Source organism: Oncorhynchus mykiss, chromosome 28, assembly GCF_013265735.2.
Source record: "Oncorhynchus mykiss isolate Arlee chromosome 28, USDA_OmykA_1.1, whole genome shotgun sequence".
NCBI classification, from domain to species: domain Eukaryota; kingdom Metazoa; phylum Chordata; class Actinopteri; order Salmoniformes; family Salmonidae; genus Oncorhynchus; species Oncorhynchus mykiss.
Genome location: NC_048592.1, coordinates 21,227,052 through 21,348,947, shown reverse-complemented (window position 1 = coordinate 21,348,947; position 121,896 = coordinate 21,227,052). Strand labels below are relative to the sequence as shown.

Genomic DNA, 121,896 nt, shown 5'->3' with positions numbered 1-121,896 from the left:
AATACAGTAACCCTAGTCTTCCACAATGAGCCAAGAGACACAGGGATGTTATATTGTCCTTTTCTAGAGACTGATAGAAGACCTGAAAGTGAACACATGACACAATATGGTTGGATGCTTTCGAAAAATGTCAAATTTGATCTACCTAATTGAACCATTTATTGAATGTATTTTGAAGTAAATAAATGCGACTGTATTTGGATAAATAAATGTTCATATGCCTGTAATACATGGTTTATTAACAATCTACTTTCTCCCATCTAACAAAAGCCATAGCCTGTTCAGAAAGACAAAACACAAATGGGACATGAACCACACTTGAGTGATCTTTAAAATAGATTTTATTTACCATTTGTAATGGCACAGTTTACGATATACAGCTGACATGACTAAGACAATTCAATGGATTTTGGCCCTAAGGTTCAAGAGACATGGTTAGATATATATGAGAAAGTACCAGCACTGTGTTCATTTCATTTGTGCTTTATTCTCCACTGTGATAGAATTGACATTGGCATAACATTGTGTCTTCTCTGCTGACATGTTGACACAGCAGCTTGTGCAGACCACTGTAAAGGCCTTATTTCAAAATGGAAGTTTGTATTGTTAAATATGTTATAAACACAAATTACTTGATTTAAAGTGCTGAAAAAAAAACGTGTAAAAACATGTTTATGAGTTAGAAATTCAAGATCTCCTCGGTGATCGTCGAAAACCAGAGTAGATAAATCACAGTTTTAGTACAGTAGAGGCCGAGTATCAGTTTTCAGAACTGGTAACGTATTCATTTCTTACATCCCATATATAGATGACTTACTACAACGATTTCTAAATGAGATGAAAAACAATGTCCAAAAAAGATGAATATTCATCTAATGTGTCCTTGAGTGTACATTTTTCACTACCTGCTTATATTAATTTTGAAGGAAAGATCTCACCAAATAATAATCCCAGTGCAAAAAGGGAAGAATAAAATAAGATTCTTACTCTGGATATGAGACATTTGGTTGAACCCATTCCTTATTGTCCAATTAGTTTATATTCTAAAACACTTCCCCAATACATTGATATTTTGATCTAATGTCATATTTATTGCAGTTACAATGTTACCGATTTTGGCGTTTGATTTCTGTAATCTTTTTTTTTGCCTTGCCATGTAAAATACTCCATCAAATCGAAAAGGCCAGTCTCTTTACACAACGGAATTTACAGTACAGTCGCTACATTGTAACCGGATGTCGCTGCAGTATAGTACCACGGTGTTGGCTTAATACTATTGGCATTATTACTACGTAAAATGGATTAATACTGTTATTATATACTTTCCCCAGCCGCCGTGTACCTCCAACAGAACATACTGTAAAATGCACATTTCAAGTTTCAACCCAAGCTTTTGTTTGGCAATACTTTTGATATCAGCTGGCTTTTAGAACACGATAAAGGTAGTGTCACTGAACATGGATGATTCAATTGTGACAATAAAATATATATATTTTTTAGTAAAAAAAAACAAAAGATCTCTTAAAAGGTAGATTGTGTTTTGTTACATGACAAAATTGATAGTTACTGATTGATTAGAATTACATGACATCAATACTGACACTATCCTGATCTAAGAACAGTACTCAGTAGTAAGGTATCGACTACACACAAATACATATTACACTTAACATCGGCTACTTTTACTACAAGAAAAAAATCCTACCTACCCCCAAATAAAAACAAATAAACACACAAACACCAGTTTTTACATGACTGTACAAGTATCTGATAGAGGAAGAGTTCGGTGGACAGCAGAGACCAAACGGTTGCAATAGCATGGTGGTTATCCTTAACTTACTAGCTACTGCAGCTAATAAATAAGAGGACTACAAGTCAACAGTTTAACAGTAACAGGAGAAAGAAGAAATAAAAGTCCTAGAGGACTCCCTGGAAGTATCCAGAGGCAACCTGACCTGAGCCGGCATGTCTAGAATAATCATACACCATTTCATTCTGTTATCAAATCCTGTCATCAGGGCCATTATATACTAACCCACTTTAGCTCAACCATTTACACCTGCTGTAAACTCCTTATTACCAAAATGATATGTATCCACAGTGTATAGAACACATCAGTCAAAACCATCATCATTATTAATATCCTGTGCTATTCCAGGACCACTCCTACTCTGCTTTAGAACAGGTTGATGATTCGTGTGGCCGTACTGTGCTTCTGTCAGCATCAAAGGAGAACACACTAGTCTGTTGTCATCTGAAGTAAAGCTTGAGTCTGTTGGGCTGCATCTAACCTACTGGTGTGCTTTTTGTGTTAGTTCAAATAACCAACGAATTTGGGTACGTCCCAAATGGCACCCTATTCCCTTTATAGTGCACTACTTTTGACCAGAGCCCTAGTGCCCTACATAGTCAATAAGAGGCCAATTGGAACCAAATACTTTCACCACTAAGTAACAACCTACTCCCCTGAGTGTCTGGATAGCTAACTGTCATGACACTTTTAACACAGAGAAACTGAAGTAAAATAGAAGGAGAACAAATCAGTCATATATTCGACAGCAGAAACTGGATTTAAGCAGTCTGACAAAGATGTTGAATATTATATTCAGTGACGTACTGGTTAAAGAAGAAATAAAAAATGGGAAGCTTCACTAAGATGCGATGCTCTAGCACTTAAGCAGCTGCATTTCCAGACTACCTCTCTCCATCAGTGCAGGCCAGGCTAGGACCCAGTGGATTCACAATGTTACCAGACAGGTCTCTGCCTCAATACAACACAGATGCAACGCAACAGAGCGGAGACGAATGCATTGAATTGGATAGAGAAATGGGACTTCTTGACCATTGTCAATTCCAGCTATCTGTGCTAGCACAACCCCACAGCATCCTGCCACAAAGTGACTGAAATACATCTCCCTCCCACTCCAACCCCCTAAAATAAATCAATTACCAATAAAAATCAAGTCATGGATGAGGAATGGTAAACATTACTGTTATTTCTTAAGATACTGTAGCTTCTTTACAAAATAAACATGTCTTCCTTATAATTATTTACTATGTTACTTTACAATAATGAAAGATAAAGTAAGATAATTCTATTGACAGAACGATACAACTACATATAAACTACATAATTCAGTAACTGATTTTTTTATTTTTTATCTTGTGGAGACAAACTCCATCTCCAGGCCAACCAATGGCTTCTCTCCTTCCTGTTTCCACATCCAATCACATCACTACTTGGCTCAGAGCTTTAAAACGCCTGTAAATACACATATTTTCCTCTGCAAAGACACCTGCGTATGCAAGTCTCTCAGTTTTGAAAAAGTTAACAAAGACACATACTCCAGCTATGCCACCGAGATATTAAAGTTCATGCATGTTTAACATGTTTTTGGTAACATGCCTTGTTGGAGCAAATCCTACTTGTGAGTAACAGAGGCTATGACGCAACACCACTGTGTCCTCCCTCCTTGATATGCTACAGATGTAGGACCTTCATTTGATCACTCTGTTGTGGCATGATTATTTTCCTGGTGTTAAAAAACGGGTCAAATTAAGAGCCTACATCTGTAGCTGCTTCTGTCGTCAATTAAACGTTCCCTTCACAAGTGAGATGCCACATCTTGAGATGCATTTCCCACGGAAATACCTGGAAGACTAAAAGAGAGATGGCACTTTATTGTACTCAGTTGCATCCATCCACCCATTTGTTTTTGTGTGTGAACATGTTATGGTTGTCTTAGCTCCCTCTCTAATGTAAAGCCTACCATAATCAAATAAAATGTACTCAGGTATTGAACTTGGTCAGTAAGTAGTAAATCATTTTGGGACCCTGAGAATGGGCATGGGGAAATCATGGGCGTCAGTCAGGGTAGGTGTTCAGAAAGCTGGAGACCAACACTGTGTGTGTTTGGGGAGTTGGTGCTGTAATGTATGTTAGTTGTTTACAACATTGGAAGTAGAATGGCTTTACTGTGTTGTTCAAATAAAATATTTAGGAGTAGCTAAATAGCCACTGGCTTACTCCAATATGAGTTGTTCTGGGTAACCCTAAAGCAGCATACGTAACAGTCTGAGTAGTGGAGACTATCATGTATTAGAGGGTACTGAGAGCCTAAAGCTATACCGTAGAGAAAACAACAGAAGGGAAGGATCAGTCCCTAGAGTGGTGCCATGTGTCTACACTGACCAAAATAACATTTGGTCTCCAGCTTTAAAACCGCCAGCACTGTCGCTAGAAAAGTTGCCAATTCCGAGTGGATTTCTTTACAGTGTGTATTTCTACTTCAACTCCTGCATAATATGAAGAAGAAAACAAATCACGTGTTTACAAGAAACTGCATTGTGAAATGAAGTTGAAACAAGAAATACAATTCTTTTGGATGATGACCAATTTCTCTAGAGGTTAGAAATAATAAGCCCTTACAATATGTAAAGGTCTCCAGCGAGCGGGTTTTCCCCACAGTGCGGTGGGAAAGGGTGAGGGGTGGTTGGGAGGGGGCTGGAGCTGGCCCAGGGGGGGCCTCTATGCGCTGGGGGTAGTGTTGTGTGCTGTGGAGCCGTTGCTGCCCTGGATGGTGAGGCTGATCTCATCCCTCTTCTCATCCTCCTTCTCCTTCAGCTCCTCTTTCAGGGGACGCACCTCCACTTCTGCCTCTGAGACTGGGGCGGCGTAGTGGCCTATCCGGTGCTCACTCAGGGCCGGGCCCCACTTTATGTCCGCCTTGCATGAATTCTTCAACCGCTGTAAGGGGTAAAGGTTCAGAGGTCAATGTGATGGGAGGGACACAGGTTTATTATTTATTGCTAATTAGAGGCAGGTAAAGTAGGTGAGAAAGTTCTGGAATAACATAACACAAAATCGGGTTCTCTTTTACTATCCTTCATTTCTTTCAGTTCAAAGACCTTCGGCAACATGTGCCATTCAACAGAAAAAACTAAAACACTTCCACTACTAGTGCGAACAACATCTGCTTCCAATACTAAAGACAGACAAAGCTCTAAACAGAGATCCTGTGGATTTTACCTCCAAAAATGTTGTTCCCTCAGACTTGGAGATCTTGTATAGAGCATAGATGGGTATACATGTGACGGAGGACATGGCCATAAGGAAGCCGATGGCTAGGGACCAGCCAGGATACACGTAGTCATTGTAGGTGATGGGCTTGTACTGGATCACTGTGAAGATCAGGATGAACTGCAAATTCAAAGAGAGGAGAGGGGTCACCGGGGTCAAGTCATTTAATTTAACAGAATATACCCTATTTCAATCCTCATACAGTACATATCTTCATCGATCACTTGTGTGTGTCTCATGGTATTCTGGCAGGTTTTTTGCATGACAGGTGTTGTTGAGCAACACAGATTAGCGAGGATTAGACAAGTGGAATGGAATGCAGAGCAGGTCAAGCCTCTAAAACATGTCAACAAGGAGGCACTGGGTGGTAGCTACTATCTTACAGATATGATGATGGGCGACACAAATCTCCAGCAGACCCGGAAGAAGATGGGAGGGGGGAAGCCCAGCATCATCTCAACGTCCTTGAAGTATTTCTTGTGTCCTGAACACAAACAGTACAGCATGTTGTCAGTCATTCCATTCCAGTCAGTTTGATCAGCTTTCACCAAGAGCGTTGGCAGAGCATTGTGGACGATAGGCATTTATAATCGAGGAAAGACAGTTGGACTCACCATAGACGTACATGATGCAGATGCACATGATGCAGGAGATGATAACCAGAGAGAAACTAGCAGCGTAGTTATCCATGAGCAGTAGCCAGTAGATCCCAGCCTAGATACATGAGAGCACAGGTAGAGAACGCAACATCAGTATACATCCTGAATATTTGTGCCTGGATAATTAAGTGTGTGTTTATGTGTGTGTACACATGCATGTGTATGTTTGTGTGTGTGTGTGTGTGTGTGTGTGTGTGTGTGTGTGTGTGTGTGTGTGTGTGTGTGTGTGTGTGTGTGTGTGTGTAAACATCTCCAGTCCATTACCTGTGTGGTGAGCGGCACCCCCAACAGGAAGCCCACTATAGCCACTCCTCCTGTGACCACCGTTTTGTTCCTAATGATCCAGTCAGTACCGATCTCATCCACGATGGCCGTTACCAGGGTCTCCAGCAGGCAGAACTGCACACCGGGACACACACTGACAGGTCAACACTCAGCAGTGACTATGCATAGATAATAAACAGCGATTAGCAGCAGTGTACAAAAGGGAGGGGGGTCAATGTAAATTATCCGGTGGCGATATTATTAATTGTTCAGCAGTCTTATAGCTTGGGGGTAGAAGCTGTTGAGGAGCCTTTTGATCCTAGACATGCATGCAATGATGTCAGAGAGAATAAACAGTGTTACCCTATTCCATACATAGTGCACTACTTTTGACCAGAGCCAAACGGTAATAGGGTGCCATTTGGGACAAAGCAAGGATATCATGGTAGTTGACAGACTCACCTGAGTCCCCAGGCCCAGCAGGATGAGCATGAAGAAGAAGAGCAGGGACCAGAGGGGAGAGATGGGCAGCAGAGTGAGGGCCTCTGGGTAGGCCACGAAGGCCAGGCCGGGGCCGTGGTCGGCAACCTCAGATACATCCACGTTCAGGTGGTGGGCCATGAAGCCCAGGATGGAGAAGATGACGAAGCCTGCATACACGCTGGTTGCACAGTTGGTGATGCTGATGATGATGCTGTCCCTGTATGGGTAACCAATCAAAGGAGAGAAAACAGGAAGAGAAGGTTATTAGTATATTACATTAACCAGCATTAAGTTGTATCGGTCCACTAAGATGCAATCGGTGCTTTTCACCCTCATACATACAGTGGGGCAAAAAAGTATTTAGTCAGCCACCAATTGTGCAAGTTCTCCCACTTAAAAAGATGAGAGAGGCCTGTAATTTTCATCATAGGTACACTTCAACTATGACAGACAAAATTAGGAAAAAAATCCAGAAAATCACATTGTAGGATTTTTTATGAATTTATTTGCAAATTATGGTGGAAAATAAGTATTTGGTCACCTACAAACAAGCAAGATTTCTGGCTCTCACAGACCTGTAACTTCTTCTTTAAGAGGCTCTTCTGTCCTCCACTCGTTATCTGTATTAATGGCACCTGTTTGAACTTGTTATCAGTATAAAAGACACCTGTCCACAACCTCAAACAGTCACACTCCAAACTCCACTATGGCCAAGACCAAAGAGCTGTCAAAGGACACCAGAAACAAAATTGTAGACCTGCACCAGGCTGGGAAGACTGAATCTGCAATAGGTAAGCAGCTTGGTTTGAAGAAATCAACTGTGGGAGCAATTATTAGGAAATGGAAGACATACAAGACCACTGATAATCTCCCTCGATCTGGGGCTCCACGCAAGATCTCACCCCGTGGGGTCAAAATGATCACAAGAACGGTGAGCAAAAATCCCAGAACCACACGGGGGGACCTAGTGAATGACCTGCAGAGAGCTGGGACCAAAGTAACAAAGCCTACCATCAGTAACACACTACGCCACCAGGGACTCAAATCCTGCAGTGCCAGACGTGTCCCCCTGCTTAAGCCAGTACATGTCCAGGCCCGTCTGAAGTTTGCTAGAGAGCATTTGGATGATCCAGAAGAAGATTGGGAGAATGTCACATGGTCAGATGAAACCAAAATATAACTTTTTGGTAAAAACTCAACTCGTCGTGTTTGGAGGACAAAGAATGCTGAGTTGCATTCAAAGAACACCATACCTACTGTGAAGCATGGGGGTGGAAACATCATGCTTTGGGGCTATTTTTCTGCAAAGGGACCAGGACGACTGATCCGTGTAAAGGAAAGAATGAATGGGGCCATGTATCGTGAGATTTTGAGTGAAAATGCATGGAGGAATGGGCCAAAATACCAGCAACAGTGTGTGAAAACCTTGTGAAGACTTACAGAAAACGTGTGACCTCTGTCATTGCCAACAAAGGGTATATAACAAAGTATTGAGATAAACTTTTGTTATTGACCAATTACTTATTTTCCACCATTATTTGCAAATAAATTCATTAAAAATCCTACAATGTGATTTTCTGGATTTTTCTTTTCACATTTTGTCTGGCATAGTTGAAGTGTACCCATGATGAAAATTACAGGCCTCTCTCATCTTTTTAAGTGGGAGAACTTGCACAATTGGTGGCTGACTAAATGCTTTTTTGCCCCACTGTATTTCCAGTTCAAATTCATATTAAACAGTCTACATCTTAATTGCATAATAGCAAATAGTGATAAATACTGAAGAGAGAGAAAGAGAAATATTTTTCCTGCTTACAGCTGGTGGGTTTGTTAGTTACAGTACTTACTACTCTATCATTGATTGCAGTCCATTTTAAAGTATGGGTGGCGACTCACTTCCTGTTAATGGTGGGTCGCGACGTGTCAGAGTAAATGTATAATTATTTCATGAATTACTGGAATTGATTTGGTCAAGTGCACCTGAGCTCTCTGTTCAGTGGGCTCTCTGCTTAGCTGCGGTCGCTGCTCAGTTTAGCAGCTGGCAGAGTGGGAGAGGGAGATGCCAGTGTGCTTTGCGATGTACCAGATATTTTTTCTGCAATGTTATTGAAGATCACTCCGCGACCCACACGCTGCAGCTCTGTTGTTCAGCAGCAGATGCGCCGTTAGTATGGGATCAATATCATGCCAAATGTATTCACAAATGTAAATCACCAATCCACAAATGTAAATCAAAGTGATTTACATTTGTGGATTGGTGATTTACATTTGTGGAAAGTGATTTACATTTGAGGATTGGTGATTTACATTTGTGGAAAGTGATTTACATTTGTGGATTGGTGATTTACATTTGTGGATTGGTGATTTACATTTGTGAAGACATTTGGCATGATATTGATCCCATATGTTAGCCAGTGACCACTGACCCTCACCGCTGGCATCAAATGGACTGACTGAGCTCAATAGTCATGGAACGCAAAAACAGCGATGAGTTTCTCTCTCTTTCATACAAACTTTGAGAAATACAGTGCCTTGCGAAAGTATTCGGCCCCCTTGAACTTTGCGACCTTTTGCCACATTTCAGGCTTCAAACATAAAGATATAAAACTGTATTTTTTTGTGAAGAATCAACAACAAGTGGGACACAATCATGAAGTGGAACGACATTTATTGGATATTTCAAACTTTTTTAACAAATCAAAAACTGAAAAATTGGGCGTGCAAAATTATTCAGCCCCTTTACTTTCAGTGCAGCAAACTCTCTCCAGAGAGCATCATGAAGAACAAGGAACACACCAGGCAGGTCCGAGATACTGTTGTGAAGAAGTTTAAAGCCGGATTTGGATACAAAAAGATTTCCTAAGCTTTAAACATCCCAAGGAGCACTGTGCAAGCGATAATATTGAAATGGAAGGAGTATCAGACCACTGCAAATCTACCAAGACCTGGCCGTCCCTCTAAACTTTCAGCTCATACAAGGAGAAGACTGATCAGAGATGCAGCCAAGAGGCCCATGATCACTCTGGATGAACTGCAGAGATCTACAGCTGAGGTGGGAGACTCTGTCCATAGGACATCAATCAGTCGTATATTGCACAAATCTGGCCTTTATGGAAGAGTGGCAAGAAGAAAGCCATTTCTTAAAGATATCCATAAAAAGTGTTGTTTAAAGTTTGCCACAAGCCACCTGGGAGACACACCAAACATGTGGAAGAAGGTGCTCTGGTCAGATGAAACCAAAATTGAACTTTTTGGCAACAATGCAAAACGTTATGTTTGGTGTAAAAGCAACACAGCTCATCACCCTGAACACACCATACCCACTGTCAAACATGGTGGTGGCAGCATCATGGTTTGGGCCTGCTTTTCTTCAGCAGCGACAGGGAAGGTGGTTAAAATTGATGGGAAGATGGATGGAGCCAAATACAGGACCATTCTGGAAGAAAACCTGATGGAGTCTGCAAAAGACCTGAGACTGGGACGGAGATTTGTCTTCCAACAAGACAATGATCCAAAACATAAAGCAAAATCTACAATGGAATGGTTCAAAAATAAACATATCCAGGTGTTAGAATGGCCAAGTCAAAGTCCAGACCTGAATCCAATCGAGAATCTGTGGAAAGAACTGAAAACTGCTGTTCACAAATGCTCTCCATCCAACCTCACTGAGCTCGAGCTGTTTTGCAAGGAGGAATGGGAAAAAATGTCAGTCTCTCGATGTGCAAAACTGATAGAGACATACCCCAAGCGACTTACAGCTGTAATCGCAGCAAAAGGTGGCGCTACAAAGTATTAACTTAAGGGGGCTGAATAATTTTGCACGGCCAATTTTTCAGTTTTTGATTCGTTAAAAAAATTCCACTTCATGATTGTGTCCCACTTGTTGTTGATTCTTCACAAAAAAATACAGTTTTATATCTTTATGTTTGAAGCCTGAAATGTGGCAAAAGGTCGCAAAGTTCAAGGGGGCCGAATACTTTCGCAAGGCACTGTAACTAGGAGCGCCCACAATATGTTTTGTACAGGGAAGTGTTGAGTAATAAGACTCTCAAAACAAACAAATGACTAAAACGACACGTCCTGACCAAACATCCACAGCATGACGGTAAACCCAGGGAGTTCTTTCAGAACAGGGCAGAATGCTTCAGGAAACTGTGCTTCGACAGTGGAAAAGTAAGTCAACCAGCAAGGCATTGTTGTCATTTTATAACAGGTGATGATGATAAGCAGAAATAAGAAAGTAATGTTACTATCTCTCATAGTAGTAGATGTGAGTTTCTCTTTCAAATAATCCCCTAGCCTTGTACACAGCTAATGGCTAACGTTAGCCAAAGCAAGCTAGCTAGCTATTATTGATAGTGATACCCCTAAATACAGATGAAGATGCAAAATTATCAGGCCTACTGTACATCATACTTTAGAAATGATTGGGCCTACTGTACATCTTCCTGTAGAAATGATCGGGCCTACTGTACATCTTACTGTAGAAATGATCGGACCTACTGTACATATTACTGTAGAAATGATCGGGCCTACTGTACATCTTACTGTAGAAATGATCGGGCCTACTGTACATCTTACTGTAGAAATGATCGGGCCTACTGTACATCTTACTGTAGAAATGATCGGGCCTACTGTACATCTTACTGTAGAAATGATCGGGCCTACTGTACATCTTACTGTAGAAATGATCAGGCCTACTGTACATCTTACTGTAGAAAGTCCAGGTTGGAACTGTCGGTGTTAAAATACAATAAATATGTTTTATTCTGAACTGGAATAAACTGATTGAAGCAAGACACTTTTTGGGACAAACACACACTGTTCTGGATTCCTTAGGAAGCAGTCTCCTGTCTGACTGAGAAAGCAGTAGATGTTCGAAACCAGTTTGGCACCACAAACCTATGTCAGTCAGGGTTCTCAACTCTGGCACACTTAAAAAAAAAAGAACATAAACAGTCTCAATGCAGAGCATGACCTCAGTGTTGCACTGTCAAAAACTGAGCCCAGAATAGACATGCTTGTTGAAAACTTCAGCCTGCTACACACCTCTCATTAGGACTGTGTGTGTGTTCTGGTCTACATCTGTGTGATGTGATCAATCCGTTTATTCCAGTTCAGAATGAAAATGATTTATTGTATTTTAACTGCAACAGTTCCAACCTAGACAGATATGTAAGAGTGTTTTTAATGGGAAAAATAAACATGAATAGCTATTTATATGGGTAATTCATTTAATTGTTATTTGTTTATGTCTGTATTACATTTGTTTTAGGCATAAGGGCAATGAAATGTACTGATATTTATTTATAGTTGCATATTTGCCTAAGCTTGGGTCCCAGGAAAACACAGTATTTCTAATTTGGGTCCCAGGCTGAAAGAGTTTAAGAATCCCTGATTTATAGTATACTGTCCATCACTTCTGCCCTTCAACCACATGGTGGTGTTATAGAGAAGAGAAAACCTCTTCCAGTTTCCAGGGGAGTTTTGAGTTGGACTACAAAGTTAACAATGCAACCGCAGGCGTAACAGCAGTCAATTTTTTTGGTCTCCTTCACTCTCTCAGTGTGATGCCTCTGTCCTCCACCTACAGTACAGTGGTATGCAGTACACACCATCACACCACACACACCATACACCATACACACCATACACCACACACCATCACACCATACTCCATACACACCATACTCCATACACACCATACTCCATACACCACATACCATGCTCCATACATACCATACACCATACTCCATACACACCATCACACCATACACCACACACCATACTCCATACACCATCACACCATACTCCATACACCATCACACCATACTCCATACACACCATCACACCATACTCCATACACACCATCACACCATCACACCACACACCATACTCCATACACACCATACACCATCACACCATACACCACACACCATCACACCATACTCCATCAATTCTTGCAATTTGTAGCTGCCCTCCTCTATTCTGCACAATGTCTGTTCATCTCTGCTGACACTGTAGCGTGATCGCACCCAGAGAGGCAACAAAGACCCCTCCTGATTCACTCCAACTGAGCACGAAGAACTGCAATAGTGTAACCGCTTACACAACTCCAGGGATTTGTCTGCCATTGTAATTCTTGGGCAGGCCGCCAAAGCATTTTTTCGGTTAACTAAATCCAAACAGTTAAAAAAAAAAAAAAAAAATTGGGATGAAAAACGCTTGAAATGTAAACTTAAATGACTAAAACAGATATAAAGTTTGTATAAACTATAATGGACCTATATATTTATAAATAATAAAAGCTAGACAGTCAGAGAGAAAAGAAAATTCCAAAAACAATACATTTAGCAGTATTCATTTTGCTATCATGTGGGAGCAAAAGAACACAGCATTAGCCATGGCAAAATGCATAAAATCCCAGGAAATTAGCTTTAAAACTCCATGGAGAAATGTGTATCATTGCAGGAATTTGGCTTAAAAATGCTCACATTTCTCTACACCACCAAGACGGTGGCCTCTAAAATGTAAAAAAAAAAAAAATTGCCACACCCTCTGCCACGCCCCCTGCTACACACACCACCTAAGCCCTTTTTTGACACAGAAAAAGACCTGAACTCTGACAGGATATGCGTCCCAAATGGTACCTTAGTCCCTTTATAGTGCACTACTTCTGACCAGGACCCAATAGGATGCCATTTGGGATTTATTTGGTAGTAAAGTGGAGAGTTTAGGGGGGAACAGGGAGGGGAGAGGAAGAGTAGAGAACCTGTAGCAGTTGTTGTGGAACTTGTTGTAGGAGGCCATAGTGATGAGCCCTCCCCATGCACAGCCCAGAGAGTAGAAGATCTGAGAGGCAGCGTCTCCCCACACCTGGACAGACGGACAAACATGTGTCAGTACAACCACTGAAGAACAACCTTATTTAATATCTGAGGCATATTACATCTGATCAAACTGTCTCTTTCAACAGCTGTGTTATGAGAAAGCCAATGAACCTACGCTATGAAGAGCTACAGAGCTATTATACGAGTAATAAACAGTAACTGTTTACAACTCATATAAAGTAGTACTTCACTACAGTAATGGCAAAGAATTCCAGGACTTATAACTATGTTATTTCTATATGATTAACCACACCTTAGCGTCAAGGATCTTATGCCACTGTGGGGTTAGGTAGTACTTGATTCCGGTGACAGCTCCCTCCAGGGTGATGCCTCTGATAAACAGGATGGTCAGCACCACGTAGGGGAACGTCGCTGTGAAGTACACCACCTGGGGACCATCGAGAGGAGAAGAACGAGTGAGAAAATACCCGAATGTGTGTCAATTATGCACTATGACCAGGAGTTATTCCAGACTGTAGACTAAGTTATTTGACCAGGAAAAACTACTGGCCCAAACAATGACATTTGGAGGTGAGAGAGAGCGAGAGAGCAAGAAAGAGAGAGAGAGAGAGAGACAGAGAGAGAGAGAGAGAGAGAGAGAGAGAGAGAGAGAAAGAGAGAGAGAAAGGGAGAGAGAGAGAGAGAAAGGGAGAGAGAGAGAAAGGGAAAGAGAGAGAGAGAAAGGGAAAGAGAGAGAGAGAAAGGGAGAGAGAGAAAGGGAGAGAGAGAAAGGGAGAGAGAGAGAGAGAAAGGGAGAGAGAGAGAAAGGGAGAGAGAAAGGGAGAGCGAAAGGGAGAGAGAAAGGGAGAGAGAAAGGGAGAGAGAGAGAGAGAGAGAGAGAAAGGGAGAGAGAGAGAGAGAGAGAGAGAGAGAGAGAGAGAGAGAGAGAGAGAGAGAAAGGGAGAGAGAGAGAGAGAGAGATAGAAAGAAAGACACCTCACCTTTCCTGAAGACTTGACTCCTCTGATGAGACAGAGGAAGACCACCACCCAGGACACGGCCAGACATCCCAGAATAGGGAGACGGACTTCCCCGAAGTTCCCGATGTCGTCTGAGATCTTCAGCACATAGTGTCTGTGGGGAGGAGAAAAAATGTATCACCGTGTCTATTCACAACAACAACGTGGAATATATAGTTAGTGCCGCAGGGACAAATAATGTCTTTACGTTAATTCCTGAAAGATAGAGAAGAAGCATTGTTCGGATGTACCCTGGCATTACAATGAGCGAAGCCCATATTTCAATGCAGCAGCAGCTCGACCAAAAACCACTTGGTGCCAAGACAATGGATTATCTTTACTGACAGTTGACGGGAACAACAACTCCTTTCATGATATACTGACAGACAGCACCACCCGGACGGAAGGCTAAGCACAAAACATTTAGAAAGTCATTAACCAACCACACTGTTTCCTTTGAATGGGTCCTATTCTCAATGCTAGGGGCATAGAACAGCTACACTACTCCCCATGTAGTAAGAATCCAGATAATATTATTTTCTTGGAAATTATACTAAACATCTAATGGTGTGTACCTCAGACAGTGAACAATGAGTAATGCTTGGTGAAGGCTGGATGATTCATCGTAGGCCCGGATTAGCAAGGCAAACATGCTTGCCTGCTTGTTTTTTTTTCTGACTGGTCTTGTTAAAATCAACTGAAGTATCTAGCATCTCAAACATTCCTTTACAGAGATACACAAACCCTCTTTTGTTAACCCATAGTCAAACATACTTTGTGTCAAAACACGTTGGGTGCTGCTTTACTGAACATACATGTATCTAGGAGTAATAGTGTGTATTAACCCTTGCAGTCTCTTTAATCTAGTACACCTGAATCAGAGTCAGCCATGCCCACACCTTCCCACTCAGGTACTGTAGGGTTGAAAAATGATGGTAACTCCTCAAGTTCCCAGGTTTTATAGAAATCCCAGTTGGAAATTCCTGGAATCAGAAAGGAATAAGCAGGAAATCTGGAATTCTCCGTCCAGGGCTTCTGGAAAACCTGGGAATTTTTCAACTCCACACTCAGGCCTTACTTCCAGCACTCAACAGATCTAGAATAGGGCCGGGACGATACCAGAATCGCAAAACTCATTAGTATCGTGGCAAGAAAACAAAACACGAATGAACCTTTTAAGGAAAACGTCTTTGTGTTGCCATCCAGAGTCACGTTTAGTTATTTTCCAAGCTAAAACACACAATATTTTACATACAGCTGGTTTTTAAAGGACCAAATAGTTTGCTTTATGTTTTCATTTTTGCCATGGGAAAAAATATTGCGATACAGGTATCGTCACAGCCCTAATCTAGAACAAGATCTTTTGGGATTCAAATAAAGATTGATAACTGACTCCGGGTCCGGGTTAGGCCTTACTTCCAGTACTCCTCGCTGGGGCTGGTCCTCTTGGTCTTATTGACCACCTCCACGGCGACCTCAGCGGCCCCGGTGACCAGGCTGCGGGTGACATTGGCCAGGGTGTTGTTGATGCCCGTGGGCGTCACCACGCCGTTGCAGGTGGGCGTGTTCCAGGGGTTGTTGCAGTAGGTCCACGGCAGCAGGTTGGTCATGGAGGAGAAGAAGTAGTAGAAGGCGATGCAGATCACCACGTTGTAGTAGATACCGATGTAGGTGGACACCACCATCATCCCGTAGCCCACACCTGATGCAGGAGAGGGATTGAAACAACATTAGAATGATACCAGGAGCTGAAGAGGTGAATGGACTTCTCTGACTGAAGTAATGTTTTTTTTAAAATGACATTAAGCATTCCAAGCAGACAATAGATGTTGCCATTTATTTTCCACCTTTCAGTTTCCTAAGCATGAGATACAGTCAGTGATTAGTTGGATGCCACTGACCAATAGCAATGACGTAATGCCAATCACCAACGGCAGCAGTGGTTGTTGGCTTGCCTTTGAACATGACTGACCAACGGCAGCAGTGGTTGTTGGCTTGCCTTTGAACATGACTGACCAACGGCAGCAGTGGTTGTTGGCTTGCCTTTGAACATGACTGACCAACGGCAGCAGTGGTTGTTGGCTTGCCTTTGAACATGACTGACCAACGGCAGCAGTGGTTGTTGGCTTGCCTTTGAACATGACTGACCAATGGCAGCAGTGGTTGTTGGCTTGCCTTTGAACATGACTGATCAACGGCAGCAGTGGTTGTTGGCTTGCCTTTGAACATGACTGACCAATGGCAGCAGTGGTTGTTGGCTTGCCTTTGAACATGACTGACCAACGGCAGCAGTGGTTGTTGGCTTGCATTTGAACATGACTGACCAACGGCAGCAGTGGTTGTTGGCTTGCCTTTGAACATGACTGACCAACGGCAGCAGTGGTTGTCGGCTTGCCTTTGAACATGACTGACCAACGGCAGCAGTGGTTGTTAACTGGCTCACCTTTGAACATGGGACTGATCCTCCAGACCCCCAGGCATCCCTGGCTGGCGAACTGTCCGAAGGAGAGCTCCAGGAAGAACAGAGGGATCCCACAGAACACCAGCATTATGAAGTAGGGGAACATGAAGGCTCCTGTTAAACAACAATAACATGTGGGTCAGGTCAACAGTTAGTCAAGCCAAAACATTTGTATGAAATCGACTAGAATCCAGCTTTGTGTTATTTGAATCTTTAAACTTGTACTTATTGTAAGTATGCATATGTTAATTATTGCTCACAACCAATGGCTTACCTAATGGTCATTCAAATGAAAAATAAATCAATATACAGAAATTGGTATTCCGTGCTGTGACTATATCCTGTTTATGCTACTTAATGCTCGGTGAGTGAGTGAGTGGATGGATTGTAAGGTCATGTTTGTGTCTATAATAAAAATATAATTATTTTTCATACATATAAAAGTTGTCATCCCCAGACATGGGCAATATCATATTTTTGCTATGCAATGCTCAGTGAATGAGCAGTCAAATGTTAAGGTCATGTTTGTGTCTAGAATAGAAAAATTGCCTAGCTCATATAGAAAACTTGGCATCCCATGGCAATATCCTATTTCTGCAGCGTAATGCAGTGAGGGGTCAGATTGGAAGGAGAGATGTTTATGTCTATGCCAGCCAGAAGAGGTGAATGAGGTGAGGGAGCATCAAACAGAGGGTGATGCTAAGCCAGGCAGCAATCCTCTGTCTGCTTGACTGGTTTAACGTGGGGGCCACTGGGGCCAATGGGTCTGGGGAATAACCTGTCCTCTGGGACTGTAGTCTGAAATCATGTGTTAGAGGAAAGACTGGAGATTGAGGAGCAGGCTGTCTGCGACACAAATAGCTTCCTATTCCCTATAGTGCACAACTTTTGACCAGAGCATTCTTTTTTACCTATGAGCCTTGGTCAAAAGTAGTGCACAATATTGGGAATAGGGTGCCTTTTGGGACGTAGCCCAGGCCTCAGCAAGCTGATAGTCTACTGTGGTGTTATTACTGCAGAGCCTTGAGCTACACCAGTCCCCTTGGCTCTATACTCAGCTATGTCATTATGTGACCTAATGCACAGGCTACTGCATCTGTGTGCCCTTCTATGGCGATCCCCGAACACAAAATGTATAGAAGACTAAAGACAACTGTAGGAGTGAAAACATTTGAATTGAGGGGGAATGAAGCCAAGAATGACTTGGATCCATTTGACACAATGTGAGGACCGTAAACTTAAACTTGACAACCTGCTACTTTGATTGCTTTTTAAAACACTGCAAAATGTATTGTGGATAAACTAGAATGTATTGCTGTCATTACTACTATATAATCAGTGTGTTGTGAGTGTGAAGACGTACCTCCTCCATTTCTGTAGCAGAGGTAGGGGAACCTCCATACGTTTCCCAAGCCCACAGCATAGCCCACGCTGGTGAGGATAAACTCTATCTGGTTCCCCCAGTTCCCTCTCCTGGAGTTCTTATCTGTCTTCACGGGTTCCCCTGGAACAGCTCCATTCTAGAACACAAAGAGAGAAGAACGTTAGAGATGTTTGAACGTTAAGGGAGACCTGTATTTAGTCTACTTCCAGGCTGGAGTGGGTAGGCGATTCACTCAATGAGACACAACTCAAGGAATAAGCCTGTCGGTCAACTACCTACATTTAGCTGAATGTACAGGTCCGAGGTGCACTTTGCACCAATATTGAACACAAACCAGTGTGAAATAGGCTACTGTACTAGTGAATAGTGCTGCAGTGTAGATGCCCAACACCAAAAGGTCTTGGTGGCATGTCCAGTAATGAGGCTAACACTGCGGATGGCTAAATGCACAAATGATTTAATTCTAGAGTACTTCTTCCCTTTTGTCCAGTTACAGGCCTAGTTCTACATTGCATGTTAGAACTCTGTAGTCGAGGTGGGCGCATTGGTGCAAACGTGATTTAAACTGAAATTGTTGTTGTGTGTCCAAAATCAACATTTGGTCTTGTCGTCCTGATTTGCAGTTTCTTCCCTCCATCTGTTGGTGTCAGATGGTCCTCGTTCTGACCTGACCTCCTCACTAACCCCAAAAGTTCACTACTGAGACTGCTACGTTCATCTGACTAACTAACTCACACAGCCAGAGCAGCACATGTTTCCTCCCATGACACCACAGAACCATTAATAACTATTCAACAAGTTATAGTTTCAATACAACTCATTCAGGTAAATGTTATACTACCTTAATCATACACGTGACAAAGGTTTGGATTGCTGTGGGTTTTTGGTTTTGGTGTCTCCTGGAGTGCACTGTTGGATATTATGTGCAGTCAGAGGGATATGAAAAGCTAAGTACACACGCAAGCACGAGGAACAAAAACACACACACGCGGTCTAACGGCACCATCTGAGCTCCCCGGGCCCTTGCTCCCAGCAGAGACGGCTTCACGCAGGCAAACAACTTATTCATCATCAAAAGACAAACAAAACAACTGAAAAATCCCATATTTTCGTGATTGCCCCCTAGTGATGTTTGGAGTCTAGTTGCACCCAAATGTTACATTTAAAACAAAGTTAACCTTTTTCACAAGAATCCCCAACCCCTCTGTGTTGAATTGTAAACGAAAGAGGGGATAAATAATACAATATCACCAAACAAAACTCTTGCATATCAATAACATTATTACAGCCAAAATGTCCTGGCTGGCCATTGAGTTTGTGAGATGTGCGCACCTGTGCGCGGGAAAGTGTGTGTGGAGGCTGATCTCCTCAGTGTGATGCCTGTGTGCGTGTGGTGTGTGTTTTAACTGCTGAGCGTCTGAAGGGGGAGCACACCTGCTCAGTGCGAGGCGAGGGCAGGGCAGCTGTACAGCTGATAGGGCCCAGGGTGGAATGAGAGTCTAGCCAACCCACACAACACAACATGGCAGACAGAATGGGTTGCTACATGTTGCCTGCTGACCGGCTGGCCTCCTACCTCCAGCTCTCCCACCTGTGAGAAGCCAAGTCTGTCAACACATGATGCAACTCATAAACTCAGCAAAAAAAGAAACATCCTCTCACTGTCAACTGCGTTTATTTTCAGCAAACTTAACATGTATAAATATTTGTATGAACATAACAATATTCAACAACTGAGACATAAACTGAACAAACTGTTCGTTCCACAGACATGTGACTAACATAAATGGAATAATGTGTCCCTGAACAAAGGGGGGGTCAAAATCAAAAGTAACAGTCAGTATCTGGTGTGGCCACCAGCTGCATTAAGTACTGCAGTGCATCTCTTCCTCATGGACTGCACCAGATTTGCCAGTTCTTGCTGTGAGATGTTACCCCACTCTTCCACCAAGGCATCTGCAAGTTCCTGGACATTTCTGGGGGGAATGGCCCTAGCCCTCACCCTCCGATCCAACAGGTCCCAGACGTGCTCAATGGGATTGAGATTCGGTTTGTTGTTGTTGTTACACATGGTCTGCCACTGCGAGGACGATCAGCTGTCCGTCCTGTCTCCCTGTAGCGCTGTCTTAGGCGTCTCACAGTACGGACACTGCAATTTATTGCCCTGGCCACATGTGCAGTCCTCATGCCTCCTTGCAGCATGCCTAAAGCACATTTACACAGATGAGCAGGGACCCTGGGCATCTTTCTTTTGGTGTTTTTCAGAGTCAGTAGAAAGGCCCCTTTAGTGTCCTAAGTTTTCGTAACTGTGACCTTAATTGGCTACCGTCTGTAAGCTGTTAGTGTATTAACGACGGTTCCACAGGTGCATGTTCATTAATTGTTTATGGTTCATTGAACAAGCATGGGAAACAGTATTTAAACCCTTTACAATGAAGATCTGTGAAGTTATTTAGATTTTTACGAATTATCTTTGAAAGACAGGGTCCTGAAAAAGGGACATTTCTTTTTTTTGTTGAGATTAGTTCACTCATAGTAACATACTCAGCACATAAAACATAAAAACGTTGACTTAAAATGCTCTACATAGGCTTATCCAAGCATTGATGCGACTTGATTCCATACATGAGGCATTATTTGTAAACTATAGAGATAACATTATAACTCCTGTCCACTTCACTATCTGTTCTGATTCTCTCTCCAGGCTGTCTCTTTGACCTGGCTATTAGGCTGTGTCCCAAATATCACCTTATTCTCTACGCCCTATGGGGCCTGGTCAAAAGCAGAGCACTAAATAGGCAATGGGGTGACAGACCGCCCGATTCAGATCCACACACTCTCTGCCCTTTCCATCCCATCCACACCGCACGCCCAGCTGGGCCCATCTGCCTTTTACGTAAGCTGCACATTCTCTTCTCTCGCTCTCTCTCTTCTTCTCTCTGAGGGGCCCTTCCAAATCAGTGGCCTCGGCCCCAGCCTTACTCCCAATGTCCTGCCTGGCCTGCCTCCTTCCAGCGCACTGCACACAGGTGCACCCCATGAGAGAGAGAGGGGGAAAGAATAGGGGGGGGGGGGGGGGGGGCAGAGAGAGAGAGCGAGAAAGATATAGGGAGGGGGGAGAGGGACAGAGAAAGACAGACAGACTTGAATCGTGCAAGGAAGGGAGAAAGGGTGAGTAAAGACGATTCACATTCAGTGCTAAGACATGGGCAAATACAGTGCATTTAGAAAATATTCAGACCCCTTGACTTTTTTCACATTTTCTTATGTTATAGTCTTATTCTAAAATTGATTAAATTGTCTCCCCATCAATCTATGCACACTACCCCATAATGACAAAGGAAAAACAAGTTTAGATTTTTTTGTGCTAATTTATAAAAAATACAAATATCACATTTACATAAGTAAATAAGTGATTACAGCCTCAAGTCTTCTTGGGTATGATGCTACAAGCTTGGCACACCTGTATTTGGGGAGTTTCTCCCATTCTTCTCTGCAGATCCTCTCAAGCTCTGTCAGGTTGGATGGAGAGAGTCACTGCACAGCTATTTTCAGGTCTCTCCAGAGATGTTTTGATTGGGTTCAAGTCCGGGCTCTGGCTGGGCCACTCAAGGACATTCAGAGACTTGTCCCGAAACCCACTCCTACATTGTCTTGGCTGTTATGCTTAGGGTCGTTGTCCTGTTAAAAGGGGAAGCTTCGCCTAGTCTGAGGTCCTGAGCACTCTGGAGCAGGTTTTCATCAAGGATCTCTCTGTACTTTGCTCCATTCATCTTTCCCTTGATCCTGACTAGTCTCCCAGTCCTTACCGCTGAAAAACATCCCTACAGCATGATGCTGCCACCACCATACTTCCCCGAAGGGATGGTGCCAGGTTTCCACCAGGCGTGACGCTTGGCATTCAGGCCAAAGAGTTCAATCTTGGTTTCATCAGACTAGAGAATCCTGTTTCTCATGGTCTGAGACTCCTTCAGGTGCCTTTTGGCAAACTCCAAGCAGGCTGTTGTGTGCCTTTTACTAAGGAGTGGCTTCCGTCTTGCCACTCCACCATAAAAGCCTGATTGGTGGAGTCCTGCTGAGATGGTTGTCCTTCTGGAAGCTTCTCATATCTCCACAGAAGAACTCTGGAGCTCTGTCAGAGTGACCATCGGGTTCTTGGTCACCTCCCTGACCAAGGCCATTATCTATTGATTGCTCAGTTTGGCCAGAAATAATATTTATGTTATACATTTTTTATACATTTGCAAAAAAAATCTAAAAACCTTTCTTCGCTTTGTCATTATGGGGTATTGTGTGTAGATTGATGAGGAAAAATATATTTAATACATTTTTTAATAAGGATGTAACGTAACAAAATGTGGAAAAAGGGAATGGGTCTGAATACTTTCCGAATGCAGTGGAAATACACTCAGGTGATAGTTTTGAAATGACTACTGGGCTAGCTCTCAAATGAGTCGGTCTGATTATGGGTCATTTGGTGCGAACATGGCTTTTTGGGTTGTCATGCTAATACACGGTTATTTTCAGTTCTGCTGAAAGCAAATAAAAATATAGCCAAATTAATTTGATCAAACCTGCCTAGGTCTTGGTCCAAATAACTTCAACATGACTAAAACACGCACGGACCAATGCACTCTACCATTCCAGCTAATTTGATGGACAGTGGCACACACCTAACAAAGCATGGCCAATGACAGCTGTGACCCTGTCATGGTGATAGACATGCTCCATCTTCACTTGAGTGTAAACCCAACCTAGGGCCTGACCAGAGTCCCAGAGAAGCAGCTTGCTACTACAGTACACACAGTATAGTAGATGAGACCTGATTTGGATGCCATACTGCCAACAGGAAAAGACAGAATTGTGTCTGTTATTGTAAAGCTCCAGCCTACAAGGCCGGCTGGCGGCCCAGAGCTCCCTGGCATTTACTGACAACCCCTGCCTGCATCCTCACTAGGCATGTAACCATCACAAGTCATTATGTAGCCTACTTCGCCGCGATGAGCAGCAATATTCCCCAAAATTGGACTGTTTACTTGCCTGAGAGTGAGACATAACACGTTTTACCTAAACTTTGTTCGTTGTGCCGAGAACTATTTGAAGGACTGGCCTGAATGACTGAGTGATAGGCTATGAACTACAGTTTAAGGATACAACTCATTTTCATTTAATACAAGATCAGCAAGTGGCGGAAAAGGGGAAGAGGAGACTGAGAACGAAAACAAAACTTAGCCTTTTACACTACTATGTATGAGAGATGTTTTAGCACTGCACAATTCCATGTTGCACTGTACATGGGGGGAGATTGTGCGTGTTCACTTATCATAGCTGAGTACACACATGCCTCGCACACACACACACACACACACACACCAAAAGACCTTAACACACTTCTGCACATGTACCCCAGCACCTGATTCACACAGCTAGTTACCTCCTGTTCCACCACTATTATTGGGGACTGTAGACTGCTGACCATAACCGAATGAACAATACTGACAAACCATCAAATCTGCCTGTATGTACAGTGCATTCTGAAGATATTCAGACCCCTTAACTTTTTCAACATTATCTTACGTTACAGCCTTATTCTAAAATGGGTATAACAACAACAACAAAAATCCTCAATCTACACACAATACCCCATAATAACAAAGCAAAAACAGGTTATAATTTTTTGCTAATTTCTTAAAAATAAAAAATAAACAGAAATACCACATTTACATAAGTATTCAGACCCTTTACTCAGTGCTTTGTTGAAGCACCTTTGGCATCGATTACAGCCTTGAGTCTTCTTGGGTATGACGCTACAAGCTTGGCACACCTGTATCTGGGGAGTTTCTTCCATTCTTCTCTACAGATTATTTCAAGCTCTGTCAGGTTGGATGGGGTGCATTGCTACACAGCTATTTTCAGGTCTCTCCAGAGATGTTCGATCAGGTTCAAGTCCGGGCACGGGCTCGGCCACTCAAAGAGATTCAGAGACTTGTCCCGAAGCCACTCCTGCGCTGTCTTGGCTGTGTACTTAGGGTCGTTGTCCTGTTGGAAGGTGAATTTTCGCCCCAGTCTGAGGTCCTGGGCGTTCTGGAGCATGTTTTCATCAAGGATCTCTCTGTACTTTTTCATCTTTCCATTGATCCTGGCTAGTCTCCCAGTCCCTGCCGCTGAAAAACATACCCAAACCATGATGCTGCCACCACCATGCTTCACCATAGGGATAGCGCCAGGTTTCCCCCAGATGTGACACTTGGCATTGAGGCCAAAGAGTTCAATCTTGGTTTCATCAGAACAGAGAATCTTGTTTCTCATGGTTTGAGAGGCCTTTATAGTGGTGTAACGGATCGTAGTTGATCCATACAACGATCCGTACGGATCACCGCCCACGGTTCGGCACGCATGTGAACTGCATAGTTTAACCATCATAGTGTGAAATACAGTTCTACTGCCGCTGTTACTTTTTAAAGTCATAATTCTCTAAATCTCCATGCGTTGAGTTGAGTTGTAATGAAAAGATAAAGACAAGACAGATGTGTGCTGTGTTTTACTCTGAAGCCTGAAGGTTGATCTGATTATTTATTAAAAGCAGTTTTGTGTACTGTTCACGTGAACGGGGCCTGTTGAATCCCAACTAATCAATCCTGGATCTCCAATCCTGGATGCAAAAAGCAAAGAAGACTAAAGAGCAGCGACAGCCATGGCTGGCGGAGGAGCTGAAGACCTGGAAAAGCCTCCCGCTTCATTTAAGTCTCATGTATGGGAGCATTTTGGCCTCCCTGTCAAATATGATGAAGGAAGAAGGGTGGTGGACAACACCATTATGGTGTGTAGGCATTGTGCCACAAGAAAGCCTTATGATCATGGAAATACATTGAGCGTGGCCACACATTTAAAGCGTCATCACCCTGGTGTGTCAGTAACGGGAGCCAACTCAGCCAAGAATCAACAACTTCTCACCACGGCATTTAAGCCCTTTGCTGCAGAATTAGACCGGGCTGAAGCCATCACCAAATCTATTGGGATGTTTATCGTTGCAGACATGAGGCCATACTCTGTTGTGGAAAACAAAGGGTTTAAACATATGTAGCAAGTGCTTGAGCCACGCTACAAAATCCCCTCGCACACCCACCTTCAGTATGAAGATCGTGCCACATCTTTATGAACAGGAAAATATCAAAATTATCGACAAAGTATCCAAGGCATCCTCTGTTGCCCTCACCACATACGGGTGGACCTCCTGGGCAACGGAAAGCTACATGACTGTGACTGCTCACTACACCACATACGGGTGGACCTCCTGGGCAACGGAAAGCTACATGACTGTGACTGCTCACTACACCACATACGGGTGGACCTCCAGGGTAACAGAAAGCTATGTGACTGTGACTGCTCACTACACCACAGAGGAGTGGACCTCCAGGGCAACGGAAAGCTATGTGACTGTGACTGCTCACTACACCACATACGGGTGGACCTCCAGGGCAACAGAAAGCTACATGACTGTGACTGCTCACTACACCACAGAGGAGTGGACCTCCAGGGCAACGGAAAGCTATGTGACTGTGACTGCTCACTACACCACATACGGGTGGACCTCCAGGGCAACGGAAAGCTATGTGACTGCTCACTACACCAAAGAGGAGTGGACCTCCAAGGCAACGGAAAGCTACGTGACTGTGACTGTTCACTACACCACAGAGGAGTGGACCTCCAGGGCAACGGAAAGCTACATGACTGTGACTGTTCACTACACCACATACGGGTGGACCTCCAGGGCAACGGAAAGCTACGTGACTGTGACTGCTCATTACACCACAGAGGAGTGGACCTCCAGGGCAACGGAAAGCTACGTGACTGTGACTGCTCATTACACCACAGAGGAGTGGACCTCCAGGGCAACAGAAAGCTACGTGACTGTGACTGCTCACTACACCACAGAGGAGTGGACCTCCAGGGCAACGGAAAGCTACATGACTGTGACTGCTCACTACACCACAGAGGAGTGGACCTCCAGGGCAACAGAAAGCTACGTGACTGTGACTGCTCACTACACCACATACGGGTGGACCTCCAGGGCAACGGAAAGCTACGTGACTGTGACTGCTCACTACACCACAGAGGAGTGGACCTCCAGGGCAACGGAAAGCTACATGACTGTGACTGCTCACTACACCACATACGGGTGGACCTCCAGGGCAACGGAAAGCTACGTGACTGTGACTGTTCACTACACCACAGAGGAGTGGACCTCCAGGGCAACGGAAAGCTACATGACTGTGACTGCTCACTACACCACATACGGGTGGACCTCCAGGGCAACGGAAAGCTACGTGACTGTGACTGCTCACTACACCACAGAGGAGTGGGAGATGCGAAGTCCGGTGCTACAGACACGCCCCCTCTATGAGAGTCACACAGGCACAAATCTGGCTCAGGTACTGCTAGAAGCAGTAGCAGAGTGGAAGCTAGAGAGGCCCAATAGCAATATCCCAATCACCACAGATAATGCCAAGAACCAAGAAAATGCAGTGATAGAAGCATCTTCACAAGGTCCTTTGCTGTTGTTCTGGGATTGATTTGCACTTTATTCACCAAAGTATGTTCATCTCTAGGAGACAAAACGAGTCTCCTTCCTGAGCGGTATGACAGCTGTGTGGTCCCATGGTGTTTATACTTGCGTTAGTACAGATGAACATGGTACCTTCAGGTGTTTGGAAATTGCTCCCAAGAATGAACCAGACTTGTGGAGGTCTACAATTTTTTCCCCTGTGGTCTTGGCTGATTTCTTTTGATTTTCCCATGATGTCAAGCAAAGAGGCAATGAGTTTGAAGGTAAGCCTTGAAATACAGCCACAGGTACACCTCCAATTGACTCAGATTATGTAAATTAGCCTATCAGAAGCTTCTAAAGTCATGACATCATTTTCTGGAATTTTCCAAGCTGTTTAAAGGCACAGTCAACTTAGTGAATGCAAACTTCTGACCCACTGGAATTGTGATACAGTGAGTTATAAGTGAACTAATCTGTCTGTAAACAATTGTTGGAAAAATGACTTGTGTCATGCACAAAGTAGATGTCCTAACCGACTTGCCAAAACTATAGTTCGTTAACAAGAAATGTGTGGAGTGGTTGAGAAACGAGTTTTAATGACTCCAACCTAAGTGTACGTAAACTTCCGACTTCAACTGTATAAGCTCAGGTCTGCTTTCTTTCCTTTTTTACTTGTTTTTGATGATGTGGACACAGGCTAATTTTACATTCACTATTGTTCAAAGGAAGAAGGTATCATGCCTCAAATTGCACTTTACTTAACAATTGAGTATTGAATATTTTATTTTAGAATTCTATTTAAACATTGAAAAGGTCCTTGCTTTAAGTGTTCTTTATGTAATAAATGGAAAGCAGAGTTATATTTGTCTCCTTCTTTTTTCTTTTGCTGATTCGAAAAATGATCCGATCCGTGACTCAAAACAGTGATCCAATCCTAACCGTGAGTTTTGTGTTGCACCACTAGTCCTTTAGGTTCCTTTCGGCAAACTCCAATTGGGATGTCTGTGTCTTTTACTGAGGAGTCATATTACATATTTACCAGACCTATGCCAAAGAGCTGAATAAGAATTCATCAAACAATATCAACTGTACATGTGGCCTACAGTTACTTTACAGCCTTATTCTAAAATATATTAAATAAAACATTTTCCTCATCAATCCAGACACAATACCTCCTAATGATGAAGCAAAAACAGATAATATATATATATTTTTTTTTGAGTATTCAGACCCTTTGCTATGAGACTCGAAAGGCACACACCTGTCTATATTAAGGTCCCACAGCTGACAGTGCATGTCAGAGCAAAACCCAAGCCATGAGGTTGAAGGAATCCTGTTTCCATTGATCATCCTTGAGATATTTCTAAAACTTCATTGGAGTCCATCTGTGGTAAATTCCATTGATTGGACATGATTTGGAAAGGATTTGAAAAACAAAACAAGCCATGAGGTCGAATGAATTCTCCGTAGAGTTCCAAAACAGGATTGTGTTGAGGCACAGATTTGGGGAAGGGTACCAAAACGTTTCTGCAGCATTGAAGGTCCCCAAGAACACAGTGGCCTCCATCATTCTTTAATAGAAGAAATTTCGAATCACCAAGACTCTTCCGAGAGCTGGCCTCCTGGCCAAACTGAGCAATCGAGGAAGAAGGGCCTTGGTCAGGGAGGTGACCAAGAACCCAATGGCCACTCCGACAGAGCTCCAGAGTTCCTCGGTGGAGATGGGAAAACCTTCCAGAAGGACAACCATCTCTGCAGCACTCCACCAATCAGGCCTTTATGGTAGAGTTGCCAGACGGAAGCCTCTCCTCAGTAAAAGCACATGACATCCCACTTGGAATTTGTCAAAAGGCACCTAAAGATTCTCAGACATTCAAAAACAGATTATTTGGTCTGATGAAACCAAGCTTGAACTATTTGGCCTGAATGCCAAGCATCACGTCTGGAGGAAATTGGCTCCATCCCTACAGTGAAACATGGTGGTAGCAGCATCATGCTGTGGGGATGTTTTTCAGTGGCAAGGACTGAGAAACTGGTCAGGATTCAAGGGAAAGATGAACGGAGCAAAGTACTGAGAGATCCTTGATGAAAACCTGCTCCAGAGTGATCAGGACCTCAGACTGGGGCAAAGGTTCACCTTCCAACAGGACAATGACCATAAGCACACATCCAAGACAACGCAGGAGTGGCTTCGGGACAAGTCTCTGAATGTCCTTGAGAGGCCCAGCCAGAGCCTGGACTTGAACCAGATCGAAGATCTCTGGAGAGACCTGGAAATACCTGTGCTGCAATGCTCACTATCCAACCTGACAGAGCTTGAGAGGACCTGCAGTGAAGAATGGGAGAAACTCCCCAGATACAGGTGTGCCAAGCTTGTAGCGTCCTACCCAAGAAAACCCGAGGCTGTAATTGCTGCTAAAGGCGTTTCAACAAAGTACTGAGTAAAAGGGTCTGAATACTTACGTAAATGTGATATTTCTTCTTTTTTTGTGCAGAAATGTCTAAAAACCTGTTTTTGCTTTGTCATCATGGGGTATTGTGTGCAGCCTGGCGAAGGGGAAAAACAATTTAATCAATTTTATAATAAGGCTTTAACGTAACAACATGTGGAAAAAGTCAAGAGGTCTGAATACTTTCCGAATGCGCTGTACGTTGGCATAAGCTACACAGTTTACGTGAATTGAAGCTTGCTACTCTCGCACAAAAATATCGCGCAGTTGAAGGATGTCTCCCTGTGTGATTTGGGCTTCATGTAGCTAGGCCAAATCTAAAATGCATTTAGAAAAACTTCTATTTAAAAAAATACGTTCAAAAACAACAACGAAACATGTGCGGCTGTTGGTTTGAAACTTTTTCAATAAAAAGTTGTTGTTTTTTAAAATCCCGTTATTGCTCAGAAGGGAAGACTTCCATCAATAGAACACCCTCCCAACAACTCTCACATTGGAAGCTCAGTAGCCTAACACTCCTTCTACCATCCATTCTAACGGAGTTTGAATGTCATTTGAAAATAACTGAAGCTGATAAAAGACCAGGTTGTTATCGAATCAAAGTCAACCAAGAGTGACTAATACAGTCATTCCAATACCAATGTTTTAAAGTGGCACACGTTGATACCCTAGCTAACTAACTAACTTCACTTTGGGAGTAAACACGGGTGGGTTCAGTTGTACTCAACTGTGATTAAATAGACCTGGATCCTCAATGTCCTCAAAGGCAGCATTATAAAATGTATGTGAGGTGAAAGTAATTCAACTAAAGAGAGCGAGACTGTGGCTTCTCACCCGGCTAGCGGAGGGCCACATTCCTCCAGATCCCATTGGGCATGGTGTGAATACCTACTTTCCATGGTTGATTAATTAAGTGTAATGGTGAGTTGTCAGGAAAGACAGGGGAAAATTGGACCCAGTCACAGCAAATGGGGTGCTTTGATGGCCTCCCAGAAGCAGGGGTCATCTCTGGGTTACATCACTCAAGCACTGCTTACAGTCACAATCACATCAACATCCCCTGGGTAGCTGGCTGGAAGAGCTGATCCTATAGGCTTACTGCATCATGGACAGCAAAACATGCCTTTCAATCATTAAACTAGGACTTTGTTTAGAATATCTGATAAAGTGTGCTTTAAAAGTTATTGAAAGTCATATCTTGGTCATACCGAATTTTGATTGAATTTCAAATTGTAGATATACATTTTTAATATGTAGATATAAAAACATTAAATCAAATTTTTGGATTGACAGTTTAACAGTTTTCTCCCCAAAAGCAACACATCAAATTTGAAAATAAAAACAAGCCATATGCAAATTATTAGGCAAATAATCTGTACCAACCCATATCTACTTAACTTTAATAAACAACTATATAATTTGATTAAATATCCAATCACAAAAAAAATCCCAATGAGACAGCATCAATTGTAAACCCATATTATATTAAAAATACAAACTGAATGGATAAATACAAATCCCACAATACACTATGAATTGTTATGTCATCCAAGTACATCCCCCCCAAAATAGGCCTACATTCCAAAAACACTGCAATAGCCTTACCTTAAAAAGTTCCATAGTAACTGTTGGTCAACATACCACTTACACACCAATGGACTTCCTGTGGCTGAGCAACTTGAGCATCTGACTTATACTTAGGGAGGGTCTACCAGTGGTGTAACCATTAGTCAAAAATGTTTTGCAACAGAAACCGTTTACTCCAAATGGAAAACGTCCCTTCCCATTTCGTTCCGTTTGGTTCTGTTTGGTTCCTAGTGAATACACCCTGGGGCTCCATGTTGCATCTAGCTACCCTTGCCTAGGAGTCTGGGATGCAGTAGGAGTGGTTTCCAAGTCAGGAACCAAGTTCTAGGCAAAACAGCCAGTGACTAGCAACTACATCCTGTTTGTTGCAGTTAGACTTTTTTGGGAGGGAGGGGTTGATTTAAAAATGCAAGACAGCATTAGGCTAATTAATAGCTATGAGTAATTGCCTTGACAGTTGACAATGTTAGTAGTTAAGTTGCCACTAGTCTCGGGTTGTCAGACTCATGTTCAAATCCAATAACTGGATGGATTTCTGCAGATAAAACAAAAGATTGCATGGCTGAGAGCTATAGACGCTCCTATAGAAAAAACTGTCTGTGTTAATTTGTGCAGACAACCAGGTCTCGCTTCAGCCACGCGGATCGCTTAACTAGATAATTAAATTACTGTGCACTGGGCATGGCCGTTAAGTGATGCGGGAGACAGCCTACGGTGCTATTGGCCAAAGCAAGCTGTTCACCTCCACCTCGCTCCCACAGTGAGAACCAACCGCACATACACTTAGAGAATCCTTTAATCACACACATACTGTATAGACAAACACACACCTTATCCCATCTCATCCCCAGATCCATCCCTCTCTCTCCCTAACAAAAATATTCAGTTGACATCAAATATATCATAAACTCCTTTTTATGACAATTCACCCAGCAATACATTGAACTCCATCGCGGTTGACAAAGCAGTCGGCTACATGTAACTGGCCAAACTGCTCAACCATGAATGAGCATTATTCTTTGGTCACTTTAAAACAGACATCCCATGTTATTCCAGAAAACTGACAATGTAGATATCAGACAAGGCAGACTACATTTACAGTAGTATTTGACAAAAACTTAAAGGCTGACTTTACCAATTCAATTCAAGGCAGGGTGAGGCAATTTAAAGAGTCTTCATCATTATAACAGTACTCTCAAGAATTTCAGGATTACATAAATTGACCCAGTTTAGTCTCTCCTTAAACAACAGAAGAAAAAAATCATGCAACACTGTATGATAAGGACATAAACATCTTCAAAGTCTGTTAGCATCAGGTCCTGACAGCCTCCCTTCATCACTCACACGAGGTCTGGTTTAGTACGCTGGGAGCAGGGGAGGTCAGTTTATCATTTTAAAGAAAACCACATATATTATTTGGGGTTTAGTTCAGCCAGTACCCAATAGACAATAACATGCAGGTAAGCACATCAACTAGACTAACTATGCTGAATTATAGAGAACTTCTCAATGAGATGACTGGAAGTCTAACATCACTTTGAGAGTGTGCTGGGCCTATCAACATCTGCACCAATGACTTTTCAAAAATATCTTCAGCCAACTACATCCTAAATGTGTTGCACAATCTGTTTGTAAGATGTTTAGCTGAGAGAGATGAGCATTCAACCCAAAAATCAGGTTTTGAGGAGATGGAGACTTCTCTTTCCATGCTTTTTCCTTCCATTCGTGACAGTCCTAAATCTGAGGACTAATTAGCCTCTTCCAAGCCGTGCTCCCTGTCTCTAGGGCATGGTCTGTCATATCATTAACAACACTGCACCGTAGATCAAGACACTGAGCTGTGGTAGAGAAGTCATGAGACTCTACTGTATGCTAGGGTACTCTATTTCAAGTTTCTTGGCCATTCACACTGAACCTGACCTGCCAATTTATGTGTCCCAAATGGCACCCTGTTCCCTATGGGCACTGGTCAAAAGAAGTGCACTACATAGGGAATAGGGTGCCATTTTGGACTCATACAATGCCTCCAAAGGACCGGAGCCTGAGGAAATAGAGCAGTACAAACAACTTTCTAGTCACCTAGCTCTCACACACTTAAGACACTGACACACTTCTCTTGAACCTATTAAACCTTATTCTTTAATGTCTGCACCAAATACGGGATTTGAATAAGCACAGGACCATCTAATCGGAAAGACCTATGTTTTGATGATGGTCCACTGTGGTAAACTCAGAGTAAAGAGTGATAAATCCCCTTTCATCATGCAGCTGTCGTCAGCAGCCATAGCACTTTTAGCACAGACCAATTGCCAGCAAGACATCCAGAGGAAATGCACTCACTGACATCCAGGCTAATCAACCACTCAAAACATCAATGCTTAGAATGGAATGACACCCAACTAGTAACTGAATCCACTTCACAACATCCAGTGGAGACAAAAGAAGTCCCATATGGCCTTTTCAAACGAAGTCTGTTATATTCCACAAAAAAATAGGAAGAGTGCCTCACTGTTAGAGTATGCACGTCAAACATCTCAGTCTATAAGCATGGGCATTAATATGGAGTTGGTCCCCCCTTTGCTGCTATAACAGCCTACACTCTTCTGGGAAGGCTTTCCACTAGGTGTTGGAACATTGCATCCATTCAGCCACAAGTGCATTAGTGAGGTCGGACACTGATGTTGGGCGATTAGGCCTGGCTCGCAGTTGGCGTTCCAATTCATTGCCAAAGGTGTTAGATGGAGTTGAGGTCAGGGCTCTGTGTAGGCCAGTCAAGTTCTTCCACACCGATCTTGACAAACCACTCCTGTATGGACCTCGCTGTGCACAGGGGCATTGTCATGCTGAAACAAGAAAAGGCCTTCCCCAAACTGTTGGAACAAAGTTGAGTAAAGTACAGAGTCGTCTAGAATGTCATTGTATGCTGTTGTGTTAAGATTTCCCTTTACTGGAGCTAAGAGGCCTAGCCCGAACCATGAAAAACAGCCCCAGACCATTATTCCTCCTCCACCAAACTTTACAGTTGGCACTATGCACTGGGGCTTGTAGCGTTTTCCTGGCATCTGCCAAACCCAGATTCGTCCATCGGACTGCCAGATGGTGAAGGGTGACTCATCCCTCCAAAGAATGCGTTTCTACTGCTCCAGAGTCCAATGACGGCAAGCTTTACCCCACTCCAGCCAATGCTTGGCATTGCGCATGGTGATCTTAGGCTTGTGCAGCTGCTCGGCCATGGAAAGCTGCTCGACCATTTCATGAATCTCCCGACAAACCGTTATTGTGCTGACATTGTTTCCAGAGGCAGTTTGAAACTCGGTAGTGAATGTTGCAACCAAGGACAGACAGTTTTTACTCACTTCAGTACTCGGCGGTCCTGTTCTGTGAGCTTGTGTGGCCTACCGGTTCGTGGCTGAGCCGTTTTTGCTTCTAGACGTTTCCACTTCACAATACCAGCACTTACATTTGACCAGGGCAGCTCTAGCAGGGCAGAAATTTGACGAACTGACTTGTTGGAAAGGTAGCATCCTATGACGATGCCACGTTGAAAGTCACTGAGCTCTTCAGTGCGGGCCATTATACTGCCAGTGTTTGTCTATGGAGATTGCATGGCGGTGTGGTTGATTTTATACACCTGTGAGCAGTGGGTGTAGCTGAAATCGCTGAACTCATTAACTTGAAGCCATGTAGTGTATGGGGTTTGACACACAATAAGATGATTCACGGGTGGTTAAAGCTGCAATACGTAACTTTCTGGATGACCCGACCAAATTCACATAGAAATGTTTGTTATAGATCTTCTCATTGAAAGTAAGTCTAAAAAGCAGTATATCTGTTCTATGTGTGCTATTTCTATGCTTCTCACTCTTAAGTTTAGTTTTTGCATCTTTTATTTCAGGTTTTGTACACTAGCTTCAAACAGCTGAATATACACCATTTTTGGTTATTAAAAATATATTTCACAGCAATTTAGATGGTACAATGATTCTCCACATTGCATGTTTTGTCACATAAACAGACATTAGGCAAACTATTAGAATTTTAGCAACCAGGAAATGGCAGAGTGATTTCTGCATATTGCACTTTTAATGTTTACAATAATCTATATTCTTGGTGGAATGTGACGGGTCAGTGTAGTTCATAGTTCAGGAATGTTATGACCGTCTTAAGAACTAGGCCTAGATGTCTGTACTCAGCTAAATGATTTAACACCGATTACCAGACATATCAATCGCTGCTATTCTTGTATATTGTTTATCGTTGTCATGCTAGGTAGGTGACCACACTGAAAAAAGTTATGTTATGTTTGAAAATCGCCTAAACCAATATTTCTTACATAGAAGGAAACTCAAACTTCACAGTGGGCTGTCCCATCTGCATTTCTTATTTTATCTGCAATATGTCTGCAGGTCAGGTTAAACCAGCCTGAACGCCATATAGTGTCCCAAATAGCACCCTATTCCCTATATACTGTAGGCCTAGTGCACTATAAGGAGAGTAGAGTGCCTTTTGGGGACAAAGCCTAGGTCTGCTAGGTCTTCATACTGATCTGAATAGTAGTGAATTATTAGATTGTTTCTATTGTTTCTATATATCAGTGAGAGTATAGAACACTCAACAATGGTCTGCGGCACAGCCAGGCTTTACCCAGCCAGCCAGGCTGTGTTGTACTGCAGTGTGTGGCTAGCTGCCTCTCCTCTCCTCTCCTCGCTGCCAGCTGTGGATCCAGGAGCACAACATGGCTGGAGACAGAGCCCACAGCACTGGGAGAGCCAGAGGCCCGAGCACACATATGTCTGTGCACTCGCCCCTCAGCTGCCTGCCCTCGATCTCTCCCTACGTGTAAACACTCCAACCACTGACTTCCGCTCCATATACTGGCCCTCTCAACACCACCTGCACCCAGTTGGAAGCGCTGAAAATAGGCCGGGAAAAATGGGGAAATGAATGTTCAATTGGAGTCGGATGTGCTTCAAAAGCGAAAGCCACTAATTTAGCTAATTTAACACCCATTGCTTACCAAAAACATAAGTACATTTTTACAGTAACCAGGCCTAAATAGTACTGTTGGTATTTTAAATCAATCCCATCGTTTCAGAGAATCCTCTTCATTCATTAATTTATCCTCCAGAATAAGAAGCAATTGGTGAAAGAACATATTTGAATGAGGAGGGATATTTTTACAGGAGTTAATCATCTTATTACAGTGTTACAGAATTAGTCTAACATTGCAGCCAAACTGCTCTGCAGGGTATTGAAGTTAAATATGCAGTACAATAACATAACAGAGCCATACCCAGATTTAGGAACAACAGTAATCTGCTCCAAAGCCTCCAAGGGAAAATAATATCTGTTTTTTAACTCTGCAGCTCTCATTAGCTTTCTGGCATTGCCTTTCACGATCTAGCAAATCTGTTTCTGTACAGTGAAATCATTTGGGTCAATCATTCCAAGCTATGTTTTCAACTGCAATATGTTCTTGTCCAATCGTAAACGGTTCGGACAATTTAAAGAGACTTCTGTGTCGTGATATCGATGCTATATCTAGGCACTTACTTCAAGGCACAAAAACAGCCCACTACAATTCAGTAAAGAAAAAAGAAAGACCAATACATGAGGATTACATTTGTGGGCAAATCTTTACATCCAAATCAATGTATAAATCTTGCAAGTTGAGCCTATGCCCAAACTACAATCTGTCAATCTCCGGACCCGGCAACAATTTCAAGCAGATTTCAAGCAATGTCACCATCAAATGAAACCAAACTGTCTTTATGAAACCAAGGGATGACGTTAAGAGTGCCATTACATTTTTCCTGATTGTGAAAGGCTGTCAGACTAAGTCAGAGGTGCCTACACTAGCCTACCATGCAATTACCACATCCTTCTGAAGTTCTTATTACTTCAATTATCACTCGAGCATGCTTTACAATCACAGATGACCTTAGACAATTGTATTCCTAACAGCGGGGTCAAACTACTGCAGAGAATTCACATAGGCTAGACCGGCTCCTTTATGAATAAGGAAATGGGATATCTGCTGAAAAAGTGGTTTTATAATAATATATGCTATTTAGCAGATGGTTTAATCCAAAGTGATTTACAGTCATGCGTGCATAAACCTTTTACCTATGGTTAGTCCCGGGAATCAAACCCACTATCCAAGCGTTGCGAGCCATTATCTACCAACTGAGATACAGAGGACAGCAGTAGCCTAAACCATAAAAGTATAGCAATAGAAAAAGTCACATCCCCTTTGGTACACTTATGACACATGATAGTCAGTCAGGGGAGCGTGGCAGTGCGGTAGGTAGGTAGGTAGCTGTCCTATACAAAGCGACACGGCTCTGTCTGTCTGTCTGAAGGGTCTGCCGTGTCAGGTGCACCTGATCCTAGAGCTCTCTCTGTGACCCATCATCCTGTCAGATAAACCAGTCGACACAGGACAGCAGTAGTTCACCTCTAACAACTACTGTACCTTATTCAATGGGACTTCTCAGTATAACGTCAACATAAAACGTCAATAATCGCCAACGGCTTTGTAAGCCATTCACCAATCAAACAATATGTGGTCTTTATTCACTTTTAGGAATATGTCTATAGCAATGTGACACATACATTTTCCAGCAGAAATACATTACCAGGTAGACTCTGATGTTAATGCTATCTGAAACCTGAACCTTCTGAAGAACACAATATCAAATAGATTCTAGAGTATGTCGCATACCAGGACTGAATCAGAGGGACATTGCATCATTCAAAATAACTGTACAAACATTGATTGCATCCTTTGTCACATGCACCAAGGGCCATCCCTTCATCTGAGTAAATAGAGGCTGTTTCGCCCTACATAGATAAGAAAGCTTTCACTCAAATCTGTATCCATCCTAACAAGGGGGTGACGGGAGGCGAGGCGCTCAATGAAAGTGAACGATAAGAACAGTCTGCAAACAGGGCATAGGGAACTCAACGTTCTAAAAGGACTGTTTGTGGACACACTAGACAAATGGATAGGATGTTCAGTATCAGCAAGCAGAACAAAAAAAGATACATTGAGAACAGCCAAGCCTAAAATTAGACCAAATAGATAAGCGTAATACCTAACAGGCCATGAGCCTTTTAAGAGAGTTTTATCAATGAATATTGGCTTGACAACTTTATGGTGCAACATGCAACATTTTTGTTTCCATTGTAAATGAAGAATTGTTCTACAGATGAGAAATCTAGATGACTCCTTGTCAACCCTTTAAGTTCCCCTACACTTCTAGGAGCACGGTACCTTCATTTAGATGCATGGCTCTGACAAATTTGCATTACATTAACTTCACACACACACACACCAAAACAGGGGGCATACACACGTACAAACAAAATATATATCTCTGAAAAAATAGGGCTAAATTAAAGCTTTACCTACCGCGAGCAACACCATTTTTTTTATCTTCATAGAAATTTTTCTTTAAAAGTATGTGCAATGATCTCAGCGGCCCGTTTCCTTGTGTTTGTTACTGAACACTAGGAGGCTTGCTCAGTCTTCACAGCGGCCAACCAAAAGATGTGACAAGACTTGGCGCTCCACATAAATCGGCAAAGAACAAAGTGCCATAACGGATATCTATATATTTTATTTTAAACAAATCTTTTGGTGGAATTGTTTAACTGACAAGTCCCTTGGCCACTAAAGAGAGTGGCAAAGGAAGAGAGAAAAAACATAAATATGAGCCAACCCCCCTTTTTAGGACACTTTTCCCTTTCCCACTCTGTCACTCTTTCACAGTTAGCCTGCCCACTTCCTTAGAAACTTTATCACACACCCCTCAGCCAGCACCACCAGAACTTCCCACTGCAATTAGTTATAAAAACTTTTCAGTCCAGCCACACGTGGTCTGGTTTTTAAAGAGTTGTATCCCCCTTCTCACGTGGTATGGGGGCTATTGAGTCGTCACAGACCCCCTGAATGATCGCCGAAAAATAAGGCGGTCCAGACAATAGGTCGTCTTGATTCATTCAATTCTTTCAGGACCTTGTACCGTCGTCCGGGCAGCTCCACACAATTGCTGCTTTGATAGTTTGGATAAACTCACTCTCTCCGTTTAATCTAAAAAATCCAATCCATTTTTTTTTTTTTTTAAACAGTTAACTGTCCAAGGTTTTCTCCACGAGTCGACAAAATTACAACATTTTGCTAGAGATCATTGGTATCACATACATCTGTGTATCAAACAGGTCACAAGATGAAAATAATTAGTAAAAAGAAACTGACCTGGTCAGCTGTACAGGCTGCATTGCTGTTGGACTCTGACATGGTTTGATAGTGCCCAGTGGTTCTCTCGTTTCCACTCCTGAGTTCTTCATTCACACCTTTCCTTTCGGTTACGCAGAAAGAGGGGGAAAAAAAGAACAGCCTCTTTTTGCCCGGGGTTGATTAATGCCTGAATTATTTTCACCTCATTTCATCTGATGGAGTTCTGTTTCCTCTCCGCCTCTCTCAATCATTCGGCATGGTAGCGCTCTCTCTCCCTCCCCACTCTCACTCACCCTCCCTTCCTCCCCCTCTCTCGCTTTTATTGCCCTCCCTCTCTGTGTCCCCTTTCTGTTCTACTTCACGATTTCAGGAAAATGCCCCCCTCCCATTCCCAAAAAGACAGGAGAGATCCACAGCTTTTGCCTCTACCTCCACAATGAATGGGTTGTTGTCATTGCAGCACCTTGGCTGCATACAGAGCGAGGGGAGCTGCTGGTTTAGCTGCCTGGAGTCAGGGCTCCTGCCAAACCTTCCTCAAGAGATGAAGGAAAAAGTGAGGAGCCGTGCGCTTCCACTGCACTCACTACCCTTGCTGTCTCTCCATTTCTTCCACTTGTTTTCAAGGCAGCTGCACCCAGACCACCAACACTCTCATTCATGAACACTTGACTCTCAAATCCTTGTCCCTTGACATTGCCAATTCCTCCCTGTATGTAGTGCAAAAGGCACAGGGGCACATACCTTCCTCACTGCCTACAACATGCTTGCAGGGTCCCCCACCACCCATTTTTAATTAATGCTCTTCCTCTTTATTCAGAGGTCCAAAGATACCATATTATTTGTGCTCTTGACAATGTATGGCCAACTGATACGTGACAAAGACAGCATTAAGTGAGAGAACTAGAATTGCATCACAATGTAAGGAAGGGTTCAACAAAATGCCAAAATGTGTCACAAAGGAGGCCTTTCAAAAACTCTGCTTTTGGCCAAGTCCTCCAAAGAGTATCCTGTTAGTGGTGTCAAAAGTTGACAGACACCTGGCATGGATCCTAATGGATGTTTGATAGTGGGGGACAATGGTGGCAACCGCTTCAGTGGATAGACTCCATGAGTAGGGCTGGCATAATTACTGTATAACCGTGTAACCGACGGTTATGGATGAAGACCTTTATGAAAATAAAATAACTAACCCTGGCAATTTGACTGGTAAACTCATGGGTACACTTGCAATAGATAAATAGGTCAATCAAACTCAACCAAAACAATGTAATTGCCATGGAAATACGTGGGGGAAAGGGCCATGGGGGAAATATATTGAGTCTCCTTTTTGCCCCCCCCCCCCAGGAAAATTTGCCTACATTTAGGCTATTGTTTATATGTATTTTACACTATGTTGAGGTAAAAATCAGGGGGTATAATGCTTTTAGGGATGTCAACCCCAACACATGTTCATGTCATTGTTACCAATCAACTGGATTACATTTTAAAATTAATTAGACTACCACTACCGGTTTCTGTATACTAGCTATGCCAACCTGCTTATACGAACAGGAGTTAACATTGAGCAGTCACAAATAAATTCAAATCGGACTGAAGTGACCAGATTGTGGGCCTGTTATAATACATACATCTAGATGGATTTGACAAATATCCACTTTGGTAAATCAGATTTGTTGAATGTGCGCCAATCTGGTAAAAGAATGTCTACGTTCTACTGAGTCCTTTGACACCTCTATGGTTGCCTGGTATTGTGATGCAATCATTTCGATGGTAATGTAGAATGTTCATTCAAATGATGATAACTGATGTGGCTCATGCTTTGGATATTTTTTTGTATGTCAGATGAGTTGAATCAACAGATCACAGCACATATTTTACTACCTGCTTTGCTCCTATAGTTACACTTGCAATGCATGCCAGTCCACCCATTATGCCAGCATTGACTTGAATGTGGACGCCGATCTATTCATTCTATTTCTATGGCAGGACATGCAGTCAGGTGTAGCTGAAGAGAAAATATGCCCCCCGCATTTCTTTGCTATTTGAACAGTTATTACGGTGACCGTAATAACTGTTATTACTGTTAATAACCGTTATTACGGTGACAGAAGGTACTGATTTCTCTGTCAGGGTTGGAACCTGACTTTACATTACATTATGAGGTTGCATAAAGGCAAATTGCCACACCCTCATTGGAGGAAATGATGATGTACACACATCAGTTTAAAAAGGGAAGTAAACAAAGTTGGCTCACATAATAAAGTAGTTGTGCTATATTGCTTTTTTAAAGAGAAAAACTAATATTCCAACAATTACGCTACTATTAGCCAAATGTAATTTACGACATTTAAAATTAGATTAGCAGATACATTGCTTTTGAATTGAACAACATAGGGGCAAGTTATGCTAGGAATAAAGCATAAATAAGAAATAAGTATTTGAACCAGCTGTGTAGTGCTACAGAAAAAAACAAAATGTGCACCCAGTGGGGGCCCCAGGACAGAGTTTGGGAGACCCTGAGCTAGGCGACAGCACACTTCCTGCATGCTCTTTAGTAGTAAAGGTCTGCAGACGAGCGAGTGTGTGGTGTGTGTGGTGTGTGTGTGTGTGTGTGTGTGTGTGTGTGTGTGTGTGTGTGTGTGTGTGTGTGTGTGTGTGTGTGTGTGTGTGTGGGATAGTGGAATAAATTACACACATGTAGAGCTCCTCTGGGCTTCCATATGAGGCCCAGGCAGCCACGAGCGTGGCGGTGGGGGAGTTTGACACTGTAGTTCAATAGAAACTCTACAGGGGCCACAGCCAACTCCTATTAGTCAGACCAAGAATAGGTCAGATTTAATGAGGATTTTGCGATGCACTATTTTTCCTGCCGCTTATCAATAGTTGAACGGAGAGAGCTGTGTAGAGGGGTGACTATGACCAGGAAAAGAGACAAGAAAACTTACTATAAAAGCCAGTTGACATGTTGGGGAACTTGTTTTTCTAATTGTCCTTTTATGTCTGCTATTTAGCTCCATTTAGACATCACAGATGCCATGCTCTGTAATTGCCCGGATCTATTCAAATCTTTTACTGCAGGAATGTAAATTGAAAATGTGAAACTAACATTCACACATAATGATTGCTCATTGGAATGGCATGGTCCAGTGTTTCCTCTAGAAAAATGTGTAGCAGTGCGTGGAAAAAATGAATTGAAATAAAACCATGCTGACACCATATTGGTAAAGTTATTTGTTGAAATGATTTTAACATATTGGACCATGCTTACAGTGCATTTGGAAAGTATTCAGACACCTTCCTTTTTCCACATTTTGTTACATTACAACCTTACTCTAAAATTAATGTAATTGTTTTTTTCCTCAACCATCTACACACAATACCGCATAATGGCAAAGCGAAGAAAGGTTTTTAGAATTTTTTGCAAATGTATTAAAAATAATATTATATATTATTTCTGGACAACCTGAGCAATCAGGAGAGAAGGGCCTTGGTCAGGGAGGTGACCAAGATCCCAATGGTCACTCTGACAGAGCTCCAGAGTTCATCTGTGGAGATATGAGAACCTTCCAGAAGGACAACCATCTCAGCAGGACTCCACCAATCAGGCCTTTATGGTGGAGTGGAAGTAAGTATTCAGACCCTTTACTCAGTGCTTTGTTGATGCACCTTTGGCAGCGATTACAGCCTTAAGTCTTCTTGGGTAAGGTGCTGCAAACTTGACACAACTGTATTTGTCCCAGTCTAAGGTCCTAAGCGTTCTGGAACAGGTTTTCATCAAGGATCTCTCTGTACTTTGTTCCATCTATCCCTCGATCCTGACTAAACTCTCAGTCCCTGCCACTGAAAAACATCTCCATAGCATGATGCTGCCACCACCATGTTTCACCGTAGGGATGGAGCCAGGTTTGCCCCAGACGTGACGCTTGGCAATCTGTCCAAAGAGTTCAAACGTGGTTTCATCAGACCAGAGAATCTTGTTTCTCATGGTCTGAGAGTCTTTAGGTGCCTTTTGGCAAATTCCAAGCGTGCTGTCATGTGCCTTTTACTAAGGAGTGGCTTCTGTCTTGCAACTCTACCATAAAGGCCTGATTGGTGGAGTGCTGCAGAGATGGTTGTCCTTCTGGAAGGTTCTCATATCTCCACAGAGGAACTCTGGAGCTCTGTCAGAGTGACCATCGGGTTATTGGTCACTTCACTGACCAAGCCCCTTCTCCCGCAATTGTTCAGTTTGGCCGGGTGGCCAGCTCTAGGAAGAGTCTTGGTGGTTCCAAACTTCTTCCATTTAAGAGTCCACTGCGTTCTTGGGGACCTTCAATGCTGCAGACCTTTTCTGGTACCCTTCTCCAGATCTGTGCCTCGACACAATTCCTTCAAACTCATGGCTTGGTTTTTGCTCTGACATGTATTGTCAACTGTGGGACCTTATATTGACAGGTGTATGCCTTTTCAAATCCTGTCCTATCAATTTAATTTACCACAGGTGGACTCCAATCAAGTTGTTGAGACATCTCAAGGATGATCAATGGAAACAATTTCAAGTCTCATAGCAAAGAGTCTGAATACTTATGGAAGTAAGATATTTCTGTTTTCGCTTTGTCATTATGGGGTATTGTGTGTAGATTGATGAAGAAAATGTTTAATTCTATCCATTTTAGAATAAGGCTGTAACGTAACAAAATGTGGAAAACGTCAAGGGGTCTGAATACTTTCCGAATGCACTGTACAACCTATGTATGTTCCATATTATCAGGTATGCTATCAGCAATAAGCATTATCACCTGTAGCCCAACTGATGCAGCATAGTGGCTATAAATAAATAAAGTCTCAAACAAGGGGTAGCCTATCTGCACTTACCCTAGTGGGCCTAGGGTGACCTTTTAATTAGTTAGCATCCTATTGATGAATTGTATGTCCCAAACACTTGCTTAAACACAGTTAATATAATGTAGGCCGACCTGTAAGGGTCGTTTGGGGTAAACTGCCACCCAGGGTACACTGCCTGTACTTCTCACAGAAACCACTTCCTGTCACAATTTCCCTGGGATACCCTTCTTCTTAACAAAGTCCATCAAAACTGCTGTTTTCCCAGCGATTGCAAGACTTGTTGTGCATTGACTGGCTGCTAGTTAGAATGCATGCTTAGCTCCCTATGGTACTCATAACTTGAACGCGCCTCGAGAGGAATATTTATTTACACACAACAACAAGCCGACTAGATCAATAGATAAACTATTCTACTATAGGGTCATTTTGTTTGCAGTGGAAAAGTAAATGTGGACTGTTCCAGCATAGTTCAACCTTCTGACTCCACAGATGATTGGGGTAAACAGGTTAAACTAAACCTTTCATGGCACCTCCCTACTGGGCGTCAGTCATACCCGGGTCATACGCTGCCCATCACACACAACCCTGCTGCTAAGAATACATAGGCTAACCCTAACCCGCAAACGAGACAGGGAGACCGGGATCTCCCTGAGAACTCACCATCATCATCATCACTACACTCCTCATACTAATGATATTGAATATGGTAGTGGCAAGGGGGCAGGGTAAGGGGGGCCATTGGGACAGGACTACTTCCGACTAAGGCATGCAAGAATTTAGGAAGGATCGTCTGGCTGTGCACAGCCCATCAATGAGGCGGCCCGGCAGCCTGAGAAAAGCCCAGTTGCTATAGAGAGCAGGGGTAGGCCACAGTCCTAATAGAGGAAGAGCGTGCGGGAGAGAGAGAGAGTGAGAAGGGGGGGGGGGGGCAGTGTGTGGATTAACACTGGGTGTTCCATTTCAATTCTAAATTTGCAGTCTTTATTTCCTACTACGCTCCTATCAGAGAGTAGATCTCACCACATGCCAATTTAATTTGCTGAGAACATCTGAGTTCTAGTCTAGCTCATCGAATCTGCCAGCATTTTTTTTTTTAAATACTTTTTGGAAGGGTATGGCTATCGTTATATCAGGTATAAGATAGAAAATCTCCCTATTATTACACAACAACATCTCAATCTTATTCAAACAAAACAAATCACTGAAGTGACACAGAATGGTCCCAGGACGGTTTGAAATGAGCCGCCTTTGGGACTCTTTCCTATTCAAAGCACGCTGCCTCTATTGACAAGCCAAACAAGGGACTTCAGTGTGGGCTAAATTACTACTGCTGACCAAACATGTCACTTTCGCAACTTACTGCCCTATTGATGTGCGGTTTCCGGATCGTATTCTCACTCAGTTGGTTTGCAGACTAGAGATACTGACGCAGACATGCACACACAAATATTGCAAAAGCAAGCGTAAACCAACATGCCTGTTACCCCACCGCTTGACACACAAAGCTTGTTGCTGATTGATTTGAAATAATAGGAAAGCACATGCATAGAAAATCCATTTGTGAGCAATCTCATTCCGTTTTGAGTGAAACGTACACAACTGGGGTGCGTCGTAGTGGCCATGGCCAATGGTGCCGTCTCCGACCCTACATTTTAAACACCGTCCTCTTTCCTGCAATTCTACATATTGTGGCTTGGGGCGGAGAGAAAATGTTACAGTTTTAAAGCTAGTTTGATGCAATTGTACACATGTTGTCATGGGGATGAGAGGAAATTGCCATTTTAAAGCTAATTTCCTGCAACTCTACACATTTTGCCATGGCTTATGACTCAAACATGATAAGAAAATCAATAGGGGCCCCATGGCATGACATTTGGGGAATTTTAGATTTAGATAGTGATTGTTAGTTCTCAATGATTATCTTATTTAAAAATATATAGCTCCATTTTCTTTTCTACATATTTTATATCTGGCTTTAGTCGTTTTAAGTTTACACTGAAAACGTTTTATCATCCCAAAAATTATTTCCCCTCCCCATAATCATATTTTTTGGCGTGCCGGCAATGAATATAGGGGAAACACTGAGCTGCCCTTGCTCAAAATGTAGAAATCATTCTTACCATTCTCTTCATTTGAACTGTTTTAGCAATACTGATTAGTTTTTTGCCCAAAGGTAACAATAGTCTAACTATTGGGATCAAAATAACTATTGAGTGTTATCTGCTCTCACTGTACAGAATCTGAAACAGAACACATTTTAATACAGGTGTAGACAGGGTCACAGGGAAGCTTTTAGTAATCATTCCCAACATTATCATCGAGACCTCTCAGTAGATTGGTATGATGGATCTCTCGGTCTAGTCTTCTTCAGTGATTCAGCGAGTACCCAGTGCAGTGCTCAGAGATATTCAGCTCTCCCGTGGACATGGTAATGATGTTTGGTCCTATTAAATCCACCTGCATTTAGATTTCTGTCCATTATTGCAATTTACTTAATAGCTCATCACCTCTGATTAGTTTCACCTAAGTGATGGGGTGCGTGAAGGCTTGGTACAAGGAAAATTAGGATAACCCTACATTTTCTCAACAGTTCAGACTGAAAAACAGAAAAGTGAGTAAAAATTCTTGATTCTTGGGAATCTCTCTGGCCGGACAGACTAGGTAACGTGGAGGACAGAAAGCAGAGAGGTCAGAAACAACCCTTTTTTTGGCGCATCTGACAACCTTTGTCCGGGCAACAAAAGGACAAATTCATTAAGCTATGGTCGGAAAACAACGTCCTAAGCATTTCTTTCAGTTAGAAGAGTGAGTTCTGCTTAGCCTGGCAGCTTTCAGGGACACAGGAGAGCACTCTCTAACGCTTGGGTTAACATGAAGTTTTCATGATAATATCTCCCCTCCGTAATTTAGCTGGAAGGGCCCCAGCTGTTAATTCTTTATAAATAGCGTGTAGCTCAGATTGCCTCCAGGGAGAATGGGGCTCAGTGGAGTAGCTGGGGAACAAATCGGGCCAGATAAAGCACACAACATACACATTTTGACAAACATATGGGACCATTGCTGGGGATGAAAGTGAGGTACATGTGACTTTAGTTCACCTCACGTGGATTCACCAATGAGCAAATGAGAAGAGCAGCAGCAGAAATTGTTGCCGACCTGACTTTTTTGAGAAGTGATCGAAATTAAGAGGGCTTTATAGGGAAAAAAATGTATCCAAATATAATTTTGGTCTGAAATAGCTACCACAAGGTTAGTACATGTGCTTTTTCAAGAGTTGTTTTATTTATTATTCACACGGGCTCAAAAGTAGAATTGACATTTGTTTGCATACATGCTAGCCACTGTAGGTAGGCCCCACTTAATTCTTCTTACGTACTTTCATAACTTCGAAATCAGATATAACCTTGTATAAAAGATAAACAAACAACTGATTTAACATTTGTGTTTAGTGACAACAAGGGTGAATGAAGGCCCTTTATCTAGCTAGGTAAACAGAACTGATCCAGGGTGGTTGTAGGATTTGATCTAGTATTTGAAATGATGCCAGATTTCTAGTAACATACATGTGTAAGGGACATAATGTAGGTTAGTGAACGTGAAAAATGTAAAAAGAGACAAAAAAGCTTCATTCTAATCATTTCAAAATTCAATGTTTTGCTATGTGCTAAAAATGAAGACTTTTCTTTGTCAAGTCATGATAACAACTCAACAGAATAATTAGTTATATTAGTAAATTACTTCAAAACAATACCTTTTTGGAGAAATAATGAATATATTAGGCTACATGTGTATGCACATATTGCCACTGCAAATCTAGTGCAATGGAACGTGAGCAAGAAAGAGCAAACTTTTGGAGATGCTTTCGGGGGGCCTTGGACATGGAAGGAATCAAAGTGATACATAATATGAAGGCGGGTGTTCCTGTGAGGGAGCGCTGAGAACGACGGACCCCCCTTCGTCCCATGCCTATATCTCCCATTCACTAGACAAGGGGCAGAGCAGGTTGAGTTCAAGCGCAACAAATTACCTAAATATGGGGTGAAAAGCCTTTGAAGGACCTCAATTGGACCGTTGAAAATAATAATAATAAAAGAGATGAGAAGATTTAAGAGGCCTCGAGGGAACACAATGCTCAACTGCTGTCCATAATTTCACAAAGTAGCCAGCGAAAGTGGGTCTCTCCCTTTTTCTTTTAACTTTGTTTATCCTTTATTTGGAAGGGGCTGCCATTAAACAGAAGAGAGAGGAAGAAAAGTAGGAAAAAACTAAATTTTCAGCCTGAGTGGTTTCTTCAAATGAAATCTAAAGGCCGAAACTCAATGGGCCCTTTGGTTGGGGAAACTTTTTAAAGGAAGCGCAGCAGTGGACGTGTTTGGCATTTGGTGGCCCTTGTCCCCCCATTGTACCTTCGCCACAGTGGCTGCATTTTCCCTGGCTCGGCTTCTTGGTGCACTGCACTGTACAGTCAGAGGCTCAAACAAACAGAAATCATGTTTTGACTTCCCCTTTGCTCCGTCACATCTGTTCCCATGCCCCTGAAGGCAACACAGTTGCACAGTTACAAAGATGTGAACACTCAAGCTAATTCAAGTGAATGACTGACGGCTCAATATGGTCCTCCTTACATAAGAAGGGAAGGAAAAGCTTTAAGCAGACTGAAGACTTGACGGACAGACGAACTTAAGCTTGCCACACGTTGTCTTTACACAAACTTCACAGGGCAAGGGAATTATGTACAACATACAAGTCGTTTATATCCTCTACGCCTCAATACTACATGAAATGTCTGGCCAGTTTTCCAAGGTGAGAATGTTAACAAGTAAGAAACAATAAAAGACAAACTACATCAATATTCGCAATATACTTATTTTTTCCCCTTTTTCATTCCTATGGAACAGACATTTCTGTATCACTTAGTCTGCAGGTAACCTACTGTAAACCTTTTCATGGCAGAATGGTCCTTAACAGGGATGGCTCCTGTCCTATGGGACCCTGCAAAGAAGCCCACATTAGCAGGCAGCCCATAGGAAATGCAACTCACTGCAGCACTACCCTAGTACCCAGGGGAGGGGGTGCAAGAAGTCACCACAGCTAACAGTCGCTCTGCTACTGATCTTTAGTCTTTCGTCTCTGACAGGCCAAGCAGAAATACCCCCGTCATTACCGGGCACGAATATGTTTTCAATGTCTGTTTCACATGCATTCTTTCTCTTCGCTTTCTTAGAGAAGTGTTTCCTAACCCCCAACAGCACACATTTCTGTTGTAGCCCCTGACAAACTCACCTGATTCAACTAATTGAAGGCTTGATGATTAGTTGACAAGTTGAATCAGGTGTGCTCGTCTGGTGCTAGAACAAAAATGTATACTGTTGGGGGTACTGGAAGACTGGAGAGGGCAAACACTGTCTTAGACGATTACAGAAGAGGCACAACGACACGTGATGCGTGTCCCTTCCCCAACATATCCTGTCTCAATGCATAAGACAGCTAGCTGTCTCGTAAAACTGTGCACCAAAACCTCATCCGGCTGCCAATTCAGGGAAAGTGAGTCCATACGCTATAAAAGATGCAGGAGAGCAATTCAGAAGATACGGCCTCTCTTAGAAAGGTTGTAAAGAGTCAGACTTGGGTTTCTAATGCACAATCCCAAGCAGAATAAGCAGCATGTCCATGGCAAGTAAGCTCTCAAATAGATAGAAAACTAGAAAGAGCAATTTTAGCAGTAAGTGAAAATAAGTATACAACTACTAAAACGTCAATTACTGTAGGTTATGTATTAGAGGTCGACCGATTAATCACAATGGACGATTAATTAGGGCCGATTTCATCGGAAATCTGTATTTTTGAACACCGATTTGGCATTTTTTTTTTACACCTTTATTTAATCTTTATTTAACTAGGCAAGTCAGTTAAGAACACATTCTTATTTTCAATGGCGGCCTAGGAACGGTGGGTTAACTGCCTCGTTCAGGGTCAGAACGACAGATTTTCACCTTGTCAGCTCGGGGGATTCAACCTTGCAACCTTACAGTTAACTAGTCCAATGCTATAACCACCTGCCTCTCTCTCGTTGCACTCCACAAGGAGACTGCCTGTTACGCGAATGGAGTAAGCCAAGGTAAGTTGCTAGCTAGCATTTAACTTATCTTATAAAAAACAATCAATCATAATCACTAGTTTACTACACATGGTTGATGATATTACTAGTTTATCTAGCATGTCCTGCGTTGCATATAATCTGACTGAGCATACAAGCATACAAATATCTGACTGAGCGGTGGTAGGCAGCAGCAGGCTCGTAAGCATTCATTAAACAGCACTTTCGTGCATTTTGCCAGCAGCTCTTCGTTGTGCGTCAATAGCGTTAATAGCGTTTCAAACGTCACTCGCTCTGAGACTTGGAGTGGTTGTTCCCCTTGCTCTGCATGGGTAACGCTGCTTCGAGGGTGGCTGTTGTCGTTGTGTTCCTGGTTCGAGCCCAGGGAGGAGCGAGGAGAGGGACGGAAGCTATACTGTTACACTGGCAATACTAAAGTGCCTATTAGAACACCCAATAGTCAAAGGTATATGAAATACAAATGGTATAGAGAGAAATAGTCATTTAATTCCTATAATAACTACAACCTAAAACATCTTACCTGGGAATATTGAAGACTCATGTTAAAAGGAACCACCAGCTTTCACATGTTCTCATGTTCTGAGCAAGGAACTTAAACGTTAGCTTTCTTACATGACACATATTGCACTTTTACTTTCTTCTCCAACACTTTGTTTTTGCATTATTTAAACCAAATTGAACATGTTTCATTATTTATTTGAGGCTAAATTTATTTTATTGATGTATTATATTAAGTTAAAATAAGTGTTCATTCAGTATTGTTTCTAATTGTCATTATTACAAAAAAAAATCGGTATCGGCTTTTTTGGTCCTCCAATAATCGGTATCGGCGGTGAAAAATCCTAATTGGTCGACCTCTATTATGTACAAGAACAAAACATTATAAATAAATCAGTAATACATCATGTCATAAAATCTAAAGATGGAGGCAATTCTACTGTATGTAATATAATAATACACTGTATGTAGGGGAGCCGTGGCAGTTATTGATGGCGGGAGAAGGGCTCGGTCCTGTGGAATGACTAGCATCACTGTCTGTCAGTGGAAGACAACAGACTCGGCTATGGGGACCGGAGCAGGGGGGAACCAATCACAAGAGGGGAGTGATTTTTGGAGGGGTTTTTTGGTTGAGGGATTTTGGCTCTTTTTACTTTTGACTTCACATTTAAACCTCAAGGTTTGACCTTACTCGTATGCTTTTTTCCTGTCCAGATAAGAGAGGTTTTACTATCTCTCTCTGTCCATTTCTCTGTTTTACTAACAGCAGTGTGAAATTTGAAAATGTTGTTGTGAAGAACATGTGATGTTGTTATTGAGGCCTTGGCCTAAAAATATTTACAGAGTGGTTTGATGACTAGGACTAGTAGGACTCACTTATAAAATACAATACAAATAATTTATGTGACTACTTGCAATCTTTATTTGCTTATTCTATAAGCTAACTGTATGTAAAATTGTCTTACAACTGTATAACCTTGGAACAACCTGCAAGAGCCAGTCAATTTTTTCAAGGTATGTATTTTGTGTAAGATTTATCAAGTTACGCTAGTTCTCTGGAAAATTACATCATAACCTCTACAATTAAATTAATTAATCATTTAATTTAGCCTAGCAAGAGGTGTAATTTATTACAGTTAAGGCAGTTTTAAAGTAGTGAGTAAGCTGTATTTGAGTTCAGTGGAGAGTTTCTCTGTGGCCCTCAGCCAGGGACACACTGTTCAGACAATTACAGAAGTGGCTGCTGCGAAAGTCACCTCGGCCAAGTCAAACAATCAGCCTGCAGTATACCTGCTTGACAGACACATGGGTCCGGTTGGGTAACGCCACCCAAGGTCCAGTTACTTCAGTACTAATACTGCTGCTAGCCACTATCCCCAGTGTTCCCCAGTGTTCTCAGTAGTCAAAATCGAAAGGGATAAAGGCATGGAATGAAATATTAGGGATAGTCAAAACCAATTTCATACAAGTTATACAAACATTAAACACATCCAAAATACATAAAACAATAGACAGGACACTTAGGAACGTTTGGCTAAATTCAAGCAAGAATCTCAGAGAATCTCATTGATCAAGTACAGGTAACAGCTTGTGGACTTGATAAATAGGCCTATTCTATGTCTTCAAATGATAGGCTAAACCAAAAGGATAATTCTTCACACACAAAAAAAACATTTCATTCAAATGAATGTGCTATTCAATTACTTTAACCCAAGTACATACTGTATATTATCTAAAGGACCTTTCAAGTCACTAACCAGATATTTGGTTGATATGCAAAAACATTTTATTTTTGGTATGAAACATTATTTATTTTTCCTTTACTAAAATAATTATATATTTTAATTGGATGTAATTTATAGTCTTCAAAGTAAACATTGGATTATCTCCCACAAACATTATAAATGTGGCACTATAACCCAAAAGCATTACATTAGAATAACTATATTTCAGGGAAAATTAAGTACCCCCAAAAATTGGGGACTACAAATTTGAAGTGGCAATAGGGCTACAGAGAGAAATTAACAGAAAACTTGGGAAATAACACAAACTTTACTTCACTACTGACCTTGATAACTGATAACATCTCATGAGAACTCCACATTAAATCATTTTGCTAAAGTTTCTACAACTAGCTAGAATTCTAACTACATTACATTTTTTTTAAAATAATTAACAAAGCAACAAAAACAGTAGACATGTTTTTATTTCATTAGCCTACATTTTGTTAGGTAGACTATAGGTCTTTCCAGTTGTCATCCAGTTAGCTGATCCTTGGTCTATAGGGCTAGACCAGTGACCAAGTAACAAAGGGATACATGATCAGCAGCATAAGGTCAACTAATGTTCAATTGCTGGGCAACAGCTGCACACTGCTATTCCTCATCATTGACTAAACAATACTGTAGCTCAAGTGTGATTTGCCACACTTAAAGAAGAGAAACCTCCACAAGTGATTTTACCAGTCCTAAACAAAACTCCTCTTGTCTTCCCACCAGACACTTGTGTGGCGACCTACTCCCCTCAGTCTATGATGGGGTGTGTGAGGAGATGAATATGGGAGGGAGGGGGAAAGACTAAATATAAATACAATAAACATAAACTTAAACTCACCAGAATCCCCGGAAACTGCTTTTCCGCCATGCTTCAGTCAGGAGCGCTTTCAAGCAGAGGGACCTCTTTCTCTTCCGTGAGGATGTAGTCTATGTCCGTGCTGCTGCTCGTCTTCTTCTGGACACTGGTATGTTTCAGTAACAGCGGCTCGCGTGCGAAGTCGCCCCGTTGCTCTCTCGATTCCCTTGTCTCCGACCGTAGCTGAAGTGGCGTCTCTCCTTTGTATTAATTCTCCACTAACCCAGGAACTTTTCTTTCCTGTGAAAGGGACATGTGACAAGGAGGGGGGTGGAGGCAACACTTTTAGTTCCTTTCCCAATTTCAAACATAAATTTCATCACTGGGAAAAAACTCCCTCCCTTTCTAATGGTTGAAGACACTTGTCTTTAGCTGACCAAAGGCACCAGTGGTGAGGATGCTGATATATGCCACAGATTGGAGAGAAACTAGATGGAAATTTTCCTGAAAACTAATCGCTGAAACAATGTGCTAGTGTATAAACAGATTAGTCGACTGTTAGAGAAAAAGCTCAGACTTGTCATTGACTGCACATTGCACAACAAGTGCAGAGAGCAGTAATCGAAATGAACCCAAGAACATGGGAAGCTAACAGTGTTTAATTACTTCCCAGTATAAATTGAATTGAAATTTGATGTCTGCATTGTTCTCTTTTATTCAATTATGTGACAATGGTAAAATTGTTCAAGTCAAATACTTTACATTTGGAGCACATAGAAATCAATTACTCTCTGTATCAGGGGAAGATGCTGTTTTTATCCTATAAGCTAATTAATTCCATGGGAAAATTCATTAACATTCACTAAAGCTAAAATTCACCATATTTAAATTGAATTACACAACAATAATTAATATCATACATACAAGTGCCTTCAGAAAGTATTCATACACTTTGATTTATTCCACATTTCGTTGTGTTACAACCTGAATTCAAAATCGATTAAATATATTTTCTCTACACACAATACCCCATAATGACATGGTGAAAACATATTACATAATTTAATTGATAAGTCAATACCTTGTAGAAGCACCTTTGGTGGCAATTACAGCTGAGTCTTTTGGGGTAAGTCTCTAAGAGCTTCCAACACCTGGATTGTACAATATTATTCTTCATAAAATCCTATTTAAAATATTTTTTTAATTATTTATTTAAAAAAATTATAATCTTTTTTAAATTCTTCAAGCTCTGTCAAGTTGATTGTTTATCATTGCTACACAGCCATTTTGAAGTCTGACAATAGATTTTCAAGTCGATTTAAGTCAAAATTGTAACTTGGCCACTCATGAACATTCAATATTGTCTTGGCAAGCAACTCCAGTGTAGATTTGGCCTTTTGATTTAGGCTATTGTCCTGCTCAAAGGTGAATGTGTGTCTGTTGGAAAGCAGGATTTGAGTTATTCCATTGATTTTTATCCTAAACAACTCGCTAGTCCTTGCCAATGACAAGCATACCCATAACATGATGCAGCAACCATCATGCTTGAAAATATGAAAAGTGGTACTCAGTCATGTGTTGGATTTGCCCCAAACATAACGCTTTGTATACTTAAGTGCCTTGTTGCAAACAGGATGCATGTTTTGTAATATGTTTTATTCTGTACAGGCTTCCTTCTTTTTATTCTGTCATTAAGGTTAGTATTGTGGAAGAACTACAATGTTGTTGATCCATCTTCAGTTCTCATATCACAACCATTAAATTCTGTAATTGTTTTAAAATCACCACTGGCCTCAAGGTGAAATACATGAGCAGTTTCCTCCTCTCTGGCAACTGAGTCAGGAAGGATGCCTGTATCTTTTTAGTGACTGTGTGTATATATACACCATCCACGGCCTAATTCATAACTTATTATGCAATTTGTGAAGCACATTTTTCTCCTGAACCTATTGAGGCTTGCCGTAACAAAGTGGTTGAATACTTATTGACTCAAAACATTTCCACTTTCAATTTTGTATTAATTTCCAAAAATTTTGACAAAGAAAATTGTTAATACATTTTAAATTCAGGCTGTAACAAAACTAAATATGGAGAAAATGTGGAGTCACAGCAATATGGAGTCACAGTAATCTCCTCTTAAAACACTGGACATGAGTTGGTTGTACCCAACTTGCTAACAATCAACAGGTGCTAATGGCCTGGTACTCAGGGCTCTATTGTCCCTCTAACCACTCTGACATTAAGGCAAATACAATAGAAAATCACATCAAACACTTATCATAAAAACAGTAGGCCTATCATACTTTTAAAACTCACCTCACTGTGATTGGTCAATTTGAAGAAAAAAGTTATAAAAAAGGTTGAAACTGAGTGGAAAACATGTTCATTGTGGTTGTTGTTTCAAAGCCTAACACAATGAAATGGACAATGCTTTCTAAGGTGATGATGAAGTCAAAACACCCATATGCATATTAGAGTTTAAGCATGCTGTTGCGGTGACCGTATTACCGCCACACCGGCGGTCACGAGTCATGAAGGCAGTCAAATTCCACATGACCGTTTAGTCACAGTAATTAGACTTCTCCAAGCTTCTCCAATGCTGCTGCTATTTAAATTACCAAACTTGCTAACTGCCTGGTACTCAACACTCAATTGTCCCTCTAATCACTCTGACATCAATGCAAATGTGTTTTGAAAATCTAATCAAACACTTCCTGAGAGCCCATGAGCTCATGTTGCGCAACATTTCAATAGGCTATGTAATCGTGGGAGAAAACCGCTAATAAAAAGACGAAGATCCCATCACCTTTCTATAGGCTAGGCCTATGATATTTATTACTCAACATTCCTAATATTATGCACATTGCTTATATTTACAACAGGAGTATAGCCTGCCTGGTTGGTATGAAAATGAACCATGGGGAAAAGCATCCTCCACTTGCTATTTAAGTGCATAGATGACGTGTATTTTTTCCGCTGCCCCTGTTTTGATACAGGTGCATGATAATGGTCCATTCTAAATCAAAACAAATGTCCCACATATATTATTTAGTATATGTAAAGACAAGACTAAATGAAGAATAGTCTGATGGGTGACAATATCAGCCTATCACTTGTGAATTATAAATGATCACTTGTGAATTATGCCCAGCATAAGAAACAAAGCCTTTTTTAGCAACTTTTTCGAATCAGTCACACACCCCATGTCAAATCAAATTGTATTTGTCACATGCACCAAATACAACAGGTGTAGTGTCACGTGTGTCCCTCTCCGGCCTCTAGGTCACCAGGCTGCTCGTTATGCCGCACACCTGGACTTCATCACATCCTTGATTACCTGCCCTTTATATGTCACTCCCTTTGGTTTCTTCCCCAGTCGTCATTGTTTCTGTTTCTGTGTCATGTTGGTGCGCTGTTCATTTATTTATTAAACGTATTCACTCCCTGAACTTGCTTCCCGACTATCAGCGTACATCGTTGGTGTTGGAGGTGATGTCGGGTCCGCGTGTCCGAACCGGAGCTACCTGGGAGGCCTCAGACGGTTTGTCGGGTTCCCCTGCCTCAACGGGCCCGACGGGTTTCAATACCTCAGCGGGATCGACAGGCTCCCATGCCTCAGCGGGTTTGACAAGCTCCCATGCCTCAGCAAGTTCGACAAGCTCCCATGCCTCAGCAGTTTCGACAAGCTCCCATGCCTCAGCGAGTTCGACAAGCTCCCATGCCTCAGCGGGTTCGACAAGCTCCCATGCCTCAGCGGGTTCGACAAGCTCCCATGCCTCAGCGAGTTCGACAAGCTCCCATGCCTCAGCGGGTTCGACAAGCTCCCATGCCTCAGCGGGTTCGACAGGCTCCCATGCATTAGTGGGTGAACAGGTTCCCATGCCTCGACCGAGGCAACCGGGGAGGTCTCAGCCAGCTCATCAGGCTCTCACACTTCAGCCGGTTCGTCAGGTTTCTGCGCCTTAGCAGCCGGTCCGCTCCTGATCCCCGGGGTCGTCATCTTGGTCGGCATCCGCGCATCTGGGAGGGGGTATTGTCACATGTGCTCCCTCTCCGGCCTCTAGGTCACCAGGCTGCTCGTTATGGCGCACACCTGTCACCAGCGTTATGCTCATAATGACACTCAACTGGACTCCATCACCTCCTTCATTACCTGCCCTTTATATGTCACTCCCTTTAGTTTCTTCCCCAGTCACCGTTGTTTCTGTTTGTGTCATGTCGGTGCGCTGTTCACTGACTCTCAGTGTACATCGTTACATGTAGACCTTACAGTGAAATGTTTACTTACGAGCCCTTAACCGACAATGCAGTTAAGAAAATACCCCCAAAAATTAAATATACAAAAAAGTTGTAAAAAATATATATAAAAAGTAGGAGAGAAGAATAACTAATAATTAAAGAGAAGCAGTAAATAACAATAGTGGGGCTATATACTGGGGATACCGGTACAGTCAGTGTGCGGGGGGCACCGGTGTCAAGTTATTTGAGGTTATATGTACATGTAGGTAGAGTTATTCAAGTGACTATGCATAGATAATAACGGAGAGTAGCAGCAGCGTAGAAGGGGGGCAGCCATTTGATTAGCTGTTCAGGAGTCTTATGGCTTAGGGGTAGAAGCTGTTTAGAAGCCTCTTGGACCTTTTGAGGATCTGAGGATCGATGCCAAATCTTTTCAGTCTACTGAGGGGGAATAGGTTTTTTTGTGCCCTCTTCACGACTGTCTTGGTGTACATGGACCATGTTGGTGATGTGGAAGCCAAGGGACTTGAAGCTCTCAACCTGCTCCACTACAGCCCAGTCGATGAGAATGGGGGCGTGCTCGGTCCTCCTTTTCCTGTAGTCCATGTAGCCTATCCCATAGGCCTATATGTTTGATAAGGTTTGTGTCACAACTAAAGCACATTAATTACAATGGGTGTAAAGCCTAACTGTCATACATAAAGAGTGTGTGAGTTTCAAGTTTGGGGTAGATAATGTTGACAATAAAAATGAACCTTTATAGTAAAAGCATGACATGCATAATTGCATTTGCTGTCTCTTTTGATAATGGTGTTTTCCGCTAATGGAACATTTGCGCTTATAGACTACTACCATGTGCGCATTGATGCGTTTATAATGTGAAGAAATAACTTAATAGTTCATCAACATTTTAAGCTAAATGTTCTGTTCTGTTGCGTGTGGTTGTATTCATTTGTGATCTATCGTATCCCGCAACAGTCCCAGACTATGTTTGGAATATTTATTTCTCGCACAGAATAGGTGGACTTTGTACTATGGGGGATAGTAGATTGACATAGGCTAGTGGTTTTGCTGTTTGTTAGGTCTACTCATCTTATTGGCTGACGAAAAGTACATTTCAACAGTTCTTCCAATATCTTCAAATTGCACCTCGGAATTGGATAACGAACGACCCAATCAGGTAACGGAGAGCCATGTGAGTGAGAGATGCTTTGGATTGCGTTTTGGATTACATTGAGAATAGTCTTATAGGTGAAAATATGATCACTTGATGAGCAAACAGCGTGTGCAGCCTGAGGCAAGGAACAGAGTTTTTTTGAAATAATTTTTCAAATCAATAGCCTATCGTGCTGTCCATGTATGATTTCACTTCTAAGGTTTGTATCATTCACAACTAAAATTGACAGAAAACTCTACAGTGCCTTGCGAAAGTATTCGGCCCCCTTGAACTTTGCGACCTTTTGCCACATTTCAGGATTCAAACATAAAGATATAAAACTGTATTTTTTTGTGAAGAATCAACAACAAGTGGGACACAATCATGAAGTGGAACGACATTTATTGGATATTTCAAACTGTTTTAACAAATCAAAAACTGAAAAATTGGGCGTGCAAAATTATTCAGCCCCCTTAAGTTAATACTTTGTAGCGACACCTTTTGCTGCGATTACAGCTGTAAGTCGCTTGGGGTATGTCTCTATCAGTTTTGCACATCGAGAGACTGAATTTTTTTCCCATTCCTCCTTGCAAAACAGCTCGAGCTCAGTGAGGTTGGATGGAGAGCATTTGTGAACATCAGTTTTCAGTTCTTTCCACAGATTCTCGATTGGATTCAGGTCTGGACTTTGACTTGGCCATTCTAACACCTGGATATGTTTATTTTTGAACCATTCCATTGTAGATTTTGCTTTATGTTTTGGATCATTGTCTTGTTGGAAGACAAATCTCCGTCCCAGTCTCAGGTCTTTTGCAGACTCCATCCGGTTTTCTTCCAGAATGGTCCTGTATTTGGCTCCATCCATCTTCCCATCAATTTTAACCATCTTCCCTGTCCCTGCTGAAGAAAAGCAGGCCCAAACCATGATGCTGCCACCACCATGTTTGACAGTGGGGATGGTGTGTTCAGAGTGATGAGCTGTGTTGCTTTTACGCCAAACATTACGTTTTGCATTGTTGCCAAAAAGTTCAATTTTGGTTTCATCTGACCAGAGCACCTTCTTCCACATGTTTGGTGTGTCTCCCAGGTGGCTTGTGGCAAACTTTAAACGACACTTTTTATGGATATCTTTAAGAAATGGCTTTCTTCTTGCCACTCTTCCAAAGGCCAGATTTGTGCAATATACGACTGATTGTTGTCCTATGGACAGAGTCTCCCACCTCAGCTGTAGATCTCTGCAGTTCATCCAGAGTGATCATGGGCCTCTTGGCTGCATCTCGGATCAGTCTTCTCCTTGTATGAGCTGAAAGTTTAGAGGGACGGCAGGTCTTGGTAGATTTGCAGTGGTCTGATACTCCTTCCATTTCAATATTATCGCTTGCACAGTGCTCCTTGGGATGTTTAAAGCTTGGGAAATCTTTTTGTATCCAAATCCGGCTTTAAACTTCTTCACAACAGTATCTCGGACCTGCCTGGTGTGTTCCTTGTTCTTCATGATGCTCTCTGCGCTTTTAACGGACCTCTGAGACTATCACAGTGCAGGTGCATTGATACGGAGACTTGATTACACACAGGTGGATTGTATTTATCATCATTAGTCATTTAGGTCAACATTGGATCATTCAGAGATCCTCACTGAACTTCTGGAGAGAGTTTGCTGCACTGAAAGTAAAGGGGCTGAATAATTTTGCACGCCCAATTTTTCAGTTTTTGATTTGTTAAAAAAGTTTGAAATATCCAATAAATGTCGTTCCACTTCATGATTGTGTCCCACTTGTTGTTGATTCTTCACAAAAAAATACAGTTTTATATCTTTATGTTTGAAGCCTGAAATGTGGCAAAAGTTCGCAAAGTTCAAGGGGGCCGAATACTTTCGCAAGGCACTGTAAATCTAGCATATAGGACCTGTTTCAAATTATCACTTTAACGCTCAACTTTCATGCACTTCATATGTGCACTCGCTACAGAATGGGAAAAATATCCTTTCTATTTTATTCAGTTAAGTTCAATTCTATTCTTCTTACTAGAAAATCAAATAAAGGCATGGGACTTATCTTATCTCCTACATTTACAAGCCTACAGATTATGGCATGGCACATAGCCAGAAAACATACAGTAGGACAACTCATATTCTGTCCTTCTGAAATAACTTTTCTTCATATCATGTTTCTTTAAACCTCCCTAAAATAAATCATGGATTTATTGTGATGGTGTACAGTATATAACTTTTTTTTTTTTAAATATAGATGCTCCAAAGGTGTGCATCAGTGGCTTGTAAGCATGGAGCCCTGGAATTGCTAAACGTGTTTATGTTAATTAAAGGTCAATTTCCATGAGACCGGCAGGCTTTTGCATGACAACAACCAGCTGACAAAATGTCATGACCGCCACAGCAGTAGTAAATACTTTCTGAAGGCACTGTACATGATAATACAACGTAACTAGGTATGATTACACCATTTAAAAAAAGGCTTCCTTCCAGGAGTCAATTATGGGCATTACAAAACTATTGTGCCTATTTATTCTAAGGGGGGGAAAGTACAATGACACAATGCCCTTTTAACATATTTAGGACGATCTATATCTTTTGACATATTGGTTTCCTGACCCTAGAAGCAGTCTGTGGATAAGGTATAACAGCAATCCATGCTCATCATTTTCAAAACATCTGTAGGAGACTGTTGAGTTTCTCAATACATTTTTGATACTTTCGGATGATTTGGACATGATGCGCAAAAAATGCTAATATCGGTCCCATGACTTGAATGGGATTTGTACCACAAATTCATGTTTTTTTTTTTTTATATACTTTTATTGAACCTTTATTTAACTAGGCAAGTCAGTTAAGAACACATTCTTATTTACAATGACGGCCTACACCGGCCAAACCCGGACGACGCTGGGCCAATTGTGCGCCGCCCTATGGGACTCCCAATCACAGCCGGTTGTGATACAGCCTGGATTAGGGTGTCTTTAGTGGGTGTCTGTAGTGACGCCTCTAGCACGGAGATGTAGTGCCTTAGACTGCTGCGCCACTCGAGAGCCCCAACAGTTAGCTTTTGATAAACTTTTGCTTAAAAGTTAGCATGTGGGACCCGTGCCAGGGACTGCTTAGACGGTAACAAAATCGATGTGTCATTCTGTAACTTGGGGAAACTCTCTCTTTATCATCTTCAGCATCAATGTGTTGGGAGTCGGTTGACCTGACATCCCATAGTGTGTTAGGATTAATGATGTACACTGAGTGTACAAGACATTAGGAACAAACACCTTCCTAATATTGAGTTGCACCCCCTTTGGCCCTCAGAACAGCCTCAATTCATCAGAGTCCATACTCTACAAGGTGATGAAAGCGTTCCCCACGGATGCTGGTCCATGTTGACTCCAATGCTTCCCACAGTTGTGTCAAGTTGGCTGGATGTCCTTTGGGTAGTGGACCATTCTTGGTACACACGGGAAACTGTTGAGCATGAAAAAAACAGTAGCGTTACAGTTCTTGACACAAACCGGTGAGCCTGGCACCTACTATCATACCCCGTTCAAAGGTACTTAAATCCTGTCTGGCCCATTCACCCCCTGAATGGCACTCATACACAGTCCAAGTCTCAATACTTAAGAATCCTTCTTTAACCTGTCTCCTCCCCTTCATCTACACTGATTGAAGTGAATCTAACAAGTGACATCAATAAGGGATCATAGATTTCACCTGGATTCACCTGGTCACTAAAGGGCAGGTGTTCTTCATTGTTGAGAACACTCAGTGTGTAGCTCCCATTCCAATGTAACACACAGAATAATCAAACATGCCAGAGGGTTAAATAGTTAAGTTGATGCAACAAGTAAAATAAAACTAGGTTAAAAGCCAAGTCTTACCGTCACAGAAGGAGCAATTCCCCTCAAAGATAGAATAGGCTTTGGGTTTTACTAGACAGTGTTGGCTTTCAAAGGAGCTACTAGATAAGATGGCCTCAGCAATGAAAAACTAACTAGTCTGCAGAGTGGACCAACACCCCATCCCATGCACTCCACTCAGTCAGTTTTGTTAATTTCCCTCAGGTCTGCTCTAGTAGTATGTATAGCACATATGAGTGTTGCTCCACCCCTGGGAGGAGTGAAAATGAGTTATTGGTGGAAAATTACAGGTCTCTTCTCCTTCCCTTTTTTGTGTTCTCAATTTCAATACCCATTTCCTAGAATGAGTATGTCCAAATAATGTATTCATTTATTTGTGTAGTCTATACGACTGTGAAGAAAGGTGGGCCCTTGAATGTTTTGGTACACCTACTGGAGAGCTCTTCTTTGTCTACACCTATTCAGCATCGTTCACACCAATGTTTCCTCAGAAGAAATTCGGCCCTGACTAATTTTCAGATCTGCTGAGCGCAAATTTGAACGTTGTGAAAATTCTGTGCAACTTCCAGTGTGTGTTTAATGTGAACTCTGAGGCTGTACCCACTTTAAGTTACTAGAGTGGCTTACTATCAAAAACAACAGAGAAATGGATCCCGTACATTTTTTACAAATAGCTGTTGTACCATTCAGCCTACAGTAGCAGCTAATGTGTGGTGTTCAATTTAGGCCTACATTCCATGAGACTTTTGAAAAAACCTGTTTCCACTTGTTCTTCAGACAAGGAGGTGATTGAAAATGTTGTGTCGTTTGATGCAAGAAACCCCTTTACAAAATAAAATGTATTATTATTCCATACCATTATCACAGAGAATCAGACAAATTATGCTAACTTCTGCCTATTGGCTACTTAGCGTATTCAACCCTGTCTCAAAAAAAAAAAAACAAGTCATGAGGTCGAAGGAATTGTCCATAGAGTCACAAAACAGGATTGTGTCAAGACACAGATCTGGGGAAGGGTACCAAAGTATTTCTGCAGCATTGAAGGTCCCAAAGAACACATCATTCTTAAGTGGAAGAAGTTTGGAACCACCAAGACTCTTCCTAGAGCTGGCCACCCGGCCAAACTGAGCAATCAGGGGAGAAGACCCTGTTCAGGGAGGTGACCAAGAACCTGATGGTCACTTTGATAGAGCTCCAGAGTTCCTCTGTGGAGCCCGGACATGAACTCGATCAAACATCTCTGGAGAGACCTGAAAATAGCTGGGCAGCAAGGCACCCCATCTAAAATGACAGAGCTTGAGAGGATCTGCAGAGATGAATGGGAGAAATTCCCCAAATACAGGTGTGCCAAGCTTGTAGCGTCATACCCAAGAAGACTCAATGCTGTAATAGTGCCAAATGTGCTTCAACAAAGTACTGAGTAAAGGGTCTGAATACTTATGTAAATGTAATATTTCATGTTTTTTTTACTTTACAAATTAGCAAACATTTCTAAAATACTGTTTTTGCTTTGTCATTATGGGGTATCGTGTGTCGATTGATGAGGGGAAAAAACTATTTAATCCATTTTAGAATAAGGATGTAACGTAACAAAATGTTTAAAAAGTCAAAGGGTCTGAATACTTTCCGAAGGCACTGTATAGACCTAATCCTACTCTGATGCGTTCTGCCTGCAACAAAATCTCATGCATAGTTAGTTTAAATACTAAATATTGCATAGTTCATTTTTTTCATATATTGTACTGAAAGTGGGTACTATTACTTTGATTCGATCACAACTCCCACAGTAAAGGGAACCGTTGATAGTGGTAACTAAGGAGGAAAAAGCTTGAAAGTTGAGTGTTCAATCTTGTACTTCTCTTTGCAGCCTGATATTTCTTCTTAAGCCCCACCCATTTCTTTAAGGATTCACGTGAGGCCATGTGCTAAACAGCAATCACTGGGGCGGCAGGTAGCCTAGTGGTTAGCGCGTTGGACTTGTAACCAAAAGGTTGCAAGATTGAATCCCTGAGCAGACAAGGTAAAAATCTGTCATTCTGCCCCTGAACAAGGGGCATCTCTGGTAAAGACACTATATAAAATAAAATTATGTGTGTCACATGCACAGGATACAGAAGGTGTAAATGATACAGTGAAATACACTGCTCAAAAAAATAAAGGGAACACTTAAACAACACAATGTAACTCCAAGTCAATCACACTTCTGTGAAATCAAACTGTCCACTTGGGAAGCAACACTGATTGACGATAAATTTCACATGCTGTTGTGCAAATGGAATAGACAACAGGTGGAAATTATAGGCAATTAGCAATACACCCCCAATAAAGGAGTGGTTCTGCAGGTGGTGACCACAGACCACTTCTCAGTTCCTATGCTTCCTGGCTGATGTTTTGGTCACTTTTGAATGCTGGCGGTGCTTTCACTCTAGTGGTAGCATGAGACGGAGTCTACAACCCACACAAGTGGCTCAGGTAGTGCAGCTCATCCAGGATGGCACATCAATGCGAGTAGTGGCAAGAAGGTTTGCTGTGTCTGTCAACGTAGTGTCCAGAGCATGGAGGCGCTACCAGGAGACAGGCCAGTACATCAGGAGACGTGGAGGAGGCCGTAGGAGGGCAACAACCCAGCAGCAGGACCGCTACCTCCGCCTTTGTGCAATGAGGAGCACTGCCAGAGCCCTGCAAAATGACCTCCAGCAGGCCACAAATGTGCATGTGTCTGCTCAAACGGTCAGAAACAGACTCCATGAGGGTGGTATGGGGACCCGACGTCCACAGGTGGGGGTTGTGCTTACAACCCAACACCGTGCAGGACGTTTGGCATTTGCCAGAGAACACCAAGATTGGCAAACTCTTCACAGATGAAAGCAGGTTCACACTGAGCACATGTGACAGACGTGACAGAGTCTGGAGACGCCGTGGAGAACGTTCTGCTGCCTGCAACATCCTCCAGCATGAGCGGTTTGGCGGTGGGTCAGTCATGGTGTGGGGTGGCATTTCTTTGGGGGGCCGCACAGCCCTCCATGTGCACGCCAGAGGTAGCCTGACTGCCATTAGGTACCTAGATGAGATCCTCAGACCCCTTGTGAGACCATATGATGGTGCGGTTGGCCCTGGGTTCCTCCTAATGCAAGACAATGCTAGACCTCATGTGGCTGGAGTGTGTCAGCAGTTCCTGCAAGAGGAAGGCATTGATGCTATGGACTGGCCCGCCCGTTCCCCAGACCTGAATCCAATTGAGCACATCTGGGACATCATGTCTCGCTCCATCCACCAACGCCACATACAGAGTGTCCAGGAGTTGGCGGATGCTTTAGTCCAGGTCTGGGAGGAGATCCCTCAGGAGACCATCCGCCACCTCATCAGGAGCATGCCCAGGCGTTGTAGGGAGGTCATACAGGCACGTGGAGGCCACACACACTACAGAGCCTCATTTCGACTTGTTTTAAGGACATTACATCAAAGTTGGATCAGCCTGTAGTGTGGTTTTCCACTTTAATTTTGAGTGTGACTCCAAATCCAGACCTCCATGGGTTGATAAATTTGATTTCCATTGATAATTTTTGTGTGATTTTGTTGTCAGCACATTCAACTATGTAAAGAAAAAAGTATTTAATAAGAATATTTCATTCATTCAGATCTAGGATGTGTTATTTTAGTGTTCCCTTAATATTTTTGAGCAGTGTAGTTACTTGCATATTTGCATAGTAGCAATACTAAAAATAGAAAGTGTACAGATACAACTATTTGATCATTATTAGATGATGCTTACTCAGGCACACGTCTAAATTGATGGGTCATGTGAAATAAATGCTATAACCACACCCCAGCCACATATATTGGATGGGTCACTATTGTCTAGACAAGTTCATGAAATACAATAGATGGCTGTAATCACCCCGAGACACACCTGGCTCATCAAAGGCCTGGGCGGTATACCGTATTTTATGATATACCGGTATTCCTTGCTGAGTGGCCTGTGTCACAGCTTCCGGTCACAACTTGCAGACTTGTTTAGGCGCTGTTGTGCGTTTTGTTGCTAACCTTACTTTGCTACATGACAACTTGATGTTTTTTACTTTTTAATTATGTTTATATTTTTAGTTTTTCCCTCGCTCTACTTTTTTTCATTCAACTTTTTCACTCAGGACGCTTTACCTGGACGTGGTTTGTCAGGACCTCCACCAGCCGAAGCTAAGTAGTAACATTAACATGATGCCTTCTAATTGCAGTCACTGTACTCATAATATACAGGAGAATGATCGCCTTACGGTGAGGATAGCTGTGCTGCAAGCTCAGCTTCAGACGCAATCGTTAGGCAAGGGTAATTTCAGTGTAGGAAAGGATGAAACAGCGTCTGTATCACCAGTAAGTACAGATAGTAGTATAAATCACTGCACACTCCCCGCAGCCAGACAACTTTCTCATGGCTTCTGGAGGGAAATGCTGTAGGAATGCTCAACTGGTGTCGCTCATTCAGCCGACAGAAACTTTCAACCGGTTTTCCCCATTAAGCAGCGAGTCGGAGTCAGAGGCCGAGCCTTCTCTGGTCTCTACTCCTCCCATTACGGGGTCTGAGACACCAAAGCCTCCCACCATTAGCTCTGACAAATTGAAAACCCAAGTCATTGGCGATTCAATTACCCGCAGTATTAGACTTAAAAAACGAATCATCCAGCGATCATACACTGTTTACCAGGGGGCAGGGCTACCGACGTTAAGGCTAATCTGAAGATGGTGCTGGCTAAAGCTAAAACTGGCGAGTGTAGAGAGTATAGGGATGTTGTTATCCACGTCGGCACCAACAATGTTAGGATGAAACAGTCAGAGGTCACCAAGCGCAACATAGCTTCAGTGTGTAAATCAGCTAGAAAGATGTGTCTGCATCGAGTAATTGTCTCTGGCCCCCTCCCTGTTAGGGGGAGTGATGAGCTCTACACAGTCTCTCACAACGCAATCGCTGGTTGAAAACTGTTTTCTGCCCCTCCCAAAAGATAGAATTTGTAGATAATTGGCCCTCTTTCTGGGACTCACCCACAAACAGGACCAAGCCTGGCCTATTGAGGAGTGACGGACTCCATCCTAGCTGGAGGGGTGCTCTCATCTTACCTACAAACATAGACAGGGCTTTAACTCCCCCTGTTAGCCAGCCTGCCAGCTTAGTGGAGTCTGCCATCATCACAGTCAGTGTAGTCAGCTCAGCTATTCCCATTGAGACTGTGTCTGTGCCTCGACTTAGGTTGGGCAAAACTAAACAAGGCGGTGCTCGCCTTAGCAATCTTACTGGAATAAAGACCTCCTCCATTCCTGTCATTATTGAAAGAGATTGTGATACCTCACATCTCAAAACAGGGCTACTTAATGTTAGATCCCTCACTTCCAAGGCAGTTATGGTTAATGAACTAATCACTGATCATAATCTTGATTTGATTGGTCTGACTGAAACATGGTTTAAGCCGGATTAATTTACTGTGTTAAATGAGGCCTCACGTCCTGGTTACACTAGTGACCATATCCCCGCGCATCCCGCAAAGGCGGAGGTGTAGCTAACATTTATGATAGCAAATTTCAATTTACCAAAAAAATAAACAGTTTTCGTCTTTTGAGCTTCTATTCATGAAATCTATGCAAACTACTCAATCACTTTTTATAGCTACTGTTTACAGGCCTCCTGGGCCATATACAGCGTTCCTCACGGAGTTCACTGAATTCCTATCGGACCTTGTAGTCATGGCAGATAATATTCAAATTTTTGGTGACTTTAATTTTCACATGTACAAGTCCACAGACCCACTCTGTCACGACTTCTGCCGAAGTCGTTGCCTCTGCTTGTTCGGGCGTTGCTCGGCGGTCGACGTCACCGGTCTTCTAGCCATCATTGATCCATTTTTCATTGATTTTGTCTTGTCTTCCTACACACCTGGTTTCAATCCCATTCATTACATGTTGTGTATTTAACCCTCTGTTTCCCCTCATGTCTTTGTCAAAGATTGTTTTATGTCAGTGTTTATGTTTGTATAGGTGCGCGACGGGTCCTCGTACCCATGTTTATTATGTATGTACATTTAGTGTTTGGAGCATGTTTAGTGGACATATATTAAAAAGACTCCATTACACTCGTTTTACTCTCCTGCGTCTGACTTCCCTGCCACCTATACACACGACTCTGACACACTCCAAAAGGCTTTCGGAGCCATCATCGACTCAGTGGGTTTTGTCCAACATGTCTCCGGACCTACTCACTGCCACAGCCATACTCTGGACCTAGTTTTGTCCCTTGGAATAAATGTTGTGGATCTTAATGTTTTTCCTCATAATCCTGGACTATCGGACCCCCATTGTATTATGTTTGCAATCGCAACAAATAATCTGCTCAGACCCAAACCAAGGATCATCAAAAGTCATTGCTATAAATTGTCGGACAACCCAAAGATTCCTAGATGCCCTTCCAGACTCCCTCCGCCTACCCAAGGGCGTCAAAGTACAAAAATCAGTTAACTCAGTTAACCTAACTGAGGAACTCAATTTAACCTTGCACAATACCCTAGAGGCAGTCGCACCCCTAAAAACAAAAAACATTTGTCATAAGAAATACCCGAGCTCTGAAGCAAGCTTCCAGAAAATTGGAACGTAAAAGGCGCCACATCAAACTGGAAGTCTTCCGACTAGCTTGGAAAGACAGTACCGTGCAGTATCAAAGAGCCCTCACTGCTGCTCGATCATCCTATTTTTCCAACTTAATTGAGGAAAATAAGAACAATCCGAAATTCCTTTTTGATACTGTCGCAAAGCTAACTAAAAAGGAGCATTCCCCAAGAGAGGATGGCTTTCACTTCAGCAGTGATAAATTCATGAACTTCTTTGAGGAAAAGATCATGATCATTAGAAAGCAAATTACGGACTCCTCTTTAAATCTGCGTATTCCTCCAAAGCTCAGTTGTCCTGAGTCTGCACAACTCTGCATGGACCTAGAATCAAGGGAGACACTCAAGTGTTTTAGTACTATATATCTTGACACAAAATAATCATGGACTCTAAACCTTCAAGCTGCGTACTGGACCCTATTCCGACTAAACTACTGAAAGAGCTGCTTCCTGTGCTTGGCCCTCCTATGTTGAACATAGTAAACGGCTCTCTATCCACCGGATGTGTACCAAACTCACTAAAAGTGGCAGCAATAAAGCCTCTCTTGAAAAAGCCAAACCTTGACCCAGAAAATATAAAGAACTATCGGCCTATATCGAATCTTCCATTCCTCTCAAAAAATGTTGAAAAACCTGCTGCGCAGCAACTCACTGCCTTCCTGAAAACAAACAATGTATACGAAATGCATCAGTCTGGTTTTAGACCCATTCATAGCACTGAGACTGCACTTGTGAAGGTGGTAAATTACATTTTAATGGCGTTCGACCGAGGCTCTGCATCTGTCCTCGTGCTCCTAGACCTTAGTGCTGCTTTTGATACCATCGATCACCACATTCTTTTGGAGAGATTGGAAACCCAAATTGGTCTACACGGACAAGTTCTGGCCTGGTTCAGATCTTATCTGTCGGAAAGATATCAGTTTGTCTCTGTGGATGGTTTGTCCTCTGACAAATCAACTGTAAATTTCGGTGTTCCTCAAGGTTCCGTTTTAGGACCACTTTAGTTTTCACTGTATATTTTACCTCTTGGTGATGTCATTCGGAAACATAATGTTAATTTTCACTGCTATGCGGATGACACACAGCTGTGCATTTCGATGAAACATAGTGAAGCCCCAAAATTGCCCTCGCTGGAAGCCTGTGTTTCAACATAAGGAAGTGGATGGCTGCAAATGTTCTATTTTTAAACTCGGAAAAAACAGAGATGCTTGTTCTAGGTCCCAAGAAACAAAGAGATCTTCTGTTGAATCTGACAATTAATCTTGATGGTTGTACAGTCGTCTCAAATGAAACTGTGAAGGACCTTGGCGTTACTCTGGACCCCGATCTCTCTTTTGACGAACATATCAACACTGTTTCAAGGACAGCTTTTTTCCATCTACGTAAAATTGCAAAAATCAGGAACTTTCTGTCCAAAAATTATGCAGAAAAATGAATCCATGCTTTTGTCACTTCTAGGTTAGACTACTGCAAAGCTCTACTTTCCGGCCACCCGGCTAAAGCACTAAATAAACTTCAGTTAGTGCTAAACACGGCTGCTAGAATCTTGACTAGAACTAAATAATTTGATCATATTACTCCAGTGCTAGCCTCCCTACATTGGCTTCCTGTCAAGGCAAGGGCTGATTTCAAGGTTTTACTGCTAACCTACAAAACATTACTTGGGCTTGATCCTACCTATCTTTCCGATTTGGTCCTGCTGTACATACCTACATGTACGGTACGGTCACAAGACGCAGGCCTCCTTACTGTCCCTTGAATTCCTAAACAAATAGCTGGATGCAGGGCTTTCTCATATAGAGCTCCATTTTTATGGAATGGTCTGCCTACCCATGTGAGAGACGGAGACTCGATATCAACCTTTAAGTCTTAATTGAAGACTCATCTAGATCCTATGATTGAGTGTAGTCTGGCCCAGGAGTGTAAAGCTGAATGGAAAGGCACTGGAGAAACGAACCGCCCTTGCTGTCTCTGCCTGGCCGGTTCCCCTCTCTCCACTGGGATTCTCTGCCTCTATTTTTTTTTCTCTCTCTCTCTCTCTCTCTCTCTCTCTCTCTCTCTCTCTCTCTCTCTCTCTCTCTCTCTCTCTCTCTCTCTCTCTCTCTCTCTCTCTCTCTCTCTCTCTCTCTCTCTCTCTCTCTCTCTCTCTCTCTCTCTCTCTCTCTCTCTCTCTCTCTCTCTCTCTCTCTCTCTCTCTCTCTCTCTCTCTCTCTCATCTTTAACATACAATCTGTAGAAATGATTAGAATAGAAAGGTTCAGAACTTTTGTGAAACATCTCAGAACAGTGGAAAAATATATGGCAGCTAGAAATCAAAACTGGATGGTCTTCAGAGATAGATGGGAGTGGTTGAGGGTAGCTGAAGGCTGGGACTAAAAACAAACAAAATATAATGAATGCAAAATATACTGTATCCGTAAAATGTATATAGTATGTATAAACTGGAAGTAGAAGCTTAAGTATTGTTGTTAATTACTCCAATTAGCAGAGGGGTGGTAGGGTTAGGGGCAAATAATAAAGATAGAACAAAAATATATGGGGGATTGGAAATGATGCAGACAATTACACTGATAGAAGCCACAATCTGCAATATTATAGCTGATCTGCTCCTTAAAAAAATAATAATAACATTCAAAAAATTCAAATAGCTTGATGACGAGTTAGTTATCTGAATCAGCTGTATTTCAGTCAGCTTGAATCACATGCAGCAAATTTTGTGCATTAACATTGATGAAGGAGTGAACAGCACACAACTTACAGGAACAACTTGTTGGTCAATTTCCTGATATGCCGGCTCAAAACAAAGGAGAGAATGTTGAATGAATGAACGTGTGCCACATTTGGTGCTTTTATCACAAACTGAATGTTTATTACGCTTAGGCATCCAACTATTGAGGAATAGCCGTTCGAGGGGTGGTGCTGTTAACTCTATTCAATCATGTTAAAGCATTCAAAGTCCTGTGGACAGTTTGGATGCCCTCATGTGTTCTCAGTCAAGATAGATATGCTACCCAGTTATTGTTGCCAAACAAATGGATCTAAAAGTGGTGTTACATATTATCCAGATATGCTCTTCGAATTGAGGCCCAATCACTTCAGGCCCAATCACACTACAATAATATATTCTAACGACAATGAGATCATTATTGGCTTTGGCAGGGATTACAGAAGAAATGGGTAAAACATGCATGCGGATGTCTGCCATAACATCAAACAGATTAATTCATACAATGGCTTTCTCCAGTCGACAGGTCCTAAAACTCACTTGGCCCTTGTCCTTTAGCCTCTTTGTGGTCAATTTTAGGCTAAGTGGTGTTAGTTGTACTCCAATTCCACTACTCCTTACCTAAGGGAGGAGGATAATGGGCCTAGGAATTGCCAGGGATCTCACAATATGATAATATCACAATACTTAGGTGTCAATGTGATATGTATTGCGATTATCACGATTCTGTATGTATTGCGATTCGACAATGTGATTTTACTGCGATTGGATGTTCCACACATATTACTCATTATATGTCTGAGAGAGACGACAGAGAGCATGAGAACATTTGTTTTAAAGCAGGTACAGCCGACTACCGCCAGCTAACGCTATCTATAATTTAAAAATAATAAAAATAATCAATACTTAATATTGCAATATGTAACTGTATAGATATTTCCCTCATCACTACAGGACAAGCAGTAATAACAATCTGCTATGGTAAGATTGGCCTCCTCCTACTGTCTCTGTTGCTACATGACACTACACCTCCTCACATGCCTTCCACCCTATAGATAGCACTGGGGGCTCACACTACAGTTCCTCACTGCTGCTTGTTGGGCTAGGCCCATGGCACTTTCTGCTTAGTCTCGAAAACCCGATCCTAGGCAACACAGTGATTAGGGTCTGGTTTCAATGATGGACTCTTTTGGCATAGAGGAACTACATCACTGCGTACAATGATAAGGGGGGGGGGGGGGGGGGGGGGGGGGGGGATCAGGGCTCTCCCAACAAATACCAAGGCAGCCATCCAGCCGGTCACAATTCAAAAACAAAGTTTGTGCGCAAAACCTTTGCAGTGGTTTTAGTTAAGGTAGTTGATGCCAACTAGCCACTTGCAAACAGCACTCATTAAAAATAACTTCTGTGATCTCCATCTTGCTAGCTACTATTCTGCATTTTATTCCAGGGGATAAAGTAGCGACGTAGGAAGTGACGTAGGTTCTCTATGCCAAAAGAGTCCATCATTGAAACCAGACCATAGTCACTGTGTTGCCTAGGATTGCGTTTTTACCCCTCCTGAGGGAGTTTACTAAAACCAAATTGAACCAGCTAAGTGTGAAATTGGGAAAGACACATTCTAGAAACAATTTCTTGAAGTTATTAGCATAGTATTTACTGGCATTAGGCCAGTAAATACTATGTTTACGGAGCACCACACACCCCACTACTACACCAGGCACAGCCAGATACGGGCTAGGCCTAGTGTCAGCCTCGTGGCTTAGTGGAGTTGCACAAAGCATTGAATTTCACTATTCTGGGGTTTCCGGTTTCTGCTAAGGATGTTTGGCTGCAAAGCATATTCTCTTTGGATTGTTTCCTTTGCAATGGGTGAAAACAAAATACAAACTCATTTCAGTCCAACTAACAATAAGGCAATCTCAAAATAGACACACTAAATATTGGCTAAGAGGGTAAAACAGGAGCAAGAGCCATAACTTTGATGAGGACGAGTGGAAATGTGCAGAATCAATCTGAATCTACTGTATGACAGAGTTTATTCAAGTAAACAGAAGCTTGAGGTAACCTATGAATAACCCCAACTGAGACAGACATAGACACAGGTTGGTACATGCTCGAACTGTACATTGGCATTGACTTACAGCATGACCAAGAAGCATCCAAACTCATGGAACAATGTAAAGGTATCTGTTCAGCTGAGAAATTAATGTAGCCTTTATAGATATATATATATATATATATATATATATATATATATATATATATATAAATGTTTTTTTTGTTGTGGTATAAGAGGTACAACAAACATTTAGATGTTACTCAACAAAGAATAATGGGTTACAAGATGGAAATGTCAGATTCAGCCCATGAGGGTAGGGGTGGTTTAATTAGCTATTGTGGAATGAACAGTGATGACATACAAAGATCTCTTTGTGAACTCCTTCTACGCCAGACATTCTAGCCAAATGCTGCTGAGAATGCTGTGAATGCGGAATCTTTTTTCAAGGCCATAATCTCTGCTACCATCTACGGGCCTTCCATGCACTGAACACCCCACACGTGCACAGAAGCACACACACAAGCACACACACACACAGAAGCACGTGCACACGTGCGCTAGGCCAGTCCTGGTTAATCTTTTCACTGGATTAGTGGAATAAGGCCTTGGCCCAGTAATGGGCACTGACTGTATTGTTGATATATCACTGGGAACTGTGTCTGTGAGTGGTAGGTGCAGATTTGTACAACCCACCTCAGGAGGATCAAACTTAAGTCAGAACTGCCTCCTGTGGTTACTGCTGGGGGGTTGTTCTTAAGAGCTAAGGTAATGTAGTGGCTTGATGTCAGACTGGAACCTAGCAAATATTGACCTCAATACTGACAAACCACTTATGCTGAGTTTAGACAAGGGGTGCAAAAAACGTCATACCAGTCGTTATAGCAGGACAAGAAAGCAAGAAAGAGGGTGACAGGAAGCAAGGCAGCACGACAGTATGCGTTGCTATGGTGATTTCAGTAAACAAACAAATATTTGAATTCTGGAGGAAATTCAGTCTACCGTGGTGCCTGACAGTATTCACCGCCAGCCTCAACGGCATTTACCGTCGTGCTCTGATTGAAAACAATGACTTCCGGTTTGCCGTGTACCTCGTACCATCTAAAAGCATTAGAGATCGGAACACAATTAAACTGATGGTGGCTGACGTGGTGGCTGACGGCAAGCAGTACCAGAACGCCAAGTCAAGGTCCAAAAGACTTCTAAACAGCTTCTACCCCCAAGCCCCAAGACTCCTAAACAGCTAATCAAATGGCTACCCAGACTATTTGCATTACCCCCCCCCCCCCACCCCCACACACATTGTGTTTCTCCTTCACCCAAATCCAGATAGCAGATGTTCTTAAAGAGCTGCAAAACATGGACCCGTACAAATCAGCTGGGCTAGACAATCTGGACTAGAGATCGACCAATTATGATTTTTTCAACACCGATACCGATACCGATTTTTGGAGGACCAAAAAAAAAGCTGATACCGATGAATCGGCCTATTTTTTGTATTTATTTGTAATAATGACAATTACAACAATTCTGAATGAACACTTATTTTAACTTATGATACATCAATAATACATCAATAATATAATACATCAATAACATAAATTTAGCCTCAAATAAATAATGAAACAATGAAACATGTTCAATTTGGTTTAAATAATGCAAAAACAAAGTGTTGGAGAAGAAAGTAAAAGTGCAATATGTGCCATATAAGAAAGCTAACGTTTAAGTTCCTTGCTCAGAACATGAGAACATATAAAAGCTGGTGGTTCATTTTAACATGAGTCTTCAATATTCCCAGGTAAGAAGTTTTAGGTTGTAGTTATTATAGGAATTATAGGACTATTTCTCTCTATACCATTTGTATTTCATATACCTTTGACTATTGGATGTTCTTATAGGCACTTTAGTATTGCCAGTGTAACAGTATAGCTTCCATCCCTCTGGGCTCGAACCAGGAACACATCGACAACAGCAACCCTCGAAGCAGCGTTACATGCAGAGCAAGGGGAATAACTACTCCCAAGTCTCAGAGCGAGTGACATTTGAAACGCTATTAGCACGCACCTCGCTAACTAGCTAGCCATTTCACATCGGTTACACCAGCATAATCTCGGGAGTTGATAGGCTTGAAGTCATAAACAGCGCAATGCTTGAAGCACAGCGAAGAGCTGCTGGCAAAACGCACGAAAGTGCTGTTTGAATGAATGCTTACGAGCCTGCTGGTGCCTACCATCGCTCAGTCAGACTGCTCTATCAAATCATAGACTTAATTATAATATAATAACACACAGAAATACAAGCCTTAGGTCATTAATATGGTCGAATCTGGAAACTATAATTTAGAAAACAAAACATTTATTCTTTCAGTGAAGTGCGGAACTGTTCCGTATTTTATCTAACGGGTGGTATCCCTAAGTCTAAATATTCTTGTTACATTGCACAAACATTCAAAGACAGGAACAATCACCCACCAAACACTCAAAGAATATGGCTGCCTAAATATGGTTCCCAATCAGAGACAACGATAAACACCTGCCTCTGATTGAGAACCACTCCAGGCAACCATAGACTTTTCTAGACAACTATACTACACCACAATCCCATAACCTACAAAAAAACCTAGACAAAACACACCACATAAATAACCCATGTCACACCCTGGCCTGACCAAAATAATAAAGAAAACACAAAATACTAAGACCAGGGCGTGACATGGGTTATTTATGTGGTGTGTTTTGTCTAGGTTTTTTTTTGTAGGTTATGGGATTGTGGTGTAGTATAGTTGTCTAGAAAAGTCTATGGTTGCCTGGAGTGGTTCTCAATCAGAAGCAGGTGTTTATCGTTGTCTTTGATTAGGAACCATATTTAGGCAGCCATATTCTTTGAGTGTTTTGTGGGTGATTGTTCCTGTCTTTGTTTGCACCAGATAGTGGTTTGAGCTTTATTAAAGATGTTTAATAATAACCACGCTGCATTTTGGTCCTCTCTTTCCACGGAAGAAAACCTTAACAATACAAAATAATATATGTAAAGATAAGATTAATAAATCAAGAATAGTGTGATGGGTGTAGGGTGATAACAATATTAGCCTATCACTTGTGAATGATGCCCAGCATAAGGCAAGAAATAAATACATTTTTTGCCAACTTTTTCAAATCATAGTCCCACACCTCATGTAGCCCATCCCATAGGCCTATATGTTTGATAAGGTTTGTGTCACAACTAAAGTGACCAAATAACTTCTTAAAATTAAGCACATTCATCTGCTTTACAAGGGATGTAGAGACTAACTGTCATACATAAAGAGTGTGTGAGTTTCAAGTTTGGGGGAGAATTTTCACCATAAAAATGCACCTTTAAAATAAAAGCATAACATGCAAAATTGCATTTGCGGTCTCTTTTGAGAATGGTGTTTTTCCACTAATGGAACATTTTCACTTATAGCCTACTACCATGTGCACATTGCTGAGCTTATAATGTGAATAAATAAACTAATAGTTTATCAACATTTAAAGCTAAACGTTCTAATCTGTTGCGTCAGCCACAATGCTTTTTTTATGTATTCATTTGGGATCTATTGCATCCCACAATAGTCTCTATTGCATCCCACAATAGTCCCAGACTATGTTTGGAATATTTGTTTCACGCACAGAATAGGTAAACTTTTGTACTATGGGGGATAGTAGACTGACATTGACACATTTTGCTGTTCATTAGGCCTACTCATCTTGTTGGCTGACGAAAAGTACATGTGGACAGTTCAATATGCACCTCGGAATTGTATAAGGACACGCGCAGTTGCGTCCAATATATATCTTCACTTGTAGCCTGTGAGAACGACCCAATCACGTGATGCAGACCCATGTGAGAGGTGCTTCGTAGCGCGCAGCACTCAGGGAGAAGGGTACAACACAGCACACCGGGCCAGGGGCACAATGGCCACAAAAGGCATGGATCTTTTTAGGGTGCATTACGGCCACACAAAGGGGATGCAGTCGTGAAATTCGAGGCAGTATCAAGTGCTTGTCAAATTGTGAATGAGAGACTGATAAAGTGTGTACAGCCTGCGCAAAAAAACTAAGAGAGCATCACTAGAGTTGCATCATGCAGCTTTACAATGTATTACAAATCTAAGCATATAACTCTAAATTAAGCATATAGGAGGACCTATTTCTTTGTTAACCGCTCAACACAGAATAGCCTCGTGCACACTCCCTCAAATCATTTGGAGAAAATATCCTTTCCATTTTATTCAGCTTTGTTCAATTGTATTTTTCATACTATAAAATAATATAAAATAATGCCACGGAATTCTAAGCAAATCTTGTCTGCTAAATGAACTAGTGTAGCCCACAGCCATTTGGCATAGCCAGATCAGGACAACTATGCAACTCTGTTCTTCTGAAATAGACTACATTTTCTTCATATCATGCTTCTTTAGACCTGTCTAAAATAAATGACGGATTCATTGTGAAGGTGTAGGCTATATTACATGGCTGTATTAGACTTTTTAAAATGTAGATGTTACAAAGGTCTGCATCAGTGGCTTGTAGGCTGTGTGTGGAAGCCAGGAAATGCTAAATGTGTTTATGTTAATTAACGTCAATTACCAAAAGACCGACAGTTATTTCTTTGACAATCACTGGGCTGACAAATTTTTGTGACCGCCACAGCCCTACGTGGCAACACTAATCCCTGCTACTCAAAATACTGCATGGCTGGCATTCTGAAATGTCCTCTTGTAGACGCCTGGTTAGTTGTGAGATATGCACCGCTAACACCCTCCCGAAAACAACAATGAGAGCAAAAGTACACAGTGGACACGGCAATCTACTTTCAGATTCATTATAGAGCTTTGGGAAATTTCCATTAGGGCCTACGTGCTGTTTCTGTTTGTCTGTCTCTCACCCATACCTCCTCTTGAGTGTCTTACCACAATGCACAAGTGAGAGTCACAGAGACACTTTCCTCATTCACTCACTGTGATAACTGGAATGTAGTCTACCCAGTAGGTCTAGGCTACACACTGCTTTGATGTAGTGCATTGTTGGATTTCAATGCAGCTATGTCTGTGACGGTAACTGAATACCTTTGTAACTGATGGCTACGGATGAAGACCACCATGAGAAACATAAATTAGTTCAAACTTGTTTAAATTAAATCAAATTGTATTGGTCACATACACATGGGTGGCAGATGTTATTGCAAGTGTAGAGAAATGCTTGTAAATAGTCCTGCATTCCTTTTTCATTCATTTTTATTAACTTTATCTTCATGTAGATAAACTTGACCTAATTGTGGTACTGTTTACTAGTGATCATAAGCAATTGTTTTGCAAACGTAGTCTGTCCACATCTCTTCCTCATTCCAACTGTCGTTTGATGCTCAAGCAGCTAATCCGCTAGATGTGTGGGGATGTAGAAGCGCTAGCCTATAGGCTATGGCACTTCAGTAAAAAAAATGTTTGATGTGTGGACTTTCTATTATACAATGCATGTTTTCATTGCTTGCTTGTCTCTTTTAAAGCTGCAATACGTAACTTTTGAGGGCGACCCGACCAAATCCACATATAAAATGTGAGTTATAGATCTGTCATTCTCATTGAAAGCAAGTCTATGAAGCGGTAGATCTGTTCTATGTGCACTATTTCTATGCTTCCCGTTCTTAAGTTTAGTTTTTGTGTGGTTTACTTTCGGTTTTGTACTCCAGCTTCAAACTGCTGAAAATACTATATTTTTGGTTATGGAAAATATATTTCACAGCGGTTTAGATGGTACAATGATTCTTTACACTATACTTGCTTGTCAACGCTGATAAAAAGGCTATGGACATGTTCCATGTATATGTTTCTATTTTAATGATTGTCAATTTCATCTTCATACTATCGCATAGCTGTCTCTCCCCTTCATACATTCCTTGTCAATTCATTATCTTATACCTTACTTTCGGAAAGGTTTTTTAATAAGTTTTAATAAATTTTAACCTCTAATGACTCTCCATCCCGCATGAGGGAGCGTAATCATCGACTGACACTAATTAGCATAACGCAACGGACATAAATCTTCCTAGAAAATCTTCCTATTCATGAAAATGACAAGTGAAATATATTGAGACACAGCTTAGCCTTTTGTTAATCACCCTGTCATCTCAGATTTTCAAAATATGCTTTACAGCCAAAGCTAGACAAGCATTTGTGTAAGTTTATCGATAGCCTAGCATAGCATTTTGTCCAGCTAGCAGCAGGTAACTTGGTCACGTTTACCTTTGATGAGCTTAGGATGTTTTCACTCACGAGACTCCCAGTTAGATAGCCAATGTTCCCTTTTTCCAAAAATATTATTTTTGTAGGCGAAATAGCTCCGTTTGTTCTTCACATTTGGCTGAGAAATCCCCCGGAAATTGCAGTCGTGAAAACGCCGAAAAATATTCCAAATTAGCTCCATAATATCGACAGAAACATGGCAAACGTTGTTTATAATCAATCCTCAAGGTGTTTTTCAAATATCTATTCGATAATATATCCACCACGACAATTGGTTTTTCAGAAGGACCGATTGGAATAATGGCTACCTCTGTATTTTACGCGAGAATCACTCTGGGAGCCATCAGGTGACCAGTTACGCAATGTAGCCGCTTACGGGTATTCTTCAACATAAATGCGTAAAACTACGTCACAATGCTGTAGACACCTTGCTAATCTGGTTGATAGCCCATTCACTGCTCAATAGGGACGCATTGGAACGCAGCGCTTTCAAAACATGAGGCACTTCCGGGATTAAATTTTTCTCAGGCTTTCGCCTGCAATATCAGTTCTGTTATACTCTCAGACAATATTTTTACAGTTTTGGAAACTTTAGAGTGTTTTCTATCTTAAGCTGTCAATTGTATGCATATTCTAGCATCTTGTCCTGACAAAATATCCCATTTACTACGGGAACGTTATTTTTCCAAAAATGAAAATACTGCCCCCTATTTACAAAAGATTTTAAGGAAAGGATAAATATTTGCTTGAGTCTGACATACTGGTGGCTTTGATTGACGGGTCCTTTTACGTGGGTGTGCGTGTCAGTTCACTGATTCTCTCTATAGGCCTATATGTCCATTCAGAAAGTTCTCTAAAGTAGCCTGTCTGAACTCTTTAATAAGAATCAAACGCTCCTGTAATGATTTAATCTTGTAAAAGGCCTATTTTTTAGGAAAGGCTCTTTCTCACCAAGTCCGTTATTTTCGTCAGACACATTCGGAAGAAGAAGAAAAAATACGATAAGTGAATATCGTCCTCCAAAAATCAATCAATTATTTATTCGTAACTGGTTCGATTTTTACGTCTTCGCATGCGAAAATAAGATATTGACCAATAGAAATTGTTATCTGGGACACCGCCACTAACAGGCCATGCACTGCTACTGACAGGTTTGTGGATTCATGATGTGAATCAATCAATTCATTTCTCTCTGCCTGTTTTTTACGCTTGCAATGCATCAGTGCAGCAAGGTATCAATTTAGCCAATGTTATCACATCATACCAGAGCTAGGCTACACATCGCTCTCACCATTCAAACTTCCCTGCCAGTGCATTGTCAATGCTGTAGCCTATTTTATAGCCTTTCAGCAAGCAAGGGGATCGATCGATGCTTCTCTCCTAAAATAGGCCTATATTTGTTTTTAAAAATAGCTCGAAATATGTTTCAAACTATATTGCTGTTCATTGTCTATAAATAGGCCACTCGTTCAAGAGCTAGAAAGAGGAGGAAGAGATAGGTCAGTGGAGTGGCGTGAATTGTGCAAGAAGAAAACAGTGAAGACAGAGAGATATTTAAGATAGAAGTTAATTAATATATGAATGCATCATTCATATAGTCTATATATTATGCTACATATTATAGACCTGCTAAAGTGAATCTAGGTGACTACATGCTATAGGCAACCGTAAAATAAAAAAATATCTGCCGGCGTTTACCCTTATCAGTAAGTGGTTGCACAGATTTAGATAAAGCACTCAAATGAAAATGTAGTGTCAAAATTACCACCCATTGCTTTACTAAAATCAACGGCTGACCATTAGGCTATGGACAGGTTGATCAATAGGCTATGGACAGGTTGATCATTAGGCTATGGACAGGTTGATCAATAGGCTATGGACAGGTTAGTCAATAGGCTATGGACAGGTTGATCAATAGGCTATGGACAGGTTAGTCAATAGGCTATGGACAGGTTGATCAATAGGCTATGGACAGGTTGATCAATAGGCTATGGACAGGTTGATCATTAGGCTATGGACAGGTTGATCAATAGGCTATGGACAGGTTAGTCAATAGGCTATGGACAGGTTGATCAATAGGCTATGGACAGGTTAGTCAATAGGCTATGGACAGGTTGATCAATAGGCTATGGACAGGTTAGTCAATAGGCTATGGACAGGTTGATCAATAGGCTATGGACAGGTTGATCAATAGGCTATGGACAGGTTGATCATTAGGCTATGGACAGGTTGGTCAATAGGCTATGGACAGATTGATCATTAGGCTATGGACAGGTTGTCATGCATGTGTTTCAATTTTCTAATGGTTGTCAATTTCATCTTCATGCCTATCACAGCTGTCTCTATATATCCCCCTGAAAACTTCCCCTGTTGATTTATATGATAGGCTACATTGATTTTGCATCATCCTATTATGTAGACAATTTTTTTTATATCTGACAGAAAGGAGTTGATGCTAAGGCAAGGTTTTTAATACATTTTTGGGAAAGGACTAATGTGATTTGCTTATGTTTGAGTGAGAAGCGCTGCAGGTGGCTTTGATGGTGTTTTAGGTGGGTGCGTATAATTTCACTAATTCTCTATGTCCATTCAAAACGTTTCCTAAAATGCCAGTTTTACATTTCTTCTTATTCAGTGGGGTGCAAGTGAATTAAATGTAGCCAAGCTCCTTTCATGATTCATCCAATAGGATGCATAGCCTCTAACCTAATATTTTTTACAGAGAATGACCACAGCATTGGTGCCGTTATGCAAATTGCCCGGAAAAGTGGAGAGAAAAACTTAGCGGACTTTCCAGTAGTCCATGTCCTTAGTCTGCTTGTCTTCAGCAAACTGTTTGCGGGCTTTCTTGTGCATCATCTTTACAAGAGGCTTCATTCTGGGACAACAGCCATGCAGACCAATTTGATGCGTATGGTCTGAGCACTGACAGGCTGAACCCCCACCCCTTCAACCTCTGCAGCAATGCTGGCAGCACAACCTCTGGATATGACGCTGAGCACGTGCACTCAACTTCTTTGGTCGACCATGGCGAGGCCTGTTTTGAGTGGAACCTGTCCAGTTAAACCGTTGTATGGTCTTGGCTAGAGGTCGACCGATTAATCGGAATGGCCAATTAATTAGGGACGATTTCAAGTTTTCATAACAATTGGAAATCTGTATTTTTGGGGGCCGATTTGCCCCCCCCGCCCAAAAAAATCATACCTTTTTTTAACTAGGCAAGTCAGTTAAGAACACATTCTTATTTTCAATGACGTCCTAGGAACGGTGGGTTAACTGCCTCGTTCAGGGGCAGAACGACAGATTTTCACCTTGTCAGCTCGGGAAATCCAATCTTGCAACCTTACAATTAACTAGTCCAACGCAGTAACAACCTGCCTCTCTCTCGTTGCACTCCACAAGGAGACTGACTGCCTGTTACGCGAATGCAGTAAGCCAAAATAAGTTGCTAGCTAGCATTAAACTTCTCTTATAAAAAAACAATAAATCATAATCACTAGTTAACTACACATGGTTGATGATATTACTAGATATTATCTAGCTTGTCCTGCTAGATAGATATAATCTGACTGAGCATACAAGCATACAAGTATCTAAGTAGCAGACTGAGCGGTGGTAGGCAGAGCAGGCGCGTAAACATTCATTCAAACAGCACTTTCGTGCGTTTTGCCAGCTTCGTTGTGCATTGCGCTGTTTATGACTTCAAGCCTATCAACTCCCGAGATGAGGCTGGTGTAACCGAAGTGAAATAGCTAGCCAGTTAGCACGTGCTAATAGCGTTTCAAACGTCACTCGCTCTGAGCCTTCTAGTAGTTGTTTCCCTTGCTCTGCATGGGTAACACTGCTTTGATGGTGGCTGTTGTCGCTGTGTTTCTGGTTCGAACCCAGGTAGGAGCGAGGAGAGGGACGGAAGCTATACTGTTACACTGGCAATACTAAAGTGCCTATAAGAACATCCAATAGTCAAAGGTTAATGAAATACAAATGGTATAAACTTCCTGACTGATGTCTTGATGTTGCTTCAATATAGCCACATAATTTTCCATTCTTATGATGTCATCGATTTTGTGAAGTGCACCAGTCCCTCCTGCAGCAAAGCACCCCCACAACATGATGCTGCCACCCCCGTGCTTCACGGTTGGGATGGTGTTCTTTGGCTTGCAAGCCCCCCCTTTTTCCTCCAAACATAACGATGGTCATTATGGCTAAACAGTTCTATTTTTGTTTCATCAGACCAGAGGACATTTCTCCAAACCGTAGTCTGGCTTTTTTATGGCGGTTTTGGAGCAGTGCCTTCTTCCTTGCTGAGCGGCCTTTCAGGTTATGTTGATATATGACTCATTTTACTGTGAATATAGATACTTTTGTACCTGTTTCCTCCAGCATCTTCACAAGGTCCTTTGCTGTTGTTCTGGGATTGATTTGCACTTTTCTCAGCAAAGTAAGTTAATCTCTAGGAGACAGAGCGCGTCTCCTTCCTGAGCGGTATGACGGCTGCGTGGTCCCATGGTGTTTATACTTGGGTACTATTGTTTTTGTAGATGAACGTGGTACCTTCAAGTGTTTGGAAATTGCTCCCAAGGATGAACCAGACTTGTGGAGGTCTACAATGTTTTTTCTGAGGTCTTGGCTGATTTCTTTTGAGTTTCCCATGATGTCAAGCAAAGAGGCACTGAGTTTGAAGGTAAGCCTTGAAAAACATTCACAGGTACACCTCCAATTGACTCAAATGATGTCAATTAGCCTATCAGAGCTTCTAAAGCCATGACATCATTTTCTGGAATTTTCCAAGCTGTTTAAAGGCACAGTCAACATTGTGTATGTAAACCTCTGACCTACTGGAATTGTGATACAGTGAATTATAAGTGAAATAATCTGTCTGTAAATAATTGTTGGAAAAAGTACATGTGTCATGCACAAAGTAGATGTCCTAACCGACTTGTTTGTTAATAAGAAATTTGTGGAGTGGTTGAAAAACTAGTTTTAATGTCTCCAACCTAAGTGTATGTAAACTTCTGACTTAAACTGTATGTATTACAAGCTTACTAGACCTACCACACATGCCTTTGATTTAGGCCTATACAGTGTAAAAAAAACAGTAAGAACCCTTTCCTAATATTGAGTTGCACCTCTCCTTTTGCCCTCAGAATATCCTCAATTTGTTGGGGCATGGACTCTACAAGGTTTTGAAAGCTGGCCCATATTGACTCCAATGCTTCCCACAGTTGTCAAGTTGGCTTGATGTCCTTTGGGTGGTTGACCATTCTTGATACAGAAACAGTTGAGTGTGAAAAACCCAGCAGTGTTGTAGTTATTGACACAAACCAGTGTGCCTTGCCCCTACTACCATAACCCGTTCAAAGGATCTTAAATCTTTTGATTTGCCCATTAACCCTCAATGGCACACATCCATGTCTCAATTGTCATCCATGTCACATCCATGTCTCAAGGCTTCCTCATGCCGATTCTGTGGCAAAACGTTTAGTCTGTTGCAAAACATTTTGTTACAAACTGTTTACTCCAAACGGAAAACGCAAGCAAGAGTTTTCTATTAGACAAATTCAGGTAAGTCCCGTTTCGTTCCATTTGCGTCAGTTTGGTTCTTGAACGGTTTCCATAATGAATACACCCCAGGGGTGTAGGCTAATTATTAGTCCAAACAGTTAAAACAAAAATGTTGATTGGACATTAGGAACACCTGACAATTGAGACTTGGATTGTGTATGTGTGCCATTCAGAGGGTGAATGGGCAAGACAAAATATTTAAGTGCCTTTGAGCCAGGTATGCTAGTAGGTTCCAGGCGTACTGGTTTGAGTGAGTCAAGAACTGTAACACTGCTTTGGTTTCTGCACTCAACAGCGTGTATCAAGAATGGTCCACCACCCAAAGGACATTGAGCCAACTTGACACAACTGTGTGAAGCATTGGAGTCAACATGTGCCAGCATCCCTGTGGAACTCTTTCCATACCCCAGCGAATGGAGGCTGTTCTGAGGGCAAAAGGGGGTGCAACTCAATATTAGGAAGGTGTTCCTAATGTTTTGTACACTCAGTGTAAGTGATGATTGTAAAAATATCCCCAAACCATAGTAGTAGTTATACTAGGCTACAACAAATGTTTTATGTAGAGTATTTTTGACATTTGGAAAATAATCCTCGTAAACAAGGTGATGTTTAGGGTGGATATTTAAATGAAAGAAACCTAGATGACTTCAAAAGCCATAGTAGTAGTCTACGTACCTGTACCTGACAAAGTACCCTATTTTAAAAATATGAAAAGAGAAAAAAAACTCATACTATACATAAAACTGACATGAATGCATCATATTATTTTAAACTGGTTTCGGTCCAACCTGTTGAAATACTGAGACAAGTAATATTACACCATTACAACCATCATATTTGCAATGGCAACATTGACCTCTGGGGGTAGCACCACTTCACAGCAGCAGCATGGGAAGAAATAGGCATTTTGAAAAAAATCACACTGCCACTAATAACAATAACAGTCACTCAGGAACTAATAAACCAAATAATTGTTTAGCCATTTGAAAATTCTCACAAGACTTTTAAAGACATAGCCTATTTCCCAGCTTTTACACAAGCATCAGAGTGAGTATGGTTATAGACAACAACTGACAATAACCAAAGGTTACTGTTACTAACAAACACATTAAATAGGGGAAATCCACAAATGTTCATGGGGATTACAGGTGTTAAATTAAAGCTACAGTCCAAAATTAGGTGAAATTAGTTAAATATAACTTACAAATGTCTCATGCTTAGTATAACTGTATCATATTGTCATAATGGAAGATCTCAGGCTCTAATAGTCCATTGTTTATGTTTTCCTATCATTTGAGTGTGAACAAACAGGCCCCAAAATATGTCTAATAACACCAGCTTGATCTATGAATTATAGGATGATGAGCTACGCTATTTCCCCAGGCTGACCAAGCCCAATCCCTCAGTTTACCAAACAGTGTCAGGATGTTGAAACGGCAGAATGTGCCTTTAATATTGGTTGACCTCTTTAAGCTAAGTTAACTTGTTGAGAAATGTCCAACGTTGCTTTATGAAACCACAGAGATGTCTTCTATATTGATGAAGCCCTGACATCAGTGAATGGATATGTTGATGATTCTCACAGCATCTAATGTCTGGTAAAATACGCTGTGAGAATCGTCAACATATCCATTCCATGATGTCATAACAACAACTAGGGAAGTAGCCTACCGTTAACGTTATCTGACACTGCCACGTGTTGAGTAGCAATGTTGAAATTGGTTTTAAATATCTGTAACCACGGCACAACTGTAGCATGAGTTTATTCAACAAGAAGTAACGGTGATATTACCACTAGTAAGTACAGCCAGTTGTAGATAACCTGTTATAACTGGAGTGAATAAGCTAACAGTTTGTGGGCTAGCGGTTGAAATTGCTATTTATCTCGTCCTTCTTACCAAAATGTGTATCATTCTCGGAGTAAACAACTAGCTAACTAGCAAGCTAATTTTAATTAACTTCAGTAAAGTCAAGGCAAAAAAAAATCATATTTCAGCATCCACACATGGCTATAGCCTAAGTTACGTGCCCATGTCTTTACTGTGGGTTAACATTAAAGTTGATTGATGCTCCTATTCAAACTACTGAACGTACCAAGAAAGCTAGCTATAATAATGTATGATCATCTTATTGCAATGTTTTGTCATTGATTGCTTACCATAGCGTGGTATCGTATAGATCTGGTGGCAGGTTGTGTCAATTCGGAATTTTCAGTTGCATCACCTTGTCTGAAGTCTTCCTCTTCGCGGAGTTTCTGTCCCTCCTCCTTTTTTTCTCAATCATTTTCTACGCCCACAAGGGGTCTTGAATTATGAGCTGCTGCGCGTGCATTGATCCAGCCACCTACATATAATACTAATAGGATAATTAAAATGATTCATTTAATATGATCTACATGGCCGCCACAACCTGTTTAATCAGTCCCATCCAAGACCCCATTTCTAGTAAGCTACCTTGTTCTTCACCGACCTGTTAGAATGGACATGTCTTGTCCTGTGGTGTAAATGAACACAACAAAGTAGCCTAGGCTAAACTTGTCCGGCTGAACTGAAACTGTGGAATAAATCAATGATTTTACCACCCCAACCTCCCCCTCAAACAAATGATGATGATGATAAGCGATAGCCTACTATCATGCATGATGATCACACTTTAGGTCATGTAGGTTTTCTGACATATTTTTGAAGCCTGCGTGCGTGCGTGCACATGCTGAGAACGAAATAGGTCCTTTGTGTGATAAATCGGTCTGCAAGAAACAGGAAAGCTTAAGCAATAGCCTACTATGCATTGTAATTTAGCCATCCTATATCATGGAATGAGCAATGACAATCTCAGGATAATATCAAATCTAATAGCTGTCTACAAGTATGTATGTATCATTCACAGGATGTCTTTGCCAATGTCAGTGGAGAGAGACAGCTGTGGCGTTCAAATGATGATGATGGCATCCACATGTCATTGAAGAGAGACAGCTATTTCATTCAGAAGAAGAGGTTAAGAAAATGAGTAGGCTAAAGGATGAAATCTAATTCAGCGATAGATAATGCTTTACCTCGTTGTTAAAACAGGCGGGAGGCTGAGTCGTAGGGGATTTCAGAGAAGGCAGTGCAGTGCGCTGCGTAGTGGCAAGTTTCGACAATACAGTCTGGGGAGAGAGAGAGGCTTCCCATTGTATTACATGGGCCCTGTTCCCTGTTGTAATACTTATAAAATGCAGCTTTGCTTCGTTCCAGCGCTTGCTCTAGCCGTTTTGACGGCCGTAAAAGGGTATTTGGTTGGGGTGCCCTCCACCTCGCTGCAAAACATTTTTAGGTGAGAACCATTTAATTTCCTGCAATTCAACACATTTTGCCATGGGGAATAAAGAAAATGTTGCCGTTTTAAAGCAAGATTTCTGCAATTCTACCTACTAATTCGCAAAGGGGCAGGGATTAACAAAAGCAATCTCTGTTTTACAGCAAATTTCCTGCAATTACCCATTTTGACATTGGGTGGAGAGCAGTGGGGAACCGCCTGGGTCCTCTACACCCTCAGAGAGGGCCTAAGAATAAATACACATTTTTTAAAATCTTTATTAAACTAGGCAAGTCAGTTAGGAACAAATTCTTATTTTCAATGATGTCCTGGGAACAGTGGGTTAACTGCCCTGTTCAGTGGCGGAATGACAGATTTTTGCCAGTCAGTTTGGGGATTCGATCTTGCAACCTTTCGGTTACTAGTGCAACACTAACCGCTAGGCTACCTGCCACCCCATAAAACTGTATATATTATAATTTGTAATTTTGTCTTAATTGTAAGGATCTTCCTATTGAATTTATTCCGTTTGTGTTGGAAAAAGAAGGGTTAATATCTGAGAGAAAAAAATATCTGAATTTTTCTTTGGCCATCTCTTGGTAGAAATAATCAAGCTGGGCTCAATGCTCATTGGCTAGGCCCTCAGGCTTTGAATAGAAAACAACAGCCAATGACATTGACTTAAAATAAAGCAGTATTTTGGAATGACAGTAGAATCAACCAATCACAAATTGTCTCGTAATAGGTGGGACAATTGTATGATGCCTCAAGGCCCTCTACAGGGCCTAAGAATACGTCACTTATTCAGAGCCAATAACGAGCCTTATCTTGTTTTCTCACGCTTGAGCCTAGTATGTAACGATGGTGATGGAAACTGCAGAGAGAGTATTGAGGACGATGTCGTGGCTAAAGTGTTAGCATCGCCCTTTTCAAGACTAGCTTTTAATGAAAAGTTCAATCTTGTACAGACCGGGAGACCCAACTCCTGCACTGCCTGATTTGGTGCAACCAGGAAAGAGTTTTGAAAGGCATTTTCAAGTTAATAATTATGAGTGCTATCCGTGGATAACCAGCTGTGAGCTGACAAAAAAAGCTTTACTGTTGGAATTGCCTACTCTTCAGCACCGATAACAGCTCAACCTGGACAACTGGTTTCAAAGATTTAGCTTGATTGAGAAAGTCAGCACTTTGACACCACAACTCAACTTCACACCTGCGAGCTATAGTGTGCTTAAAAACATTTGGGGAAACAATAGTAGACCATCTTCTTAACGAGCAATGGCGCAATGAGACACTTGCTCACAATGATAAAATCAGGCACAACAGGGAGATTCTAAAGCGCCTTATTCATACGGTTGTGTTTTTAGGCTAGCAAGTTTTAGCATTCAGAGGACATGATGAGGGTAAAGAATCAGCTAATAAGGGAAACTACTTGGAAATAGTGGATTTCTTGGTTGAGTATGACAGCACGTTAAACTGCCATTTGGCCACGGCTACCGTATTCACAAGTACTTCCAGCTAAATCGAAAATGACCTGAAACACGCGGTCGCGAATGCAATGACAAATGTCATGAAGGAAGAATTGAAGAAAACCCCCTTTGTAACCATCATGGTTGACAAGACGACAGACATCAGCAATGTAGCCCAAATTTCTTATGTGTTCCGTTACACTACCGATGGTGGTGTGAAGGAAAGGTTTTTCAAATTTGAGGATGTAACAGGATAAACAGGCAGAAGCGGTTGCTGCCCGAATTATGAGCTTTTTAGAGGAGTGTGAATGCATGGCCAAAGTTGTGGCGCAGTGTTACGATGGGGCCGCAGTCATGGCCTCTGGTATAAAGAAGTACAAACCAAGGTGAAAGAAACTCTCGCAAACTCTGTTCATTCATTGCGATGCGCACGCTCTTAATCTGGTGATGTCACAAGGTGCTGGTAAACTAAAAGAATGCAAGATTATTTTTTCTCATCTTGGTGACCTAGCAGCATTTTTCTCAAGATCTGTCAAACGAACAAAACTACTGGATGAAATATGCCAGCGAAGACTACCCAGAGTGGCGCCAACACGATGGAACTTCTCATGCTTAGTTTACACTGTGTAGGGAAAAAAGGCAGAACTCATTGAACTCTTTGAAAACATCACGATGACTCTGATGAAGACACCGTTCACAGCGCAGATGGATACATGATGCATCTGACAAGCCTCGAGTTCTGCTTCCTGCTATCCGCGTTCTACTCCATATTTGCGTACTCCGGAGTGCTATTTGGAATATTTGCAGAACAGGGAGTTTGACATGCAGTTCTGCTTGTCAAGGGTGGACGACTTCTGCAACACCACAAAGAGGTAAATTTTGATTCCATCTACGAGGACACTGAGTGAGACCGGAGTACCAAGGGGGCGCAGGACACATATGCAAGGAGACATTTGAAGACATAAGGAGACATATACGGGCAGTACATACAGCCACACAGTGCGATCATCGACAACATTGTCACTCAGCTAAGAAACCGGTTCAATGACCATGAAAGGCTCGTGTTCCTTGCCCTCCTTGACCCACAAAAGCTCCCAATATATAGAGAAATGCCAAACCTTCCAAACGCTGCGTTCTCATGTCTCGAGGAAAGCTATGGCCCTAATTTTGATTTAAAACAGAACTCACCGTTATGTATTCAATGTCTGACTTTGAGTGTAAGAGCCCGGCTGATCTGCTCTACTTTCTCCAGCAGAAGAGACTAATTGATTGTATGCATCAATTGTATCTGCTTTCCTGTCTAGTTTTGACAATTCCAGTGTCCACTGCATCAGTAGAAAGAACATTCTCTGCACTAAATAGATCGAGACATATTCCAGGAACACATGATGTTGCAATTGGAAGTATTGGGTACATGACATTTCGTGTTGTGGTGCATTTTTGTATTGTTGCCTGCTGGGGGCAGAACATCAAATACAGCGCAATTTGTTTCTCTCTGATGATTGTGATGAGCGTGATCTGGGTTCCACATCTTTTTATTACTAAGTGAAACACACAGCATATCAAAACAATAAACTCAAACGAAACATGAAACTAACATAGTGCTCACAGGCAACTATCCAAAGTCAAGATCCCACAAAGCACAATGGGGAAATGGCTACCTAAATATGATCCCCAATCAGAGACAACGATAAACAGCTGCCTCTGATTGGGAACCATACCAGGCCAACATAGATATACAATTCCCCTAGATAACCCACCCTTAATCACACCCCAACCTAACCAACCTAGAGAATAAACAGCTCTCTATGGTCAGGGTGTGACAGACTGTTTGTTTTGGCAAATGTTTCTTCACTTTGTAGTCTGTAATAGTTTGCAGGGGCTGCCACACTCGACGAGCATCGGAGCCGGTGTAGTACGATTCAATCTTAGTCCTGTATTGGCGCTTTGCCTATTTGATGCTTCATCGGAGGGCATAGCAGGATTTCTTATAAACTTCCGGGTTAGAGTCCCGCATCTTGAAGCGGCAGCTCTACCCTTTAGCTCAGTGGAATGTTTTTTTGACTCCACTGGAGTGCCCTTCTTCGTCTACACCCAATTCAGCATCATTCACACCCTCTTAAGCTTTAGACCCACCCTGTCTCTTTAAGGGTTGATCCGAGCGTTGGACCCTGATTTAACTTTCATTGTTAATTTGTTTATTTTTCATGGCAGATTCTTTATCCATAAAATGAAGTGGGCAGAGAACAAACCCCTCTTCACATTGTTTAAGATAATTTCAAAATAATATTTAAATTCTATCAGTAAGTGTAAAAACAAAAAAGCAATACGTACGATAAAACTTTTGGACAAATTGTGTCTCAATATGTAATATGTCTGTTAGGTTTATGTACTCTTGTTTGTATATTTATGTTTTTGCATTTGTTTTGTTTATAATAATAATACAACATTTATATTTTTTTTTAATAAAAAAACTATTATCTCATTATCTATTATCTGATGATAGCACAACAGTAAACAAAGAGGGTAGCATACAGTGCCTTGCGAAAGTATTCGGCCCCCTTGAACTTTGCGACCTTTTGCCACATTTCAGGCTTCAAACATAAAGATATAAAACTGTATTTTTTTGTGAAGAATCAACAACAAGTGGGACACAATCATGAAGTGGAACGACATTTATTGGATATTTCAAATGTTTTTAACAAATCAAAAACTGAAAAATTGGGCGTGCAAAATTATTCAGCCCCTTTACTTTCAGTGCAGAAAACTCTCCAGAAGTTCAGTGAGGATCTCTGAATGATCCAATGTTGACCTAAATGACTAATGATGATAAATATAATCCACCTGTGTGTAATCAAGTCTCCGTATAAATGCACCTGCACTGTGATAGTCTCAGAGGTACGTTAAAAGCGCAGAGAGCATCATGAAGAACAAGGAACACACCAGGCAGGTCCGAGATACTGTTGTGAAGTTAGCCAATGAGAACTCAGTGAACAGACAGAGACCTCCAAAAAAAATCTGAATGGTTAGTCCTCTGGGTTTTGCCTGCTACATAAGTTCTGTTATACTCACATACATGATTCAAACAGTTTTATAAACTTCAGAGTGTTTTCTATCCAAATCTACTAATAATATGCATATCTTATAGTCTTGGCATGAGTAGCAGGAAGTTGAAATTGGGCACGCTATTTATCCAAAAGTGAAAATGCTGCCCCCTATACCTTAAGAAGTTAATCCAACCGCATTGTCAGATTTCAAAAAGGCTTTACCGTGAAAGAATACCATGCGATTATCTGAGGAAAGCGCCCCACAACAAAATACTTTTCCAAACCAGCACAGGCGTCACAAAATCTCAAATAGCGATAAAAGAAATCACTTACCTGAAGATCTTCCTCTGTTTGCAATCCCAAGGGTCCCAGCTACACAACAAATGGTTGTGAACAAATTTTGTTCAGTAAAGTCCTTCTTTATATCCCAAAAATGTCCATTTAGTTGGCACGCTTGATTCGGTAATCCACTCTTTCAACATGCATACAAACGAATCCTAAAAGTTACCAGTAAAGTTCATCCAAATAAGTCAAACAATGTTTATAATTAATCCTCAGGGACTCTAATATCTAAATAAACAATATAATTTAGGACGAAGAATAGTATGTTCAATGGGTAAGATAAATAACGAAGAGCGAGCACCTCATTCATGCGTGCAACAAGACTACTTTTCTAATGAGAGACACCTTGGAAAAATTACAACTACTCGTTTGTTTTTCAAAAAACAAGCCTGAAACCCTTTCTAAAGACTGTTGTCATCTAGTGGAAGCCATAGGAACTGCAATCTGGGAGGAATTTTTTTGAATATCCCATAAGATTGCATTGAAATGGCCTATCAGTTATGTTATACTCACAGACATTATGTTAACAGTTTTAGAAACTAGAATGTTTGCTATCCAATGCTACCAATCATATGGATATCCTAGCATGTGGGCCTGAGTAACAGGCAGTTTACTTTGGGCACGTCAGTCATCCGGAATTCATGATACTGCCCCCTAGCCTTAAAAAGTTAATATCCAAATTTCAATCAGCTTAACATGTCCTTTCCACACTCACACAACTTTCACATCCACATTCACATCCACATTCTCAAACACTCAGTAATCTCCCTTATTACTCCATGTGCATGTTCAACCATTCTCCTGTCGTTACTTCCTATGCACCATATGTATATTTCTATATAGAATAGCTCATATTCGGAAATAATACTCTCTTATTTAATATCTCCATACAGAATCCCTATATAACGTTATACATCTTTATGTATGCATTTTCAACGGTTCCAGTGGTTCTCGACCACATAGACACTTCTCTTATAAATGCCTACAGACAATTGTCAGCGGGGCCTCTCTGTCCTCACTCTAGCCTTCTCTAAGACTAGCCAGTGATTCTCAGACCACGTAGACACTTCTCTTATAAATGGCTACAGACAATTGTCAGTGGGGCCTCTCTGTCCTCACTCTAGCCTTCTCTAAGACTAGCCAGTGATTCTCAGACTACGTAGACACTTATCTTATAAATGCCTACAGATAATTGTCAGTGGGGCCTCCTGCATTCACTCTAGCCTTCTCCTAAGACTAGCTTGCCACTACTTCCTATACATATACAAATAACTGTAGATAACATTATAGATTGAAAAACTCAGCTAACAGTTGGGGTATCCATTCAGACACACAGCTCTTTCATACTCTCACTTCCACATTCACTTTATGCAATTACTTGACTTAGGTCTAGTGGTACCCTTCTCCATTTATATCTTTAGTTTTATTGGTTTTATTAGTATTCTTTTCTATTTTTATACAAATTCATTTCAATTGACTTACTGAAATCAGAAGATATGCCCCTCAATTGTTCGTGGATGACGTGTCTCATCCTGGTCAACTCATAGTAAGGGTCTGGTCGGGTCTTGTCATCTTTTGGTCAGACGGGAATTTCCCTCACACTTCATAAAATGCACCCCGGTTTTCCTCGCAGACCCCCACTGGAAAGCTCAGCAGGCAGAATCAATCATCAAATTGTTGTGGAAATTCTACACAGGGACACTTGGTCATTCTTTTTTTTGTAACAGTATTTTTGGGGGGAATTTCACAATTTTCACCCATATTAATAGATACAACAACAGAGGCACTCACACATGTGTACATACACACACACCCATACATATGTACACCATTTTCCTCTTCCCGCTCGGTGCTTCTCTCACCCCATCCCCATCATTGCGTCTCTCAATACATACATTTTAAACAAACTTACAAACAGAAATTAAACAAAAAAGCTCAGTTTAAACCAAGAAGTTAGGTTCCACATATGGAACGTACAGTGTAGTTCTGAAATACATAGATCCCCGCCATTCTAAGAGAATCCTTGCAGCATAATAGCTGATACCTCAGGTTCTAGGTAATTTAGATAAGGTTCCCATACTTTGTAGAACTTGTCTGTTTTAGAATGCAATGTACATGTCAGATATTCCAGAGGCACCCATTCAAATAGTATCTTATGCCAATCTTTAATAGAAGGAACCTTATCACTAATCCGCTGTAAAAGGATGTTTTTCCTCGCTGCGAAGGTAAGGATGTTGTAAAGCCTCCTTTTACCCACAGAAGTAACATGCCTACTAGGGAGACCTAACAGTAAAGAAACTGGGTCCAATTCTAGATCAACCCCTAGGATCTTTTCAATTTCTTGCAGAACACCAGACCAGTATCTTTGTATTTTGGTACATGGCCATAAACAATGTGTTAGGGTGCCTGTATCAGTTTTGCATTTAAGACACTGAGGAGAAGAGGAAGTGGGGCTAAAAGCATGTCTGCGATTTGGGGATATATGCAATCTGTGTATTATTCTTAATTGGATTGCTCTAGTACGATTACATATAGATATTGTTTTTGCATATCTCCAAATGTCCTCCCACATCTCTTCGTCAATAGTAACAGACAATTCTTTCTCCCACACTTGTTTCACCCTCTGTGTGTTGACAGCAGAAAAGGACCTTAAAGCATCATAAAACAGACTTACAGACATTTTCGTTTGTGGGAAAAAAAGCATTATTTCAATGACAGACACATCAGGATTACCAATTAAGGTGGTGCTCTTCAGAATATAATGTCTTACTTGTAGGAAGCGGAAAAAGTCCTGATTTGGGAGTCGATATTTCTCAACCATCTGCTCAAATGACAATAAAATCTTATCAGCAAATTAGTAATTTAGTCTGCGTATGCCCTTATTAAGCCAAGAGTTAAAGCCAGCATCCAGCAATCCTGGACTAACATCTGGGTTGTTAAAAATTGGGGTAAGAGTAGAGGTTAGTTTGGACCTTCCTAGGAAGCGTTGAACTGACCTCCATACTTTGAGTGTGTTAAGTGTAATGGGATTATTGCAGTGATCTTCTACAGACTTGAAACTTATGAAAAATAAAAGGTCCTGTAAGGGGTATTTTGAAAGAGAAGTCTCAATGTCTAACCAAATAGAGGAGTCATCATTTGTGATCCAGTCAGAAATATAACATAGGTGGGCACACCACTGATAGAACCTGATATTGGGCAGTTCCAAGCCGCCCGAACTTGGCAGCTGCAATATTGCCATCTTAAGTCTTGGCTTGCGTTTACTCCATATAAAGGAACTTAGCCATCCATTTACATCCTTTATTACCTTATTGGAGAGTAATACTGGGATCATTTGGATTGGGTAAAGTAGTCTAGGTAAAATTTTCATTTTCAAGAGGGATATTCTACACAACCAAGAAATCGGGAGAGAGTTCCAGCACTCCAGATCCTGTCTTATTGTATCAAACAAGGGAACAAAATTGGCTTTGTACATTTGCTGGAATTTAGGAGTTACAAATATACCCAGATACATGAAACCTGAGGGAGACAATTTAAAAGGGAAGGGGGGAGAAGTATTAGGTACAGAGTGTAGGTTACCAAGTGGCATAGCCTCTGACTTAGTTAGGTTAATCTTGTAGCCTGATAATTCGCTGAATAATTCACAAATATTAATAAGAGATGTAATTCAAGTCTCAAGACTAGAGATGAATATCAGGACATCATCAGCATACAAACGTATTTTATGGTGAACATCACCAATGAGCAGCCCCTGTATAGCAGGCGTTACCCTGGTTCCATAACGAGTGCAAATAGGAGAGGGGACAAAGGACAGCCCTGTCTGGTACCTCTGTGTATAGAGAAGCTATTTGACCTTAGCCCATTAGTAAGGACAGCAACCTGAGGATCATCATATAAAACTTTCACCCATTTTATAAAGTTGTCCCCTAGACCAAATGTATTTAGAGCAAATAATAGGTAAGACCACTCCACACGATCAAATGCTTTCTCAGCATCTAGGGAGAGCACAAGACCATCCATAGTACTTTGTTGGTAGGCTTGAATTACATTAAGAAGCTGCCTGACATTGTTGCATGACTTTACGGCCCTTATTGAAGCCAATTTGGTCTCCTTTCACAATTAGTGGCAGTGAGTCCTCTAATCTTGTGGCTATAATTTTAGAAAGCAATTTTCTATCCACATTCAGAAAGGAAATTGGTCTGTACGAGGAACAAGACTCTGGACATTTTCCCTTTTTCGGAATAAGTGATATGTTGGCTTCTCTCAGCGTTTGAGGGAGCTGGTCATTTGAAAATGTGTGGTTAAACATATCATGCAATGGCTCAAGGATCAGGCCATGGAACTCTTTTTAGAACTCACTACAAAACCCGTCTGGTCCTGGGGCCTTACCATTTTGCAGATTCTTAATTGCGAACATGATCTCTTCCTCGGTAATAGGGGCATTAAGGAGAGACCTCTGTTCTTCGGAGATAGTAGGGAGCTCAATCTTAGAAAATAAGTTCTCCATTAATTTGGGTGCATCCTTTGGCAGTTCTGAGGCATAAAGGTTTGTATAAAATGTCTTAAATTAGTCATTTATCAATTTATTTTCATATAAAGGATTGCCATCAGAATCAGTCGTAGGAGCAATTGACTGAGAGTCAGCTCTCTTTTTAGCTAGGTATGCCAAGTACTTTCCTGGCTTATCGCCATGTTCATATAGCTTTTGCCTGACAAATCTAATTTTCTTTTCAGCGTCCTGTGTTAGAGAGTCCAACGTTGATCTAATAACTGATATTTCCTTTAATAGGGCAGGAGTGGGAGTTTTAATGTAGTCCTTCTCTTTAGTTCCTAATTCACCCTCTAACGTTTTTTGCTTTTCACGCTTTTTCCGTCTCTTAGTGGCTGTGTATGACATAATCAGACCCCTGGCATACGCTTTACAGGTTTCCCAAAGGAGCAAGGGGTTATCTGTTGATTGAGAGTTAATAGAGAAAAATCCTTTAAACTCTGTAATAAAATATGATGTAAATGTATGGTCTTTAAGAATGGTTGTATTCGACCTCCAATGTCTTGACCGATTGAATGCCCTGTTGAGTTTTATGTCCAGGATCACCTCAGCATGATCAGATATGACTATGCTTCCTATCCTAGTGGATAAAACAGACTGCAAAGACGTCCTGGGCATAAAAAAGTAATCTATTCTAGTCTGACATCCATGAGGTGCAGAGAAAAAAGTGAACTCTCTGTTGGAGGGATGAAAAGTTCTCCAGACATCCGCATACCCCAGATCATCACAAATAGCTTTAAGTGACTTAGCTTGAGGAGAGAGTGAAGCTATACCGCTGGGAAACTTATCAATAAGGGGGTTCAACAAACAATTAAAATCTCCAACCACTGCAGTGTCCGAGTTTAATTCTGAAAAGTCTAGAAATACCTTAGTGAGGAAATCAGGGGGGTGGGCAGGGAGGAAGTAAATATTCATTATGGAAATGTTCTGCCCTTGTAAAGTACCATTAATTATAACAAAGCGACCAAATGTATATTTCACACAATTCAAGACCTTAAGTGGTAAGTTATTTTTCACAAGAATTGCTACACCTCTACTTCTGGATGTAAATGATGAGAAAAACATTTGACCAAACCCCCCTTGTTGTAGTTTCAGGTGCTCCTTATCATCCAAATGAGTTTCGTGCAACAGGGCAATATCAATATTTTATTTTTTTCAAAAAAGACAGTACCTTCTTCCTTTTAATGGGGTTATGGCTCCCTCTAATGTTCCATGTACATACACGCAGTCTGTTACCTGCCATTGCGCCTTGACCATTCAATATCCAGACTGAATCCTACTGTAAAAGTGGGGTGGTACCTTTTTCCATGTGTTGAACTCTCCTCTATCTCACCGAGCATAAACAAACGATATGAACCCTGAACTCGAACTATACTAAACCCAAAAATTAAACATGTAAAGATCCAAAAGGGGGTTTTCCCACTAGCTAACATGCAGGGGATTTCAACTCTCCAATGTAGACTCTTAAGTCCGCATTGCCACTCAATAGCCTCATCCTTTATATATATGGAAATGTTAATCAATAGCAGAAGATTGAGGCTCTTCCACCTAAAACCAAGCCTGGGCACCAATATGGATTCACACATATCTCAGCCTGAGCTATAGTGGCAATTACTTTAGCAAGAAAAATAATAAAGATACGAATATTACTGAACCGGAGTACGTGAGAACTCACACCACTGTTTCATGATCAGATTCAACTAAAAATTTTAAAAAAGTTATCCAATGCTGCGGAGGTGCAGCTTAAAGTTATTTACCCAAGAGAGTCAAACGCAGCAGCCTCTTCAGGTGTGTAGAGTTTTCTAGGCGATCCGTTGACCATAATCTTCAATGTGGTCGGGTACAGCAGTGCGTAGTCCATCTTCATTCTCTTGAGTCGAGCCTTTGCCTCATCAAACACTTTGCGTCTTCGTACAACCGCTGTGGAATAATCATTGAAGAATGAGACCTTTGGACCTTTAGGTTGACTACCATCAGAGCCGAAGTTCCTAGCCGCATCCATGACTCGCTGCTTGTCGGTGAAGTTGTGGAACTTTTGGCCATGGGCGCTGGTTGGGACCGGGTATCGGTGCTTGAGAGCGATGGGCTCTGTCCAGCTTCACACGACCAGCCTTAGTGTCCATTTGTAGGTAGCCAGGGATCCATTCCTCAAAGAATTTTACTGAACGTGTCCCTTCAGAATTTTCCGGGAGTCCCACAACACGAATATTGCTTCTGCGTCCTCGATTATCCAAGTCGTCAATGTGCTCCGCCATTTCGCGCACCTGTTTCTCAAGTGCTTTTATCTTAGTGTCCATAGATTTAGTTGAAGTTTCCACTGTAGCAATTCTTCCTTCCGCCTCATCAATACATTTCACAACCCTCTGTAGTTCAGCTGAATGGCCTGCTATTGCTTCCAAGACCGTTCTTATCTTAACATCGATCACTTTAGTAATGTTATCAGTCATCTTTTGAATCACCAGGTCCATTGTGCCTGGATCCGCAATGGTGTTAGCTTCGCTAACGTTAGCTAGCTCCTCCTGCACATCTACAGGGATGGTGGTTTTGGTCGAGTTCTTAGTAGTTCTGTTGGGCATGTTGTCGGAGATTTTTGAGAAATTCAAGACTCATTGTAGGATAACTTATTTAGCCAATTCTACCACTTTTGCAAGCTAGGAGATTAATGTAAAAATATAAATTTACGAATGCCACGGGAGCTCACTGAAACACAGTGTTCTCTCTACGGCGCCATTTTGTCCCCCCCTCAAAGTCATTCTTAAAGGAATCATTGTTTATTATCAGCACGCTGGAGAGGCTCCAACCAAGTCAATGCACCAAGTAAACATGTCGATCGGGAGCTCCACTTGGGCATTCCCGTTTGTTCTCGTATATACAGACAAGATACACTACTGGTAAAAAGTTTTAGAACACCTATTCATTCAAAGGATATTCTTGATTTTACTATTTTCTACATTGTAGGATAATAGTGAATATTTCCAAACTATGAAATAACACATATGGAATCATGTGGTAACCAAAAACGTATTAAACAAATCAAAATATACAGTGCCTTGCGAAAGTATTCGGCCCCCTTGAACTTTGCGACCTTTTGCCACATTTCAGGCTTCAAACATAAAGATATAAAACTGTATTTTTTTGTGAAGAATCAACAAGAATTGGGACACAATCATGAAGTGGAACGACATTTATTGGATATTTCAAACTTTTTTAACAAATCAAAAACTGAAAAATTGGGAGTGCAATATTATTCAGCCACTTTACTTTCAGTGCAGCAAACTCTCTCCAGAAGTTCAGTGAGGATCTCTGAATGATCCAATGTTGACCTAAATGACTAATGATGATAAATACAATCCACCTGTGTGTAATCAAGTCTCCGTAGAAATGCACCTGCACTGTGATAGTCTCAGAGGTCCGTTAAAAGCGCAGAGAGCATCATGAAGAACAAGGAACACACCAGGCAGGTCCGAGATACTGTTGTGAAGAAGTTTAAAGCCGTATTTGGATACAAAAAGATTTCCCAAGCTTTAAACATCCCAAGGAGCACTGTGCAAGCGATAATATTGAAATGGAAGGAGTATCAGACCACTGCAAATCTACCAAGACCTGGCCGTCCCTCTAAACTTTCAGCTCATACAAGGAGAAGACTGATCAGAGATGCAGCCAAGAGGCCCATGATCACTCTGGATGAACTGCAGAGATCTACAGCTGAGGTGGGAGACTCTGTCCATAGGACATAGTATATTGCACAAATCTGGCCTTTATGGAAGAGTGGCAAGAAGAAAGCCATTTCTTAAAGATATCCATAAAAAGTGTCAGTTAAAGTTTGCCACAAGCCACCTGGGAGACACACCAAACATGTGGAAGAAGGTGCTCTGGTCAGATGAAACCAAAATTGAACTTTTTGGCAACAATGCAAAACGTTATGTTTGGCGTAAAAGCAACACACCATCCCCACTGTCAAACATGGTGGTGGCAGCATCATGGTTTGGGCCTGCTTTTCTTCAGCAGGGACAAGATGGTTAAAATTGATGGGAAGATGGATGGAGCCAAATACAGGACCATTCTGGAAGAAAACCTGATGGAGTCTGCGAAAGACCTGAGACTGGGACGGAGATTTGTCTTCCAGCAAGACAATGATCCAAAACATAAAGCAAAATCTACAATGGAATGGTTCAAAAATAAACATATCCAGGTGTTAGAATGGCCAAGTCAAAGTCCAGACCTGAATCCAATCGAGAATCTGTGGAAAGAACTGAAAACTGCTGTTCACAAATGCTCTCCATCCAACCTCACTGAGCTCGAGCTGTTTTGCAAGGAGGAATGGGAAAAAATGTCAGTCTCTCGATGTGCAAAACTGATAGAGACATACCCCAAGCGACTTACAGCTGTAATCGCAGCAAAAGGTGGCGCTACAAAGTATTAACTTAAGGGGGCTGAATAGTTTTGCACGCCCAATTTTTCAGTTTTTGATTTGTTAAAAAAGTTTTAAATATCCAATAAATGTCGTTCCACTTCATGATTGTGTCCCAATTGTTGTTGATTCTTCACAAAAAAATACAGTTTTATATCTTTATGTTTGAAGCCTGAAATGTGGCAAAAGGTCGCAAAGTTTAAGGGGGCCGAATACTTTCGCAAGGCACTGTATTTTATATTTGAGATTCTTCAAATAGCCTTTGCCTCGATGACAGCTTTGCCTACTCTTGGCATTCTCTCAATCATCTTCATGAGGTAGTCACCTAGAATGCATTTCAATTAACAGGTGTGCCTTCTTAAATGTACATGTTTGGAATTGATTTCCTTCTTAATGCGTTTGAGCCAATCAGTTGTGTTGTGACAAGGTTGGGGGGGTAGACAGAATATAGCCCTATTTGGTAAAAGACAAAGTCCATATTATGGAAAGAACAGCTCAAATAAGTAAAGAGAAATGACAGTCCATCATTACTTTAAAACATGAAAGTCAGTCAATACGGAACATTTGAAGAACTTTGCAAGTTTCTTTAAGTGCAGTCGCAACAACCATCAAGCGCTATGATGAAACTGGTTCTCATCAGTACTGCAACAGGAATGGAAGACCTAGAGTTACCTCTGCTGCAGAGGATAAGTTCCTTATAGTTACCAGCCTCAGAAATTGCAGCCCAAATAAATGCTTCACATAGGTCAAGTAACAGACACATCTCAACATCAACTGTTCTGAGGAGAATGTGTGAATCAGGCCTTCATGGTCGAATTACTGCAAAGAAACTACAACGAAAAGTCACCAATAATAAGAAGAGACTTGCTTGGGCCAAGAAACATGAGCAATGGACATTAGACCATTAGAAATTTGTCCTTTGGTCTGGAGTCCAAATTTGAGATTTTTGGTTCCAACTGTCGTGTTTTTGTTGGTAGCCCTTTGATGAACTGTTCAGGAGTCTTATGGCTTGGGGATAGATGCTGTTTAGAAGCCCCTTGTACCTAGACTTGGCGCTCCGGTACCACTTGCCGTGCGGTAGCAGAGAGAACAGTCTATGACTAGGGTGACTGGAGTCTTGGACAAATGTTAGGGCCATCCTCTGACACCACCTGGTATAGAGGTCCTGGATGGCAGGAAGCTTGGCCCAGGTGATGTACTGGACCGTACGCACTACCCTCTGTAGTGCCTTGCGGTCGGAGGCCGAGCAGTTGCCATACCAGGCAGTGATGTAACCAGTGTTCTTGATGGTACAACTGTAAAACCTTTTGAGGATCTGAGGATGCCAAATCTTTTCAGTCTCCTGAGGAGGAATGGGTTTTGTCATGCCCTCTTCTCGACATTCTTGGTGTGCTTGGACCATGTTAGTTTGTTGGTGATGTGGACGCCAAGGAACTTGACGCTCTCAACCTGCTCCACTCCACTAATTGAAATGCATTCCAGGTGACTACCTCATGAAGCTAGTTGAATGAATGCTAAGAGTGTGCAAAGCTGTCATCAAGGTAAAGGGTGGCTACTTTGAAGAATCTGAAATATAAAAATATTTAGATTTGTTTAACATTTTGGTTACTACATAATTCCATATGTGTTATTTCATAGTTTTAATATCTTCACTATTAATCTACAATGTAGAAAATAATACAAATAAAGAAAAACCCTTGAATAAGTAGTTGTGTCCAAACTTTTGACTGGTACTGTGTATATGGGTCATTGTCCATTTGGACGACCCATTTGCGACCAAGCTTTAACTTCCTGACTGATGTCTTGAGATATTGCTTCAATATATCCACATAATTTTCCTGCCACGTGATGCCGTCTATTTTGTGAAGTGCACCAGTCCCTCCTGCAGCAAAGCACCCCCACAACATGATGCTGCCACCCCCGTGCTTCACGGTTGGATTGGTGTTCTTCGGCTTGCAAGCCTCCCCCTTTTTCCTCCAAACATAACGATGGTCATTATGGCCAAACATTTCTATTGTTGTTTCATCAGACCAGAGGACATTTTACCAAAAAGTACGATCTTTTTCCGCATGTGCAGTTGCAAACCATAGTCTGGCTTTTTTATGGCGGTTTTGGAGCAGTGGCTTCTTCCTTGCTGAGTGGCTTTTCAGGTTATGTCGATATAGGACTCGTTTTACTGTGGATATAGATACTTTTGTACCTTTTTCCTCCAGCATCTTCACAAGGCCCTTTGCTGTTGTTCTGGGATTGATTTGCACTTTAAGCACCAAAGTACATTCATCTTTAGGAGACAGAACCCGTTTCCTTCCTGAGCAGTATGACGGCTGCGTGGTCCCATGGTGTTACTACTTGCGTACTATTGTTTGTACAGATGAACGTGGTACCTTCAGACGTTTGGAAATTGAACCAGACTTGTGGAGGTCAACAATTTTTTTCTGAGGTCTTGGCTGATTTCTTTTGAGTTTCCCATGATGTCAAGCAAAGAGGCACTGAGTTTGAAGGTAGGCCTTGAAATACATACACAGGTACACCTCCAATTCACTCAAATCATGTCAATTACCAGACGCTTCTTGAGCCATTATTTCATTTTCTGGAATTTTCCAAGCTGTATAAAGGCACAGTCAACTTAGTGTATGTAAACTTCTGACCCACTGGAACTGTGATACAGTGAATTATAAGTGAAATAATCTATCTGTAAACAATTGTTGGAAAAATGATTTGTGTCATGCACAAAGTTGATGTCCTAACCGACTTCCCAAAACTATAGTTTGGTAACAAGAGATTTGTGGAGTGGTTGAAAAACAAGTTTTAATGACTCCAACCAAAGTGTATGTAAACTTCCGACTTCAACTGTATATTGAAGCAACATCTCAATATGTCAGTCAGGAAGTTAAAGCTTGGTCGCAAATGGTTCTTCCAAATGAACAATGACCCCAAACATACTTCCAAAGTTGTGGCAAAATGGATTATGGACAACAATGTCAAGGTATTGGAGTGGCCATCACAAAGCTCTGACCTCAGTCCTATAGAAAATGTGTAGGCAGAACTGGAAAAGTGTGTGCTTAGCAAGGAGACTTACAAACCTGACTCAGTTACACCAGCTCTGTCAGCAGGAATGAGCCAAAATTCACCCAACTTATTGTGGGAAGCTTGTGGAAGGCTACGCCAAATGTTTGACCCAAGTTAACAATTTAAAGGCAATGCTACCAAATGCTAATTGAGTGTATGTAAACTTCTGACCCACAGGGAATGTGATGAAAGAAATCTAATCTGAAATAAATAATTCTCTCTACTATTATTCTGACATTTCACATTCTTAAAATAAAGTGGTGATCCTAACTGACCTAAAACAAGGAATTTTTACTAAGATTAAATGTCATGAATTGTGAAAAACTGAGTTTAAATGTATTTGGCTAAGGTGTATGTAAACGTCCGACTACAACTGTATATATGGGGGATTGAAAATTATGCAGACAATTACATTAATGGAAGTTACAATCTATCTGCAATATTAAAGCTGTTCTACCCCCTAAATACATATATATTTTTTTAAGTGGTTTGCTTTCCACAATAACCTTTGCTTGGTAAGAGCAGAGAATTGTTTCCTGGATCAAGAACCTCGCTGTCTAATATTTGTTCTGTGTGTGCAGCAAACTGTGAGTATAATTTGTTTGTTACTTGTATAACTTTATGAGCTGGGATGTCTGTCCTGTAAATACTTTAGGTCAGAGACTATAAAATGTTCACAGTGCGCTTGGTATCTTTTAGCTAGCATTCTCTATGGGATTTTACATGTGCTTGTTTGCATTGCTAACCTTTGGATTACAAAGGCTCAGTGGTGATTGAAAAGCGCTCCTTGTGTTCAGTGACGGTATTACTGAATATCCCGGTGTGGCACAAGGTCGGTATGAAAGTATGACAATCTGGATCCCGCCCAAGCCGATTCCTAGCCACTCACTGGATATAATACTATATACTATATACTATCATGCTCAGATGCAGACGATCCACTTCTCGCCCAGTCCGCAGGAAGCGTAGAGCCACTCGGAGCATGAGGCACAAGAGGAGAGTTGGCAGGAGGAGACTTTAGGTCCCTCACTAGCCATCAGCTAGGCCTGTTAGTTCAATTCTTTGGGCTGCACAGCTCAATGGGCAAAGGTCTTCTAAATAAAAATGTGGGCTTTAACTAACTTTGAGGAAGTTCTCTCAGTATTATTAGATGGTTATTTGTTTATTTTCCCGTTTTTTGTGTTTGGAATGGCACTGTTAGTACAGGAGATCATGCTATCATAAAACATTTGATGTATGCGTTTGTAGGCCAATTTTAAATCTGTGCTCATTGACTGGACATTCCAAATTACCATGGCAATTATGCATCACAGTAGTAATGTTCCTTAGTAGCTCAGTTGGTAGAGCATGGCACTTGTAACGCCAGGATCATGTGCTCGATTCCCGGGATTTCACCTGCGTAAAATGTATGCATGGCATGACTGTAAGGCGCTTTGGATAAAAGCATCCTGTAAATGGCATTTATTATTTTTATTATTATTATATTAGTTAATAATATGAATTAATTAAACAATCCATGGTACAGTACCAATTGCTCTGCTGCACCTAGTCCAACTCTATACATAGGTGAGTTCAAATCTGCCATGTGCTTTGACTGTCAATCACTGGAATCTAGAGAATTTATTATGGTATAACTGTATAATACTAAAATGTGAACTAATGTGAATCAACACTTTTGACCATATGTCTACTTCTACTTGATGGTACAGTTATTGAATGGCGCTGTCAACTATCCAAAAGGATTAGATATATTTGGGAAACAATCAATTATTATGCACACCCTCATTCCCTACAAACATAAGAATCATAGACAAGCAACCTTGTTACCCAATCACTTAGGATGCCTATCTGTTGAAAAGGAAGGGACACATTTCAAGTAAACATTGTGTCCCCCACGCTATGCTAAGTGAAACCCAGGTTGAACCACCCATATATCAGATAGATGTATTATTCAGCTCAATATAGGCCATGTATAGCTCCAAAAGTGTTGGGACAGTGACACATGTTTTGTTGTTTTGGCTCTGATTCCAGAACTTTGGATTTGAAATGATACAATGACTATAAGGGTTAAAGTGCAGACTGGGTGAACAGTTTAGAAATTGCAGCAATTTCTGTACATAGTCCCTCCTTTAAAGGGACCAAAATTATTGGGACCAATTCACTTGTATGTGTATTAAAGTAGTGAAAAGTTTAAAATGTGGTCCCATATTCTTAACACACAATGCTTACAAGCTTGCAGTTTGTTTTGATTGTGTTTCAGATTATTTTGTGCCCAATATAAATTAATGGTAAATAATACATTGTGTCATTTTGGAGTCACTTTTATTGTGAAAAAGAATAGGATATGTTTCTAAACCCTTCTACATTAATGTGGATGCAACCATGATTACGGATGATCCTGAATGAATCGTGAATAAAGAGACCATATTATAATTGCAATATTATTACAGTGTAGATCATCAGTTTTTGTCAGCACATGTGTTTATATTTATTTTTAGTTAAGTGTGAGCTAATGTCATTTTGGAAATTAAAAGTAAACAAATATACTCCATTTCATGAATACTAAGACCAAGGAAAAAGAGATATCCTTGCTTTGACTTGGCTCAATTGAATTCTGGAGGTATTACTGCTTGGTTATATCAGTGTAATGGTGCAGGACTGCCCTCGCGAGGTAGGTGATAGAATTTAAAATATTTTTCACTTTAAATGTAGCCTTATAAATGGAAGTTGGTAAAATGAACACGAGAGGGCGACATTTGCCTTCTGTTCAGCCAATCAGGATAGTGGCACCCAAAAATCCACGTATTTACAGTGTATTACTATAAATATTAACTGTTGTTATGGCATCTCTTCATTTGGCTTTGCAATAATATTAAATTACATAGGTGGTTCAGAAGCAGGGAAGTAGGTTCCAACCTGCCGTTTTATAATCCCTGTGCTCAGAATTTGAGCACAGGGATTATAGACTGAAGTTAACGTCAGTTGCAGTGTACTTTATGGGGCTGACATTCAAAAAATAACTAAGTGTCTTATGCCTTGAGGCAACAAGTACAAATATTTTGGCGTGAAATGCTGTATAATAGAGTATTATTAGTATTACTCAGAGGAGATGTGAACCTGCCCTCAACGATACACTCTTAGAAAAAAGGGTTCCAAAAGGGTTCTTTGGCTGTCCCCATAGGTGAACCCTTTTTGGATCCAAGTAGAACTCTTTTTGCTTTTAGGTACAACCCTTTTGGGTCGCATGTAGAACCTTTTCCACAAGAGGGTTCTACGTGGACCCCAACAGGGTTCTACTTGGAAAGAAAAAGGGTTAATCAAAGGGTTTTCCTATGGGGACAGCAGAAGAACTGTTTTAGGTTCTAGATGGCACTTATTTTTCTAAGAGTGTAAGATATCAATCTAAAGAGCCACACATATTTTGGTTTCCTCATTTTGAATTCAAATATGTGAGAAAAATAGAGAACAACACCCATGTGCTAAGGGTCGGACCGCAACTGACATTTCTGGGCCAGACCTTTGTTGGATACTGTAATGTGAACACTTCATGTTAAATGAAAAAGAAAAACAATTATTTATTTCCATATCATTTTATTTTCATAAAACACAGAGCTCTTTTAACACTTTGCCTTGGTGATTTTACAAAACAATATTTGCTTTGATGCAGTTTAAAGTATCCGAATTATGAGGTATTGCTCTTACAGAGTAAAACAACATTTGTTGCTGTCCAATAATGAAAATGCATTGCCCTTACAAGTATACTTTTTAAAATATTTGGCCCAGAACTTCAAGTGTATCTAGTACAGTTTTCCATACAACTTTAGCATTATTATTTAAACAAATGTATAAAACATTGAAAAGCCATGTTTAGTGCCTGATTTAGTTAAGAGCACTTTGAGAAGCATAATAAGCTTTCAAACTATTAAATAGAAAAAACGATCCGTTTTTAAATGTACATCATTTTATTGTAAAAAGTATAGAAAACCATAGAAAAAAATAATGGTGTTTCTTATAATAAGCAACAAAAAAGGAAAAACCCTGACCTGATGTGAAAGTATCAAAATGATGCAGTAGGCATAAGTGATAGATGGGCTTTAACATGTACAGTATGTAAAGACATATTGGGTCCTGCCCTTGTTCAGTGTTATAATTCAAAAGCCAAAATAGCAACCATCAGCAGTCACCAACACTCATAAATAGAAGGGCAAGCAAGAAAGGCTCTCCTTCTCCTTAATTAAATACTGTACTACCATAATTTAGAATAGAATGATAATATGTACAAGCATTTACATGTCATGCGCCATGATACAAAAATAGAACGTTGAAAGTCCAACTTTCTCTGTTTACATGTGCCTCTTCATGTGCAGCGCAAGGTGATCGGAGCGCGAGAATGCCCTCTCGCACAAGTGGCACTGGAAAGGCCTGTGACCGGTGTGCTTTCTATAATGACGAGTCAGCTCGTCAGACCTCGCGAATTTCCACCCGCAGCCTTCCCAATTGCAATGGTATGGCTTCTCGCCTATGGATAACAAAGAAAATGCAGTTAGGCTACATGTTGTGGGAAATCATTCGAAAAACGGGGCTAACCGTTTTTTTTGTTTTACATCATAGCAGATATCAATGAAAAATATATAAAATGAAAAATATAATTACCTGTGTGTGTTCGCATGTGAGCCTTTAGATGGGAACTCTTGGTGTAAGTCTTCCCACATCCAGGGAATTCACAGCTGTGCGTCGCGGTGCGTTTTCTCGCCCAAGACCTGCGGCCCCGTTTGGGTTTGCTATCTTCTGGTGCGTAGAACTCCAAAAGTGGCGATGATGGTGGTGTCAATATCAACCCCGGCATGGACGGATGGTGCACCCGCATGGGCTCTCTAAACATCCCGTACTGTTGCTCACCTTGGTGATGGGCGTACTGTGGTGGATATGGGGCATACTGTTGCGGGTGTGCCATGTGAGAATGCTGGTGATGAGAGCTAATCTCTGCCAAGTGACAGTCTTTGCGCCCCATCCCGTCTCGGGACACACTCTGTTGCATGTCGTGAGATGCAAACCCATGAGCAGTATGTTGATGGTGCGCGAACGCTGTGTGCATGGAACGCATGTGTTTCTGTTCATACGTGTGTCCCATGAAGTCACCTGCCATCATGCACGACTGCTCAGTGGTTTCAGTCTTTATTTTATATCCCATGTGATGAGAGTTAGTCAGTTCAAAGTGCACTGCAGTGGCAGTGGCTGTGTTCAAGGCACGCAGTTCAGTATACTCCGGCCTGTCCGTGGCAGGCTGTTTCAGGCTGTAGTCTAGCAGTGAGTCGCTATGAAAGTTCATCTCGGGGGTCAGCAGCTCGGCTACCAGACTGTGTCCAGGACTTGTGTTGAAATTGCTGCTGCCATATGCGTTGGGTGTAAATTGTGAGCCGTCACTGTCATGCCCTGTGCTGCAGCTTTCTGGGGACTCAGGCAGTGAGTAGGAGTAAGCCTGCTGAGAAGATAAGTTGTTATTGGTTCCACTTTCAGATCCAATGGTGTTGGATAAAATGAACTCTAAATCCAAGAATTTCCCCAGGTCGTCTTCATCTCTGGTCACCGCAGGTGATTCAACAATACTGAACTCCACTTCGATCTGGGATTTCAAATCGTCACCTGTTGCGCTGGTATGGCAACCATCAACTTTCCAGTCCTATAATGCAAATAAAACGAAATTGGCATTCAAACATTGTTTCAGTCAAGAACCTCTTTCCGAAACAGTTGTATATTTTTATGCATGTAATAGGCTATACATATCGTCCAAATTACATAAAAAATGTTCAGCAAATTTCAGCTGAAGAAATTACATAGAAAAACTTACACTTACATGGAATATTGCAGACTGCTTCTCCTCCATAGTCGGACTGCTGGAAAACGTATTAATCGACTGCAGCATCGCATCAGCAAGAGCCATTGCAAAATGTTATTATATTCAACCTTTTACTCCTGTCCAAATTCAGTAAACCAAACGAAACTGTCAGATTTACCCCCAAAACATCTAACGATACGATGGGTTGCGATCCAAGTCAAACGATGTAAGTCCTGATGACTAGGGCCAGCTTGTTATAGCCAGTACTGGGAGGACTTTGCGGGGGTGTCTCACCTGTCGACCAATAGGGTGAAGTGTTGAGGTAGGCTAACTACCATTTTACATGTCCTGTATTGTCGCCAAATGCCAGTGTCTGAATTAGCGAAATGCATTTTTAAAGTCTTACAAAATATCAAAATAGTATTTAGTAAAAGCCATAGCATGTTGGGCTTAATTAAATAGAAGAAAGGTTGTATGGGGGCATATAACACACATTCTTTTCAGTAAGTTTTACTGCAGATAAAGCTGTCATGATATTACATTTTTACAAAGCCAAGTTTATTTTGTCATTATGATTTGTGAAGTACAACTTGTACAATTGCAACAATTGCAAATCTACACTCATATTTCAATTAAATGATTAGTCAATAATAATAATCATGTAATAACCATGTATTAATATGATTCTAGTAGAATATTATTGACACCATATTATATATTATAAGGAGATGTGTCCTACGTGTGTATGTATTGATATTCGTTTGGATCATTGTTTTCCCACTCAAAACCAAGTACTTTTGAGACCTTGCCAAAACAAACCCAACCGCTCCTCATAAGATTCCATCATGTATAACCGAAGGGGGCGACACTCACCCTGTGCGAACCTGCTACGCAATCAGTTCAATAATCTGAGAATGTATCTGATACAATTGATTTGAAATCATGTTTCTAACGTTTCTAAACTTCAATATGACAGTATGGTCTTCTAAATTAGACCACTCGAAAATACAGATTTCAAGTGTTTAAAAAGGGGCAATCCTAGGCCTAACTGAGTTAAGTGGAACAACTGTTGAATGCATTCTTTTGAAAGTTAAATATCCAGCAACTTCTCGAGTTTCGTTTCACCCCTCTGTGACATTTTCTTGCAAAGATTTTACAATCTATGGCTAGGCCTAATACCATTAATTTGTCTCAACGTGATCCACTAGTTGTTTAACATTTAAACAATTAGAATGTGTGAACTTGTGCCATTAACAGGGCCATCGAAACAATGTGTTAATCTTGACGGTAGACAAAGCTGTTAGTGTACACGTGTGTTAATGACCTTTACATAAACAAGCCCATTCGTTGGCTTGATTATTATGCACATCAAGGTGCTTGGCGCATAGAGCATTACAGGTGGTTGAAACATCTGCTGCGAGGCTTGCCACCCTGATGACAAGGTTGAATTGTATAAATATGTAGGTGTTTGTATAAATATAAGAACGTTTTTTAAAAGTGTTTTTAAAACCTGGAAATATACAGTTTAAAGAGAAATTCAACAAATAGTGTCTTATGTTCAACATGATGTGTGTGACCAGCTGCATAAAAAATATGTGAAACTTTTGTTGAACAGCTAAAGTTGTGCTTCAAGTGCCATGCACCACGCTATCTATACATATATTAAATAGACTACATTAAACATACAATAAGGAGTTTCTAATTGAAATAAAACATTATGAGTAAGATATATGTGTGAATCATCTTTAAACCAGAGACTCATAACCTATCTAGAGCTCATGTGCGGAGTGGACTGCCCAATTCCTCCTATGTGTGACCATGCCTTTATACCCCGTTATTTTTAAACGTCCTACGCAAATCAGACTCCGGAGTAACCGTTGTGTCTGGAGCCAAGTGGAAATGGAGTTAGTTTCCTGAGGAAAAACGGGACTTTTTCCCTTCACTTTCACTCTCCTGCGCGCCTATTACACATGCGCTCGCACGTGCTTTCTTTTTTACGGTGCCATACAGACTCAACCAGGCAATTTCATGTCCAGCAGATAGCCGTTTTTATGTTTTGGCTCAATGTCAACTAAAACGAAACCAATTGTTGACGATGTTCATGATATAACTTTTACCAGTCTATTCTAAAGTGTATATTTCTAGATTTAAAGGGACAAAAATAGAAAGCTAATTCCAATCTTGTATTATCAAATACAATATCAGCCCAAGACATCTAGGACAAATAGAAATTAAGATAAGAATGGCTGGTAGGGTCACGTTTCTCCTTTTGTATTTCTCCGTGTTCAAAGAGAGTAAGTATCCTTCTGTTTTCTAAACAATTAAGAAGATTTCAGTTTAGCAGACAGTGCCATGGCCTACCTTCGTGGATATATTTACCTTTACTCACAAGGAAATCTACGATGCGACTTAATTTGTTATTTTGCAAGCAGCTCAATACAAAAATCGTATTGTTCTCTATGGACTGTAATTATTCAATAACCTAAACCATATCTCACAATCACGTATTATTGTGATGATACGTTTTAGCTAGCAAAATAACATAACAGAGGTTGTGGAAAAGTATGATTTGTTTCCACACAGCTGTGGTCCCAGTGGCATAGCGCAGTTTCGCGGGGGTCTGCCAGATTTAGAACACACAAACAATATGTATAAAGCAAACATTATCCACTAGGTCTAGCATAGCAAATACTTCAATGTTTAAGCATATGTTGCAGAACAGTAATTACAATATTTTTTTCTGAATTTTGACCAAAAACATCTTATGGAGGTTAGCCGTCAGTAATAGAATTAACACGCCACTGACGGAGTTGACAAACAGATACTCTAGACAAACATTTTTGCTTCTAAAAACAAAAAGTTAAACGCAAACATTTGTAAAATATGGACAACCATTCAATCAGATCTTTCAGCACTCTGAAGTAGTTGACGTTTTATTGAGTTTACAAAAACGCCAGTGAGTGGTCCACACTCATGATATGGTCATACATGTACAGTAGACATGTTGTTTACACAAATGGGTTTATGTCCAAAGATACATGTTTTTTTGCAGACTAGACTGCATTCACACCACACACTGGCGTTTATGCATTCACACCACAAAGCAGTTTCAATGGGCTTTGTATGTGATGCATTTATTTTGACCAGATTTGGAACATTTAATGGATGTAATGTTTCTACTAATGAGTATATATGAAAAGGTTCTTTAATCATGCAGGATCTGTTGCTGATAAATGTGTTTTACAAATGGGATTTAAAGAAAGGCATCGTAGCATTAATTAAATTCAAATGACAAGGAACAGTGCATTCGGAAAGAATTCAGACCGCTTGTCTTTTTCCACATTTTGTTACTTACAGCCTTATTCTAAAGTTGATCGAATAAATGTTTTTCCTCATCAATCTACACACAATACCCCATTATGACAAAGCAAAAACTGTTGTTTTAAAAATAAAATGTAAATGTATTAAAAATCAGAAATAACTTATTTACATAAGTATTCAGACCCAATGCTATGAGACTCGAAATTGAGCTCAGGTGCATCCTGTTTCCAATGATCATTCTTGAGATCTTTCTACAACTTGATTGGAGTCCACCTGTGGTAAATTCAATTGATTGGAGATGATTTGGAAAGGCACACACCTGTCTACAGTGTATATATAAGGTCCCACAGTTGACAGTGCATGGGGAGCAAAATCAAGCCATGAGGTCAAAGGAATTGTCCGTAGAGCTCCGAAACAGGATTGTGTCGAGGCACAAACATTTTTTCCAGCATTGAAGGTCCCCAAGAATACAATGGCCCCCATCATTCTTAAATGGAAGAAGTTTGGAACCACCAAGACTCTTGCTGGAGACTCAACTGAGCAATTGGAGGATAAGGGCCTTGGTCAGGGAGGTGACCAAGAACCCGATGGTCACTCTGACAGAGCTCCAGAGTTCCTCTGTGTAGATGGGACAACTTTCCAGAAGGACAACAATCTCTGCAGCACTCCACCAATCAAGCCTTTATGGTAGAGTGGCCAGACGGAAGCCACTCGTCCGTAGAAGGCACATGACAGCCCTCTTGGAGTTTGCCAAAAGGCACCTAAAGGACTCTCAGACCACGTGAAACAAGATTCTCTGGTCCGATGAAACCAAGATTGAACTGTTTGTCCTGAATGCCAAGCGTCACGTCTGGAGGAAACCTGGCACCATCCCGACAGTGAAGCATGGTGGTGGCAGAAATGATTCACAGCAGAAATGCTGTGGGGATTGTTTTTCATTTTTAGTCAGGATCGAGGCAAAGATGAACGGAGCAAAGTACTGAGAGATCCTTGATGAAAACCTGCTCCAGAGCGCTCAGGACCTCAGACTGGGGCCAAGGTTCACCTTCCAACAGAACAACAATCCTAAGCTCACAGTCAAGACAATGCAGGGGTGGCTTCGGGACAAGTCTCTGAATGTCCTTGAGTGGCCCAGCCAGAGCCCAGACTTGAACCCGATTGAACATCTCTGGAGAGAGCTGAAAATAGCTGTGCAGTGACGCTCCCCATCAAACCTGACAGAGTTTGAGAGAATCTGCAGAGAAGAATGGGAAGAAACTCCCCAAAATACAGGTGTTCCAAGCTTGTAGCGTCCTACCCAAGAAGACTCAAGGCTGTAATCAGTACCAAAGGTCCTTCAGAAAGTATTGAGTAAAGGGTCTGAATGCTTATGTAAATGTAATATTTCAATTTTTATTTTTTATAAATTTGCAAGCATTTCTAAAAACCTGTTTTTGGTTTGTCATTATGGGGTATTTTGTGTAGGTTTTAAAAAATCTTTTAGAATAAGGCTGTAACGTAACAAAATGTGGAAAAAGTCAAGGGGTCTGAATACTTTCTGAATGCACTGTAGATCTGTTTCACACCCAAAGACAACTGTCAAGATTACACATTGTGGCTTTAAAAAAAAAAAAGTGGTTTAGTCACATACATTCTGCAGAATCGACTCCACGTCTTCTCTGATTGGTGATGACCACCTTTTCTTTTTGAATCACTCAACATTCTGCCCTGTAATTGGTTCACCCTCTCTACCACATGACTGTCAGTCATCACAAACTAAGACAGATGGACCATGTCTGTTCAAAATCTAATCAAATATCATGCTGTCTCAGCATTATGGAGGCTGATTCCCGTGCAGCAGTAGTTAAGGTTACTGTACAATCCATGGCAGCCATATCACTCTTTTTACCCCATCCATGGACCATGGAGAGACACCTCTCTCTTTGGACAAAAGTGTGTTCATGTGACCAAGTAAATATTTGTGTCCACCATCACTGCCCGCTTTCCTGTTCAATCTTCTCTTAGCCTGCTGACCATGTTATCTGTCTGAACAAGCCTAGAAGGCTTCTCTTCTCTGTCTCCTGAAGGAGACTTGACAATAACAAAGGCCAGAGGAGAAAAGACTTGAGACGAGATCTCAATCACCACGTGACTGGTTAAATGTCCCAACCAGGAGCCAACAGACTTGTCTGCTAGATTGAGAGAAACAGACACAGGTTACTAGTGTGTGTTCGTGGGTTATTGTGTGTGTGTTTGTGTGTGGGGACAAGCAGAGCAGCCTGCCTAGATACCCCATACCACAACAGTCTCAGGACAGAGCACACAATTAGAGATTTTTACTGATTGTTGTCCTGTTTCGCTTCAGAAACCTCTTAAAATATATTTTAATTTGAACATATTTAAAATGTTGTTGGTCCTTTCATCATGGTGTGTTGTGTTGGTCATTAGACCATCCTATATCCTTCTTCTCTCTCTTTGATGCATGATAATGATAACCTAGAAGTGGTTGGGACATGCTGTAGTCTGTATTTCTTCTTCTTCCCCCTCTTTTCCCACTGTTCTGTTTGTCTTTCCCACTGTTCTGTTTGTCTTCCTGTAGTTTCACTCAGGCACTTTGACAAATCAATTACAATCTAATCTGGTGACTCCAGTCACTAGTAATTATCCTCCATCACAGAAGCAGAGGGAAAACCCACACTATCTAATATAAATACGCTGCTTTGCATGACATGAAAAAGCCACACAGAAGCGCTACCTTTTCTGATATATCAAAGGAGGTGAGGCCATTGGTCAAGGAGAGAGGAAGTAGGAACAAATACAGAATCTTGGAATAATCATGGGAAAAGAAAAGTAATAACACTGGCTGGGAAGTGGCCGGTTGGCTGACTTGGTAATCAGTAATTCAGCTCTTCCTGAGTGCACACGCCTGCTTTGTTAAATAGTCTGTTGTCTGGACTGTGCTGGAACCTGCTGGCTTTCTGTGAACTTCTAGTACATTTAAAAAATGTGTTTATCAAACCCCTAACTATCTATACTGAACAAAAATATTAACGCAACATGCAATAATTTCAAAGGTTTTACTGAGTTACAGTTCATATAAGGAAATCCGTCAATTGAAATAAATTCATTAGGCCCTAATCTACGTATTTCACATGACTGGGCAGGGGTGCAGCCATGGGTGGGTCTTGGAGGGCTTGGGACCACCCACTTGGCAGGCAGGCCCACCCACTGGAGAGCCAAGCCCAGCCAATCAAAATGGCTTTATTACAGACAGAAATACTCCTCAGCACCCCCATCAGATGATCCCGCAGGTGAAGAAGCCAGATGTGGATGTCCTGGGCTGTCGTGGTTATACGTGGTCTACGGTTGTGAAGCTGGTTGGACGTACTGCCAAATTCTCTAAAACAACATTGGAGGCAGTTTATGGTAGATAAATTAACATTCAATTCTCTGCCAACAGCTTTGGCGGACATTCCTAGAGTCAGCATGCCAATTGCACACTAACTCAAAACTTCAGACATCTGCGGCATTGTGTTGTGTGACAAAACTGCACATTTTAGAATGGCCTTTTATTGTCCCCAGCACAAGGTGCACCTGTGTAATGATCATGCTGTTTTATCCGCTTCTTGATATGCCACACCTGTCAGGTGGATGGATTATCTTGGCATATGAGAAATGCTCACTAACAGGAATGTAAACAAATTTGTGTACACAATTTGAGAGAAATAAGCTTTTTGTGCGTATTGAACATTTCTGGGATTTTGTTTTTCGGCTCATGAAACATGGGACCAACACTTTACATGTTGCATTTCTATTCTTGTTCAGTATAGTACCCGGCATGTATAAAGTGTTTTTGTAGCATTGAGTGCTAACAAATTTCTAGTTCACACTTAATAAGATCAGGATACTTAACAGTTTCCAGTAGCAGTTTACCATTATAACGATGACTACTGGGGGTGAGGAGGAACAGAAACACTGCTACACTGAGACAGAGCAGGATAAAGGCGTCCGCATGTTTCCCATTCAAAACAGCTGAAGTCTATGCCACGTCGTCTGTGATTGGTCAACGGTAGGGATTTTTAATGAAGTGTTGGTTGTCATTCAACGAGAAATCGTTTTAATGTTAAAAAAAATTTTACTTGAGAAATACTGCACCAAGCATCTTAATTGTAAAATTGCGCGACTGAGCTCTTCCCGGCAAACAAAAAACTTCAAAATGAATGACAGATTTCTTCAGGTATTTTAGATTCATTCAGACTATTTTGAGGAAGTGTATACTGGCTCAGCATCTCAAGATGGACAAACCGTATTATTGCAGTTTTTTCTTGTTTTTCAAGCGAATGTCTTTTAAGGGTGTATACTAGGTACACTCGGGAGTATGTGAGCACAATCATTCAGCTGAACCGAAGCATGCAGAAGGCTTTAGGAGTAGGGATGTTTGCTCTCAGCTGGTAGTTTCACACTGATATTATGAGGTGGAGATGGGGTGGGGGTTGGGATGACTTGGCCTTCACTGTCTCTTTGCACAGTGGTTTTTCAGGGATGTCCATCTCTTTCCACAGAGTTTTACATTCTGCTGCTTTCACTGGCTCCTGGTGGCCCCTGACCCAGCCAGGGTCCTGTTCTCAGTCACTCATCCCCCTCTTGGGTCCTTTGTCCTGGGATGTAATTGCCCTTGCCGGCTCTGTATGAACCGTTGTCTGGGGACACAAAACCGTCTCTCTGTGTGTCTGCATCTGTCTGGGGTCAAAAAGACAGCCCATGAGGACCTGCTTCAGGCCTCCTTGCTCTCCTACTTACTAACAATGGGGGAAATACCTGGACAAAAACATGATTTGTTCTCCTATCTGTTCTACAGCTTTTCATATGCTACTGCTGCAGTAAGATTTTAGTCGTGCAAAAGAAAGATTGTGTCACTAACTGGAGTCTCTGCTAAAATGCAATGCTCTATCTGGCTTTCGAAACTTCAGCCACTTTCTTTTTCTGCTTAGGCCTCTTGACTCCATGAAAATACTGCACTAATTTCAGTTGGAAAAACTGAAATACATCAGGAAAAAACATGTATGACCTGGATCTAAACAAGTAGCTTTTTGTCTGTCTGCAGACTTGGCATTTCCATAGAAAACTCACACAGCAAAACAACAATGTTCCATTTTGTGTTATTGTCATGGATTGTCATGGTTATTGTCTAAAATCTAATTATCCTTGAAATACAGTAGCTGGGTCATTCCATGAATAGAGTACATTTTGGACAGCAGTGGCCCACCATTAGGGTGTTAAGGGTGGTGCCCCACTTGTGATTGAAAAAAAAAGGGAAATTATTTTTATAAAAAAGTAAATACAGTACCAGTCAAAAGTTTGGACACACCTGTTCATTCAAGGATTTTTCTTTATTATTTATTATTTTTCTTTATTTTCTTTATTTCTTTCTTTCTTATTATTTCTTTATTATTATTTTCTATTTTCTACATTGTAGAATAATAGTGAAGACTTCAAAACTATGCAATAACACATAGGAAATCATGTGGTAACCCACAAAATTTTCAACAAATCTAAATTGATTTTATATTTGAGATTCTTCAAGTAGTCACCCAATGCCTTGATGACAGCTTTGCACACTCTTGACATTCTCTCAACCAGCTTCATGAGGTAGTCACCTGGAATGCATTTCAAATCTGAAATCTGTCCTTTGGTGTGATGAGTCCAAATTTGAGTTTTTTGGTTCCAACCGCCGTGTCTTTCTGCGATAAAGAGTAGGTGAGCGGATGATCTCTGCATGTGTGGTTCCGACCATGAAGCATGGAGGAGGTGTGATGGAATTCAAGGCACACTTAACTAGCATGGCTACCACAGCATTCTGCAGCGATACTCCATCCCATCTGGTTAGCGCTTAGTGGGAATATCATATGTTTTTCAACAGGACCGAAAACACACCTCCAGGCTGTGGAAAGGCTATTTGACCAAGGAGAGTGATGGAGTGCTGCATCAGATGGCCTGGCCTCCACAATCACCCGACCTCAACCCAATTGAGATGGTTTGGGATGAGTTTGACCACAGAGTGAAGGAAAAGCAGCCAACAACTGCTCAGCATATGTGGGAACACCTTCAAGACTGTTGGAAAAGCATTCCTAAGGAAGCTGGTTGAGAGAATGCCAAGAGTGTGCAAAGCTCTCATCAAGGCAAAGGGTGGCTACTTTTAAGAATCTAAAATATTTGTTGAACACTTTTTTGGTTACTACATGATTCAATATGTGCTATTTCATAGTTTTGATATCTTCACAATTATTCTACAATGTAGAAAATAGTAAAAACAAAGAAAAACCCTGGAATGAGTAGGTGTGTCCAAGCTTTTGACTGGTACTGTATACAGTTGAAGTCGGATGTTTCCACACACCTTAGCCAAATACATTTAAACTCAGTTTTTCCACAATTCCTGAAATGTAATCCTAGTAAAAATTCCCTGTCTTAGGTCAGTTAGGATCACCACTTTATTTTAAGAATGTGAAATGTCAGAATAATAGTAGAGAGAATGATTTATTTCAGCTTTTATTTATTTCATCACATTCCCAGTGGGTCAGAAGTTTACATACACTCAATTAGTATTTGGTAGCATTACTTAAATTGTTTAACTTGGGTCAAATGTTTCGGGTAGTCTTCCACAAGCTTCCTACAATAAGTTGGGTGAATTTTGGCCCATTCCTCCTCACAGAGCTGCCGTAACTGAGTCAGGTTTGTGGGCCTCCTTGCTCGCACATGCTTTTTCAGTTCTGTCCACAAATTTTATACAGGATTGAGGTCAGGGCTTTGTGATGGCCACTCTAATACCTTGACTTTGTTGTCCTTAATCCATTTTGCCACAACTTTTGAAGTATGCTTGGGGTCATTCTCCATTTGAAAGACCCATTTGCAACCAAGCTTTAACTTCCTGACTGATGTCTTGAGATGTTGCTTCAATATATCCACATAATTTTCCATCCTCATGATGCCATCTACTTTGAGAAGTGCACCAGTCCCTCCTGAAGCAAAGCACCCCCACAACATGATGCTGCCACCCCCCGT

At 41.4% G+C, this 121,896-nt stretch overlaps 2 protein-coding genes across 7 annotated transcripts; both read right to left on the bottom strand.

Annotated features, from left to right (window-relative positions):
• Positions 1-323: 323 nt before the first annotated feature.
• Positions 324-87,825, bottom strand: LOC110508726 (sodium- and chloride-dependent glycine transporter 1). Of its 5 annotated transcripts, XM_036966944.1 has the most exons (16): positions 62,287-62,438; positions 61,749-61,873; positions 53,061-53,318; positions 39,026-39,123; positions 18,160-18,316; positions 16,779-16,910; positions 15,752-16,037; positions 14,318-14,450; positions 13,630-13,764; positions 13,259-13,362; positions 6,466-6,703; positions 6,004-6,138; positions 5,695-5,794; positions 5,464-5,564; positions 5,030-5,200; positions 324-4,747 (listed from the first exon to the last, which is right to left on the bottom strand). In XM_036966944.1, exons 4-16 carry the CDS (start codon positions 39,065-39,067, stop codon positions 4,529-4,531), a joined length of 1,953 nt encoding a protein of 650 aa, XP_036822839.1. In that variant the 5' UTR covers positions 39,068-39,123; positions 53,061-53,318; positions 61,749-61,873; positions 62,287-62,438; the 3' UTR covers positions 324-4,528. The 5 variants fall into 5 exon arrangements, with proteins under 5 accessions (XP_036822839.1, XP_036822838.1, XP_036822837.1 ...); XM_036966943.1 differs by lacking the exons at positions 61,749-61,873; positions 62,287-62,438 and adding an exon at positions 87,679-87,825 and having other exon boundaries at positions 39,026-39,128; XM_036966942.1 differs by lacking the exons at positions 61,749-61,873; positions 62,287-62,438 and adding an exon at positions 87,679-87,825.
• Positions 87,826-109,275: 21,450 nt separating this feature from the next.
• On the bottom strand, positions 109,276-111,784 carry LOC110508725 (Krueppel-like factor 4). Of its 2 annotated transcripts, none has more exons than XM_021589478.2 (3): positions 111,556-111,784; positions 110,355-111,381; positions 109,276-110,220 (listed from the first exon to the last, which is right to left on the bottom strand). In XM_021589478.2, exons 1-3 carry the CDS (start codon positions 111,640-111,642, stop codon positions 110,045-110,047), a joined length of 1,290 nt encoding a protein of 429 aa, XP_021445153.1. In that variant the 5' UTR covers positions 111,643-111,784; the 3' UTR covers positions 109,276-110,044. The 2 variants fall into 2 exon arrangements, with proteins under 2 accessions (XP_021445153.1, XP_021445152.1); XM_021589477.2 differs by having other exon boundaries at positions 111,550-111,780.
• Positions 111,785-121,896: the final 10,112 nt, after the last annotated feature.

Coding starts and splice junctions, on each gene's coding strand:
- LOC110508726 (XM_036966943.1), bottom strand. CDS start 39,067: ATGTCAGAGTCCAACAGCAATGCAGCCTGTACAGCTGACCAG. Junction 14,451..15,751: donor CCCAGCGAGGAGTACTGGAA/GTAAGGCCTAAC, acceptor TCCTCCCCACAG/ACACTATGTGCTGAAGATCT. Junction 13,363..13,629: donor ATAAGATCCTTGACGCTAAG/GTGTGGTTAATC, acceptor CCGTCTGTCCAG/GTGTGGGGAGACGCTGCCTC.
- LOC110508725 (XM_021589477.2), bottom strand. CDS start 111,642: ATGGCTCTTGCTGATGCGATGCTGCAGTCGATTAATACGTTTTCCAGC. Junction 111,382..111,549: donor CTGCAATATTCCATGTAAGT/GTAAGTTTTTCT, acceptor TTTGCATTATAG/GACTGGAAAGTTGATGGTTG. Junction 110,221..110,354: donor TCACATGCGAACACACACAG/GTAATTATATTT, acceptor TGTTATCCATAG/GCGAGAAGCCATACCATTGC.